This window comes from Rattus rattus, chromosome 7 (genome assembly GCF_011064425.1).
Source record: "Rattus rattus isolate New Zealand chromosome 7, Rrattus_CSIRO_v1, whole genome shotgun sequence".
NCBI classification, from domain to species: domain Eukaryota; kingdom Metazoa; phylum Chordata; class Mammalia; order Rodentia; family Muridae; genus Rattus; species Rattus rattus.
The window spans coordinates 75,500,677-75,644,855 of record NC_046160.1 but is presented as its reverse complement, the minus strand read 5'-3'; the positions used below and the strand labels follow the sequence as shown (position 1 = coordinate 75,644,855).

The 144,179-nt window shown below is 35.7% G+C and overlaps 1 non-coding gene and 1 pseudogene across 1 annotated transcript; one reads left to right on the top strand and one right to left on the bottom strand.

Moving 5' to 3' along the window:
- Positions 1 to 44,919: 44,919 nt before the first annotated feature.
- LOC116906103 lies at positions 44,920 to 100,749 on the top strand (annotated as a pseudogene).
- LOC116906339 lies at positions 63,971 to 64,074 on the bottom strand. The gene has a single exon (XR_004388620.1). It is a non-coding gene; the product is annotated as a U6 spliceosomal RNA (small nuclear RNA).
- Positions 100,750 to 144,179: the final 43,430 nt, after the last annotated feature.

Below are 144,179 nucleotides of genomic sequence, written 5' to 3'. Positions count from 1 at the left end.
ATCAGTGGGGAGCAAACGGGTGGGACTGGATTGATGAAAGAAAATGAGGAGATACTGTGATTATATTTTAACTAAAATTTTAATTATTAAAAACTGAGCAAAATATATCACAATTATAAGTCATTGTATCATCATATATAGTTATTCAACCTAAGATTGCTATATCATAAAGATAAAGAGCTCTTTATTCCCAATATGGTCACAACAAGTTTTCTTACTATACATATCCAAGAGGACAAAAGGAAGTCATTGAGGTTTTGCTACTTTAGGATGTATCTAACATAGGTGCTTCTATATAAAGAATATACTCAATTTGCAGATGAAGTACTAATATAGCAAAAACCATTAAAACAACTAAATTTCTATCATTAAATTAAAGAGAAAAGATACTCATTTATTTATCCCTTTGGTTTATTTAAACCAAAACACATGTATGTGTGCGGTATATATATGAAAAATGGCAAAGGGTCCTGCTAAGACAGAACCCCCAGTGGACTAGATTGTTGGGGGGGAGGGCAGCAAGGGGAGGATGGGGACGGAACACCCATAAAGGGAGGGGGGGATGTTTGAAACCGGGAAAGGAATAACACTCTGTATATAAGAAATACTCAAGTAATAATAAAAAAAAAAGACAACATATAAGAGCTTACACAAAGCAAAGCCATCCCATATAAGTGTCACAGCATTTTTCTTTTTTAGGTGGTTGGCTTTTTTAAGATACAATGTCTCTGAAAGCATGCGTGCATGCACGCACACACACACACACACACACACACACACACACACACACACACATTTGCAAACACATTTTTCATTATTTTAGATTTTTATAATATTTTCTTCTACTTACTACAAAAACTGTTTTTATCAAGTATTTATGTAAATTTAAAGGCAGTAATAATATATCATAGTTTTTAAAAATTGGAATGAATGTAATTTACATTTTATTATTAAATAAATGACCATAGCTCATTGATATTGAACTTAAGAACAAAAGGCAAAAAAAAAAAAGTTCAGTACTCATATATAGCGAATTTTAATAAATAGGTAGATATTGTTCTAAAATAAAATCCTTGGAAGGTCTGAGCTAAGGTGTACCACTGAAAAATTATGCCATGAAACAGAGCAGGTGTAAAAGGAGCTTATTTGGGGAGAGGAGAGGAGTGGGGACTAAGGAAGGGAGAGAGGCAAAGGTATAGACATGTAGACAGGCAAACAGATGGGAGAATAATCATCAGGGCAGGCAAAAGCTAGGCAGGGAGTGGCAGAGGCAGAATCATACTGAGAGTAAAGAGAAAGAAAGAAAAGACCAGGAAAACACACACACACACACACACACACACACACACACACACACACACACAGGGGAGAGAGAGAGAAGAGAGAGAGAGAGAGACAGAGAGAGAGAGAGAGAGAGAGAGAGAGATGAGAGGTGGGTGGCTCTATTCTCTGTCCACTGTCCACACTCATGGGTCCATAGGCACATGGAGGCTAACCAAGAAAGTCATGATGTAAACAGGCCAGTGTAATCACCTGTACACTAACATTCCTTCCACTGGTTTAATTAAAACTGAGGAACGAGGAAGGTGTAATGATGAGGCAGGAGTGAGGACATTGTGTCATTGTGTTCTTAGACTGCTTCCTGGTGGCTGAGGAGGTCAACATCTTTGGGAAACCTTAAGGAAATTGGGATACTGACCAACTCCTGGAAGAGCTGGTTATTTCACTTACTGTCCACACCCCTGTGAGACCATATGGGGCTGTGAAGGTACAGACCCACTAAGCTAGACTGTGAGGATAGACCACTTGGGGTTAGCCATTTTGGAGGTGATTTTAGATGCAGATTTTGAGGGAAATCTGGACTTTGTAGAATGCTGAATAGATGTTAGGAGCAGAAGATTAAGTTAAAGAATTTAGGGAAAAAAACAAATGTTCTAGTAAGAAAGGTTTCCATTTGAAACTTTTAGACCCATGGTCTTAGTAATTAAGGGAGGATGCTTCTAAACGTAGCAAAGGGAGAATAGATCCTGCTCTCTAGAATAGGTAATAGTTGGGGAAACAGGCTGTTGAAAGGAGTCCATTTGGCCCTGGAGAGGTGGATTCAAGTTGGTCCACTGAATCTTAGAAGAATCTTTTTAAGTCTATAAAAAGAGATGTTTCATAAATTATTTTAATTAGCTTCACCATTATTTGCAATCTATATTGAAACCAGCATTTTAGAGAAGGCAATTGATTAAAACCTTTGTTCATACTAGAAGCTTGAGAAACAGTTTGAGGTTAAACCTGAAGACTCTTCAAGGAGAGCTCAGGGAAGACAGAAATCTTCTGGGGAGCAGAAGAGGCAAAAGCTCACTTGATCTTTATTTCCAGTATGATTATTGACCATGAAAAAGGGGCTTTCCACCTATATTTCAATGGTAATAATAATAATAATAATAATAATAATAATAAATATATGTAACATGTATATTATATATACATATATATCATAATATGCAGTCCCTTTAAATCTATACTTAGAAGACAACCAAAGACGCTTTAAAATGTTGAGTTTGTGACTATGCTCTTAATGGATAATATGATGGAAGACTTTACCTGAGTTATAAAAATAATTGATCAGAACTCTATTGATCAATGTTAAAATTCTGAATATTTGAAGGCTTAGTCCAATTGCACAACAGCAAGTTGAAGAAATCTTAAGCATTTTTTATTCCTTTTATATACCTTAAATCACTTCTTACTACCATTTAGCGCTCACATCCTCGACCATTTACAACTTGCATTTACCAATCTTAAAATACCTTATGTCCTAAAACAGTTTTTTAGAACCTCACAACTTAAGCTTCTGTATCCACAGAACTTATATAAACTGTACACCTATTCTCTATCCAATTATTTCCATAAGACACAAGTGGTTGATTACAGTCATTTTAAAAAAGAACAGGAAAAAGTTACACTGAGATCTACCTTTTGAGTCTGGTAAGAAGATAGACTGTGTCTACACCTAGTGGTGGCAGCTTTTGGAGACTGAGGCCTGTCACAGTCATGAATATGACTGTGGCGGCATGTGAAACTTTGGTTTCTAGTAGTTAAACTGATAAATTTGGTATTCGTATAGTCTTCAAACCTATCAGAGACCTGAGGAGGATACATTTCACCTGAGTAAACAAGAAGTACAGCCAAAACACCTTCTGAGTCCACTAAGAAATAGAGAGCAGGAATAAGCTTAGCTTAGTGCAGGTTAGAGGAAGAAGGGCCTGTGATCCATGTGGGCAGGCTGAGAGCCACAGCCTTGTGGAGGACACAACAATTTAATGAATCAGACCGTAGAATTTTGAATTAAACTCACAGACAAATGATCTGAACATACTTCCAGCGTGGTTTCGGGAACAGGAGGTACAGCAGAAAAGGTGTTTTTAAGCACTGCAGTGCTGCCCCTAGCTACCTCAGACTTGCTGCAAACTTACAGGCAAAACATTCGTCCTGGAAGGGGAGGGATACTAGACAGGAACAAACAGGACTTGGAGCAGGAAAGGGAATAAATAAACGAGAAGTCTTTTCATCCTCCCCCAATTGCTTTGGGTGGTATACTAAGGCCAAGTTTGGTAAGTTTAGAAACTAGGTGTCAGGATGCAGTTCCCATGGATGAAGAGTCCTTATGCCTGCATCTAAGGTATCCCAAGGACTCAGGGGAGACCACGTTGATAATGTGCAAACTGTCTAGTAAACCATCATCCGAGTGGACAGAGGCCTGGGCTAAGCTCAATCAGACACTGTTCTCTTCGTTCCTGGAGTTTTGAGAGAAGCCAAGGAGCAGGAGTGAGGGAGTGGCAGAGTGGGAGATGGGAAACACTGTGTTGGGAGAACAAGGCCTCATCCAGGGACATGGTAAGACTCAAAGAAGCATTATACTGAGTTAGAGAACTCAACAATTGTTGGTGTTGGATTGGTGTGCATAGCAATTGGTGATCATAAAGAGGATCTGTTGCAGCTGTAGTGGGCAGGTGGGATGGCCATATGGTTGGACACCAGCAAAGTCCCTCCAAGGTCATGACATCCATGCTATGAAACATAATGCATCAATGGTGTATCTTTCATGGCCCAAGCCATGTTGTACCCTGAGAAATTATGCCATGCAGCAGATATGGATAAAAATTGTTTACTAGGGGGCAGAAGAGGGGTGAGATTCTGGGGAAGCGATAGAGGCAGACAACCTGGCCATGTAGTCAGGCAAACAAATGAGAGGAGAGCCATAAGGAAGGAGAGAAGGGGAGCAAAGAGGGAAACAGGGGGCTTGTGTTGAAAAGAGAAAGAGAGATAGAGAAAATGAGAGAAATGGGAGAGGGGAGGGAGAGGAAGAGAGGAGAAGGAGGCAGGCTGGCGGTTTTATTGCATTGCATGTGGTGACAGCTGTAGGTCCTGGTGGAAGCAGCTGCCAGGTCCCTGGGGCAGGCCAGTGGAATTGCTTGTGTCCAAATAGATATGCACAGATTATAGCTTTCCAAACTATCGAGCAAGTTATTTTAAAAAAAATAATTAATTTATTTTCATTTTATGCCTTTGAGTGCTTTCCTGTATGTGTTTAAGTACATAGTGTTCAAGCTTGGTATATACACAAGCCAGAAGAGGGCACCAGGTCTTTTGGAATGGGAGTTACAGGTGCTTATGAGCTACTCTCTGGATGCTGCAAACCAATCCTGAGCCTTCTGCAAGAGCAAACAGCCTACGGCCAAAATTGCTGAGCCATATCTACAGACTCATTTTTCAAGACATGTTGAGTAACTTTATTTAGCAATTTACAAGCTCTAAACAGAATTCTGGAAAAATATTGCATGGTGCCTTTTATAATACCATATTGGGCAAAATTAAAAAAGATTGACAAGTCATTTTTAATTTTTATACGTGTTGTGTATACACAACTATATCATAAATTACAAGAAATTCATATCTATTAGTTCAACCTTCTTTGTTATATTTATTCTACCAAATTCATACAATTTACTCAGAGAACTTACCAGTTTCCTAGATAACTTTTTCCCTGTACTTAAAAGGACCCCCAAAAGGAATCAGAGAAAGAACTGAAGAGCTTGAAGGGGCTCGAGACCCCATATGTACAACAATGCTATAACCAGAGCTTCCAGGGACTAAGCCACTACCTAAAGACTATACATGGACTGACCCTGGACTCTGACCTCATAGGTAGCAATGAATATCCTAGTAAGAGCACCAGTGGAAGGGGCCCTGGGTCCTGCTAAGACTGAACCCCAGTGAACTAGACTGTTGGGGGAGGGGCGCAATGGGGGAGGGGTTGGGAGGGGAACACCCATAAGGAAGGGAGGGGGAGGGGGGATGTTTGCCCAGAAACCGGGAAAGGGAATAACACTCAAATGTATATAAGAAATACTCAAGTTAATAAAAAAAAAAAAAAAAGTGGTCTCACCAGTCACATAATCAGTCCACAGAAGTTCCATTATTAATGAGTCTGATACCTTATCTACATGCACTGGCTCAAGCTATATGCAGAGAATTCCTAAACCCTGGCACACACTTTGAATTACTTCATTTGTTTATTGGAAATTATTGATTAATGGATCTGAGGTAAGAATGTATGAAATGCAAGGCTTCATCTGAAAGAACAAAAGGCATAAACCATCATTTAGCTTCACATGCATGTGTGTAATCAGAAGGAAATGCTACTGCTAGTAATTATTTTATAATTATGTCTGAAGATTTTAATTACTCCTTCCATTATTTGAAGCTTGTACTGAAATGAGATTTCTTTTTATAAAAAGAAATCTAGTTTACTTTGTAATTTTTTACTTTGTAATTTTTTGTATTTATTTATTCTTAATGTTTGAAAGGTCTAGGGGTTTGTCATGAATATGACTGTATACCATGTTGCTGTAGTGGGAAGGGAGGCTAGAATAGGACATATATCCTTTTGAAACTACAGTTCCGGAACATGTGCTTTTATGACATGGCAGGGAATTTTCTGGGTGTATGCCCAAAAATGGTGCAGTTGGATCCTCAGGAGAACTATTTCCAATTTTTTGAGGAATTGCCAGTTTGATTTCCAGAGTGGTTTTACCAGTTTGCAATCCTACCACCAATGGAGGAGTGCTCCTCTTTCTCCACATCCTCACCAACATGTGCTGTCACCAGAGTTTTTGGTCTTAGCCGTTCTAATTGTTATATGGTGAAAACTCAGGGTTGCTTTGATTTGCATTTTCCTGGTGACTGAAGATTTCGAATTTTTCTTTAAGTGCTTCTCAGGCAGCCATTCAAAATTCAACTCTTGTGAATTCTATTTAGTTCTCTACCCCATTTTTTGATTGGGTGTTTGGTTCCTTCGTGGTTAGCTTCTTGAGTTCTTTTTTATATTTTGTATATTAGCTCTCTATCCAATGTCAGCTTAGAGAAGATTTTTTCCTAAACTGTAGTTTGCCGACTTATCCTATGTCCTTTGCCTTACAGAATCTTTCCAGTTTCATAATGTTCCCTGTATCTATTCTTGAACCTAGAATCTGAGTCATTGGAGTTCTGTTTAGAAAAATTTCTCCTGTGTCAATGTGTTCAAGGGTCCTTCCTACTTTCTCTTCTGTTAGATTCAGTGTATCTGTTTTTTTCAAAGTATGTCTGTTTTTAAATTATTGGATATTTTTTATTTACATTTCAAATGTTATTTCCTTTCCCATTTTCCCTGGCCATAAGCCCCCTCTCCCATCCCTCTCTCCATCTTCATAAGGGTGTTGCCCCACCCCAACAACCTTCCTTCCTTTCTGCCCTCCAACATTCCCCTACAGTGGGGGGGGTACAGTCTTGGAATTACCAAGGGCTTCTCCTCTCAAGGTGCCTCAAAAGGCCATCCTCTGCTACATATGCAGGTGGAGTCATTGGTTTGTCCATGTGTAGTGTTTGGGTAGTAGTTTAGTCCCTGGGAGTTCTGATTGGTTGGCATTGTTGTTCTTTTGGGGTTATAAACCCCTTCCGCTCCTTCAATCCTTTCTTTAATTCCTCCAATGGGGACCCTGTTCTCAGTTCAATAGTTTGCTGCTAGCATTCGCCTCTGTATTTGTCATGCTCTGGCTGAGCCTCTTAAGATACTCCTATTTCAGGCTCCTATTAGCATGCGCTTCTTGGCTTCATCAACATTGTCTAGTTTTGGTGGCTGTAAATATGGGCGTATCCCCATGTGGGACAGACTCTGAATGGCCATTCCTTCAGTCTCTGCTCCAACTTTGTCATCATATCCCTTCCTATGAATATAATTGTTCCCCCTTTTAAGAAGGACTGAAGCATCCACACTTTGTACTTCTTGAGCTTCATTTGGTCTTTGATTGTATTTTGCATAATTCTGGCTTTTGAACTAATATCCACTTCTCAGTGAGTGCATACCATGTTTTTTGTTTTTGTTTTTGATTTTATGTGATTGAGTGACCTCACTCAGGATGATATTTTCTAGTTCCATACACTGGTCCATGAAGTAATGAGGTCATTACTTTTTGATAGCTGAGTAGTACTCCATTGTGTAGATGTACCACATTTTCTGTATCCATTCCTCTGTTAAAGGGCATCTGGATTATTTCCAGTTTCTGGCTATTATAAATAAGGCTGCTATGAACATGGTGGAGCATGTGCCTTTGTTGTATGTTGGAACATCATTTGGGTATGTGCCCAAAAGAGGTATAGCTGGGTTCTCAGGTAGTTTTATGTCCAATTTTCTTAGGAACCTTCATACTGATTCCAGAGTAGTTATACCAGCTTGCAGTCTCACCATCAATGGAGGAATGTTCCTCTTTTTCCACATTCTTGGCAGCATCTGTTATCACCTGAGTTTTTGATCTTAGCAATTCTGACTGGCATTGGGTGGAATCTCAGGGTTATTTTGATTTGCATTTCCCTGATATCTAATGATGTTGAAAATTTCTTTAGGTTCTTCTCAGCCATTCCATACTCCTCAGCTGATAATTCTTTATTACCTCTGTACCCCATTTTTAATAAGGTTATTTGGCTCTCTGGACTCTAACTTCTTCAATTCTTTGTATAGTTTGGATATTAGTCCTCTATTGGAAGAAGGATTTGTAAAGATTTTTTTCTCAATCTGCTGGTTGCCATTTTGTCCTAATGACAGTGTCCTTTGCCTTACAGAAGTTTTGAAGTTTTATGAGGTCCCATTTGCTGATTCTTGATCTTAGAGCATAAGCCATTGGTGTTTCTTTCAGGAAAGTTTATCCAGTGCCCATGCATCTGAAACACTTCCCTATTTTTTCTTCTATTAGTTTGAGTGTACCTGGATTTATGTGGAGGTCCTTGATCCACTTGGACTTCAGCTTTTACATGGTGATAAGAACGGATCGATTTGCATTCTTCTACATACTGACTGCCAATTGAACCATCACCATTTGTTGAAAATGCTATCTTTTTTTCCATTGAAAGGTTTTTTTTCCTTTGTCATAGATCAGTCCTTGATATACTTGGACTTAAGCTTTGTGCAAAGTGACAAATATGTATCTAATTTCACTTGTTCACTATGTTCACAAAAGCCTTATTTGTGATAGTCAGAAGCTAGAAACAACCCATAAGACCCACAACAGAAGAATGGTTACAGAATATGTGGTTCACTTACACAATGCCATACTACTCAGGTATTAAGAAGAAGAAAATCGGGGTTGGGGATTTAGCTCAGCGGTAGAGCGCTTGCCTAGGAGCGCAAGGCCCTGGGTTCGGTCTCCAGCTCTGAAAAAAAAAGAAAAAAAAAAGAAGAAGAAAATTGTGAGTTTTGCAGGTGAGCATATGGAACTAGAAAATATCATCCAGTGAGATAACTCAGACCTAAAAGTATGTGCATGGTATACACTCGCTAATAAGTGGGATATTAACCAAATAAGTACAGAATTCCAAGGATACAATCACAGAACTCAAGAAGGCTAAGAAGCCAAAGGGCCAAAGTGAAGATGCTTCAATCCCACTTGGGAGGGAGAAAAAGGCAATCACAAGATGAGGGGGGGGGGCAGAGGGAGAGACCTGGGTACAAAAGACAACAGGATGGAGAAGAGGGAAATCTGATAAAGTATTGGGGGAGAAAAGGACTGAAACCCTGAGGGCCAGAAGAAAGAATGATAATAGGAAACCTGGGGAGGTAGTAGTATGGAGGAGGGGAGCCTCTAGAATGTACCAGAGACCATGGACATGAGAGACTTTCAGGACTTAAAGGGAGGAACCCTAGATGAAATACCCTATAGGGGGTAGAGGAAACTCGTACAATCCACCTCCAGTAGAAAACAGGGCATCAAGTGGAGGGATGGGGTGGCATCGCACAGACAAAAACTCTGCCCCAAAATTGTTCCTGTCTGAATGAACTGCAGGGACAAAAGTGGAGAAGAGCCTGAGGAAAAGTAGGTCCTGTAACAGGTCAAAATGGGATCCAGTTCAAGGGTAAGTCCCAAGGCCTGACCCTATTACTGGGGCTATGGCATGTTCATAAAAAGGGACCTATCATGCCTGCCTCTGGAAAGACCCAACAAGCAGCTGAAAGAGTCAGATGCAGATATTTACACCCAACCAATGGACAGAAGCTGCAGACCCCAGTGGTTGAATTAGGAAAAAGAAACTGGAAGGAGCTGAGAAAGAAGGCAACCCTACAGGAAGACCAGCACTCTCAAATAACCTGGACCACCCAGAATCTTTCAGACACTGGATCACTAACCATGCAGCAAACACCAGCTGATATGAAGACTGCTGGGTCTGGACTTAATCAGAGAATATGCACCTAACCCTCAAGAGACTTGTGTGGTTCTGGGGAGTAGGGAATTCTGGTATTACTGGGGGAGGTTGGGGTTGGGACACTCTCTTGAAGACAGGGTTTGTGGAGAGGAGGTATGGCATGTGGAACAGGTGGAGGATGTACCGGTAGTGGGATAAAGTATGGACTGCAAAACATAGATTTAAAAAAAGAAGAAGAAGAAAGAAACTACAGTTCCAGGCTATTGGTAGCTGCCATGTGAGGACCGTCAAACCAATCGAGGTTCCCCTTTAGGACAGTAAAAGCTTGTAACTATTTCTCCATACCCTAGATGTGATTTATTAATTTTCTGTAATATATACCCATAGGTATATACACATATATGCAGATGTACAACATGTATCAGAAAGATTATTATAAGAGTATAAGAACAACATTGAGTAAGAGTATAAGGCCTTTGATCATTCCATGTCTCTTCGAAGCATAGACTTAGAAATATGAAACGGTGAGAGTGTTAGAGAAAATAGTGATAGATAATAAAGGTTTTTCAAAAATAAAGATTTGTAGTGTTCTTTTTAAATTTTTTCAGTTTTAGGTTTGGTTTGGTTTGACAATACCGCCCTTTAGCAGTTGTGTTTCAGTACTTGGTGCAACTTTACCAGGTGAAATTCAAAGCAGTGGTTCAAGGCCTTCAAAAGAGGAAAATAGTTTTATGTAGTTTTGATTTGTTTTCTCAAGAGAAGAGTATGTAACAAGCAATCCAGGCAAACACCAGCTTCCTTACTTTATATTTAATCTTTTCTGTCTTGTATGTGGTCAGCATAATATAATTCTTTGATAAGCAAATTATAGGTCAGAAAGAGTCTCGAAACAGCCTATGCTTTGTTCTTGAGCAGTTACAAACAAACAAATTTCCTTTAAAACTGCTCACCCTGCCACAACTCCCCAATCCCAAACCCTGTGGGAGAGAAAGCTCATCGCCCAGAGAGGTGGGCACTCCTGATACTGGAGGGCAGGAGGACCGCCAGTACTGCCCACCCTTGCCCACATACCTGGCCCAAGAGAAAACTGTATAGGGCCTCTGGGAACAGGAAGTTGGGGCACTCAAGCTGGAGGTCCCCTGCAGTCCAGACCTCGCCCGGATCTGAAGGGACCCTCTCAAACATCACCCTGCACCCAAATCCCGTGGGAGGGAGAACTAGACCTTCAGAGGGGCAGACATGTCTGGGAAGCCAGAGGAGACTACTCTCTGCCTACGTTTCTGACTCTAGAGGAAATCGCCTAGGGCCATCTGGGCCCCCTGTGCACAGGGTCCTGAGAAAAGGCAGGGCAGGCCCTTCTGGTTGCTGCCCTCACAGAGAGCTGAAATACAGCTCCTGAGGAGCGACTTCAGGTGAGAGACCAGAGGTAAGACCAATTTTTCTGCTACAAGTAACTGACCTGGTGGACTCAGGACACAGGCCCACAGGAACAGCTGAAGACCAGTACACAGGAAAGACTACACACGCAATGAGAACCCAGCTTTTGCTGCATACAGGAAACTCACCTCGGAGACAAAAACAGACACTACCTCAGAGTAAAAGACTGGAAAAGAACTTTCCAAGAAAATGGTCTGAAGAAGAAAGCTGAAGTAGCCATTCCAATATAGAATAAAACTGAATTTCAACCAAAAGACATCAAAAAAATTATAATGAATATGACATTTCATATTCATAAAAGGAAAATCAACAAAAATGAACTCTCAATCCTAAATATTTATGCTCCAAACACAAGGGCACCTACATACATAAAAGAAACCTTACTAAAGCTCAAAGCACACATTGCACCTCACACAATAATAGTAGGAGATTTCTACACCCCACTCTCATCAATGGACAGATCATGGAAACAGAAATTAAACAGAGACATAGACAGACTAAGAGAAGGCATGAACCAAATGGATTTAACATATATTTATAGAACATTCTATCCTAAAAACAAAAGGATATACCTTCTTTTCACTACCTCATGGTACTTTCTCCAAAATTAATTGGTTATAAAACAGACCTCAACAGATAAAGAAAGATAGAAATAATCCCAAGCGTCCTATCAGAACACCATGGACTAAAGCTGGTCTTCAATAACAATAAGGAAAGAACGCCCACATATACATTGAAGTTGAACAATGCTCTAATCAATGAATACCTTGTCAAGGAAGAAATAAAGAAAGAAATTAAAGACTTCATAGAATTTAATGAAAAAGAAGGTACAACATACCCAAACTTATGGGACACAATGAAACCTGTGCAGGAGAGAGCATACATCAGCAACTTGACAGCACGCATAAAAGCTCTAGAACAAAAAGAAGCAAATAAACCCAGGAGGAGTAGAAGGCAGGAAATAATCAAACTCAGAGCTGAAATCAACCAAGTAGAAACAAAAAGGTCTTTACAAAGAATCAACATAACCAAAAGCTGGTTCTTTGTGAAAATCAACAAGATAGATAAACCCTTAGCCAGACAAACCAGAGGACACAGAAAGTGTGTCCAAATTAACAAAATCAGAAATGAAAAGGGAGACATAACAACAGAATCAGAGGAAATTAAAAAAATCATCAGATCCTACTACAAAAGCCTATATTCAACAAAACTTGAAAATCTGGAGGAAATGGACAATTTCTTAGACAGATACAAGGTACCGAAGTTAAATCAGGAACAGATAAACCATTTAAACAACCCCATAAATCCTAAAGAAATAGAAGCAGCCAAAAAGTCTCCCAACCAAAAAGAGCCCAGGTCCACATGGATTCAGTGCAGAATTCTATCAGACCTTCATAGAAGACCTCATACCAATACTATCCAAACTATTCCACAAAATTGAAACAGATGGAGGACTAATGAATTCCTTCTATGAAGCCACAATTACACTTACACCTAAACCAAATAAAAAAGACCCAGCAAAGAAAGAGAATTTCAGACCAATTTCCCTTATGAATATCAATGCAAAAATACTCAATAAAATTCTTGCAAACTGAATCCAAGAGCACATCAAAATAATCATCCATCATGATTGCAGGTATGCAGGGATGGTTTAATATAAGGAAAAACAGCAACATAATCCACTAAACAAACTGAAAGATATAAGCCACATGATCATTTCATTAGATGCTGAGAAAGCTTTTGACAAAATTCAACACCCCTTCATTATAAAAGTCCTGGAATGAATAGGAATTAGAGGCCCATTCCTAAACATAGTAAAAGCCATATACAGCAAACTAGTAGCTAACATTAAACTAAATGGAGAGAAACTTGAAGCAATCCCACTAAAATCAGGGACTAGACAAGGATGCCCACTCTCTCCCTACTTATTCAATATAGTTCTTGAAGTTCTAGCCAGAGCAATCAGAAAACAAAAGGAAATCAAAGGGATAGAGTTTGGAAAGGAAGAAGTCAAAATATCACTATTTGCAGATGATATGATAGTATATTTAAGTGATCCCAAAGGTTCCACCAGAGAACTACTAAAGCTGATAAACAACTTCAGCAAAGTGGCTGGGTATAAAATTTAACTCAAATAAATCAGTAGCCTTCCTCTACACAAAAGAGAAACAAGCCGAGAAAGAAATTAGAGAAACAATACACTTCGTAATAGCCCCAAATAATATAAAATACCTTGATATGTCTTTATCCAAGCAAGTGAAAGATCTATATGATAAGAACTTCAAGCCTCTGAAGAAAGAAATTGAAGAAGATCTGAGAAGATGGAAAGTCCTCCCATGCTCATGGATTTGTAGGATTAATATAGTAAAAATGGCCATTTTACTAAAAGAAATCTACAGATTCAATGCAAATCCCCATCAAAATACCAACACAATTCTTCAGAGAGTTAGACAGAAAAATTTGGAAATTCATCTGGAATAACAAAAAACCCAGGATAGCTAAAACTATCCTCAACAATAAAAGGACTTCAGGGGGAATCACTATCCCTGAACTCAAGCAGTATTACAGAGCAATAGAGATAAAAACTGCATGGTATTGCTACAGAGACAGATATACCAGTGGAATAGAATTGAAGACCCAGAAATGAACCCACACACTTATGGCCACTTGATTTTTGATAAAGGAGCCAAAACCATCCAATGGAAAAAAGATAGCATTTTCAGCAAATGGTGCTGGTTCAACTGGAGGTCAACATGTAGAAGAATGCATACCGATCCATGCTTATCACCCTGTACAAAGCTTAAATCCAAGTGGATCAAGGACCTCTACATCAAACCAGATACACTCAAAGTAATAGAAGAAAAAGTTTGGAAGCATCTTGAACACATGGGCACTGGAGAAAATTTCTTGAACAAAACACCGATGGCTCTAAGAAAAAGAATCGACAAATGGGATCTCATAAAACTGCAAAGCTTCTGTAAGGCAAAGGACACTGTGGTTAGGCAAAATGCCAACTAACAGATTGGGAAAAGATCTTTACCAAGCCTACAACTGACAGAGGGCTTATACCCAAAATATACAAAGAACTCAAGTAGTTAGACCGCAGGGAGACAAATAACCCTATTAAAAATGGGGTTCAGAGCTAAATAAAGAATTCACAGCTGAGGAATGCCGAATGGCCGAGAAACACCTAAAGAAATGTTCAACATCTTTAGTCATAAGGGAAATGCAAATCAAAACAACCCTGAGATTTCACCTCACACCAGTGAGAATGGCTAAAATCAAAAACTCAGGTGACAGCAAATGCTGGCGAGGATGTGGAGAAAGGGGAACACTCCTCCATTGTTGGTGGGATTGCAGACTGGTACAACCATTCTGGAAATCAGTCTGGAGGTTCCTCAGAAAATTAGACATTGAACTACCTGAAGACCCAGCTATATATCTCCTGGGCATATACCCAAAAGATGCCCCAACAAATAACAAAGACACGTGCTCCACTATGTTCATAGCAGCCTTATTTATAATAGCCAGACGCTGGAAAGAACCCAGATGCCCTTCAATAAAGGAATGGATACAGAAAATGGTACATATACACAATGGAATATTACTCAGCTATCAAAGACAATGACTTTATGAAATTCGTAGGCAAATGGTTGGAACTGGAAAATATCATCCTGAGTGAGCTAACACAATCACAGAAAGACATACATGGTATGCACTCATTGATAATTGGCTATTAGCCCAAATGATTGAATTACCCTAGATGCCTAGAACAAATGAAACTCAAAACGGATGATCAAAATGTGAATGCTTCACTCCTTCTTTAAAAGGGGAACAAGAATACCCTTGGCAGGGAATAGAGAGGCAAAGATTAAAACAGACACAGAAGGAACACCCATTCAGAGCCTGCCCCACATGTAGCCCATACATATACAGCCATCCGATTCGACAAGATGAAGCAAAGAAGTGCAGGCAGACAGGAGCCGGATGTAGATCTCTCCTGAGAGACACAGCCAGAATACAGCAAATACAGAGGCGAATGCCAGCAGCAAACCACTGAACTGAGAACAGGACCCCGTGGAAGGAATCAGAGAAAGAACTGGAAGAGCTTGAAGGAGCTCGTGACCCCTTATCAACAACAACGCCAAGCAACCAGAGCTTCCAGGGACTAAGCCACTACCTAAAGACTATACATGGACTGACCCTGGACTCTGATCTCATAGGTAGCAATGAATATTCTAGTAAGATCACCAGTGGAAGGGGAAGCCCTGGGTCCTGCTAATACTGAACCCCCAGTGAACTAGATTGTTGGGGGGGGCGGCAATGGGGGAGGATGGGGAGGGGAACACCCATAAAGAAGGGGAGGGGGAGGGGTTAGGGGGATGTTGGCCTGGAAACCGGGAAAGGGAATAACACTCAAAATGTAAATAAGAAATAATAAAAAAAAAAGAAATGTAAATAAAATACCCAATTTAATAAAGATGAAGAAAAAAAATTTAAAAAAAGCTGCTCACCCTCAGACCTTTTGTCACAGCAGTGGGAAAGATAAATGTATACATTCTACCCTGTATTAGATGATAAAGTAGGACACAGCAAGTAAGCAAAAGGGTAATCAGAGCACATTTCTAACTAACACTTCCATTACAATGCAAGTGGACTGAGTTTGAAAACCACCTCTAATTATATCAGACAGTTTTGAAAAGAATTGTTCCCTAGGTCTTTTCTCTTGTTTTGAGATCTGTGTTTTTAAGTATGATTCAACATTTGTCTTTTCCTCTGATAAATAATAACAAAAATGAACAAATTTAAATGGACATATAAACAAAGCTTTAAAACTGACTAAAATATTTCAATTGCAAGTTTCTTATTTAATATTTGCTTTCAGCAAATGATTTTTAGACAAATCCTCGATTAAATTTAATCATGTCCCCACGTAGAGTACTGATGGAAATTTTAATCATTTGTTTATTTTAATGGGGAAGAGAACTTTTTTATTCTTTTGACAAATAATTACTGTATGACTTAATAGAATATCGGTGAATGCATAATCGTCATACCACCTCCTCTCACACGTGTCAGTTGTGCTAAGGAGCAATTTGACTTTGTGTGTTGATAGCAACTGGTAATTGAGTATTACTGAGAAACTTAAGATGGTTTCACTAACATTCTAAAGATAATAATTTTGATTAATGGTTTGGGATACATACAAGGAAAGCAATGTACATTTTTATATTTTAACACATATCCTAAATATTTAATGTTAATTAGATGTACAATATTGGATTGGGGCAACACTGGTTTATTACCTTTGCCGAACGGTTGTAATCATAGAGAACAGCAGCAGCAACATTTAAATAGCTGAGTGTGAACATAGCTGGGGATGTTCTGTAATGTCATTAATTAATGAATCTCAAAATTTTAAAGTACTAATTCTGACCTTTGTCATAGGGAAAGGCTCACTGAAAAGCAGACATGACTAACGTTAGTATCCCGTCAAGTTTGACAACACCAGAAATTATACTTCTTTGAGCTCTCTCTCTCTCTCTCTCTCTCTCTCTCTCTCTCTCTCTCTCTCTCTCTCTCTCTCTCTCTTCATCCACTGATCAAAGAACATGTTTCCACATAAGACATTGGAGAAATCCTATTCTCCACAAGGATACATCTTTTCAAAATAGCAGCAGTATAAAAGCACAACAATCAAAGTGGCTGAAATGGAGATAAATATATAGAAGAGGGGATATAGTCAGAAAAGATTCATCCTAACATTGTGATTCTGTGGACTGTAGGTTCACATCCAAGCTGACTATCACTATCATAATTCTAGATTATTATCCGTGCTTACAGAGAACCAGTTTAGATAAGGAAAGGTTGCTTATGATGGCTCTGAGCACTCAAGAGATATGGTTTTTCAAAGGCTTAGATTAGGTCTTTCATGTCAGAAGCATTATAATTCTATAAACACTCAACTGGCAGATACATATATAGAAGTTCTGTTCATATTTGTTTCTTTCCTTTGACTATAAAAAGAATAGTTGATGTACTAGGACTTGGATTCATTTTAAAATAGATGTACTGGAGAATAAATGACCTACACAAGTTGCATGCATTTAATACATATAACTTGGTAAGCTTTGTGACTTTATTTACAGAATAAGCTTAAGATTCACTGTAATAAGCTCTTCTCCCAAATGTTCCTCTGTTGCATTCTATCATACAGCAGAACTCTAGACCTAACATATAACATACAAGTCTCCAAAGCTTCCACACAGTGGGAGAAGCAGTGGGTAAGAAGTAGGCTAATATGATTTGCATGGCTTTTAGTAGTTGGTGTTTTCGTTTTATGGCTCCAAGCAATAAGAGAAATCGGAAGAGCAAAAAAATTAGAATCTTATCCCCTGTTGTTGTTGTTTTTGTTGTTGTTATTATTATTATGAAGCTTCACATAGCATATTTAATTATTGCAAGAAAATGTCCTTTAAAACATTCATAAACTGAGATAGATGAAACATGAAGACTAAACAGAAGAAAAAAAAACTCATATTAACAAAGAAAGTCAAGTGATTTTATCGTGGTATAAGACCCTGTTATATATAGCCTTAAGAAATGGAAAAGAGGGGTTGGGGATTTAGCACAGTGGTAGAGCGCTTGCCTAGGAAGCGCAAGGCCCTGGGTTGGGTCCCCAGCTCCGAAAAAAAAAAAAAAAGAAATGGAAAAGAACCTATCTGAATTAGAGACATTCAAGAGTTAAAGCCATAATGATTACCTCAGAGACAAGAGAATGGGAGCAATCAACATAGATGATTTTTGAAAAAGTAATATACATAACTACTATTGCTATATGAACATGAGTCTATTTAGACAGAACCATACCTCAGTTTGTTGAGCAATGAACACATGAGTATGATTTGGCAGGTTTACAACAGATATTATTTTGGGGGAGCTATTCATTACCAGGGGGAGCTATTTATTACCAGGGGGAAGCAATTTATTAACAGTAACACTATAGCATAGGATTTCTGTGAGTTCTTTGAGAACAAGAGCAAATCATACCACATTAAGTTTAGAAAATTGTGAAATGACTTATAAATTAATAACCTCAAACATTTTATTAATATATATATATATTATTTTCCACCTACATGCATAAATAGTGTGTATGCTTATGCATTTTATATATAATTTCCATATTTAGGATAGTGCATATTTGTTGAAAATTATATAGCTTCATGATATTTAGTATATAGGTATCACATTATTAAAATTTTTTAACCTTTTGTCAATATGCTCTTTAGGAAGAGTTTGTCCTTGAACTGCCAAAGAGATGATTTACTGATAAAACAATTGGGAAAGATAAAAATAGAAACACACATGTATGCTGCACAATTTGTCTTATAATCTTATGTGAATGTAGTTTATATACTTAAGGAGAATTATGGAAAGGGAAATGGCTTCCAAATAAAAGAGAAAATATAAGATTATAACTAAAAGAATTGCAGTATACTCTGAAAATTCACTTTGCTACATAGGGTCTTGTATTATTCCATTGCACACACTGATCTCTAAGTTTCTCTGTCTGGGTGACCTTGTTCTGTCATACTTCTACAAATCCTGTGTACAGCATCATGACACAACACAGCACTTGAGTGTTTCATCTTATCAAAGGTTTTTAATAAAGGAGATATGAGTCAATAAATGAATCACAGAGATGATAAACCAAAAAGAAAAAATATTAAAGATTTTGTAGAGTGATAATAAAAATACCAAAATGTCACACCAGTGTTCCAGTATGATGTGGAAAAGTACATATATATCACCATTTTATATCCTCAAATGTTTCACTGTCTGTGGAGAATTTTATTACATATAAATTATTTTTATGTACATTTATATCATATGTGAATTTCATTTAATATGTATTAATTATCAACAAGATTGGATTGGCTATTATAATTTGAACTTCTGTCCTAAAAATAAAACTTACATTTTAAAATGATTAAGAATATTACTGTACTGTCTGTATCCATTAAATCCTTCAACAATTTCTAGCTTTTCATGCTTATGTTGATCTTTAAAACTATATGCCTAAATCTTCACAAATTCCAAAATATGCCTCACAATTAAAATATATAACCTGTGTCCCATTCATAGAGAAGTTTCTAAAACAAGCTGGACAATATTGATATTAATAACATTATTTTGAATACTTGTATTAATGCATATCAATTCACAGACTGCCCACATGTCACCAAATGACAGTCTCATTATTTTTAAAAATCAAGAAAACACAAGATAAATGTGGTTTGGAGACATCATGTCAACATTCTATTTTGTAATGAACCTGATTCTCAAATAATTAGACTGATGCAGCATTTGATCATTAAAACACAGTGTTATAAGCCTGGTTTAGGTAGTTGACTAGTTTGAAAACAAATACATTAAAACGGAAAGGCTCATATGGAACGAAAAGTTTCTGTGATAGTTCTGAGAGCAAGGAGCTGCCCATCTTGACCAGTTGAACTGAGAATTAATTAGCTTAAACAATATTCAGTACTACATTCATTCAAAATATATTTTTTCATACAGTATATTTGGATCATGAGTTTTCCTCCCAACTCTTCCCAGATTCTCCTCACTTCCTCATTTACCTAAACCCATGATCTATCTTTCTCTCATTAAAAAGCAAGCAGGCAACTAAAATAAGTAATAATAAAAATACCAACCAAGTATATAAGAGTATCATGTAAATTGACACAATCAAGCAATATAAAGGAGAAGGGAATAGTTTGTTTATCACATAAATAACAAGATATGAGTGTGAGAATTTGTTGGCATTGAAAACTAATACTCTGCTGATAAAAAAATATCAGACAGTTAAGGTTTATTTTTTTTTAATGAATGTCACAACCAAACTTTCACTTTCATGGGCTGCTCTGACCTGCTTTTGTAATCACATTGATAGTATTTAATTTCATGTACTTAAAATGTATAGAATACATCTTATTTCTTTCAAATTTTTAATCTTTGGACTTAAAATTATTAAGAAGTTATATTATTTTATATATCTTACTTTAACTATTCTTTTTTGTTTTGTTTTGTTTTAATTTAATCTGTTTTTTTTTTCACTCCAAATTTTATGCTGGTCTTATTAAGGGTTTTCCTCTTTCTTAGCTTCATCCAGCTTTTCCCTAATTCAACTACAGAGGTCAGCAGCTTCTGTTTATTGGTTGGGTATAAATATCTGCATCTGACTCTTTCAGCTGCTTGATGGGTCTTTCAGACGGCAGTCATGGTAGAGCCATTTTGGTGAATGCTCCATAGCCTCAGTAATGGTGTCAGGCCCTGTGGCCTCCCACTGAGCTGAATCCCACTTTGGCTCATTCACTGGATCTCCTTTTCTTCAGGCTCCTCTCCATTTTCGTCCTTGCAGTTCTTTCAGACAGGAACAATTATGGGTCAGAACTTTTGACTGTGGGTTGGCAACTCCATCCCTCACTTGATGCCCTGTCTTTCTGCTGGAGGTGGGCTCCACTAGTTCTCACTTGCCACTGTAGATCACTTCTTCCAAGGTCTCTGGTGCATTCTAGATGGTCCTCCAACCATTTAGTGGGATTGCTTCAAGTATCTCTTTTATTATATTTAGGTATAGGACTTAAATTCCTGATTGCTCCAATACTTTTAACATGAAAGGGTATTTTGTCAAATTCTTTTTCTGCATGTAAGGAGATGATCATGTGAATTTTTTCTTTAAGTTTGTTTATATGGTGGATTACAGTAATGGATTTTTATATATTGAATCAACCTTGCATCCCTGGGATGAAGCCTACTTGATCATGGCGAATGGTGGTTTAAATGTGGTCTTGAATTTGATTTCCAAAAAATTTTTGAGTATTTTTGCATCGATATTCATAACTGAGATTGGTCTGAAGCTCTCCTTTTTGGTTGGGTCCTTGTGTGGGCCTTCATAGAATGAATTAGGTATTGTTCCTTTTGTTTCTACTTTATGGAATATTTTGAGGAATATTGTTATTATGTCCTCTTTGAAGGTCTAGTAGAATTCTGAAGTAAAGCCGTCTGGCCCTAGGATTTTTTTGGTTTTCAGTTTTTTAATGACTTCTATTTCCTTCAGGGATAGGACATGCTCTTGATTTAATTTTGGTACATGATATCTTTCTAGAAATTCATCCATTTCATTTAGATTTTCCAGTTGTGTTGAGTATAAGCTTTTGTAGTTGGATCTGATTTTTTTTTTTAAATTTCCTCAGTTTCTGTTGCTATGTCTCCTTTTTCATTTCTGATTTTGTTAATTTAGATACTGTCTTTGTGCCATATGGTTAGTATGGCTAAGGATTTCTTTATCTTGTTGGTTCTCTCAAAGAACCAGCTTTTGGTTTTGTTGATTTTTTTTGTATTGTTTTCTTTGTTTTTATTTGGTTGATTTAGGCCCTGAGTTTGACTATTTCCTGTCTTCTACTTCTCTTGGGTGTGTTTACTTCTTTTTGTTCTAGAGCTCTCAGGTGTGTTGTGAAGTTGCTGTTGTAGGATTTCTCCAATTTCTTTACCAAGGCACTTAGTGCTATGAATTTTCCTCTTAGCACTGATTTCATTGTGTCCTATAAGTTTTGGTATGTTGGGTCATCATTTTTACTGAATTCCATTAATTCTTCATTTCTTTGTTTCCATGTGTGGATGCGAGATTTCTGTTCTTTTTGCTGTTATTTAAGACCAGCATCAGACCATGGTGATCTGATAGGATGCATGGGGTATTTCAATCTTTTATCAGGTGAGTGTTGTTGTACAATTATAAAATAAAATGGTTTTTTTTTTTTTTACCCAGCTAGGTCCATCACCAAAGTGCTCCAAGATAGCTGCTAGATATTTTGCCAGAAGAACGCATCCCAACTCCATGGTGGCCCAGACTAGCTGCCGTACACTCTCTTACACTTAAATCTGCACATGAAAGAACACAACAACACAATAACCTCTGATCTAATAGATAAGATATAATTGCCCACCTAAACATACAAAGCTCTATGTATTTCCATCCCTTAAGAACATTCATAACAACTTGTAAATACACAGAGTGGAATCTTAATGTCAGCCTCCTTATTCTCTCCACCTCTACTCTTGCCATCTCCCCCTGTCTCACCCTCCTTTCCTTTCCAGTCTCTTCCCTTCCCTTCTCCCACTCATCTTTCCTTCTCGTCCAATGACAGGCCTCATTCTATTTTGTACCTACCTCACCTGTGACATCATTCCACAGGTGAGTCTTGTTTTGTAATTGAATATATGATTGATTTTTGGAGAAGGTACCATAAGGTGCTCAGAAGAAGGTGTATTCTTTTGTTTTAGGGTGAAATGTTCTGTAAATATCTGTTAGATCCATTTGGTTCATAACCTCTATTAGTTTCACTGTCTCTGTTTAGTTTTTGTTTCAATGACTTGTCTGTTAGTGAGAGTATGGTATTGAAGTCTCCCAATATTATAGTGTGGTGTTGAATGTGTGTTTTGAGCTTTAATAAAGTTTCTTTTATGAATATATGTGCCTATGCATTTCGGGCATATATGTTCAGAATTGACACTTTCTCTTGGTGGATTTTCCCTTTGATGAATATGAAGTGCATTCTCATCTCGCTTGATAACTTTTGATTGAGAAATCTATTTCATTGGTTATTACGATGGCATCTCCAGCTTGTTTCTTAGCACCATTTGCTTGGAAGACATTTTTCCAGTCTTTTACTCTGAAATAATGTCTGTCTTTTTTATGGGGATGTGTTTCTTCTATGCAGTAAAATGCTGGATCTTATTTGTATACTGTCAGACTGTCAGCTTGTGTAGTTTTATAGGTGAGTTGAGTCCATTAATATTGAGATATATTAAAGACAGGTGATTTTTAGTTCCTGTTATGTTTGTTTTTGTAGGTGGCATTATGTTATGTCCATGTGGTTCTCTCCTTTTGAGTTTGTTGTGAAGTGATTAATATTTTGTTTTTTCTTTGGTGTAGCTACCCTCCATATGTTGGGTTTTCTTTCTAAAATCCTTTGTAGGGCTAGAATGGTGGATAGACACATTTTGAATCTGATTTTGGCCTGGAATATTTTGTTTTCCCCATCTATGTTGTTTGAGTGGTTTGCTGGTATAGTAGCCCGGGATGGCATTTGTGTTCTCTTAGGGTCTGTATGACATCTGACCAGCTTTTCTGGCTTTTAGTTTCTCTGTTGAGAAATCTGATATAATTCTAATAGATTTGCCTCATTTTCCCTTGCAGCTTTTAATATTCTTTCTTTGTTCTGTGTGTTTAATGTTTTAATTATTATGTGGTGAGAGGATTTTTTCCTCTGGTTCCATTTATTTGTTTTTCTCTATAGGCTTCTTGTACATTTATGGCCATCTCTTAGGTTGGGGAAGTTTTCTATGATTTTGCTAAAGACATTTATGGGTTCTTTGAGCTGGAAATCTTTGCTCTACTTGATTCTTATTATTCTTACATTTTGTCTTTTTATTGTCTTGTGGCTTTCCTGGATGTTTTGGGTTAAGAATTATTTGTTTCTTTGCTTTGTTTTGAATTTTCTTTGAAAGTTGTATCAATCACTTCTATGGTATCTTCTACACCTGAGGTTCTCTGTTCTATTTCTTGTATTCTGTTGGTGAATGCCTACATCTGTAATTCCTGACTTCTTTGCTAAGTTTCCATTTCCAATGTTGCCTCCATTTGTGTTTTCTTTATTGTTTCTACTTCCTCTTTTAGGTCTTAGATCACTTTATTCAATTCCCTCACCTGTTTGATTATGTTTTCCTGTATTTCTTTAGGGATTTATTTGTTTACTCTTTAAGGGCTTCTACCTGTTTACCTATGCTTTTCTGAATTCTTTCAGTGAGTTAATTAAATCCTCCTTAAAGGACTCTATTATCTTCATGTGATAGGATTTTAGGTCAGCTTCCTTATTTTTAGGTGTGTTGGTGTGTTCAGGGTTTGCTGTGGTGGGAGAAGTTGGTTAATGATGCCAATATATTTTGGCTTCTGCTGCTTATGATCTTGCACTTACCTCTTGCCATCTTGTTATTCCTGGTATTTGCTGGTCTGGGTGTATCTCTCTGGAGTCTGCCTCTTTTTTCCCTAGGTTGCTTCAGGTCTCCTGGTAGACCTATGCCTGGCTGTTGCAGACCACCTGTGGGGCCTTTTGACTGTGGGTTCTTCAGAGGGGCAGAGGAGCTGCTGATCTGTAGCCCAGGTGGCAGCAGATCTTCTGGGAGGTCTTCAGACTTTTCCTTCTTCAGAGAAGCTGTCAAGCTGTTGCCATGTGTGTAGATGTTCTCTAAGGGGAGTGAGCTACAGTCTGTGGTTTCTGTTTCCCAGAAGACTTTCATACTGTGGTGTCAGTTGTCCAGTTGCCTTGTGTTCAGTGGACCTCCTGGAATGCCTTCAGACTGTGCTATTCAGAGGAGCAGACTACCTGCCAATCTGCCTAGGCAGAAGATGCTGGGCCCAAGCAGAGTGGAATTCTGCAGTAGGGTATGGGTATTGGGGGTGATGAGTCCCAAGTTCACTGGGCTCCCAGGGGCAGATGTAGGTCTTACAAGTTGCCCTCTGTGGAGTAGACCTCCTGGCATGCCTTCAGGCTGTGCTGTCTTCAGAGGAGCAAACTATCTAATGATCTGCCCCAGCAGAGAGCACCAGCTGGGCAGGCAGTCACCTTAACTATTTTTGTGGCTGAATCTAAATTAGAAATTTTTCAATATTTCAGTTTTCTGAAATGCATAATATTCTTGAGTATTGGTAAGCCCTCCTTGTTTTCATAGCTGTATATTTGTCTTAAAGCTTTGTCCATATTCTGTTTCTAATTTCAGATATTAATGCAGTTGTTTGTGGTCTAAGATCACTATTACTCAACTCTAAGCTCTTCCTAAGATCTTCCTATTACACAGTTGACTATATTAAAAAGAAGGCATATTACACTTCTCTTTCTGTGCTCAATGGTCCAGTAACAGACTAAAGGAAGTTTGTATTCTAGAGATTTTACCAATACATGGATCACTGGATAAGAGTTTTGAATATTTTAGTGTAAAAAATGCATTATTAAATAACATTTTTCTCTCATTAAAATGCAAAATATGGAATTATATTTTGGATAAAATATTTTGACATCTATAAATTTGTACATAGTATAATACATATCTAGTTGGTTTAGGTTAAAAATAATTACTTCATGAATAATTTCTGTGAATTTGTTTCAACCAATCCAACCAAAGTTAAAACTGTTTTCTTTTAATCAAAAATATTTTGAAAGACAATAAGGGTAAGCCAGATGAACCATTTGTTCTTAAATTACTTGAGTAATAGTCACAGATAATGTCATTGTATTTTAAAACAATAACTATGATTGCTTGATGGGGAAACACTTGCTGCACAAAAAGAAAGACCAGAATTTAGATCACTATCACCCAAATAAATTCCTGGCAAATATGCTAGTCTGCCTGTACCTACAACCTGCCAGAGGTGGAGACAAAGGATCCCTCAAGCAGACAGACCAGCTAGACTGATTAAATCAATGAATTCTCTGTTTACTGAAAGACCATGTCACAATGAACAAGATGCAGGGCGATTCAGAAGTTTACCAAATGCTAGTCTGCTAGTCTCTGAACACCACATTCACATGCACCCACAGAGACATGCATATGCAAGCACATACCTATGTGCACACACACATGTACACATACTTGTAGACACACTATAGCCTTAGGCTTTCTTTTTATATATTTTCCTTTTGTTACTAGAAATCCCGAGGAAAATTCTTATGCCATAGTTAGGACGGATCCCAACTCAAAAAAAGAAATGTCAACCAGATATTTTGATTTTCATTCAGTTGAGGTAAAGGAGATTTCTGACAAGCTTGATGACCTGTGAACCACAAGGTGGAAAGAGAGAATGGACTCTATCAAACAGTTCTCTGACATCAATTTTCATGCACACACACACACACACACACACACACACACACACACACACACACACACACACACGGGATGGGGAGAAGTATATTATGTATTGAAAATAACTTGCCAAAATATTGGCATCAATTTTCCACACCCTAGCATATGAAAGACATTGTCACTGAGAATGGAGGAGACTACATGGACATTGTTGAAATCTGAATACTTAACAGAATAATATTGATCACATATCCAGGTCCAACAGAGATTTATGTGATATGTGCTACTTTCTCCTGAAGCTCAAGCTGCTCATTAAAATGAAATAAGTTAAAATTTCAAATTAATCAAGCAAGTCACCTATAGAACATAGAATTATCTGATCAGCTGCATCATTGAAAATGAACTGGAATGAAATTATTTGAAACTTTTAAGAAAAGTGAAGGGAATTGTTATCTGTCACACACAGAACCCCTGGGGTTTTCTGCTTCTACTACCTGATACCTTGCAAAAGACGCACTAACATGGAAATACTCAATAACACAAACTCGATACAAGGTACTATGTATAAATTCATGGTATATTTTAATAATAAAAGAATTAAGAAAAAAGAATCACTCTGCAAGTATTTGAATGTAATTTTGATTTCTCAAGAGCAATCAGGCATTGTATGTTGAAATGTAATGACTGACATTATAAAATATATTTTAAATGTCCACTTTTACAATGATGGGCACAAAACTGGAAAACAGCATTGCCTAATGAAAATGGGGCTTTTCTCCTGTGACAGCTTGATTAGGTACCAATACCCAGTTCTCAGGTTCTTGACTATGAAATTTAAAAGTTACCTGGATCTCGTGTAATTTTCTCTGAAATATAAAGGGAGAACATTGTAAGTACTAATCATCAAATTTTTCATATGGCTCTATTAAAGATCATAGAATAGTACTTGGCATAAAATAAACCAGAAGAAAAGCAGGTAATAATAGTAATGTTCATAATGGTTATTATTATCTTCATTTCTATAATTACTGCTAGACTGAAAATTTGAAACTCAACTAGCAAGAATGTAATTTAACCAGAAGAAATCCTATAATGTATCATATCAAGTAAATCATAGTCATTCTGTTGATCTCCTAAATGCATACAAATGGCATAGTGGGAGTCTACTGATCACAAAGGATGATGTGACTTCTTCCGTAGTTCAATGTTATTAGAGGAGATAAATGTGGCCTTTTAATTTTTTAATCTATGTATCTTCCTACCTAAATATCCATTTATTAAATTTGAAGACATGATTTCATTATATAGCCCTAGTTGGCCTGTTTGTCTCCCTAATGATGCAATTTCACACACACACACACACACACACACACACATATTTAAAACAGTGTATATGTACACCAACATATCATATTATATAAATTAATTATTTCAATTTTAATTCCAATGATACAATTTCAAATTTTCAATTATGACAGAAAAATGCGGGAAAATTAAAAAACTTCTTATATCAAAGCAGAAGATGAAAACAATATGACTATTTCATTGCAATTAGTTCAAATGATATAAATTTCTAAATTCTTAATTCTGGTTTATAAATTATTCTCAGCCCTACACAGAAAGCCTATCTACTTAAATATTAATGACAATATCAAATGATTAGATGTAAAATAATACTTTTAAAGGTATACTTTAATAATTTAGTAATTGGTATTAATTTAATAAATGTTATAACACTTTTTCATAAAAGCAAAGTAAAATTTATGCTATGATCTGTAAAATATATTTATTTTTCTGAGACGAAAACTCAATAACTAATTGAAGTGAAAATATGAGAGAAATATTTCTATTATTAGTATATATTAAAATAAAATTCTTAATTTAATCATTAACTTGTTTATTGGGTTATTTCATAGAGCGTTCTGTGTGAAAATTCACAATAAGTATCACAGGAAATAATCTATTCTTAATATTATTCTATCAAAAACATAATTCTACAAGTGAAATATGCTTTATACAAAAATTTGTGTATAGCAAAATATTTCAGTCCTATGTAGAATATGCTAAGTAAAGCCTGTCAATTCTGATTTAATAAAAAAAACACTTTATAATAGTACCAACATTATTAAAGTGAGAGTGAATGAACCAAAAAAAAAATATCCTCATAAAAGTAAAGTTTAGTCTGTCTAGTTTGGTTTTCAGCAAAGAGTTGAAGTAAAAATACAGCAAACTTTTACCCATCTCAAAGGAAGTTAACTTTCTCTTATCCAGTAATATTAAAACCTATTATAAAAAATTGTTGGCTCATTATTGGTATAATAATGTAAATGCTGATGGAGCACATGTGTGTTAGCATTTTTGCTTTTAAGTATGTAAAAAAGTGAGCAGAAAAATCAAAAACCACTTGGACAAGACACAGAGCAGTTTCTTAATTTCACACTAAAGGGTTTGAAAACCCTGACTGCAGCATGGTGAAGTGGAAACCGAAGGATCGCTGAGGCTCCCTAGCTAGACAGTCAAGCCGTCAAGTCCAAGATCAGTGGGAGATACAGTACCAAAAATAAGAAGAAAGGTAATTAAAGGAGACACCCAGTGTCAACCTTTGTCTTACATATACAAGTGAGCACACACTTTACAAGTACGCACATATATGCATGTTCAGGCACACAGACACACACTCCAAATTACTAACACATTTATAGTTATCAGAGACCAAATGAGGAATCATGGTTTACAGCTGTCAAGAGAAGAGATGCCCATTTATGACTTGCCATCCTAGACAAGAGCAAATGCTGACCCCCAACCCCTTAGAGGAACCTCTTTCAGTTTTTATGAAAATGCTGTCGAACTGGCCTGTTCTCTAAGAAAGTCTACATATGGATTTGGGGTTTTGGCTTTGGCTCTCTGATTGGTAATCAGATGCCTGCTCACCTAGTCCCTGCTCAGAAGCCCTGACTATTTTAATATCTATGGATACAATTCAGTAGCTAATGTTGGTGAAGCTTTAGGGCAGATATACCTGGTTTTCTTTCTGTCATCCATGACCAGTCTTATATTTTACTTGGTGATGTTTATGAATGTGACTTTTTACTATGAGTAATGCAGTGTCATTTGTAATTGGGAAAGTATAATAAATATTTTGTGCTTCTCTAACCTATTTTAGTTCCACTTAGCTATAATTGTTCTCTTTCTTCCTGAGCCTTCAACAACGTAAAAATAATATGATGAAATGGCATTAGTTTGGTTATGGTTTTACATTATGACTTGTCCAACTGGACAGCTGTAGTATTTCAAAAATAAAAATTAGAAAACATCAAACTAAGAAGGAAAAAAAAAAAACCAGTAACCAGTAAAAAAAGCATTCTGTAGGGCTCTCCTATTTTCGTGGTCTGTAAGACTATGGAATAACTGCAAATTATTGGATTTTTATATAAATGATAATAAAATAATTAAAGTAAGAATATTTGAGACATTTAGTAGAAAACAGTGGCAATTTAGTAAATATTTGGTGAAATCAATAAATATCTGTCGAATCAATAAGTGTCTGCTGCTTTTTTAAACTCCATTGAACTGATGTTTGGCCTTATTAGTAAGTCCAGACATCCCTTTTCCCTTCCACTAACCATTTTTCTCTGAGGGACAACCCTATCCTCAGTGTTGGGAGGGAATACACAGTGATCTGATGAGTTCCATTAATGTACCATTCTGGGAGGATGAAAACAGGGATTGCAGGATCAGATATTTAGTTCTTGTAGTTTTTATACTTGGTCTTGTACATTTATTCTTTCAGCCATCAGAGAAAAAAATGTCAAGACTTATTTTAATTTAACTCTCTCAACAAACATCAATAGTCTAACTTTAAAATTGCTACTATATTTTAGGACTGAAATAGAATGTTCAAGTTGTTTGGAACACCTGACGTTTAGGAACATTCAATATATCAAAATATGAGTGAACTCCCACTAAATCAAGGTCACTGCTGGATGCATAGCATTGTGTAAAATTGTGCCTTTATATCCCTTAAAGAATACACACACACACACACACACACACACACACACACACACACACACACACACACGTATAAGAAACAGAGTTGTAATTTAGGAGTAACTTTGGTTGTATGATCTTGTACCTTAATGTGATCACGATTTTGTGGGGTGTTTAAGACAAACTCTCTCCCTCCTATATCTAAAAGTAGCACTCATAATCCATGAACTTTATCTCAAAATTAGCTTTTTTTGTCTATTGTGAAAATTCACCTCACCCTAATCAGAATGGCTACCATCATGAAAAACAGAACAACAAAATAAGAAAGAAAGAAAAAAGAAAAGTAATCAAATCAGATGCCATTTAAATGTGAAGAAAGGCAGAGCCATAATTACTCTTGGGATGAATGTAAACTAGTAAGTGTCATCTCAAAAAACTGAAATGGATATTGCCATGACAGAACTTACTACTGGATGGGAAAATGTACAACAACAAAAATAGAACATATATGAAGACCCCATGTGGAAAATGTTACTTTTAAAGCTAATTAAAAAGGAAAATAGCAAATTGAAAGAATTAATTTCTGAAAATATCTAACTTGTCGGCTTTTGCAATCAGGTCCCTTCCTGGACGTTGATCTGGAATCTCGAATGATAAAGAGCAAAGGAGTGGGCAAGATGCATGGAGTCAATTAAATCAAGAAGCAGCGCATTTATGAGTTGTATGCTTTGATTTAGAGAACAGGATAATTGCAACTTCCCACTTTGTATCCCTTACTGGCTAGCAGACAAGAATGAAACATCTGAAGAAGCAGGAGTGGAATTGATTCCTGGGCCTGGGAACATAAACTCACTTTTGACCCTGCTATCAACTTGAAACCTGTTCCTGAGATGGCCAAACTCAGGAAATTATGGTCAGTAGTACTTCTATGTGTGTGCATGATGTGTATGATGTGTACTTAATGTGTGGTATATGAATGGTACATATGTATATAATAAACTATGTATGTGATATGTGGTACATGTGTGTGGAGCATGTGTATTTTGTATGTTATTTATCTGTTCTATGTGGTACATAAATAATATGTGAGGGCTAAATGTGTGTATATCCATGTTTTTGTTCACATGTGCATGAGTGTGAGTATACATGTAACCAGCAGTAAATGTTCTCAAACCCTTTCCTCCTTATTATTACAGTAATTCTAAAAAATTCAGCTGTACCTTCTAGCCAGCAAAACATTGGAATTATAGGCTTGTACTGGTGTTGTTTTCCTGATTTGCTTCTGCGAATTAATACTCAGATCTCCATGACTGAGTAGGAATTGAAGCATCTCACTACTCCACATAATTCTTGTTACTTTTTATTATCTACCACCACATTATGTATTTATTTATTTGTAATTGCTAACCATCTGGCAATGCTGGATGGAACAGTATTGTCCTGATTTTTGAGTAGTGACCTCATCTCTTTTCATTACAACTTGGGTAATCTCTCCTCAAACTTTCAAACTTTACTCACTCTAACACGATATTTTGAGTCATTAACTAGAGCACACATGCTCATTGGGTTTATAATAGTATTGCTAATAGTTTTATTTATCTACATGTTTATCTTCTTGTATTTCCCATATCACTCCTCATTTTTGTCTTTCTCATTACTGAATTCTCAACTCATATGAGAAGCTATGATGTGTCTCTGCTGCTCAACAAATATAAAACAATGCTGAGGGTCTAGAGGAAATACAAAGGATTGATACCATAATTACTATAAATGTAAAAGTCCTATGGAATAGAACATATACTCGTGGTAATGTGATGGAATGCTGAAACTCCAGCTGTGGTGTTATTGTTACTCAGGGCACTGAACATGAGTGATATGCTCCTCTGTGACAGCAGCAGTAATAGCTATTTCTGAATTTTGTTTATTAAATTGAGTTTGACATGTAGGGCATCTTTTTGCATTTTACATTCCATGTATTTTTTTGAATTATAGTCATGAAATTAACATACCGCATAATTATTGTTATTAAATCATGGAGAGTTTACTTTAAAACTGAGAAAGTTGACATTTCACAAAGTTTGTGACATGCTTTTAAGACCCTTTATACAGGGTTGCACTGTCCAGCCCTGATGAGGGGGTCTTTTCCTAGTCCTACTGACACTTGTTATACCTACAGTGTTTGATTGAGATCCCTGGGAGGGCTGTTCTTTTCTGAAGGGAAATGGAAGAAAAGTGGGTCTGGAGAATAGGAATATAGAGGGAAGAAACTTGGAAAAGAGAGGTGAGGGGAAACTGAGGCGAGAATGTAATATGTGAGAATCAATTAATTAATTTCTTAAAAAATAAAAATAAGAAAATCATCTTTTCTCTCTCTCTCCCCTTATTGCCGTGTGCAAACTTTATACATATTTGTGTGTGTGTTTGTGTTTGTGTGTGTGTGTGTGTTTTTGTGTGTGTGTAAAAATACAGATTTTCTTTAAAATTAGTAACTATTTTCTGGAAAGTCTCTGTCAGAGCTTTACTGATGTAGATGTGGATGCTTGCACCCAAACAGCAGACTGAGCATGGGAACCCCAATGGAGGAGTTGGGGAAAAGACTGAAAGAGCTGAAGAGGTTTGCAGCCATGGGAGGAACAACAATATCAATCAACCAGATACCCCAGAGCTCCCAGGGATTAAGCCACCAACCAAAGAATACACATGGAGGGCTTCATGGCTCCAGCTGTATGTGTAGAAAGAATGGCCTTGTCTGGCGTCAGTGGGAGGGGAAGCCCTGTGTCCTGTGAAGGCTTGATACTCCAGGATGACAAAATGATAGGGTTCTGGGGCAGAGTGGGAAAGTGAATGCTTGGGGGAGCAACCTTGTGAGGGCAGGGGGAAGGGGAGTGGAGTAGGGGGGATTCTAGGGGAACTGGGAGGGAGGATAGCATTTGAAATGTAAATAAAATAACCAATAAAAACAAAATATCATGATTATTGTATTATGATTTACCGGTTTTTCTTAACCTTATTTGAGTCTGTTTCTAGTTACTATGTATACTGTCACGAGCTACCAATGGTAGCTAAATGCAGTTATAACAAAGATAATAAGGAAATCTAGGTACTGAGAGCTTAGTAACTAAGGCTTTCCCTCAATCTTTCTATGCCCATTTCTCCATTTTCTCCTGTCACCCTGTCCTTCTCCTGCTGGTTCCATTCCTTCACTACCGAATGCTCACCTGTACCACCATATACTTAATATCCCATTACTATCTTCTTCCTCTGTACCTCTCTTAAAGTGTTTTCTTCTCTTTTCATAGTTTCCACTTGTTTCATATTACATAACACACAAACACGCACACACACACACACACACACACACACACACACACACACACACACATATATATATATATATATATATATATATATATATATATATATATATAGAGAGAGAGAGAGAGAGAGAGAGAGGCAGGCTCAGGAGGTCAGGAGGCCTGGCTTATTTTGTTTATGCAATGATTTCTGAGTTCATCCATTTCACTCAAATATTATGATTTCTATTTCTCATATGGCTGAATAAACTTCATTGTGTAATTGCATTAGGTTTCTTTATCCATCATCAGTTGATGGACATTTAGGCTGATTCTATATCTTGGTTATTATAAATAGAGCCACAGTCAATATATATGGGTGCATTTCTGTGATGTGTTTATTTAGATTCCTTTGGTAGAAAGGAGTATAATAATCATATAATATTCTAGTGTGCTTATAATTTCTCAAGGGACAACCACACTGATAATCATGCAGGGTACATGACTTTAAGCTTCCAATAACAATGTAAAAGTTTTCCACTGTGCCAATGTTCTCATCGATATTTATTGTTATTTACTCTCTTTGTGATAGTTATTCAAACTTATTTAAGTGAAATCTAAAAGTAATTTTATTTTGTACCTTTTATGATATTTAAGAATTCTGAACACTTTTTGAAATATTTATTTATTTATAATTCATTTAAAAAAAACTTTTATTCAGTACATTAGCTTTTTGTTGATTGGTAGACTCGATGTTCTAAGTATTCACTTACTTCACTACCCTAAATTTTGTAAAACTAACATTGATGTATTTAGAATAGGCTTTCTACAACCATTATTTTTGATGACTTTCTGTTTCTAACACAATTTAGTGCATGTGCCCATTTCAGTTGGTATTTTCTTGTATTTGCATGATATCATTATTTGGTGCTGTAGCAGCCGGTCTGACTGTGCTCACCTGTGCTCAAATGCTGAACATATGGACATCTGAACTGCCAAGATTTCTTTTTTGTGCTGGAGCACAAAGCACATAAATGGACCTTTTGGAGAAAAATGCAGCATAACCCTCTCACATCATTAGCTCACTACAAATACAACATGATTTTTCAAATAGACAGGAATTAAAGCCATATCTACACATGTAAGCTAAAATGAAAGCATTGTCAAAACATTTGAAAAATTCAGTCAAAAAATGGAAGTTTGCCTTAAGTAAATGAATGAGGATTCTTGGCAAAACAAAAATTAGAAGCAACAGCTTAATATTTATTCAATTTATCACTTGAAAGTATGAACTAGTAGAATATGTTAATGCCTACAAAATCTTTGTATTAATACAATTTTTATTTTAGTACTGTTTTATTGTATACATTTTACTTAATTTTATTATTGAATTGATTTTGGGTATTATATTAAATTAAATTGGTTTTTATTAAAATCACTCAAATTCAGGATATATTAACAGTAATTTATATTTATAAAATACAATATTACTAAATTTGAACTATTATGTTTTTCTATGTTTGCTTTTAGTTCAGACAGACATTATGTGACTTTTCCTGGGGCGATGTTAACATGTGGCTATTCACCCTAGATAAGGTACCAGTGATAGACAAAAGAAATGACTTCACCCAAGACTAACTCTGTTAACTATGAGATAATTTGAGATACTTGTGAGGATAAACTTGCATGATTTGAAGACCAATGCATTCTTAAAAATCATCCCTGTAGGAGTGATGCCATAAGAAAGCTACAATACTGGAGCTTCACGCGAAGGAACTTTGCAGAGCTTTCTCTCGCTAGCAAGTACTTGATGCTTTTATAAATTTGGAGGAGACCTTATGAATCTTTCAACTTCTTGAGTAATGTAAGTTTCTCTGTTGTTCATAAAAGATATGAAATAGTACTATTTTTATCAGTCTTAATTAAAAATAGATGAGTATCTACCAAATACTTAATACATCTCCTATAACATTAAATTGTGAAATAATAAAATAAAATCAATTATAATATTCCTTCTTCAATAAACCACAGGATAATAAGTCTATTTATTATAACAATATATATGAGTATAGACAAAATAATTGTGTCCATTAAATGTAGCACATTATCATTATATTATGCTTGACTACAATTTTATGAAGACAAATTCTTTGTGATTTAACACTCTATTGCCAGTAATACCTACATTACTCTCAGAGTAAAACTTTATTTAGTTATATTATTAAAGCATTTGAACAAATCTTATGAGCCCGAATATATTAATGTGAATGTTAATTAGGTACAATGTATTGACACAAACTTGTTTACATACCTACACATGTAGTATAAAATATTCCCCACTGAAACAATTTCCAAATCTTGCTTTATTTTTTTTATCAATGTAATTTTTTCTGTTTAGCTTGGTTTAGACTGCATCTAAGATGAAGACCGTGGTAGATTAGGGTCTTTGTAATATTAAACACTCTTTTCATCAATGTCTGAAAGGTTCTGACAGATCTATTAGTGTGCCCTTTTGCATTCCCAGGAGACCTCTTTTCTTCCTTAGGGTAATCGTTCCTCTTTAGATTGCCCGTGCTCCATTTCTTTAGCTTTCTCGTTAGAGAAGAGAAAAACACTGTCACTTCATCTGTCATGTTTATTTATTAATTGACGGATTTCCCTTTGATATAAAACAGCACCTGCCAATGTATTACCTAAACTAGAAAGTATACTTCAAAGGTTTCAACTGTGAACGTTAGTCTAATAAAATCCTTTTAAACCTTTTGACAGCTATGGGAAAGTATTGGATAGAGGTTATTCTAGGATACTTTCAAGTTGAAAAGGTGGTAAAAAGCAGGAAATGGCTAAGATTGGGCTTTCAAAGACCATTCTGGTGGGCAGCTAAATGACCTGAGTTTGAGACTCTTAAATAGTGCGTCCTTGATCCTTTAGACATCCCAAAGTACCTGCTGTGGAGATGCTCAGGGGAATTTGCATGCTCTTTTTTTTTTAACTTGTCCAAGTGGCTATCTGCTATCTTCTCTTTAAAAATATAATGGAAATTAACATTCTTTTAATTTTTCGATGGTTATCCTGATGGGCTAACACATTTTCTTCTGTTCTTTATTGCTTCCAGTTGTAGGGGTGATGTATCTTTAATATATGATATACTTCCTTTGTTAAAAGATGAAATAGTACAAGGAAACACATAAGATATAGTAAATATAGAATCTATTATGACTACTTAGAAATCATTTATCATACAAAGAACATAACACAAAACATACTTAATATGATAAAATACTTTAGCCAAGCTTAAAAATTATCTGGTTGAAAAACAATGCTCAGAAAGCATGTTACTTGGCCAAAGGTTCATCATAGTTCAATGTTTTTTAGGACTGGATTCAAGAATGACAAATTACTATTAACCCAATGTGTAGAAGTGTGCAATTTGGAAAGGATGACCAAGAGACCCAGGAAAGGCTATTGGACTCAGAAAGAAGAGACCAGGAAGAAAACCAAAAGACAAAAACACCAGTTCTGACCCTAAGTGATGCTGAGGTTAAGATGCATAAAGGAATTCAATAAAGCAAAAAAGTGAAATATACAGCTTTAAACTCAGAGCTGCAGTTATGCTTTTTAGTATGTGGTCCAATAAAGATAAAGAACACTCAGGAATGACATAAGTAATGCTGCCTTAAATTCAATCATCATTGCATAAATACAGTGATAAGGAAGTAAAAGAAACAAAACTCAATATAGTAATTATTTTAAAAGCTCCTCACAAGAGAAATAACTGATTTTCATACAAACTAAATGTAAAGACCCCAATGCACCTACCTGTAGAAAGGAGGAAATTGTCAAGTATTATATATTAAAATGATCCATCATGACTTTAGCTCTACTGAATCCAATATCCTGTCTGTTTTTCTTTCAATATAGGGAGGAGATCAATATGTTTATAAATTATTCTTATATATTGCAACATATAAGTTTGTAAAACATTTTCTGTAGAACTAGTAAGGAACCTAACTCATTTGACTATCATTAAATGAGGGTGTCTTTTAATTAGACCAGCATATGGTGAGTTGCCAACATTTTGTAGCTAAGCACCGTCTTGAGTTTCTTTCTTTTTTTCTTTTCTTTTTCTTCTCTCCATCCTTCCTTCTTTCTTTTCTTTTTCTTTTACTTGCTTGCTTGCTTGTTTCATATCTTCCTACTTCCATTCCTTTCTTCTCCCTTCCTCTCTTCTAGTTTTTTTCACAGTTCCAATCTGTGATGTGCTATGATTACTCACCCTTCTCACACCCACTCGTTTTTCATCCCACCAGTATCAACTTTGCCTGCCACCCTACATAATTCTTTCTTAGATTCATGAATCTAAGAAAGAATTTTTATTGTGTGACCTATCTTGTTTACACAGAGCCATCTTCTTGACCATTAGGCTTAGATATCCATCCCCTGGAACCTAATGAGTTTCAATGAATAAACAATGAAGTGTTTCTAGAGATGTAATTTTGCCAGTGATAGTAGCTTTGTCAGAATAAGTGCTGCATGCCCTAGTTTGTAGAAGCTAATGCTTGACAACCTCCAAGGTAGGTACACAAAGATTCCATATCTGTCTGCCTGTTTAGTTTCTCATCAGAATTTTATAGAAAAATCACCATATATCACATTACATGGGTATATTATAACTAAATATTATGCTATCATTTGTGGAGTTAGGGGATTATGCTTTATTCACAACACTCAGGAAGCAGAGAGAGGTGGTTCTTTGAGTTTGAGGATAACTTGGTCTACAAAGAAGGTTCCAGTATAGCTGAGGATACACAGAGAAATCCTGTCTCAAAAAATTTAATAGGAAAAAATCTAAGCAACAAAAATATGAGAGTAAGAAAAATTATGAATGTGATTAGTGAAATAAGTTCAACCCAGAGACTAGGAGCACACCAGATGTACACCTGATGTCATATTTCATGGTTCCATGATCTTCTTTTTTCTAGCTCTCAGCATGTAAAACTGAGAAATAGAGACATGATTTTTAGTTGTTTATAAGCGAACCAGTCTATGGTATTCAGTTGTAGTTGATGAATAAATTATGAAAATAAGCAAATGTTATACTTCCTCTCAGGAAGCACAAAGGAAGAGGAAGAAAGCCAAGAAAATATTAGAAATAAAATTAAATAATATTAGAAATAAAGCTCGACATTCACATGCTTGGTTTTATTGTTTTCATTTCTTCTGATCTATGACTGATCTTTCCCTTACAAAGGTACAGGTATAGGCTTGGATATAAGACATGGCCAAGGAAGCAAGGATTATCTGGCTTCTACATTGTGTCTGAGCATTTTGTGTCCACATTGTAGAAGCCTGAGGCGGAAACAGGAAAGATGTGTGTCAGGCTCTCTGATACAGGATCCAGAATAGTCTAAGAATTCAAACAGTTTCCAGTTAAGGAATTTTATATGTCAGAATGAGCAACAAGCCCGAATCGATGTATAGATTATTTTCTTAATATGCTTGCTTAATTTTCAGCATTCAATATCAAAACAGTTTACATTTAAATTGTTGTGTCTGTTCTTGTTCTGAACAAGCACCAAAAATATTATGAGGATCTACTTGGGTCTCATATTTCTTTTATAGAAGGCATTCTGAATCTATCATTTACTATGGTTCATATGTAGTCATCAAACGGAACCATCCCTCTGAATAATTTGAGATAAAATGAATCTATATCCATGTTTCTATAATTTAGCAAATAATATCTATTGAGGTCAATTCAGTAAGGAGGGAACAAGGTGTGTCTCACTAGGACCCCAGCTACTATGGAAAAATAAATGTTGACAGGACTCTACATTAATCTATTTAGAAAGTTTTCACAGGCATTTTAATAAAAATCATTCTGTACTAAATGGGAAATGCACAGACAGTATATGAATTCTCATCTCAACCAACAGATACTTCAGTCTTAGAACTGTCATTTGACATCTTGGTGTGAAAAGACTTCCTTTGTATGGCACAATTACACAAAAAGATATACAAAATGCATATCACTTGGTAACACTAGAAATATTTGAGAACTACTTGTTTTGCTCCCTGGTAGGTAATTAAATAAGGACAGAGAAGTTGTTTATTTTCAATTGGAAAATGAATACCTTTTGTTTGTTTTCTTTAATTTATTTTTAAATTGGATATTTTATGTATTTACATTTCTAATGTTATCCCCTTCCCCCTCCGATCTCCCTCCCCCCCCCGCTGCTATGAAATGCTCCCACCCCTCCACTCATACCTCAACACCCTGGCATCCCCTACACTGGGGAAATGAGACTTCACAATTCCAAGGGCTTCTCTTCCTACTGATGCCAGACAATGTCGTCCTTTGCTACATAAGAGGCTGGAGCCATGGGTCCCTCCATATGTGCTCGTTGGTTGGTTTAGTCCCCAGGAACTCCAGGAGGTCTGGTGTGTTCATATTGTTTTTCTTCCTATGGGGTTTCAAGTTGACATAAATATGTTTCTCACTCCTGTTTCTTTTTATGTTTTCTCAAAGTACTCTGCTCCTTGTAAACAGCATGACAGTGTTTAAATATACTACCACTTTCAAAAATGACACAGTTCATATATATCCCTCTCAATTAATTTCCATGCATTCAATATTTTTGAATGACTTCTATAAGCATTATGGTAATGGGGATAATGAGTGAGCTCTTCTTTCGTAAGATTTTTTTAAATTTTATTTTATATGTATGCGTTGTCTATCACCATACACCTCTATATACATACATATAAATATGACATACATACATAATGTATATTTATCGTGTGTGTGTGTGTGTGTGTGTGTGTCTTTGTGTCTGTGTGTGTGTACTTTGTAATCCACAAAGTACAAAGAGGGCATTGGATTCTGTAGAGCTGTAGACCTGTGGTGTGGTTGGAAACTGAACTCAAGCATTCTGGAATAGCAATGTAGCATTGTAGCAGAACCATTTCTCTAGACTCAAAGTGAAGTTATTTTAATCATGGATCTTAGTTTCTGGTGTACTACGAGAATATAAGAAGATGAAATCAAACAATATTAAATCAATCCATGTATAGTAAGCCCAGTAGGTAGTAAAAATAATGAAGGAAAAAAACAAATTAATTATGGATACGAGAAGGACAGAAATTACTGTCATTTTATAAGACTGCTCAGGGATATCTGATAAAACAGGATGGAGATAAAACATGAGGAAATCTTGCTATTAAAGTGGCAGTTTCCATTTGAGTTCCTCTGAGAATGGCACAGAATGGAGGATACTTTTTCAGCAGGGATTCCTCATCATGACCAGAGCTTATCTGGGGAGCCCACTCTTCACATCCTCTATCTCTGGAAGGTCACGTAGTCATAGGCAAACCTACACTTCAATTCCTAGAATTCCTCTCCATGCAATTGAAACATTTGTACTGTGTTAAATTCCAGCCAATGATTTACATTCACACTGAAAAGTGTTTTCCACTCTCTAAGGTTCATGTATATCCCTTATCTACCCTGAATAATAAAGTGTAAGCACATAAGATCATCTGAGATCATCTAAGAAAGCTATTTCACTGAATACTGTCTATGAGCTGTAACAGTAAAATCCTTGGAGAAGCACTGCCCCCACCAACACATACCCCCAACCAGACCAGGATCCCACAGATACATCTATTACTAGCTCTGGTTCATTCTTCCACCCTTGTATGCAGCAGTGGTTGGACAATCTGAGGGAGAAAATGCACACACACGATCACAGTAAGAGCAAAGTCTTTGTTCCTAATCAGACTGTTCTCTATGCAGAAGACACATGAAGGGGAAAATAACAATACACACATTATGTTACAAATATCTTGCTGTGAGAGAAAGAAATGAAAAATCAAGTTAGAAATTAAATCAGAATATGTCAGGAAGAAAGTTTTTATGTAGATATTGCCACTGGGCTGAATTATAAAGAAGAGTAGAAAATAGGTTATATTTTAAAATGGAAATTCTTTATCCTAGCTTGGATGTGTAGAATTTGGGTGCATTAGCAATTGGATAGCTTACATTGTTCTTCAGTAGTTAACAAACCTCGAATGTTTGGTGGATTACAAACATAACTTCTCATTTGTTTTTCAGGTCCATTACTAGCCAATAGAAAAAACCTTGTTATTACCTTGATAGGCAAAGATGGAAATAAAAAAAAGACAGCATACAGGAAAATACAAGCATAAATCAAATATGAGATAGTTGTAACAAGGAGCAAGACCATTTCAAGAGTTCAAATTGAATTAGTCTGGGCAGATTTTGAAAAAAACTCACATACACAATTAATTTTTTGAAGGAAAGGCCAGAAAGTTCTGTCGAAGAATATTTTTCAAAATAATGCAATATTATAAATTTTAAATATTATAAATACTTAATATTGATTAATCAATGTTCCTAAGACAACGAAAAACAATCTACATTATACTTTTCCTCCTTCTATATTTCTGTGTCATTGTACTCAAAAAGAGATAGTAGGACTGAAATAAACAATCCTATTTAAGAAAAGAAAAAGTTGAAGAAAGCATCAAAGTCACTGGACCACACACTGTGTATCTCCACTGAGCACTGAGGGACACGTTTCAAGAATTCTTGGCACAGACATCTATTTTTGATATTCTTCACTGGGTATTTCAGAAAAGGACATAAGAAAGGAGAGTTTCCTTCTACGCCATGTCCTCCAGAAATTTTAGAACCTAAGAAATATTTTAAATCTCTAACAGTCACAGATACTAAAGTTAATGGTCTTTACACAGTGCAATTCTCCTACCATTGTATCCATGTACTCTCTAATAAATTTCTAATAGTAAAGAAACATGTTGTGACATTTCTATCAGACTTGTTTATTCTTAATCTGCTCTCCAAAGGTAATTAGCTCAACTTTTGTATATTCCAATGTCCAAGTATGTCACGTGATAGCACTTTTGTTTAAGAAAGTTGAGAAAGAGATTCTTATTACACAGAGATTAGGGGAGAAGTGATATCTGCAAATGTTCCACAAATAAAATGAGAGTCAAAAGTGGAAAGAAAAATGACACTATTCCAGAACTTACAGACAAAAGGAAAATTTGAGATGATAGTGGAAGTGGAAGGTCAAGAGGTGACATCAAGGAAGTTCAGTTACATTTTGAAGTGCAAGCTAGTATAATTTTCAAAATGAATATGAGATAGAATACTAGAGCCAAGAATCAATCTACAGTATTTTTTTCCTGAAAAGTAACCTAAGGTAACCACTCAGAGACACAAAGAAGATACAGAACAGCTAATTTTTAAGGTAATGACACATATTCAGTTTTGCATATGTTAATATTGAGGTATAATACTGCAGTATATTTTACATGTTTATCTAGGTTTATGATGAGGAGCGACCTCTACCTGTTTTGCTGTCTCATTACACTTATTCCTCAAATCTGAAAATGAAACCATTTATTCTACACAAAATAAAATATTCATTTTAGACTTGTGAGGATATGGTGTTCACTACAGTCTCTGTCTCTCTGTCTTTCTGTCTCCGTCTCTCTCTGTCTCTACGTATATTTTGAAAAGCAAAATGTGTTATGTATTTATATTCAGTATCTCCTAATATGAAATAAAGACAATGGCATTATTTTTTTATTATCCTCTCTTTGAAAACATCAGTTAGAGCACTCATTCTGCAGTTCTCATAAAGTGTTCTGAGGCATTCTTATTCTACTGATTAGTATTAACTTATTAAAGTAGAACATATCAACATGGATACAAAATACTTCTGTTTCCAAAACTATAATTTTATATACAAGATTTAAAAGCAGACTTAAGAAAAGTTCAAAAATATAAAAGCCACAAGTGTCTCAGAACAGTGAGACTGTGTAGTTTTCCTTTTTTCATAGAGTTTTGTATATTTGGCAAGACATTATTTCTCTCCCAAAGCAAAAATTCCAGGGGGCATGAAAAATAAATTTTATACTACCCCAAATAGAATATGTATCCATTCTCACTATTTTGAAGTGCCACTAATAAGTGGCCTTCTAGCTCCTCTGGAAAATTGGGAGTCTGACCTTAGTATAAGTTTGTGTCGCTTCTTTTCACTGTAGCCCCAATATTCCAAAATAAATTTTAATATCGTAAAGCAGAGAGTTCTTTTATCCTGTCTGTGTTGAGTGTGAAAATCTAGTGCTTACAGAGGAATTCTGCCCTGCAGAAAATGTGTTCTAAATTCAGCAGCCAGCCAAGTACAGGTGCAAAAGCTTCCCCAGATCTCACCCCATGTTCTGACTTAAAATGATCTCTCTCTACATTATCCAGCTGCGCATCAATCTCGAAGGCATTTTATTCTTTCATCTTTCCCTGAGGATGTTCACTGTGGAGCCAAATCTTTTCCTTCCTGAGACTGAATCTCAATACTTGAAAAATGTCTGACTTTTTGCAATGCCAGAATCATATCAGTCATGGACCTTTTGTTTTATTGAGAAATGATTGATAACGTTCATTAAATATTTCACTTTTACATGAACAATGTTCCTTCAATGTATCTGCTTGAAATTATTTTTAAAGTTGAGTCTAAGTTCTGCATTGTGCTTTTTGTTTTTATTATGTTTGTTACTGATAGCTTTTGAAGACATAGTCTCAACTAACTGTCCAGTGACCTTCAGTGTGTCAGCCACCTGCCGTTAATTTCAGAGTGTTAGAATTACGGTGTGTGTGTTACCACAATTATGCATCTTTGACATTATTTTCCCCACATGTACCTGATGAAGATGGCAGTTCCTTTTTTCATAGGCAGGAGAGATCTACCATAGTAACCACTTATTCTGATGCTTTCACTTGACCACCTTTTAGACTCATTGGTGGGCTAAAAGCAAATGTATAATATGAATTTGGAAATATAGAACTTACTTATAATTTGAGCGTGCACACAGCAAGTGTTTCCATGACATTAAAGCTTGAAGATCTTAAGATTAAGATTGTACAACCATATACTCACACACCAATAAATACAGAATTCTAAAAATTGCATTTACCATCTTCAGGTGTTCACACTACCTCAAGATACCCTGCACGCTACCATAGAAAAAAGCTAAACACCAGCACAACTCCAAACACTTTGATCTACAATGGCGGTGTGTCTGCAAGATACTCTGATGAAATAGCGACACAACATTTGTGGGAGTAACCAACCAATATCTGATTTGAAGTCCCACTCCATAAGCTAGAACAATGTTTGGCTAGCTAAGAATCTGAGACAAGAAAGACCAGGGACATAAGGGAAAACCAAATATTGCTGTTTGGTTAAAGAAATAAATTAATAAAATGACTTCTAGTGAAATTCTAATATACTCAAATATTCGGGTCATGCTCAGCCATCATCAGAGAAGCTTTGTCCTGCAGGGTATGGGAACAGGTACAGAGATCCAAACCTGGTCAATATGCACTGAATGAGAGACCTCAGAACACTTAATCATAAATTGGATATCTCCATCAAATCTTTCTCCTCAGAAATCAGCTAACCCCGAGAAAGAGGCATTGGAAAGGCTATAAGAATGAGCAGGGATGCAGGACTGCATGAACCAACCTTGTAAACACAGTAGGGATGACACATTTAGGAACCTTACAGAGACTATGGTAGCATGCACGGTGCCTGCAAAGTTCTTGGTAAGGTCCAGCACCAAAACAGGAATTAGACACAAACCATGTGCAAGCCAAACGTGATCTCCAATTGAAAACTTCTCTCAAAGAAATATATATATATATATATATATATATACACATACATATATATATACATACATATATATGTATATATATACATATATGTATATATGTATATATATTTCCAACAGAGTCTCACTGGGTATACAAAACCTCTCAAAGGCAGACTCCAGGCCCAGCAGTAAGTAGATGGTCAACACAAATAACTTCAAGGCTAATTTTGGAGATTGGAGATTTTTTTTTTGTCTCATGGTGCTTTGTTGGGACATTTTAATTTTCTCCATTCAAGTTTTTGCTTGTATTTTAAAGATTCTGTGTTTGTTTGTTTTTCTCCTCCTTCTCTTCCTCATCTTCCTCTTCTTCTTTCTTTCGATGGGATTTCTGGGTTTGCAAAAGTGTGGCTCTGCATCTACATGTCATGTTTATGTTGCTTATTTGGCTATTTTTCTGCTTGTTTATTTTGTCCGATTTTAGTTTATTTTTATTATTACTTTTTTTTCTAGATGCCTGTTTCCTTTCTAATGAGAATTAGCAAAAAAGGTGTGGATTTGGGTGAGTGGAGAAGTGAGGGGAACAGATTTTTATATTCTATGAGGCCAACTATATGTTTATCTATTTTGATACACATGAATAATCCAGAACATATTCATTGAAGGAAGACATAAAACTATTGGGCTAAAATGTTAAAATGGACTCTGCAAGGAAACAATGTCAATATTGGATTGACCGACTATACTTTTTTTGGTATCTCAAAACATGCATTGTCAAGACATGCAACATACAAGAAAGAAGTGTGCTGCTTCATAATACAGATAGTAATGCTGCTCTACTCCATGGTGTAGACAATATAGAGCATTATGAAGCAAATTTAAGACAACTGCAGTTTTTACTATAAAAGTATATCCACTAAGTGATAAAGGTAGCAACTAAAAGATGGAGAAATGAGCAGGAAGATGGAAAAAGGACAGAAGAAGGAGAAAAGGATTAAAAAGTAGAAAATAGGAGAGGGAAAAAGAACAAGAAAAGAAAGACAGGAACAGGAGACTAGGTGACAGTGGGGAAAAGTGGTGTCTAGTGGTCCGGTGGATAGTATTTTAAAGAATGCAAGAATGAGGCATTGTGTCAGCTGAAGGGGAAAAATAATCATTTATACAAAGTGTATCTTGTCAATACCTTTTTAATAAGGAGTTTTGTAATTGAACTAATTTTAACACTACCATATTTTAATCTCTAAATGACAGTGCAGGTGATACATAGAACCAAAAAAAAAAAAAAAAAACTTTTAAGTACCATCTCTGTGCCCTACAGGAAACAGTAAAAGGGATATAATGTTCCCCTTAATTGTATTTATAGTGCAGTCAGAGAATGAGAGATATGAATTATTTATAACAGTCCAGGCATCGTGTTATGTTTTTGACATTCATTTACTTTTGATTCTTAAAATAGTCCTGCAGTGATGGTCTTAGTAGTTAGAGCCAATACCATTTTAAAGATGAAAACTAAGGCTTTAAGCAGTAATTCTCAGCCTAGGCTGCAGTTTAAAGTCACCAAGGGAGTCTTGTTATGTCAGAGCCCCAAATATAGAGGTTCATATTTATTTGATAATGGGAGACAGCTGGGTGTACATATATTTTGAAATTTATAGGAAACTCTGATGTTCAGATATTTGTTAAAAACATTTAAATAGACTGAGTTTATAATTTACCCAGTTTCTTTGCTAATGAAAAAGCACTCAAATAATTCAGTAAAAAGGACAGTAGGTCCTTGTACTAATAACAAGACATTAAGAATAGACAGACCCCTGTGCACTGTAGAATGTTCATTCGGTATATACTAATTGTTAACTCATCTTTTCATGATTGTATGCTATCTTTGCTTTGAAAAATTAATTCAGTGACTAGTACTCAAAAGGGGACAAGCTAACTACAAATGATGATGCATTTCATTTTTATTTTATCTATTTACATTTTTATTTTATCTATTTACATTTCCCTTCCACAACCCTCCCATCTTCCCCACCCCCTATCTGCTTCTATGAGGGTACATCCCCACCCACCTACTCACTCCAGCCTCACTTCCCTATCATTCCCCTACTCTGGGTCATCGAACCTCCACAGGACCAAGCAGCTCCCCTGTCATTGATGCTAGATAAGGCAACCCTCTCTTACATATCCAGCTGGAGCCATGGTGCCTCCATGTGTATTTTTTGGTTGATGGTTTAGTTCCTGGGAGCTCTGGGGGGTCTGGTTGGTTGATATTGTTGTCTTTGCTATGGGGCTGCAAAATCTTTAGCTCCTGCAGTCCTTGCCCTAACTTCTCCATTAGGGTCTCCATGCTTGGTCTGATGTTTGGCTAAATGCATCTGCATCTCTATTTGTCAGGTTCTGGCAGAGACTCTCTGGAGACAGCTAGGATGACGTATTTCTCACAGAGTCTGATAGAAGTCTGAAAGAAGTCAAGACTTGTATTGCTACTAAGAACTTAAGAACTTCCCTGCTACTTGCCAAAGAGACTGATGACACAAAGTACAGACATATGACATTGAAGCTTCCTTTAAGCTTCCTTTCCTCCTCTTAAGTTTCCTTTCCTCCTCTTAAGCTTCCTTTCCTCCTCTTCCAACCAGATAATATAGCTACCTGTATTTCAGTCTCTGTTTCATACCTAAAGTTAGGATTATGTTTTAAGGGAATTTTTAACCAAACATTTCTCAATACATTTTTTGATTAGTGCAAACTAAGAAGGACATAGTAATGTTTGAGATATAATTATTTTTATTTTATATACATTGGTGTTTGACCTGCATGTATGTTTGAATACCATGTGCAGGCATTATGCTCACAGAAGTCACAATAAGGCATGAGTTCCTTTATACTGCACTTACATATTAGCTACTACATGGGTGCTAAAATAGAAGAGCAGTACTATGTGAGTCAGTGCTCTTAAACTGACTGAGAAATCTCTCCAGCCTACAGAATAACGTTTCTGCTGTTGTTTGTTTTTTTTAAGTATGCTTTATCACAGAAATTTATTTTAAAACATCAGGATATAGTTTTCTTTTACATAAAATAAGTGTAAAAAAGACCTCATGAGATTTTAATAATGCAAATCATCAAAGCAGCAACAGTGTCCCACTTAGAGAAGGAGCTCTTTGTTGTTCTTCTATCCTAGGTTGAATTTGGGGTAAGTTTAGGTAGCACTTCATCTTCTCACTATCCAACATTGATACACACGTGGTGACGAACAGAAAATAGAGAATCACAACCAGACTCTTAAATGGAGGAATTAAAAATATAAATGTCAAGACTATAGTGAACTTAAAAGATAAAAGGCTCACTTGGATATGGTGTTTGATAAATCTACATTAAGAGAACAAAGTTTATGTTGCTCATTTCTTATTAATCTGCTAGATGTCATCAGCCTCTACTCTGCAGATGTATAAGTGTCACAAAAGAGAAAGATATGATTGTGAATGAGACAGGACTGGAAAACTGAGAATCAGTTCATATCCTTTGAAAGGCGTTATCTATTGATGACAGAAGATGGCAGTTCACCCATATGTTATAAATCACATAAGCATCTGTAGAGGCAGGTCTACTTCCGGAACAAGCATTCCTGAAACTGTGTATTTTATTTGATAGTCTGTATTGCCTAGTAAAGGCATTGTTTAAAAAGTTTCAAAGCTATTTTGAAGCTTCATTAAATGTAGAATACAATTATATATAGATAGATAGATAGATAGATAGATAGATAGATAGATAGATAGATAGATATCAAGGCTCATTTTAACCAACAATATGTAGAAATCAGCTGTCATTTAAGAAAGCTTATGATAGCAGAAAGCAATAAATGCAGATGCAAACAATATAATTAATAAATCAAAACCTTGGTATAGTAAACTAAGATTATGACTAAGTAGTTTTAGTCTGTGAAATAACATATTCAAAGAGAATTTCTAACAGTGAATCACATGTAACTGTTGTAATTTACGTCAAGAAACTGCTTTTTTCTGTCACTGACAAACCATAAAATGGTTAGAATTTACCTGAACTTCTCAGTTCTGATCCCTCCTGTCAGTGCAGAGGGAAAGCTAGAACCACAAAGAGCAGCTTGCTTGCTTGTTTGCTTTCTTCCTTTCCTCCTTTCTTTCTTTCTCTCTTTCTTTCTTTCTTTCTTTCTTTCTTTCTTTCTTTCTTTCTTTCTTTCTTTCTTTCTTTCTTTCCTTCCTTCCTTCCTTCCTTCCTTCCTTCTTCCTTCCTTCCTTCCTTCCTTTCTTTCTTTCTTTTTTATTGGATATATTTTTATTTACATTTCAAATAATATCCCCTTTCCCAGTTTCCTCTTCTTAAACACCCTATCCCATCTCCCTTCCCTCTTCTTCTTTGAGGGTGTTCCGCCACTCATCCACCCACATCTTCCAGCCTCCCCACCCTGATATTCCCCTACATTGGGGAGGGGACCAGCCTTGGTAGAACCAAGGGCTTCTTCTTTCATTGGTGTTCAACAAGGCTATCCTATACTACATATGCAGCTGGAGTCATGGATCTATCCATGTATACTCTTTGGATGGTGCTTTAGTCCCTGAGAGCTCTGGTTGGTTGGTATTGTTGTTCTTATGGGGTTGCAAGCCCCATCAGCTCTTTCAATCCTTTCTCTAACTCCTCCAATGGGGATTCTGTTCTCAGTTCAATGGTTGGCTATGAGCAGTCATCTCTTTATTTGTCAGGCTCTGGCAGAGCTTCTCATGAAACAGTTATTTCAGGCTCCTGTCAACACGCACTTCTTGGTATCAGCACTATTATCTGGGTTTGGTGGTTCTATGTATATGGGCTGGATCCCAAATGGGGCAGGCTCTGAATGACCATTCCTTCAGTCTCTACTCCAAACTTTGTCTCCATATCCCATCCTATGCATATTTTTGTTTCACCTTCTAAGCAGGACTGAAACATCCACACTTTGGTAATCTTTCTTCTTGAGCTTCATGTGGTCTGTGGATTGTATCTTGGGTAATCTGAGCTTTTGGGCTAATATCCACTTATCAGTGATTGCATAGCATGCATTTGTTTTTGTGTGTGATTGGGTTGCCTCATTCAAGGTGATATTTTCTAGTTCCATCCATTTGCCTATGAATGTCATAAAGTCATTGTTTTTAATAGCTGAGTAGTGATTGCTTACTTTCCAAACCAGCAAGAATCCAAACTTAGTATAGGTTAAGCAAAATGAAGAACTTTCAAAAATTAAAATACCTAACAGTTTTAAAAAGAAAGCAAACTTATATAAGTAGGCAGGCAATTAAAATACAATAAAAACAAGAAATATTAAAAATGGATTACAACTGGAACAGATTTGATAGGGAAAACAGGATTATTATAAAAATTGCAATGGTACCATACAGGAAAATATCCTCACACTACAATTTAAATATTTTTAAGCAAAAAGTATGCTGATTCCAGAATATAAACAGAAGAAATACAGTATCATTTATGTTGTCGTAAATAATAAAATCGTCAACCCATGCTATTACAGGCACTGTTGGGCCACGTGGCATCTGCAGGGTATTTTCATCTCAGTCAGTCAGATTCGGCAGACTCTCTAGCCCTGAGCTCTCAAAACTTCTCCACCCGACTCTCTTAAATTCCCAATTTCCATCTCAGGCTCCTACCAGCTACTCTCTGGGCCCTGTGGAGATCTTGCTGCCATGACTAGCCTCATCAGAGGCCAGCTATCTAGGTTCCAAGGCAGGATGCTGCCACACCAGTCACATGCAGCCATTCACCTCTTGTGGTTATTGTCATAATTCCCAACCACCTGGTAAAATCAAAACTCTAGAGGCTTGTAATTTATCAATTCAGATTTATATCAGTAAATTTTCATTCCACAAATGTCCACACAATAAAATCAGAGCCAATGGATGTTGATTTGAACTACTCACCTAGGTAAGATAAATTGTCTCGTAATAATCCATCCCTTATAAGACATTCATATCTATCTATGGCTATTTAAAGCCACCCGGGGTTGGGTCATCCTTTTCCTCACCCATCTTCTATTGTAACTCTCCTGTCTTTCAAAAACGCCGTCCCCACTTTTCTTTTTCCCTGCCCAATTACAGGCCTTCCCTTATATTGTCCCTGTCCTCACCTGCATATAGACATCAATCCACATTTTGGCCTTTTAGTTTGAAAATTTCTCTAAGAATAAAAGTTTATAAAAGTTAAGTGAGTGATAAACATGTATTTATCCATAACAGCTATAAAACCTGGAAGGTGCTGAGAGGGTGCCACAATAATATAACAAAAAGAAATCTTTCAAACTAAAATTTTATAAACAAAGTAGAAAAAAAGTAAAGACGATTTTAGGGAAGTTACTGGGTCTGGATCTTGTATTTACTCCTTAAGGGAAAGCATTGGGAGAATGAGCTACCAAAATTATTTTTGAAGCATAAAGTTCTAAGATCCTCACAAAGTTGACATGCTTTGTCTGCTTTTCGATTTGTATTTAAGTCCTAATACTTGCAGTATTTTTTTTGAATGTCACTGAGAAAACAGCAGAATGATTACAAAGCTGTGCATGAGGAGACTACTGTTTATAACCATAACAGAAAGACATACTATAGTCAGAATTCTCTATTTCAATTATTTTTCATCATCTAGACTTCTAGTTTGATGGCATGGAACATCTAATGAATAAAAATATTTTAATTAACTTAAAATATATGAACTATTTTTAAAGTTAAATGCATTGTCTTCTTAAAAGCCAATGTCTGCCAAATCCTATCTTGATGTATTTACATCTTTACTTTAAAGTCTAAAGCCTACAGAATCTCCATCACAGAATGAATTAAGCTGCTGATGTAATTCAGTTGGTAGAATGTTTGCAGACACTGCACAAAGGCCTGTGTTTCACATCCAGCAGTATATAACCCGAGTGCAGCAGTGTTCTCCTATAATGCTAGCACTAAGAATGTTATGGTACAATCATAAATTTTAGGTTATCTCAGCAGAATCATAACATGTAACCAGAGAAAGGTCCCGCTTGGACTTCTCTGTCTTGTTAAAAAACAATTTACAAGAAAACTGAAAGGAAAGGTGGAAAGCACACACACACACACACACACACACACACACACACACACACACACACACACACACACACACACCACAGAGTACTAAATTATAAACTGGGAGTAGAGGAAAAAGAGAAAAATCTTTCCTATTTGAGTTAAGCTGACATGACGGTGATCCCATGATGGATAAGCAGAAAAGAGTGTCTTAAGTTTCTTTTGGAAACTGGGAAGGAAAGGGTATATTCAGCTTACACTTCCACCTAAGGAAGTCAGGACTGGAACCTGGACAGAGGTGCTTATGAAGAAGAGGTCACTGAGGAGAGGAGTGCTGCTTACTGACTTATTTCACATGGCTTACTCAGCCTGCTTTCGTATAAAATCTAGGACCACCAGCCACTAGTTAATAATTAAGGAAGTCCCTCAGAGCTGGATTATATAGAGGCGTTTTTTCAATTGTATATCCTTCCTCTCTGATGGCTCTAGCTTGAGTCAAAAAATATAAAAACCAGTCAGTCCACCTGACCTCTTGTCAACTTGACACACAAACACACCATTAAGCCAAAACTCTTCACTTTTATTCATCCCCATGATCTCACATCTAAAATATAATAACTTTAAAAGTCCCACAGTCTTTACAAATTGAAACACATTAAATTAAAACAGCCAATCTCTTTTAAAACCCAAACTCTTTTAAATTTCAAAGTCTCTCAACTGTGGGCTCCAGTAAAATAAAAAATAAATCAAATACTTTCTTGCTTCAAAAGAAAAAAATTCAGGACACAGTCACAATCAAATCAAAGCAAATCCAAACTCCAACTGTCCAGTGTCTGGGATCCACTCATGATTGTCTGAACTGTTCCAAAAGACTTAAGTCAGTCCTCCAGCCCTGCTATTTGTATCACATGCAGTTTGTCTACTAGGCTACATCTGGTTCTACCCCATTGCTGCTGCTCTTTTTGGTCTCATCCCATGGTACTGACATCTCTAAAATGAGGGTACCCCTTATAGAAAATGGGTTGCACTTTTACCAATAGCCTCTCATGAACCTTCTTCATGGTGCCAAACCTCAACTTCTCTACATGACCCCTTCAGTCCTGTGTTTGCAACTGCCATTGAAGCCATGCCTTCATCGATGACCTCTTCTGGAACTTCCCTGTGCCAAGGCTCAGCTGCTTTGCATGACCCTCTCATGCCTTCAAAACTATTGCCACCTGGATAACTCGCTTTACCAAGTCTGACTGCCAACACAAGATACAGCCTTGGCCAACTTTGTAACATAGCTTCTCTGTGCTTTTGGGAAACACAGTCCAGAATATTTCACCTAAGTGGTGCTGTTCTCTTTTAAATCATTGCTAATTTTTAGCTTCACCTAACCACATCAATTATCTAAGTAATAGAATGCTTTCACTTCAGTGGTCTTGGTCTCTTCTTAATCTTTTTATCCTGGCTGATTCTTCAGGCCAGCTGACCAAAATGACAGATTCTTAATTAAAAATAGAAATTGCCTTTATAGAACCTTGAAATTTCCATTTGAATCTTCATAAGCCATGACTTTCTATACTGATCTCAATATTCTTATCTTCAAATCCAAAGAACATTTCCCTGCACTTTTGATATTCAATGGTTTTTCTAGCTCAATGATCCAAAGTCCTTCCACAACCTTTCCCCTAAACATGCTCATTTCTATAACAGCAATATTCCACAATCCTGGTACTGTATTCTCTTAATTAAGGTTTCTTTTGTTGCATGAGACAACATAACCAAAAAGTTAAGGAGAAAGGGGCATATTCAGCTTATTATTCTACGTGACTTACAGTTGTATCATATCTTGTATCATGGTGACATAAAAATGGCTAGTCAAATAAAAAAAAAAACAAAAAAACAAAGTACCAGACAAAAGCAAACTTGGCCTCTAGCCAGCATCCAAAGAAGGAGTAAGAGAAATAAAGGAGGAACGTTATGGCTTTCTAAATTATAAGACAGAAATCCGGGCATATCAGGCAAAGCTTCCAGGAGGATAAGGAGAAAGTGCATTAGGGGCCAGGAGTTCTGGGAAGAAAAAGTATCCTATGTAATTAAAGAGAGAGTTATTCCTCCTTTCTCTTCCACATGATTAAGATAGAGCTGTCTTTCATGGAGGGGTGGGGTTTCTTGTCCAGGTAATTGATATATATTCAACTGGATTAAATCAGACTCATTCTCAGCTCTTAAGAATGAGCTTGAGATCAACATGGTCAACACAAAACCTCTGAAAAAAAAGGAAAAAGAGAAAGAAGAAAGGAAAGTAAGAGATGAAGCAAGAAACAAATATATACAACTTAATAAAAAGTTTAAAGGATCATTAGAAGGTGAAATATATAAATATGTAATACATGTGTTGTTCTTATAAGGGCATAATAGCAATTCAAATGTATACATTTTAGTTTTCAAACCTTATTTATTATTTTACCACTTAAAATTCAATAAAAATATAAACAGAAAATTTACTGGATAAAATGGCAATAATTCAGACAAAATGTTACTCTTTGTTTAAATGAGGGTATAGTGAAACTGCCTAAGTAGAACATTTTGTGAGTAGAAGAAAGGATTATTCTGGATTAAACTGCCAATACTATCTTTTTTAGAGTAAAGACAAGAAAAATTGTAGAAATGCTAGTGGATTTTATATGTTAGCTAGCAGGCTAGAGTCTTTGAGCTGATACAGGCTGTTAAAAGTAACTTGGAAGTAGATGCCCTTGCTCAAAATAGTTGACATCAGGGTGTAAATTAAAGCAAGTAGTCAACATAAACCTGCCTTACATGATTTCAAAAAATGCTGAATTTATGTTTCTGCTTGTCCAATAACATTCCTCTATTTACTCAGTCTCTGTCATTGTCACCAGCACTGCTATTTTTCACCTAATATTTCAGTCTTCTGTTGATGACAGAGGATAACACAATTCCTATGCACATTTCCTGCTGATCAGGGGCTTAAAAAGAGTGGAATCTGTAATGCTGGTCCAAAGCACAGGCTCAAGCTAACAGCCAATGGTAGAAGACCTGAGAACATTTCAGAAGACACATCCCATTACTGACCATTTGTTATTTCTGCAATTCTCTCTTGAAGGAACATGGATAGACAACAATCATTCTTATAAGCATAGAGAAAACTGGCTCAAGGAATATACACCAGAGCCCAGAGAGGAGCAGACTGAGGATTTCACATTGTAGTCAGCCAATGGAGGCTTCAGTTTCTAAAACAATTTGTATATGATATTAACCTTTCCTTTGCTGGCCAGTCTGGTTCATATACTAGGATCAGTTTTTATTGAGGAAGAAAGAGATGCCACCCCCACCCTTTAAAGTAGTTAGAAAGTCTAGGACCAAGGTTAGGTAGGTGAATTAGTTTTGGAGTAGTTATAGGGCCTAGATAGATTTCTGGATGCTATCTGGCCAGACAGGTGAAAATCTACTGATATTGGTACAAATTATAATCCAATTTGTCCATAGTCAAACTTATGGCAGCCATGAAGGCTCCTCCTAATCATGACTAGGAGTGTTGCACCTCTCTACTTAAGGTAGATGTCTGCTATGTCTAGATAGTTTCTCTGAGCTCAGTGAAAATGCAGCACTCCAATTTCTTAGAGGGGCTTTGTCTTAGTTAGGATTTTACTGCTGTGAACAGACACCATGACCAAGGCAACTCTTATAATGACGTTTAATTGGGGCTGGCTTACAGGTTCAGTCCATTATCATCAAGGCAGGGCCATGGAAGCATCCAGGCAGGCATGGTGCAGGAGTTGCTGAGAGTTCTATGTCTTCATCTGAAGGCTGCTAGTAGAAGACTCACTTCCAGGCAGCTAAAAGTAGAGTTTTAAAGACCACACTCAGGCTTCCTCTTCTCTACCTGGTCTGGGGAGCCTCAATCTTTTACCAGAGGAATGTCGCATAGTCTTTGCAAACCTCCAAGTTCAATTTCCTCTTCAGGACAGTCAAGAGATGAGTATTTAAAGTCTTGTTTATGTTTTAAAGATACATGGCATTGGTAGTAATGGACTTAGATCCTGGAATAGGATTTTAATGAGGCAATGATGGAAAGCCAACAGAATAGAGAGGGTGCCCTGTACCTTTAGGTCAATGACGTGGTGTAGAAGAGGATAGAATGAAGTATTTGTGTCTCCCAGTGGACAAGGAGGCACTTCAGAAACTAAAATAAGAACAATTCTACAAGGAGTTATATAAAGAGAAAAGGAAAATAATTTAGCTGTACTATCCATGCCTGACAATGTGGTTGGGAAACTAGGCATAATGTTGAAGGAGTGAGAGGTGACCCAAAATGGAACAGAGGAGAAGATCTGTAGCTCTAGGCTGGAGGCAACTTCCATACCCATCACATAAATCTGAAAAGGATAAATTTTACTAGAATGAGCAGGAAATTTTGACCAAGTAGCTCCCAAATCCATTAAAAATGACAAGAATTTACCCACTGCCTGGATAATCCAGATGTTTTATTGAAGGCAGACACAACTTTTGCCTTCAGCTGCCCAGCACAAATCTGTGGGATATTCCTGTAGAGAAGGAAATTGGGTGACTGATTTTCCTTGGTGAGATGAAGAAGGACAGACAGGCTTCAAATATTCTCCGTCTACAGATTGGCAGAGTCTTGGAAGCAAGTGAAGTGAGATGCAGGTCTTTACCCAGTAGCCAGTATTGCCTCACTTAAAGCAAGCTCCAAGAGAAGTGCATTGGTACTGAATCTTTTTTCTTTTTTTTATTGGATATTTTTTAATTTATATTTCAAATGTTATTCTCTTTCCCAATTTCCCGAACATAAATCTCCCTATCCTATCTCCCTCCTCTTCTTCTATTTGGGTATCCCCCTTCCCATCTACCCACTCCAATCCCCTGACATTTCCCTACACTGGGGGTCTAACATGGCAGGACCAAGGGCTTCTCCTTCCATTGGTGCCCAACAAGGCCATCCTCTGCTACATATGCATTATTTGGTCGTACCCTAAGGATGCTTCCCTAGGATGGTAATTTGTCTCTCAATGGAAGCTTCTTTTCTTTTAGATATTTTCTTGTTCCTCCTTTCTATTAAGTACCTTAAATATAAAATCCAAAAGCTCTCTCTGAGAGTCATGAAGGCCATCATCTAGTATCTTAAGCTTTTTCTACTCTCAGGTGCTGACTGGGAGAGAACTTGAAGACAAGCATTCCTTCTTCAGAATTAGGATCTAGTTTTTTGGTTTTTGTTTTTTGAAAACAGGACACAAAAGCATCTGTGATTCTGGAAGGAATGCTACAGAATTTCAGCTGGCCTCTGGGTGACCTCCCTCAGTTTATTAAAATAATTCTCAACATAAAAGGCCTTTTGGAGGCCTGTCAGCAGGCAAGTAAGACTTTTAATTTTGGGCTGCCCTGTCATGGAAGTGATTCTCACTATCAATGTATAATTATAGCAGGTATCCACCCAGAAAAGTTCCACAGCTACCACAGCATAGGAAGTTTCTTTTTATTTGACATCATCTGTTTGGGCTAGAGTGGCTTTACAAATGATTTATTTTTCCTCGGACAGGAAGGTCATGTCAATTGAGGCTGTAACTTTACGTGGGACGCCTGAGTTGTTTGCTGAAGCTAGAAGTGCATGGAGAGAAAGAACTAAGACTCTTTACTACTTGGAAAATATCAGGTATTAAATGTATATGTGTAGCATGTTATCAGGACTGGCAACATTTTTGAGGGCATGAAACCCATCTATATGGGAGCAAATTTGAACTGCCAGACATAATGAGGACATGGAGGTAGAGTCAAGATAAGGAAGAGGGGTGGGCTGGAGGAGGCAAGACTGAGGTGGCCACAGAGGGTCAGCCAGTGAGTTGAGATGAAGAGGTCCAGAGGAAGGGCCATGTATTCTAAATCAAAATCAAAAGGAGAAGTAGTCAAGGGCTCTGAGTCCTTATCAGTTTGGAAGGTTTGTTTTTTTCCAGGAAAACCTTGTGCATATTACATGAATAGAGTAAGAATAGAGAACAGAAGAAAAACAAAGGGCCTGAATATAAGAGGGGTGCTCAGAGTACTAGCCTATGACTTGGCCGAATATTTCAAGATCAATGGGAATTTGGAAATCCATTGTGAGATTTTTCTGGGCATGGAGATTGGTGTTAAGTTTGTATTTATACCATGTTATTGTGCCAGGAACCATTTGTGAACCCCAAAAGATCACCAAGGAGCTGTTTCTGATGCAATCTCATTAGGGTCTCTTTATTACAAACTGAAGTTTTATCTCACTCACTGCCGACCCACAGCACAGTTTGACAAAGCAGCCCTGAACTCTCTTCAGGAAGGGGTTTTATAGAAAATGGAAGTAAGTGAGAAATCAGGGGAGTGGTCCAGCCTGGCAAGCATCTAACTGAATGTCTATTATAAGCAGACAGGTGGGTCTCTGAAGCAAGATTATACACAAACACAAACAGTCTCCAAGTACATCTGAAACTATAGGACTATCTTTGATTGACTGTTGCTAGGAAGTAACAAAGGAGTAACTCGGGCAAAGGACAAGCCATGGAATCCTTCCTGGTATGTAGGTACAGTTTGGGATCTGCTGTAGGTCTCATTCCTAGGCTTTTTTTTCTTTAAAATGGAAGCTGATCCTAAGGTGGAGTAGGTTGTGTGAGGTATACCAACTCTCAAAGTCACAGTGTTGTATAAAAGAAAGGTGGGAAGGCTTAACATTGTTCAAGGAGGAAAAGACCCATAAGGATATAGGCAAGAGAAGTTAAGGAGTACAGTTTTCAGTGGGAAGAGAACATGGTTAGTTTAAAGGAGGGAGGGAGATGCCTTTAAAAGGGTGATAGTGGAGAATTAGCATAGAAACAGAGACACAGAGAGGGTGTGGGTGAGTACTGTGGGTTAGTTCTATGGGAGAGAGTCTCAATTCAAGAGTATCCCTGAAGGGATTATCACTTGTCAGAGAGATGTTTTGTATCACAATGGAGAGACTCTCATCCATTTCTACAAGTTGAGGCGATTTATAGGGTGTAAGGAATCTCCCTGAGTACCAGTGTGACTTGTTGAGAAAAATTCAGTGAGCAAGAAACAAAAAGAGCAGGCTTCAATGAGCAACCAAGAGAGACAGGGCAGGCAACTCCTAGAGGATATTTAAGAGAATGGGCATGGAGAGATAATTAGATTAGAACAGGCAGAAGAGGAAAGTGGCTGAAGTGAGGAGTTGTAGATTTGGAGTCAAATACAGTTGGTGTTAGAAGTCCACATAAGCAAATAATCTTTACCCTGGCAAAGGATCTGCTCCCAGGGAGCCAGGAGCATCAAACTATCAGTTTAGCTCAGTTAGGAAGGACAGTGCTTTGTGAGGGCCCAGTGTCAGTCACAGGTTCCAGTCTAATTATAAGGGAGCAGTGAAACCATTGAATTAGACCACTTATTGGGCAGAAAAAAAGATTTATTGAGGATCAAAGCACCAAAGACTGTATCTTGGGGTAGTGGAAGAGATGGAAAATAGTGGAAAATGAATATATGACAGAAAGCAGGATGAGTGAGGGTCTTTGAGCTACTTAAAGCTTTTCAGATTGAGTGCAAACTAGAAGTCCTTGCCAGAAGTACTTGACCTTTGGGAGCTGATTGACAATCAAGATACTGGTTTTCTCTGTAAACAGAGACCCTCTTTAAAAAAATCTTCTTTCCTGACAAACAAAACTACCATAAGGAGATAGATTCCTAAGGGATGCTAAATTTGGGTTTCTGCTTTCCCAATAGCAATCCTTCTGTTTGTCTGGTCAGGGTTCTACATGCAACATCACCTGAGGATCTCCCTGCTAAGAAAATACAACTATGGCTGTATCTTTCTGTTTCTTTGTTTGTTTGGGGTATTTTTATTTTTTCTTTTTTTGTCTTGTTTTTAACTTGAAACGAAATGAAAAATATTGTAGAAGAAAGAAATATTCTCTAGTACTTACTTAAATTCTTTGATTTTTTTTCCCCTGAATTTCAATCCCAAATTATTAAGCTCCTCTACATCCCTCAGTCTTTGACATAGTCTTCTTTGATTTCTTCAGCAATGTTTTATAGATTCATACCAAACTGTTTGAGTCTCACAGGCAGAGTTTGAGGAGGCCTTTGCTTCTGATTTTCATCATCTTCTATGGGCTTCATTTGCATATATTAAACTGAATGAGGCATCTTCTATTTCTCCAAGTGAACTTTAACCAAATAACTGGAGTGGAATAAGCCTCTTCCTTCTTTTGAACTTCACATTTCTGATTCTGCCAGGAAATATCAGGTGGCCTGTTGTGCACTTGACTGTGTTCATTTGAGGACATCAAGCTGTGAGTGAAATTCCCCTCAGGACTGAGTGCTGCTGCTCTCCATTCAAGCAATATGACTGACTCTGAGATTTAATGTAAACCCTTGTTAGTGCAATGTTAGGGAAATTTAGATTTTTTTCCCTGGGAGATTCTGCATGTGTTCTGCACCTAGAATATGTTTCATTAATGAAAAAATATTTAAAATTCCATGTACAATATAGATGGTGATTTTAAACCCCAAATAAGTCCAAAATACGTTCTGTTCTTTGCTCTAAAATGAACCTAAATGTCTTTATTCTGAGTGTTTATATTAAACACCCTCTTTAGTATTTCTGCCACAGGAATAGACAAAAATAGTTATATGAGAGTTCAAAAGCTCAACTTAGAACTCACTTTCAATTTTCAAGGGACCTCCAGCCATTTTGCATTTGTTTTTATTTGAAAGTGTTTTCAGAAGAGTAAGACAAAAAATTAATTTAGAGGGCAGATTCATGCCAAAGGACTCTGGAGTTGCACATAAGTCATGACATGAGAGGGTCAGAAAATTGGTGAGTGTCAGCATGTGTGTGTATGTTTGTGTGCCTGTGTGTGTGTGTGTGTGTGTGTGTGTGTGTGTGTGTGTGTGTAATGTCAGAGTGCAAAAAAGAATGTCAAAACAGAAAAGCAGAAGAAAACAATGGCATCAGTAATGCAGTGTGTAAAAGTGAGTTGTTCTATATTATCAGCCTCTAGGAGCAGTAATTAATGTTAGCACCAATTGGAATGATATGCCAGCATGCATGCAATCACACATAAGCATTATGTATACAGAAAGTTATATATATATATATATATATATATATATATATATATTCATTATTGTCTTCCTTGAGAGTACATAACTTACAGAATACATACTTATACATACTTATCAAGGATTCAGAGAGGTTGGAGCCCCCATGGTCAATATAGTAGAATTAATTCCCTTTTTTGTGGAAGAGATATACTAAAATTAAGATCATTTTATGAAATTATGATAGAGAAAATATAACAAATATGAATCCAGGTCAGTGAGATAGCTCACCCGGTCAAGGAACTTGCTCTCAAATCCAACAACCTGAACTGAATCCCAGGTTCACCCTGGAACTCACACGGTTGAAGAAAGGACTAACTAGAAGTGGTTAAATTCTTTGGAATAAAGACTAGCATCAAAAATAGTAAAAAAAAAAAACCAAGTCACTAAGCTTAAACTTTTATTTTATTGCGTTGTTCAGATAGAAAACAAGAAGGAAACATGAACTGCTATAACAATGAATCAATGAAGAATTTGATTTTGATCAACACATAGAAATCCTTGATAAAATGCTTGCTGAATTTCTTAAAAGTGTGTTCGCTCTTCTTAATAACTGAAAATAAGAAATAATTATGTATGAAAATTCGTAGTCAGAGGATAATACAGAAATAAAATAGATACAACATGTCCTGAGAACAGGTCGTGGAGATGGCTTAAAGGGTAGGAACCTTTGCTGTTGTGTATGGGAACTCGAGCCCAGACTGTCAGCATTCATATAAAAAGGCAGGTTCTATCACACAGTGTTCATGGAAACTTAGCATTGTGTAGGGTGGAGATGTTTTGTTTCCTGAAAACGAGCCCTAACTAAATTGAGTTTCTAACTAAATTATTCGTGAACAGAAGAGATATAATACCCATTAAACTATGAGCTTTCCATTCTCTACAGATGACTTTTATCACTGAGATGGTGGAAAAGTCAAACTCCACAAAGATGCCTGCTTGCCTTTGTGTCCTTTAGCATCCTCTAACTGGAAAAGAAGCTTGTTCTGGAGCGTGTACCAGAGTGGGGAAAGGTGGCCTATCCACTCCATTAAACTACAAAGTCACATGGTATAGCCATATCCCAGGAAAGCGGTTCTTAATCACTGTTGGAGAACTGTCAGACATAATGGTATAAGATTTCAGTCCCAGCAGGGGGATGGCAACAAGGCTAATAAATCTAACAGCCCCCAACTGTTCTCTTCTGAAAAGCAGGAGATGTGTGAAAACTACCTCTCATGCTATCTAGTGTGGATGAAAGAATGACACTTCCAAGGCTTCCCTGGTTATTCCATTTATTATAAAAAATGTAAAATGAAAGGGCACACCATTCATCACACCTGTAAGAAGAGCTATTATTAAACAGTAACAAACATTGGCATGGATGTGTTCTGAGATGGAAAGAATATGAAAAGATATAACCGTGGCTGAAGAGTACAGGCTATTCTTTAAAACTCTGAAATTAGAGCCGGCATACAATTATAAACCGAAAACTGGGTATAAATGCAAAGGAAATGGAAAGGAAATATATGAAACTGATTTTTATTGCACCACTGTCAATGGTGACCAAAATAGAATCAATCTTGGTGAAAATAGATGTGTGTGCATGCGTGTGTGCATTGTGTGTATGTGTGTGTGCACACGTGTGTGCGTGTGTGCGGGCACACATGTATGTGTGTATGTGTGTATGCGTACATGTATGTGTGAACACTTCAATAATACACAGCACAAAATAGTGCCTCTACACTTTGCTTTCCATTTGTAGAAAACTGTATATGTTAGAATTACCATTTGCTTTTCATTGATGGGTTGTATAGTTATTTATTGGCTTTATCATAGTGTTTACTTAGAACACTCAACTGTCAAAATATCATTCATGGAATTATCAGGAACAGGTAGAGAGTGCATTCACAAAATATGGAGTAGAAAAAGAATGTCAAGGCACCAATATTGATTCTAACTACTTATAGATTTTTTTAATTTGATCTTATTCTGCATAGTTGATTAATTTTTAATTGAATTTTAAGAGTATAGGTAGGACAAAATGGGATTTTACATTCTAAAGACTCATATATAATATTTTTCTAAGATTTTTGCTGTGTTGTTCATGCTTCTGGACTTTAACTGGACTCAAATCTTTTCCTTTATCTGACCCTTAAGAAAAAAATTATGTGACTTTGTATTCTTCCTCTATGTATGTATATGTGAGGCTGTCATATCATCTGTAACTGGAGTTTCAGGGGAGTTGTAACTTACTACATTGGTGCTAGGAATTTAAACCCGGTTCTTTAGAACAGCAGACAATGCTCTTACACTCTGAGCCATCTCTCCAACCCCAAATACTTTTAATCAAGTTTGGGGTGGTGGTGGTAATATTTGTGGTGGTGGTGGTGGCGGCACATGCCTTTAATTCCAGTACTAGGAGGCAAAGAAAGGCATATGGTCTATTGAACTAGGTCCTGGATAACTGAGACTACACAAAAGATGTTCTGTCTCTAAAAAAATCAAACTAAACCAAACCCTACCAACCCCCCCCCAAAAAAAAAGTAAAAAAAAAATTAAAGGGAAGTTTTAATCAAATATGAATCTACATTTTAAAACTAAGCAAATATCCTCAGTTACTACAACAGTATTACAAAGAATATTAATTAAATCTGAGTGTTTATAAGACAAGAATAATGAATATCAGTTAATGGTTATGTATTTTCGAAGTTTCTAAAATATAAGAATTGTTTCATGAATTTGCCTGTTTTTCTTGACCAGGTATCCTACTAATCTCTGTATTGTTCCAATTTTAGTATGTGTACTTTCAAAACAAGCATTATAAATTCCATTATCTTTTGTATTAATGAAACTACTCTTAACTACGTTAATAAGAAGGAGATGGTCAAATATCCATGAAAGGGCATCTTCTTTTACTCTAAAGGTAATCATAGAATATTTGACTTGAAAAGAAGTGAATTCCATTTGATTATTCTTCTTGAAACAAAAAGAAATCGTTAAGAATATGTCTGTGCTACAATATGTGCAACACTGAGGCATTGATGATAAAGAGGCAAAAAAGGGGAGAGAAATAAGAAGGAAGAAGGAAGAAAAGAAGAAAGAATGAGAGAAAGAATGGATGGAAAAAGAAGGAAAGAAAAGTATCAGAACCATAGAATGACAATTATACACACTGCTCCAAGTACATAGATATTTGCATGTTTGTGATGAACCCCATTCCATGTACTCAAATGCTGATGTTACTTCTGAACAAAAGTTTCTGGGAAAGCTTTGAAGAGAAATAGGTCAGGACTGATTTTTTTTTTTTTTTTTTGAAGGATGTTACTTGGATGATTGACAGGCTAAGGTCGAATCAAACAAGCAATCCAAAGTAAAAAAGAGATTTATTTACAAAATGAGGAATCAATAATTTTAATAAAAAAGGAAGAGTAAGATTATTATGCATTTCATGTCTCTCTTAAAATGCTACCTTATTTTGTGCATTTGGGAATTTGTTATCACTATAACTGGTAACCTAAAGTTGTTTGCTTCCATATGAATTTTCTCCATTCCAACTGTAAAGACTTGGGCTACATTCTGAATAGTGCTTAAGATTCAGTTTGTCATTGCCTTACCTAAAATCCATTTATCAGTACATGAATGATATTTTGAATTAATAATAGGAATAGAAAATATGTAAAGATAAAATTTACCACGCAAAAATATTTCATATTTACAGTTTGAATTAACATTGAACAATATATTACACTTTATCAATACTTACTTTTATGGATTTCATAATTTATGTGCCATTTATGTTCATCCTACAATATTTATATATCAAGTACACATTTAACCATATATACTAGCTATTCATGTCTTAGTTAGGGTAAAGTTATAAAACTGGAACAATACAGAGATTAGTAGGATACCTGGTCAAGAATCTAGTATCATTTAGAAGACGAGCCTCTAATGACTCACATAGGGAATAGTATTGATTTTAACAATTGATATCAGAAGAGCTACTCACTGTAGGTGACATCATGATATGACTAAAATCATGAACTATATAGATGGAGAGAGTGAACTGAACAGTGTGGTGATTTGAATGAAAATGGCTTAAATTATATATTGTTCAATTTTATAGGGAGTGGAACTATTAGGAGGCTTGGCCCTTCTGGAGCAAGTGTGCCTCTGGGGATGAGCTTTGAGATTTCAGTTGTTTGAGCCAGTCACTGTTTCTCTATGCCTGCTTCTTTGAATCCAGATGTAGAACTCTGGCTCCTTGTCCAGCACCAAGTCTGCCTGTGTGAGGCCATGCTTCCTGATGTAACAATAATGGACTAAACCTCTGAACTGTAAGTCAGCCACAGCTAAATATTTTCCATCATTACAGTTGCTGTGGTTATAGTGTCTCCTCACAGCAACAGAAATCATCAGTAAGACAAACAATATGGTGCATTTATTCATTGAACTCTGTTTAAAATTGTGGATGTGATGTGTGCTATTTAAAGCCCCTGGTATATATTTTTCTTTTTAAATTATTTATTTATTTACATTCTACTTGCTGCCCCTCTCTGAATCCTTTTGCCCAGAGTTCTTCATCCTATTCCCTCTTGTCCTTGCCTTTGAGAGGGTATTCTCCACCACAGGATCTTCCCCCTTCCTTGAGACATGACGTCTCTACAGGATTAGACATATCTTCTCTCACTGAGGTCAGACAAGGAAGTCTTCTCCTACGTAGGGCTCAGTGCCTAGGATCAGTCCATGCATGACCTTTGCTTGATGTCTTAATCTCACAGAGCTCACAGGGTTCTAAATTAGTTGACATTGTTGGTCTTCCTCTGGGATTGCCATATCATTCACCCTCTTCAATCTTTCCCCTAACTCTTCCATAGGAGTTCTCAATCTCATTCCCATTTGTGGCTGTAAGTATCTGCATCTGTCTCAGTCAGCTGCTGGTAGAGCCTCTCAGAGGACAGCCACATTAGGTTCCTATCTGCAAGCACAAAATAGCAACATTAATAGTGTCAGGGTTTGGTGACTGCCCATGGGATGGATCCCAAGTTGGGACAGTCACTGAATGGCCACTCTTTTCATCTCTGCTCCATTCTGTCCCTGCATTTCTTTAGCCATCAACAGTTTTGGATTAAAATGCTGAAGGAGGGTTGGTGTGCTGGGAGTCCTGTCTATCATAAGAGGTGGACTCGTAAGGTTCTATCTCCACACTATTGGGCATTTTGGCAAAAGTCACCCACATGGAGTCCTGGGATTCTCTCCAATCTTAGGTCTCCGGGACTTTCTAGAGATTTCCCCCCACCCCAAACACCAGAAGCTACAAATATCCATTCATTCTCCTGGCCCTCTGGGCTTCTCTCCTGTCTACCACCATACCTGATCCAGCCTCCTTCTCCTCTCTTCCTTCCCTCCCCAACCCAGGTCTCTCCCTTTAGCTGCCTCCTGGAATTACTTTGTTCTCCTTTCTAACTGGGATTGATTCATCTTCACTTGGGCCTTTTTTCTTGTTAAACTTCCTTTGTCTTTGGGTTGTATCATGGGCATTCTGTACATTTTGGCTAAAATCCACTTATCAGTGAGTATATACCATGCATTTCCTTTCAGGTGTGTGTTACCTCAGGATAATGTTTTCTAGTTCTATTCCTTTGCCTGCAAAATGCAATCTACAGATTCAATGTAGATCCCCACCCGAAATTCCAACATAATTCTTCGCAGTGCAAGTGTTCATTGCAATGAGTCATTAGTCTGGTTCAAAGCCCCTGTCTTCTGCTGCATTCTCAATACTGGATTTTTACCAGAATTTTGTAGGGTTCTGGTGCCTGGGGCTTTCCAATGAGAACTCTTGCTAGGTGCTACATGCCTGAGTTCAGGCCAGGGGAGGAGAACTCAGACAAGGAAGGGGGACTGCTTCCGCTGCCTCCCCTGGTGGTCCTGCTCTTTCTGCCACAGCTGCTTTGGTTGCTCTGGCCAGCTGAGCCAGCAGGAGACTGACTATCCAGTGAGGGGTGCAAGGGAGTTTCTGGAGGTGATTTCTGGAGAGCAGATCTCTTCTCCAGGTAGTGGTGTTGCAGCTCTTATGACAGAATCTCTCAGATGATGGAATAATTCCTGCATATTTTTTATCCTGAACATGATTCTTAAATACAGGTTTAAAGTTGGTTAGTGTCTGACAACAGTTACTTCCTATTGGTTTGGCCTGGGAGCTTGAAAAGACCTTATCTACATATTCAGGGGCGTGGTCCTGTGTCTATGACTGATCTGTCTTGAGCCTATGTAACCCGTGTTTATGATTTCATCTGTGGAGGAGGGGCTTAGGGCATTGTCCTACATGACTGGCATGGCTCAAACCTCTCTAGAGGAGTCTGGGGGATGGGGGGTGTGCAGCTAGTGAAGCCTTGATCTCCTGGGAGACTGGGAATGTGCCTGCCATCCTTTTTAGGGTCTCCAGGGATTCGATCTATCTAGACCAGGAATCAGGGTAACTTTCACAGCCCACCGCCCACAGGACTCGACTTAGCTATTTTATTGTTACTCTGTCATGGACAACTTTTAGTTTTAGATCTTCAGGACTCAGCCCTTCACGCTTTCTAGCAGTTCATAAGTAGGGGTTGATGTTGGGGTGGGCCAACTCAAAGCTTTGGATCAGGGCCTGAATGGTAGCTGACTTGGTCACCCCTCTAGCTCTCCTATACCCAGACCACCAGGTGAGCTTTCTGGAACTTCCCTAGCAGTCTCACTCAACGCTACATTTGGCAAAGGGCAAGGAAAGCTCTTTTGCCCTCATGCCCTTGCCCTTACAACACTCACCAGTGTCTAGCATAAATAAAGAAGAACTTCATTGGCCATTTGGTATTCAGAAGACAGTAGCACTGAGGCAAATATAGAAAGCCCAGGTCACAAAGTGTCAAATTAGACTAAGGAATCTCCCCAAAACCTGTGGAGATGAGCCATTTCATCCTAACAACCAGATAAGAAACATGATGTGACAGTTTTTGGAGTCTCTGCTGATTTTTGGGTTTGTGTGGGTATAATTGTCTATTGCTTTTCTCCGGTTCTTCAATTTTAAATTAAGAGTGCATGCTCTGTGCATTATATGTTTTAATCATGCAACTTTATTTTTTATTTTATACTAGTCCACAATTAAAGTTCTTCAAGATTTTAAAGTGTTGCAAATGATAAAGACTATGGGGATAACAATTATAGGCAATGAATTTTATAATAGCACATTTTACTGAGCCAACAAGACAAAACATAATTTCATTTCATTTGGGGTACAAATATAATTTTATAATGAATAGCATTAATTTATGCCAGATTTCATATTTACTTTTAAAAATAACAAGTAATTTTATTTTATTGTGGCATAATATCAAATGAAATATCTGCTTTATACACAATCATTTAATATTTTAATATTAATAAATAAACCTATATTTTATGTTGCAAAATTGATAAGAATATATTGATAGGTAATATATAGAGAAAATTTGAACAAAGCCATTTGTGTATAATTAGTAACATCATGTCTATTTATTTTTACTTATTAGTATTATGCTAAACACACATTTCAGTTAAGCCTTTCTTTTGATCTTTCTTCATATGAATAAAAGAAGTTTATCCAACTTCAAAAAATTTAATGAGGCATATTATACCAATAAGAATTTATTGGTGAAATGATCTATTATTAATATTCAGGTGATTAAAGGATTTTCATCCTGATATTTATAAAGAAGTAAATATCACTTTTCATTTTAACTAAGAACCCTGAAAATAATTGTATTAATATTAACAATATCAATTAATATATTTTGAAAATTCAAGGAATGGGTTAATGGAATTCATTAATTATCTCCTGTATCTTAGTCTTGTTTGTGGATACTGTTCATTCATTTGATTGGCTCATTTTATCTATACATTCATATTGGATTCATATGTGAGTTCAGTGTTCTTATTTATTTTTCTCTGTTTACTGTTGCATAGACATTTTGATTATTCAGACACTGTTTTCCAAAGAAAAAATGTTTTTAAACATATTAAAAGTCACAACTTTTAGCAAAATTGGGTCTTATTCATGCAGCATGCAAACAGGAAATGGAAAACTGATAATGTATTGGATTTGTAGAGTTTTGATGCTAAGTGGTATGAGCTAAGTTACAAAGTTCATCCTTAACAACTTCATTCCTTCTTAGAAGGGAGAATAAAATACTTACGGGAGGAAATACAGGGACAAAGGTTGGAGCAGGGACTGAAGAAGAAAAGGTCATCCAGAGACTTACCCTACCTGATCCATCCCATATGCAGCCACAAAACCCAGTAACTATTGATGATGCCAAGAAGGGTTTACTGACAGGAGCCAGATATGGGTGTCTCCTGAGAGGCTCTGCCAGAGCTCTACTAATACAGATGAGGATGGTTGCAGCTAATCACTGGACTGAACAAGGGGACTCCAACAGGAGGAGTTAGAGAAATGACTGAAGGAACTGAAGGGGTTTGCAACACCACAAGAAGAACAATAATATCAAACAATCAGACCACACCAGAACTCCTAGACTAAACCACTAACCAATGAGTGAGTACACATGGAGGAACCCATGACTCCAGACACATATGTAGCAGGAGATTGCATTGTCCATCATCACTAGGAGGAAAGCCCTTAGTCCTGTGAAGGCTAGTTTCCCCAAAGTAGGGTAATGCCAGAGTGTTGAGGTTGGAGTGGGTGGGTAGGAGTGGGAGCATCCTTATAGAAGCAGGGGCAGAAGGGGAGAAGGGGGGAGGGGATAACATTTGAAATGTAAGTACATAAAATATCCAAGAAATATAAAATTTAAAATTAAAAAATGTTTTAAAATTGAGATGTATACTGCTAGTATCATAATCTGGAAAGAGTAACATTATATTATCTTTATTCCCATAGACTTATTAAGAAAACTACTAGGGTATGGGCTATTTACCATTGCTAAAATTTGTTTTAAAAATAATTGTCTTAGTATTAAATATAATGAAACAACAAGCATATAAAAAAAGAGGCATGAGTTGTTGTGCTAAGATTATTTTCTTCGAAATAAAATTATCTCCAAATCAGGTTTTCTTATTATTAGTTAGTACTGAAAATCCATGAACACTTGTTCCTCACTTAGCCTATTGATTACATAATTATTTATTGAATAGTGACTACCTCCTCGACGTATTATGAGAGCTGCACATGCTTTTGTGCAGAAAGATTTTTTTCCCCTCATCAAGAGCTAACTGTGAAAAATGGCATATATTGTCTACTCTGTGTATAGCTAGATACACATGTAAACAAGGCAATAAATTAATACATACTTAAATGAGTGGTATCTCATCCATTTTGAGTTAGATATAATGCACAGAACATTCTAATTTCATTCTTCTACGTGTAGGCATTAAATATCCCAACCACAGTTTAAAGTTTTGAAATCTTTGCTGAATATCAGTTGCCTTTAAATTGCCTTTGATTAAGTTTGGATCTCATATGTTGTTTTATTGGTCTACATGTCACCACATAAGCTTCATTTATTGAGCTGATGGAGATGTCTATAGAGTTTCACAAGTGGTGAAAATGTAGAGAAGAAATGACAATGGTGACCACAGTTCCAATTTGTACATCTACAATGCTACCACTACACCTAAGTCTCAGATAATGTAAGGGGACATGGTACACAGATATTTTAAGAGACAGAGTACCAACATACTTGCTGCAAGACAGTATTTTCTAGGCATGACAGAAATGCCACACCCATATAATTTCAACAATGAGGTTAGCTAAACAAAATATCTTTAAAATAAGAACAACATACAATATGTCAACAGGGATGGGAATTTTAAGTTTCTATCCTTGAATGAATTAATACTGTCAGGGAGAGAGTCAGTTTTCTTCAGGGACAAGATTCAACTGTACTGATGGCCATATAATCTCAAATTGACATCCCTAAACATGCACATATATATGACCATGTTAAATGCATGCAGTGGAACATTATAAATAAATTAACAAACATATGTATGTATAATTATATTCCTATGAGTGCTATGTGTACATGTTTATTTTTAATAATAATCATAGGAGAAATTATGAAATTTGAAAACAAGTTGGGAAACATGAGCAGAGATGTAAGGAGAAAAGGGCATAGAAATGATGAAACTGCAATACTTACATAGGAAATATTCATAAATTTTAAAATTGCACATTGAATAATACAAAATTTATATAAGATGTATTTTTGACTAGTTATAAAAATTATTCTCTAAGTAACTGCTTTTGCATTGAAGCCCAATATCATACTATCTAAGACAAAAAATCTTAATTTTTAATCTAAAAAATAGATAATATAGTACATGAAAAACTTTTTAGAAGGAAAATAGAAAGAGTACACCAAGACATAAAATCAGAAGTGCCTAGATGAGTGAGAAGACATGAAAAAACCTGCAATGAGGACAATGAATTTTAGATTATATTATATTTTACATATGTATGTATAAATATATATAACATTAATTTAATGGTATGTAATATCTATTTTTCTAACAATAGTGATACAACTCTATTCGTATAGTACTTAATGCAATAAATGTAAAGTAATAATGTTGAATGTGTCTCTGTGTATCTAAGTCTGTCTGTGTGTGCATGCATGTTCACAGAGATATAGATGGGCAGGATGCTTGCTTGTGGTATAGAAGTGTCTTGGGAGACAATAGCTTTTCTTAGTTTAAGTCTTTCTACATACAAGGTAACAAGATAGAACCATCAATATAGAATAATACAATCTTCTTTTTTGTGAAAATATAAAGTTGTTTGGTGCTTTTAAAAATACTTTTCATTGTTATTGTGAATGCAGTGGAGGGAAATTTTACTCACAGCACACGCACACGTGGAGACTTTAGCAGATAACTCTCAGGAGTAATTTTTCTCTTGCCTCCACATGGAATCCAGTGGTCAAATTCAAGTTTTCATGATTGTACACATCGAGCAATTTCAATGGCTTTTATGAACCAGACCATCATAAAATATCAATGTGCTAAATCCACTAAATACTATTAAAAAGATCATTATTTTTTATTTTATTTGTTTATTTTTAGAGGCTAATAAAATATTTACTGCAAGTATTCCACAATATCCCAAGTCCAAATATTCAATAATCATAATAAAAATTTACCATGTCTTAACATTTCTAAATCTTACAAATATTTGTGCACTTTGATAGATGATTGCTAAAGCTATCATAAAATGTTTGTATGGAAGCTTTGCTTTTTCTGATGCTGGTAAAAAAGTATATACTTTCATGGAGTTCTTTCAATGGCTGCACTAGAATATTCAAGACAAGTCCAGAAATATGTACTATATGTATTTGGAAGGAATTATGACAGAACAATGTTCCAAGATCTTGACAGGATCAAATGATGGGCCAAATTTAACAAGACAGATTTAATCAAAAATAATTATAGGGTTACACAAGGGATAGCTTCTGTCCAAAAATATAATTGGGCAAAAAAGATTAAATAGAAGAACAGCTTTACAGAAAGAAACTATGGTAAGAAAATTAGAAATTAATTTGAGAACTTCAATTAATTTTCACTAAATATTAATTTCAATTTCCTATAGTATACAAAAATAAATATCATAATTTATAAGTTCTTTAATTAGTAAAATTAAATAACAAGTAAAATTAATACATGTAATGTTTTCATATCTGTAGGTTTGATAAGGTATCCTGATCAAATGCAATTCAGGGAAGAAAAGGCTTAAGTGTGTTGCAGTCCCAAGTAATGAACCATTATTGTGTGGTAAATGCAAGCATGGACCTCAAAGCATCACATCCACAGGAAAGAGCAGAGACAGGATAAATACTTGAATTCTTGCTTGCTTGTGCTTTTTGCTTGACTAGCTTTCTGCATTCCTATAAAATTGAAGGCCCACCTCAGAAAATGATGCTGGATACATTCATGGTGGTTCTTATCACCTCAATTAGCAGTCCATATAATCCCCCACAAATATCCCTACAGACAAATGAGATGTAGTGAGGACAAATAATTCTTCATTATGAATTCCTTCTGAATTGATTCCAGGTTATGTCAAGTACAGAGTTAATAGTAACCGATTGGCTTTCTCCTGTATCTTCTCCTTTTCAACCACCCCATAGAAAGGGTCTCACTCTGTAGGCCAGACTGATCTTGGATTTCTTAGTTTTGTGTCTCTTTATGGCTACTGGTAGAAAAGCAGGTGTATTCACTATGTCCAGCTTTTGATAATCTTTTTACTTTCTGTTATGAAACAATCATACCAAAATTATTGTCCTCATTTTTGCAATTCTCCCTTTGAAAAATAGTTTAAACAGAAGATAACACACCAAATTAATTCATACAAATGTAATAAATTAATAAAATCTATAAGGTTTAAAATTTTACATTATAAAAGGAGCTAAGAAATACTAGGTCTTTAAATGTGAAAATGGATGCAGTAATATAATAATAGTAAGTAATCTTAAAAGGGACTATTAGATAAAATTTGAAAAGTTTTAGATAATGTTTACAATTCCTGATATCATATAACTGAATGTCCAAATAGTCAATATTAATTTGTTCATGAGACACGGAGTGAATGCTTTATTTACATTTCTCATCAGAATTAACCATAGCTAAAGTCTTGGGGAATTTTAATTAATTTTTTCTTATTATAGAAATTTTTACATTGGGTTGCTGCACAGGGGAAATGAGCTGGCTCAAAAGGCAGACATTTCAAAACACAGGGAACATTCCTTCATGAGAGGAACATTGATCACTTAATGAATGTTACTAAAGATGTGTTTTTGCTAATTTATCATCTTTACAAATGCAATAGCTTCTTTAGCAAATATTCTCTAAGCACTTCTATGAAGCCATGGTTCTTTGAGGACTTCCTGAATCAGAAACATCTACTACATCCCTCTCCATTCAAGCAAACTCTGTCTTGAGTGAATTCCTACATCAACATTCAGGAGTAACTGAGAATGGAGGTGTAGAAAACAAATATTAAACCCATATGTTTTTCAATCCTAACCAAAACAATGTAATTTTTGTAAAATATTCAACATACTACTCACTCCTATAAGAATATTTATTCTTTCTAGTTCCCTGTTTCAAAATCACATGATAACACACAAAACCTTTTCCAAGATATAGGATGACTAAGGCAGGACATTTGAGAATTTGAAGCAAGTCTGAGATGCACAGTGAGAGGGTCTCAATTACAGTAATGATTATAGGTAGCTTCATGTTTACTGGGGTACAATTCCATTAACAAAGAAATTCCCTGAAATGACATACAAATACAAAGGTTACAAATTGATCTTGAATAAAGAAGTCAAACTCATTTTAATTTTTTTAAATTAATTTTTACACTCCAGATTTTATTCCCCCTCCTGGTCCACCCCACTGACACTTCCACATCCCATACCTCCACACCCCATCCCCCGGTCTTCATAAGGATGCTCCCACTACACCAGACCTCTAAACTTCCTGGGGCCTCCAGTCTCTTGAACATTAGGTGCATCTTCTCTGACTGAATCCAGACGCAGGAGTGCTCTGCTGTACATGTGTTTGAGGCCTCATCTCAGCTGCTGTATGCTACCTGGTTGGTGGCTCAGTGTCTCAGAGATCTTGCGGGCCCAGGTTAAGATTGCTGGTCCTCAGACAGGGTTGCCCTCCTCCTCAGCTTCCTCCAGATTTTCCCTAATTTAACCAGAGGGCTCAGTAGCTTCTGTCCATTGGTTGAGTGCACATATATGCACCTAATTATTTCTGTTGCTTAGTGGATCTTCTGGAGGATAGTCATGATAGATTCCCTTTTTGTGAACCCACCATTGCCTCAGTAATGGTGTCAGATCTTGAGGCCTTCCTTTGAGCTGGATTCCACTTTGGGCCTGTCCGTAGACCTTCTATTCCTCAGCCTCTTCTCCATTTCTATCCCTGCATTTCTTTTAGACAGGAAGAAATATTGGTCAGAGCTTTGACTGTGGGAGATCCATCTCACTTGATACCATGTGTTTCTGCTGGAGGTGGGCTCAATAAGTTCCCTCTCTGGATTGTAGAGCATTTCATCTACCTCACCTCTTCCTTTGAGTCCTGAGAGTCTTTCAATTCCCAGGTCTCTGGTATATTATAGAAGGTCCTCCCAACCTCCTTCCTTTCTGAGGTCGCCTGTTTCCATTCTTTCTGCTGACCCTCAGAGCTTCAGTCCTTTTTCCCCACCCAATACCAAATCATGTTCCCCTCGCTCCACAACCCCATCCCCTTTCCCTCCTCTATCCTTCCATCATTCCCTGCTTGTTGCTTTCTTCTCACTCCAACATGGGACTGAGGTGACTTGGTCCTTCAGCTTGTTGACCTTTTTGAGTTCTGTCGAATGCATTTTGGGTATTCTGTATTTTCTTTTCTTTTTTCTTTTCTTTTCTTTTCTTTTATTTTCTCTTTCTTTCTTTCTTTCTTTCTTTCGGCTAATATCCACTTATTAGTGAGAACATACCTCACATGTACTTTTTGGTCTGAGTTACCTATGCAGGATGATATTTTCCAGTTCCATTCATTTGTCTACAAAACTCAGGATCTCCTTATTCTTAAGAGCTGAGTAGTATTCTATTGTGTAAATGAACTACATTTTCTGTATCCATTCTTCTGTTGTGGGAGACCTAGGTTGTTTCCCGTTTCTGGCTATCACAAGTAAGGCTATAACCATAGCAGAACATGTGCCCCTGTAGCATGTTGAGGCAACTTTTGGGTATATTACCAAGAGTGGTATTGCTGGATCTTAGGTAGATCTATTTCCAATTTTCTGAGAAAGCTCCAAATTGATCTCAATAGTGGTTGTACCAGTTTGCAATCCTACCAACAATGGAGGAGTGTTCCTCTTTTCGCACATCCTCGCCAACATGTGCTGTCACCTGAGGTTTTGATCTTAGCTATTCTGACTGGTGTAGGGTAGAATCTCAGGGTCATTTGAATTTACATTTCTGTAATCAGTAAGAACTTTGAACATTTATTTAGGTGCTTCTTAGCCATTTGAGATTCCACTGATGTGAATTCTTGATTTAGTTCTATACCCCATATTTTGATTGGGTTGTTTGGTTTGTTTGGTGGTAAGCTTCTTGTGTTCTTTATATATTTTGGATATTAGTCCTCTATTGGATGTGGAATTTGTGAAGTTTTTTCCCAATCTGTAGGATGCCTTTTTGCCTTATTGACTATGTCCTTTGCCTTACAAAAGCTTTCCAATTTCATGAGGTTCCACTTATCAATTCTTGATCTTAGAGCATGAGCCATTGGAGTTCTGTTTAGGAAATTTCCCCCTGTGCCAATGAGTTCAAGGCTTTTTCCCACATTCTCTTCTGTTAGATTCAGTGTATCTGGTTTTATGTTGAGGTCCTTTGATCCACTTGTACTTGAGTTTTGTGCATGGTGACAAATATAGGTCTATTTTTATTTTTCTACATACAGTCAGTTAAATACTCTTGAGTCCATGTTTTTTTGATTCTAAGTATACTGCTTCTTAGTTTTCTTTTATAGAATTTAAAATAATAAAAATTTAAAGAAGAATGTCAATGTTGAAATGTTAGCTTTTCATTAGACAGTATATAAAAGAATATGTTTTCATATATATATATATATACATATATACATAGAGAAAATTTCTTTAGAACAATTGTATTTTGTTAGATTCTCATTATTTATTTCATAGTCTAATGTATTCAGTTACTTTTTCATGTGATATGAAATAAACAGAGCTCATGCCTCTTCTGTAAAATTCATATAATTTCTATAAAGTAACTTAATAATCAAATGGAAATAGCTAGATTTAAGAAGAGCACAGAAGACACTACAACATTGTATGAACCACAATACTTCTAAAGAATTTTAAACTATAAGAACATAAATTTCTGTAAAAAACAGTCTATGACTATTAAATATAAATAGTAAACTTATTATAAATAAATATTTTATATAAAATAAATATATGGAAGGCAAGAAGTTAAATTTAGAAAGAAAATGTTGGAAATTGCCCTTGGAAATAATGCAGAGAAAGTTTTCAACCATGTCAGTTGAGTAAGATTATGAAAAAGTTGATAGGAATTCAGTTGCCAGCAGGCAGTTTAGAAACAATAGGAAGAAAGCCATGTAGGAAAAGAATTAGAAAAGATAAAAGAGCTGATTGATCAATGAGAATTCTATACAGTAGAGTTTTTAAATGGAGAAAGAGAGAGAGAGTGGTGTGGGCCACATGTCAGCAGAGGCTTGAAGAGTCTTGGCAGAACTCCAAGAGTTATTTGAAATCTGTTTGATATCCAGTGACTTTTGAACAGCCTCCAGCAGGAAATGATTTGTGAATCACTCCAGCGGTAAAGAGGGGTTAGAGCTGGAGACTGGTAGCATAAGAAATTATGATAGTATTACAAACTCACAGAAGGTTTTACTATTCTGCTTTATGGAAGAGATACTGAAGGCTGAAGCCTAAATTTGTCTAAAAAGATGAAAGGAATTGACATTGAGATCTACGTGGTCTTATATATATGAATGAAGTTATTGAGGTTAGGGACATAATCATTAATAGTGTCTTATTTACTAAACAACATTTGTACAAATTAACAGAATCCTAACAAGCAGAACAACTAATATTTTTCATATAGGAAGAATACGAATTGTAGCATATGAATTTGAAGATTCTTAGAAATCTGAATAAGCCATGAGTTGTATTTTAGATTCAAATATTTATATAGGAAGTATTTCTTAATTTTTGTTTTTGAATATAAAAAGAGATATAGAAGAGATTAATGAAATTAAAGGTCTCCAAATAATGAAAACCTTTACAATACTGCAAAGTTGATAGTGTGATTCAGTAATAACTTAAGGAACAAGACAGGTACCAGGAGGAATTTTGAAACCTCCCCTGGAGACCATGCCAATTTAATGAAATGTAATCTTTAAATAAAATCCAGAACTGAAACACTATGGCAAGATGAGCAAATTGTTGCTTTTGTACAGATTCAGTTTACCTAGACTTCACATGGAGAAATTACTGTAGGATTTAGTCATATGGTTTCCATGTTTAACTTTAAGGTTGTTATTTGCTGGAATTTTCTAGAATTCATTCTAGACCTTTTTAAAATTCATTTTAGAAATTAAAAATAAGAAAAACAGATAGCTTTGTTTTTATTAAAAGATTTATGGAGCAAAGGTGAGTTGCTCAGTGTCTCCTGGTCCTCATTCTCATTTTCTGAGTTTCAATCCCAAATTATTAAGCTCCTCCACATTTCCCAGTCTCTGACATATTTTTCTTTAATATAGTACTTGAAGTTCAAGCTAAATCAATAAGACAACAACAACAAAGATCAAGGGGATACAAATTGGAAAGGAAAGAAAGTATCAGTATTTACAGATGAAATGATAGTCTATATAAGTTACCCCAAAACTTCTACCAGAGAACTCTTATGGATAATAAAGATATTCAGTAAATTGACTTAATATGAAATTAACTAAAATAAAAATCAGTAAACCTCCTCGATACAAATGAAAATGAGCTAAGAAAGAAGTTAGGGAGATGATATGCTTCACAATAGCCACAAATAACATGAAACACCTTGGATTAACTCTAAACAAGAACTCCAACTCTCTGCAGAAACAAATTAAGGAAGATAACATTGGATGGAAAGATTTCCAATGCTCATGTATCAGTGAGATTAACATAGTAAAAATGGCCATTTTGCCAAAAGCAATCTACAGATTTGATGCAATTTCCAAAACAAACAAACAAAAAAACACAAAACAAACAAACAAAAAAAACCCAAAAAACAAAAAAACAAAAAACCCACAATCCTTTACAAACCTTGAGAAAACAATTTTCGACCTCATATGGAGAAGCCCAAACTCAGTATAGCTAAAACAATCCTGAACAATAAACGAACTTCTGCTAGCATTCACCTCTGTATTTGACATGCTCTGGCTGTAAACCATTGAACTGAGAACGGGATCCCCATTGGAGGAATTAGAGAAAGAATTGAAAGAGATGAAGGGGCTTGCAACACCATAAGAACAACAATGTCAACCAATCAGAGCTCCCAGGGGCTAAACCACTATCCAAAGAATACAGATGGACTGATCCATGGCTCCAGCTGCATATGTAGCTCAGGTTGGCCTTGTTGGGCATCAATGGGAGGAGAGGCCCTTGGTCATGTGAAGGCACGATATACCAGTGTAGGGGAATGCCAGGGAGGGGAGGCAGGAGGGTGTGGGTTGGTGGGGGAGCACATTCCTAGAGGTAGGGGGTTGGAGGATGGGGGCATGGGATAGGAGGTTTCTGAAGAGGAAACTGCGAAAGGGTATAACATTTGAAATGTGAATATATAATATCCAATAAAAATGAAAAAAGGGTAAAATCTGATTACTATTAAAATAGAAACAGACAGGTTGTTCAATGGAATTGAAGATCCAGAAATATACCTACACACCTATAGACATTTGATTTTTGAAAAAGAAGCCAAAATCATACAAAGGAAAAGGGAGAGCATCTTCAACAATTGGTACTGCTCTAACTGGATGCCTGTATGTAGATGCATGTTAATAGATACCTGTTTATCTCCCTGTACAAAACTCAAGTTCAAGTGGATCAAAGATCTTAATGTAATACCAGATATACTAAACCTCATATAACAGAAAGTGAGGAATAGCCTTGACCTCACCATTATAGAAGACAATTTTCTGAATAGAATACCAGTGACTCATGTGGTAAGGTCAACAATTGATAAAAGGTACCTAATAAAACTGGAAAGTCAAAGGTCACTGTCAGTAGGACAAAATGACAGCCTACCTATTTGGAAAAGATCTTTAACCCCTGCTACTTCTGACAGAGGGTTAATAACCAAAATATATAAAGAACTCAAGAAGTTAGACACAAATAACTCAAAAACCATAATTCATTAATGGAGTAGAGAGCTAAAGAACTGGCTGGGAGAGGGGATGTGGAAGGAAGAGGAGAAATCAGCCACAGGGGTCAATCTCTAGGAAGTACCAGAGACTTGGGATGGGAGGTGGCCCAGGGTGTCTATTGGTACAAATCTAGCTGAGAATCTAGCAGTGGGGGATATCAATCCTTAAATAGCTTGTAGCCAAGTAGGACTCCAAGTGGAGGGATAAGGTCAGCAACCCACCCATAAAACCTTTGATCTAAAATGATTTCCTGCCTACAAGATGTGCAGGGACAAAGAGAGAGAAGGGCCTGGGGGAAATGAACAACCAACCAATGAGTGACTGTAGGGTGGACTTTGGTCCCCTGCATATGTATAGCAGGTGAGCAGTTTTGTCTTCATGCAGGTCCATCAGCAACAGGAGCAGGAGCTGTCCTTGAATCTGATGCCTGCCGGCCTCTGAATAATGTTCCCCTAAATGGGCCACCATGTCTGGCCTTAGTTGGAGGGGATTTGCATACTCCTGCAGGGAGTAGGGAGGTAGTTGGATGTGATAACCAGAGGGTCTCCCCATTCTCAAAGAAGATGAGGGAGTAATGAGGGGATCTCTGTGAAAGGGTACTTGGAGGAGAACAGGCTAGATATTGAGATATAATGTGAATAAATTTTAAAACTATCTGTATTATTTTATTTGTCTAAGTATTTAACTACATATATCTATATACATCACCTGCAGGCATGTTTGGTGGTCATGGAGGACAGAAGGGAAGAACAGATCACCCAGAACTTGAATAACATATTTTTGTGCAACCTGATGTGTTCTGGGAACCAAACCCATCTAAGATCAGTCAGTGCTCTTAGCCACTGAACCACCTACTCAAACCCAACTAGAAATAATAACCAAGGCATTTCCCATAATTTAATCTTCCACAGATCAGTCTGTTTTGATGTATACAATTTAATCCAACAATGTATAGCTTGAGAAAATGAGTCTGAGACTACATAAGGAGAAAACACAGGAGGAACTTAGCAATTGGTATATCATAAAGGTACTCATTATTTACTAAAACATAACAATTCTGCAGTGCTTAGAAAGTGCTTTGTTAACTTCCAAGATTAATTTTCCATCAAAAATAGTTACTTACCCCGATTTTACTTATTTAATGCATTTCCCATGGAAAGTCTGTAAGTATACATATTCGTTGCCAAATGATTGTGAATATATGTACAGGATGTGTAGATTCTATTGTTGATTTGCTCAGTGGAGCTTATAAGAATGATAATAATCTTAGAGAAATCTATATTATTTCTTTGTCCAAACTGGGAACAAGGGTTATGGTATGATGTAAATTTTCATATTTTACATGAATTTATCTGGCTTCTTTGATTGGTTGCAGAATTGGATACTTCTTCTCTTTTATATTTCCTTTTAACTTTCCTACTTGAGCTCTAAGGCTAACAAAATCTGGGGAATCTGAAGTTGAATCTGAAGGAACTTTATGTGAAGAATGAGCTGCTATGGAATTAGTGAGATCGCGTTAAAGTTTGTTTTTGTAATAAATAAGCATCTATTGTGTTATGCATTGAAATTCTGGGATTCATTAGTTAAAGCAACTAGAATTTTTTCTAGTTTTTTTGAATAGCATATAATTAAATGCAGACTAGCCACTAGAATTTTTCTATTGCTCTTCAATAGCATACAACTACTAATAATTGTTTGGTTTCCTTGTATTAAAAGTATCATTTACAAATCTTTAGTGCAATATGGTATAATATATTTATGTAAAGAAATAAATTGGAAAAGTAATCTATGTAAATGTATACCAATCAACAATTTAGAGTGATTCACAAGTGTCTAAAATATGAAATAGACTTAACAAAAAGTGTAAATGTTAATAGAAATTTTAATATATTCATTTTATAAGTGAGGGAAAATAAACCCAGTGGGATAAATTGCTTTGAATCACATACACTTCATCAATACATATCACCTCACACAGTTCTTATAATGTTGTATTTAAATGAGAGAGCTGGGAGATATTTTGAATGACTTTAAATTCTGTCTTTGTTCCTTTTGCATTTCTGAACATACTGCACAAGTAAAGTGAAAATGAATTACTGTATTTACTGGAAAATATAGTAAATGATACTCTGCATTGAAAAAAACTATTATATAAATTAGAAATTCCTTAATCTACTTTCTTAGAAAAAAATCACTTTAAGGAATTAGCCATAAAATTTCTAGATTTTTTTTAGTTATTTAGTAGCAAAAGGAAAACTGAATTTCTTTAAAATTAGTAATCATGACTATGTTAGATAGCATTCTAAAAACTAACAAGAATATTTTAAAGGTAGACACTGTAGGAAATAACATTAGACTATGTGTAAAATTATTGATATAATATAAGAAGTAGAAAAATAGTAGCATAAGTGGTACTAATAAATTATCTCAACTGGAAACCCAGTGGCATCATTGATATATACATTCTTGATAATAACTTTCTTATAAAAGCTCCTAATGTGTCAATTTTATCCAGAAAATTAATCCTCAAAGCATTATGTCTAATAACTTTATCTTAAAAGTCCAGAAGCTTGTTTGGGGTGTTTTATATTCTTGTCAATCATGTTATAGTTTGCTCAAATGTTCTAGGTTTGACAATTTAGTTAAATTTTTATATGATTGTTGGACACCAGAATAACCTTTACTGTCTCACTTAATCTTGGACATCTGTAGAATCTGTGCAAAGACTCTCAAATGTCTTAACTTAAAAAACCAACTCTCGGAGGTATAATGGACACTGCTATAATAACTTGGTGAGACCATATTTCCAGCAATTTAGTGAAACAGGGCTCTGTGTTGGTTTAAATGTTTCAGCTAAAAAGAATTACTGCATGTAGTTAACCTTTGCAAATAGTTCATTCTGAATACATAAATTCTCAATAGATTTCTATAATGCATATGAACTACAATTAAGCAATTTAAACTCTGTGTGTTTTTCTGCCTATATTTGCACTTCTATCTATGTATCTATGTATCTATCTATCCATGTATCTATCTATCTATCTATCTATCTATCTATCTATCTATCTATCTATCTATCTATCATTTATCGACCTACCAATGTATCTCTTTCTATCTACCTTTCTATCATCTATTGATTATATATTTATCGCTCTCATCTATATCATCTATTTAGCTGAATATACATCATCTGTCATCTATCATTTTTCTGCCATCTATAATATATATATAATGCTTTTTATGTAAATAAATGTAATATATTCAGGTGCCTATATAAAATTTTATTACATAAATGTATTTGATTATGTTTATTCTCTTAAGAGCCATGCTAATCCAAAAGGGTTAAAATTATATATAACTATATATTTATATAGACATATATGTGTATAAATATGTACCTGTACATATAATTTTTAAGTAATTTTACACATATACCCACACTCACACACACACACACACACACACACGCACGCACGCACGCACACACAAACACACACATATATATGTTTAATTTTAAGGCTTGTGTATTAACAAAGGTCTTCAGAGAAATAAATGAAATAAAGTATATTTATATATACTCTTAAAGGCATATAAACATTAAATCTTCAATTGGTTCAAGTTAGTCTAGAGCAGCTTTTCTCAATCTCTATGTTATGACAGTCAGAAGACACATATTTCTGGTGGTCTTAGAAACTGTGACAATCCTCTGTAGCAAAAATACCATTTTGAAGTGCCAACAAATGAAATTTTAGGACTGTGAGTTACCACAATGTGAGGAACCATACTCAAATGCCACAGCATTAAGAAGATTGAGAATAACTGGTGTGTAGAGTATAATACAATCACAAAAAAATCCTCTATTCGCTAATGGGTAGACAAAGAACTGACATTCAATGGCAATGTATTAAAGAATGACTGGAAAATCTGATAATGAGATGGTCTAAAACATGGGTAAGTCAGGGAATATACAGCATCAACCAAAATGGCAATCTGAAGAATTAACTACAAATGACTCTCTCTCAGAACCATATATATATCTGACTCAGTAAAGCCTCAGGAGGACATGAGATCTAGTGAGAAAATTTCCAGTTAAGCAAGGAATCCCATATCAAGATCCACTTAGAATTGTATGTGCATACACATGGGCATTCGGGAACCTCTGAACTGGTTGTAAGGTAAACACTATGAACATTATTGACAAGGGGTTTGGTTTATCTTAAAGATCCATGAAGATAGAAACAGCAAAGTGGTCACTTACTAGCTTTGAAAATGAGGAAGGAACAATGGAATGAGGAAGACTGAAGAAAGGTAAGAATCCGGATCACATGCTGGCAAAAACTATGCATCAAAAAGGTTCTGTTTCATGACTATGAACAAATAAAGCACTGTGTAGGAAGATTTTGGTTTAGTGGGATAAAGTGCTTTATGTGCTTTGATAAGGTCGGTAAGATCTATAGTACTTAGCCACATCATTTTTCGAATTCAAAGATATACATAGGTTATTGCAGTGTGTCATCTTACCAATGACAGGTTAAGCCACAGTTTTATTAAACTGCATTTCTCAGCTTGCAGTATATTAATGAAAGTTGTATTTTAATTTTCCTATTAAGCTATATCTAGATGTGAGTGACATATTAAACTACACAATGTATATATGTATTTAAATATAGCTTTATTCAAAATGATATTTAATGAGATAATAGTTGTCTATGAAAAAAATAAGAGGCTAAACATATCAAAGTCGGGGCAGTCACCAAAACCCTTTAATGCAGTGACTAAACAAATCCTTAATTCACAATGAAGTTCAGCATCATTGTTTTGCTAAAATTACATATTTGAATGCTACACACAGTAAAAGATATAAAACAATATTTGTTGTGGGTTTGATCTGAGTTCCAAAAATTAAAGGGAATCTGCACATCAACATGTAAGACCCGAACACACAGAGGGTACTCTGTCCCCGTTTGGTTTTGACTGGGGAATAAAATTGCTGGAGGGCAATGGCTGAGCAGAAGGACAAAGTAAGGACTTTTAGGATTATCAGGCAAGGAACCAAGGACAGAGTGCAAAGACAGACCCACCATAGAGGATAAGGAGAGGAGAGACACCACTCCTAAGAGGTGTAGGATAGAAAGCATCACTGCCATTTAGGTGCGGCGGATCATATCCAAAGACGGCCTCCAATTGGGTTTAGGGCAGCAAAGATGGAGTATAGATTTCAGTGAGGGATAACTCGGGATATAGGAGGGGAGTGGATTAGCCACGTGGAGGTTTTGAAGGGGCCAGTCATTGAGCTGTTTAAGGCATATAAAATATAAAGGCTGTGCTATGTGTCTTTCATTCTGGAACCCAGAACATTGGGGCAGGTAGGGAGAGCGCCGCCTCTGTAAAGATCAATTGACTAATTTAATCCGGTACTGCTACACAGAGTAATATTTTGTCATAGGTCATCTACAACCAACACTTATAGAAAAAGCAATTTGAAATAAGACAAGTTTTGTAAGTCTTTTTTGCTGTTCCGTTTGTTTTTTCATTTTTATACAAAATACGGCCAAGGTCCAAACTCCTCGTGACCTTTCTGTGTCTTGCCCTTAAGGACAGGGTTATGAGTGTTGACCTCAACGACCAGCTTGTAATATTGTAAATCTCAGTAGAAATATTCATAAATCTCTAATCATATGGCAGATATAGTGTTCAGCTTTAACTATGAAATATCCACCTATGCCAATTTAGACTAACAATACTATTTTTTGTAATTTTTTTGTAATATTAGAAATAAAACATAAACTGTTGTGGTCACAATCAATATTTTAGTTATCATATTACAGCTGATCATTTTTTGTCGATATTTCTACCTACTTATACTTATCCTTAAATAAGGGCAGTTGCTCCAGAGACTGTAAAATTAGGTAATGAACAGTCAATCCAAACCACTTGCAACTAACTATCAAAGTTCTAGTTTAAATAAGCTCAGAAGAAAGTGAAATAAATGAATTAAAGATCAAAAGAAAATGCTATTACACATCAGTGAGTTTGCTAGAGAAGCTTATTTTATGAAAATTTTTTCAAAAGATATGAGTCTTGAATGTTTGGCAGACAGTGAGTCTGTTAGCAGGCCACCCATGGTATGATGAATTTAACCACGCGTGTCATTGGTAATATAATGATTAATTCTTAGAAGTCTAAGCTAATATTGGTAAATCATTTTACCGTTTATTATATGATATTTTCTCTACTTTTTAATATATATATATAAATATATGTCATGTACATTACATATTGTATATGTAATATCTAAAAATCTTTTAAATTCTGAAAGTCTGTGAACTGCCTGCTTTTATTTTTTATTTTTTTTTGAGGCCCATAATGTTGTCTTCTGTTTGGTTATCTCCTATTAACTTTTTCTTTCGTCACTTGTATTGATGATTTGTTCAGAAATCACAAACTTTGCATTATTAGAGAAGTATTATATCTTCTAATAAGGCATAGAAAACCTTATGATAGCTCACAGGAAAGTACTTTCTTTAACAGTACCGTCAGATCTACAAGTGCTGTGCACTCTAAAACTGATTCTGAAGTTGGACTGAAGCATGTTACTTTAATGAAGAACTGTAACTAATGTGGTTAAAAAGAATGAAAAAAATGTCATCCCTGTTTGGTTCTTGGAGCTTTTTGGGTCCCTGTTATCTGGGAGAAGCATCAATGCAAAAATTTATCAGTGTTTGCTTTTTCTTTTCATGAAGATGTACTGTTTTGAACATGTTTTTAATTTCCTGGAAATTATATTTCCTGCATATTTTAATGTATACCTAAAATAAAAATGATGAAATGGGAGTAGTTTTAGTAAAGTGTATATAATAGAAGAATTGATAAATAATCTGTTAACTTTTCTCTGATAGAAGTTAGAATCATAAGACATAACTGAGCTCATATGATATAAGTAGTGTGGACAATTTAATCTATTAAACATGTGTCATTCACATATTCTTTGCCAAAACACATATTAATGCAGAGTGTGGAGCACTATTCACGAAATAAATAAAAAAGCCATTTTGTGTGAAAATAAAAGTTTTTAGTAAATTATTATGAAGTTAAAAAAAGTACCTTCATTTCTTCAATTTTCATGATCTTGTGTTCTACATTGCTATTGATTTATGCTCTGTAATACAGACCTAGATATGTTACATGAAGATCTATGAAAAGGATTGGATTGCAGATAGATGTAATTGCATAGTCTCCTTTGAATCAAAAATTAAATGTAAAATCTATCCTTGATAAAAGGGTTATATTGTGAGTATAATAGAAAAATTCTCTGAAATACAGCACACGCATAAAGCATTTACAAAGAAATAGGTGTCTCCTTTCTAATAATTTTTGTTGTTGTTTATTTATCTTGTTTTGTTTAAGTGAATTGTGTGTGTGTGTGTGTGTGTGTGCGTGTGTGTGTGTGCGTGTGTGTGTGTGTGTGTGTGTGTGTGTGTGTGTTTGGGTGCACAAATTGGGAAAACACACCCCCACATACACATGCATAAGAATAAGGAGTAAGGGAGAGAGTAATAGAAAGAGAAAGATATAGGTGTTATTTTTCAGTTGTTTGCCCATGAGTAGTTTCAATGATCAACAGAATGCAATAAAGCTCACTCAAGGTTTATAAGGGTAGGAAGCCCTTAAACTGGAGTTTGTTAGCTTGAATCAGAAAGAAAATTTAAAGTAAACCACCTGTCTATTTGACTTCCTTTTAAACTCTATTTTATAAGCACCTCAAGGAAAATATATCCATGCAAGCTTCTCTCTCTCTCTCTCTCTCTCTCTCTCTCTCTAAAAGTTCTCTCTCTCTCTCTCTCTTCTCTTGAATTCTCTAAAAACTTTTTTTCAGCCACCATAAACTAACTTTAACAATTTTTAGTGCAATCCTTTAAAGTATCATTACGTAATGTTAGAGAACTGGATGTGAAAACACAATATGAAGTTTCAGTGCAATAAAAATGATGCATTGAGGAAGGCCAAGGAGGCTTTCTTCTCTTGCAACTACTAATTTGGAGAGAAATTTTTAAAAAATGGCAGACTTAAGACATTAAAATCAAATGAGGTGTACCATGGAGAAACCTATTGCCAGTCAAATTTTCATAACCTTTCCACCATGCTAGTGGTCCCTAGACTGTGATCCAGGAAGTACATCAACTAGGCAGCTTTGGAAATAACTATACCACCCTTCCCACGAGCCTATCAGCTGTGGAGCAGGGCATGTTAGCAGACGCCATTTCTGTGGCAGTCAATGTGAAGACTTCAGCTTCAAACAGAATCTAAAGTACCTTCACACTGGTGAAAGCTTGCATAGGTAATCTCTTACCAGTCCTGGTACAAGACTTGTCCTCTTCTGTGACTGCGTCAGATCTTAGCCAGTAGCATTAATAAATTCAGAATGGACCTGTGATGAATCCCTCACTTCAAACTGCTGACGTCCCTGTAGACGCTGTACACGTACAGTCTAGCTTGCCAGACAAGGCACTGCTCTTTCTAAATAGTGCAAGTTTTAATATTTGGAGATAATTAATTCAGAGAATTTTAAGACTAATGAATGACTTTAACACATGCTTCCACTTTAGGAGCCATTTTGCTATAATATAGACATTTTAGATCAGAAACCACAAAACTTCTTATTCTATACATTTTGATTTTATTTTCCTGAAATAATCTAATTAAAAAAAAACAGTATTATTGAGATTGGGTGACAACTACAAATATCTAATATAATTATATACAAATATCTGGGTATAATTATACATATTTAGAATTTAATTAGAGATTATGCCGGTTAATAAATGAGATTGCAAGTTTTCCTGATCAATGCCTTTACTCACCCTAGGGAGGTAGCTAGGTTTCTAGAACCACAGATGGTTTTACTCTTGTTACTTCTTAGTCCAATGAGAGTGCTATGGATTATGGTCACAGTATTTGTGCCACTACTGTACTTGTAGGTTTATGTGCCATGCTCTTTTTCATTCATATGTGCCATAAATGGACAGGACTATTAATTTTTTCTATCTTTGGAAACTTCCATGGCAAAACTTGATACCATGAAAGCTAGTATTCAGGAGGAAGGCTTTTGGGTTTTATAAATAGTTCTGGTTCTTCTGGTCATATATCTGAAATGCTTCGTGTCTTCAGCGATGGGGATTACTTTTCACCTCTGAAAGCAAGAGCCGACAGTAATAGCGTATAATGATTTGGAAATCTCTGAACCACCCTGACCAACAACAGAAAAGGTAGGATTCATGTGTGCTGTTGGGGTTTTGTTAGATAATCTATACCTCTTGCAGAGGGTAGAGTCAGTTCTGATTGAAAATTTTATTTAAACTATATGTGAAAGTGCATAAGAAGAACTGGAAAGAGGAAACAAAATATTAAAAAATATTAAAAGTGACCTGAGGAAGCTCTGTGGTTGAATGTTTTTAATTTTAGATGTATGATGAATCTTTCAAAAGTGTAGAATCTAATTATTCTTGTTATTTTCCCCTTAATATTTTATGTTTTCCCTTCATTCAAAATTTTATTGTTATATTTTTTATATTTTAAACGTCTTTTAAATTCAAATATATTGGATCGTATTCTTCCCTTCCCCAAAGTTTCTCCAAATCTACTACCAACTCACTCTGTCGTAATGTATTATAATGCCAATCTTTCTGAGAAATATAAACAAAATAAATACATACCAATCTATCAAAAATTGTCAAGAGGGTTCTCAAACATTTTGACAGCTCTCCAAAAACACATATAAATGATACAACATAATGTTCAACTGTCCTGATATCTTTGAACATTAAACCTATGAAACCCCCATTATAAGGACTTTGTTATTTAATATGCAAACAGTAGAGAAAGAATATTAGATATTTCCTACTTTTAAGAAAGTATGATTATATTAGGTTAAGGTAACCTTTTGTAGGTGTTTAATGAGCACTAGACAGAGAATTTGTGCATGTCTTATATCAACCAACAACTGAGTGAAGCGTAAATTTCGTTTTACAGCATAATAAAGTGATAGACAAATTTTACATATTTACTTGTTTTTATAGAATTATAATAAGATTGATTAAATAGAAGAAATCTATAAATTTAGAAGCTGGGAGGCAGACAGAAAAGGTAGAAGGATGGTACACTGACATAAGTACGTTTTAATTAAATAAGCAGAAAAAAGAAATTAATCACACAGTTTATAAATGGAATAATCGTGGTTCAAATCCAGCTAAAAGTGTTAGGGTCCACAATTTACCAACATGCACATTGTCACTTCTATGTCTTTGACTTAGTCAATGTAAACCAATGCTTTGTTTGCTGTTGAGGAGTTAGCCATTAGTAATATACTGTGAAAACTGCAAGCATGAATAACACATGCTTACAACCTTGATAGAGTTCTCAGTCTCACTTTCATTTATAAAACATTCAGCATTTAAAATGCATTGCAATTTTTTATATGCTAGTTTGTTTATGCGAGACTCCACTTTATCTGTGCCTGTTTCATTTCTTTTCCAGGTACCTTAGTATTGATTTTGCTGAGTTGCTCATTTTAGTAGCTAATACTCCAGTTCCTTGTTTCTTTTCTTTTTCTTTCTTTTATTTTTTTAAATACCAGGTAGATTCAATCATGCAACTGTGTTGAAAACCATTACTGTTAAAACTTTGTTGTCAATATTTGCATCCTATAGTATATAAAACTTTCTAACATACTAACATGTAAAATTGATTTATTGCAACTTCTCTTCATGTAAATATGAGCCAATACATATGTTCATATATGCACACATATAATATATGTAAGTATAATATGCAGATGAACACGTACATGCATGAACTCTCTACAGTAGACACACCATAAATAAATACACACAGTGATACAAATACAGATACGCAATGATACAAAACTACCTGCGTGGTTCTAGTTTATCAATTACTATTTTGAATAAAATAGGAATCACCAAACTATTAATTGCTATGGTTATTTAAAATATTAATATTTTATGTATTTTGCAGAAGTGATAAATTCTAAAAATTTTATTGCAGAATGCGCACTTAGTTTTATTCAATTCTTTGATACGGTTATGTTTTCATGTTCACTGAGATTAAAATGCATTATTTAAATATGTCCTATAGGGATGGCAATGAATAATCTAATTTTTCTTCTAACATTAAGGAATTTTTATTATAACAACAGCATTGCACATCATTCACAAATTACATTCATATACATGTAAGGTAGTATTTCTGTTATAGTTTATGGACAATTTACTAAATGAAGCTGTTATTGGAAGAGATTTTGACCCTTGAGAGAGAAGACTTATGAAGGTAAGTCTCTCCTCTGGAGATACTGGAGCACTCAGACCACATTTCATATCTCATCTTCCAGTGGAACTTGAGGAGCTCAGCAGGGAATACAGGAACAACTGAGGTGTCCAGATGTCCTGGCTTGTAGCCAGAGCCATGTCATATCTATCTTATTTCATTGGCCAGAATCAGTTAAATCAGGATGTCCATTCAAAAAGAGCATGAATAAAAAAATACTGGCAAAGTGTGGTTACAAATAAGACTGAAAACCTGAGAGCAGGCCAAATTTGCCATGTCTTACATTTATACAGCCTCATCTTGTTTTCTCTTTGAAGTCAGGGAAAGGGAAAAGAAATCTCAAGTAGTTTCCCATATTTTAGCATAGGACATGCTTCTTACAATTGTAAATTAGGTTCCGTGAACATTATGAATGGAGAAAATATTGCATATGAGATGAAAATTTTCAGGCTGTACATCCGATATTCAGGACTATTGCAACACACATGCCATGTTCAGACACTGAAATGTAAATGGCTTAAAGTGACAGAGGCTAGGAAAATTTTGACTATATTTTAAACTGTGAATTTTGTTGTATTTTCTCTATTCCTGTTATAGATTATATTTATTTCTCGCTTTTGTATTAATAAATGAGTATCCATTACAAATAAAAAATTAATATGAAAAATAAACTAGAGGTAAAATGACATAATTATAATATTAAGTACATGCACGAGCATTGAGTGAATGATATTTGAGTTTACCAGTCCTAAGGTGTATTTACTTGTCCATTATGCTACTGTACAGAAATGAAAGATATACACAACATAGTAAATTTAACAGATTATTCAAAGGCTTGTGGAAGTGAAAAGTCTGGCATGGATTTGTGGGCATTACCATAATTTCACTATGTAGAAAATGTAAAATAAATAAATTATGTATTATTAATATGTGAACATGATTAACTTGTACAATATAACTTTACTTAAGAAATGGGGGGCCTGGAGAGATGGCTCCGTGGTTAAGAGCACTGGCTGTTCTTCCTGAAGATGCATGTTACATTCCCATCCATAGGACACAATGTCATATCTGTAACTCCAGTTCCACGTATCTGATGTTTTCTTCTGGTCTTTAACACATGGCTTACAGACAAATATATAGACAAAACACTCATACAAACAGAATTTTGAAAAATAAACATCTATAGAAAGAACATTTTCTGTATTTTCTCATGAGACTTTAACTATGAAATATGCAAAGTTAGGCTATTGCAGAATCTTTGTGCTTATAAACGTTAAGGTTTTCATTGTTAGTGTTTCCAATGTGATGACAAAAACAATAAAGCCAAAACGTTTCAGTCGAATTCGAAGCAGGAACTGTGGAGTTTTGATCCTCATTATTTACTCAGCTTATATTTTCATCCAATACTGGACTCTCTGCTCAAGGTTGGTACCAACCATGGTGGGCTGGGCTTCCATATCAAGCATTAATCAAAAGAGTGCATTACAAATTTAACTGTAGGCTGAGCTTAAAAAGGCGTATTCTCAAATGAGAGTCCATTTTTCCACATTACTGCAGCTTGTGTTATAAACCATAAAATTATTGACATAAAACTACCAACACAATGGCTGTTTTCAAAAAATCATTGACACATTTTTAGTCTATACTTCACATAACATGTTACTGAAATACAATGAAACATTGGATATAATACTGAGAATTCTCTATTGTCATCTATAAAACAATTAACAAATTTTAATTTTAACAACTTTATGATGAATCTTCTATTTACTATAAAAGGCCCCCTTTTCTCATCCTCCTGTCAACTTTTAAATCCCATTAACATTATAATATTCTCTGAGTGTATATTTAGGGCTTCTATATAAAAAAATCCATGTCTAACATATTAAATATTTTAAAAGAATAGAACAAAATGATGTTTCACCATTAAATGTGCTTTCAAATAGTAGTAGTAATATGGAAGCAAAGTTTATAGCAGTGACTCAAGGAATGTCCATTCAGAGCCTGACCCATATGTGGCATATATATATATATATATATATGCAGCTACCAACACTAGATAAGACTGATCAAGCTAAAAAATGCATGTGGAAAGGGACTGGATATAGATCTCTTCTGAGAGTCACATCCAGAGCACGTCCAATACAGAGGTCAATGCTAGCAGCAAATCACCGAACTGAGAATAGGACCCCTGTAGGGGGAATTAGAGGAAGTATTGAAAGAGCTGAAGGGTTGCAACCCGATAAAAACAACAATGACAACTAACCAGAGCTTCCAGGGACTAAACCACTATCGAAAGACTATACATGGACTGATCCATGTATAGAGAATAGCCTTGTTGGGGCACCAGTGGAAGGGAAAGCCCTTGGTCCTGCCAAGGTTAGACCCCCAGTGCAGGGTAATATGAGGGATGGCAATAAGGGGGATGTATAGGGGGAATACCCGTATGGGGGAGGGAGAGAGGAGGGAATGGGGTCTTCTGGGCAGGAAACCAGGAAGGGGAATAACCTTGGAAATGTAAGTAAAGACATATATAATAAAAAATTAAAAAAATTACTTGCCTCAGTCTCCTCAGTCCTGGGATTACAGGCAGTACCATAATTACTGGAGCAAATAAAGATTTCCTTTTCTTAAAAAAACATTTCTCCCTGTTTTGAATGAATGTATACTATCATTTAGGGTTTTAGAAGAGGAATGTGGCAATAAAATCTCCACCAAAACTAGATAAGATGGATGAAGCTAAGGCTGACAGGAACCAAATATAGATGTCTCTGGAGTGACACAGACAGAGCATGTCAAATACTGAGGTGAGTGCTACCAGCAAACTACTCAATTGAGAACATAACCCTTGTTAGAGAAAGGACTGAAAGAGTTGAAGGGGCTTGCAACCCCATATGAACAACAATGCCAACAACCAGAACTCCCAGGGACTAAACCACTACCCAAAGACTATACATGGACTGACCCATGCCTTCAATTGCACAGGTAGCTAAGGATGGCCTTGATGGGTATTAATGGAAGGAGAAACCCTTGGTCCTGCCAAGGTTAGAACCCCCAGTGTAGGGGAACGTGTGGGGGCAGAGGAGGGTGGGCCATGAGGGGAACATCCTTGCAGAAGAAGGGGAGGGGGAGGTGACAGGGGACTTATGTCCAGGGAACCAGTAAATGGAATGACATTTGAAATATAAATTTAAAAATATCCAATAAAAAAAGAACAACAACAACAACATACAATGTTTACACCTCTGTTTCCAATGCTCTTCCTCTCAATGGTCAAAGTCCCACCATTCTCTAAATAAAAATATATACCTTTAAAATTTACTATGTAAATAGTTTCCAGATATGTATTTGGTATTTTCTCTCCAAGTTCATGTGGTTCTTAAAAGTCACTTAATACTATTTATATGGGTATCATTGTACGAGTACCTTTTGCTTCTCAGGAGCCAATCTCTAAAGGGAACTGATTTTCTTTTCTTTGGCACTCAGAAACTGCCATTAGCCCTTCAGCTAGAAGTGGAATTTCATAAGCTTCTTTTGCCTTACTGGTGGTACCATTTTGGTTAGACTGATCTTATGCAAGTCTTCAACATGCAGTCACAGCAACTGTGTTACATACCACATTCTGCACTCTCTGTCAAACTGCTTCACTTTCTGTGATGGTGACACAGGTCTGTAAAATATGCTGGAAGAAAAGAAAGACATCTTGTTGTATTAATTTCTTTTCTGTTGCTGTGATAAGCCTGATGACTAAGGTAGGATAACACAAATAAGACCAAGGCAACATATAAATAAAATATATACTTAAATTCCATATAGTGGAGTCCACAATGGCAAACAGCAGGCATGACTACAGAAATAACTCAGAACTCACATCTTAAAACTGGTATTACAAGGTAGAGAACATGGGGGAAATGGCAAAAATCTTTTAAAACATCTGAGTGACACCTCCTCCAGCAATCTTTTAGTTCTTAAACATTCCTAAACAGTCCTATGTACTGGGAATCAAGCATTTAAACAGAGGATCTTAAGGAGGTCATATCTAACTTTCAACACTTTAGTTTGATGGTCCATTAATTTTCTTGGTTGACTGTGTGATTTGGCACATACCATTTTTATTTAACAACTCAATGGGAACATGTTATGACATGTAGAACTATATTATTGATGCAACAGATGAAATCTCATTATAAAATATAATAGAAGATTTGGTCACTAATATGCACTGAGAATTATAATTATGATGCTGGGGAAACAAAGGTCATTTTCAAAGGGAAAAAAAGTAGTAAACCAACACATCTTGTTCTACATACAGCAAGATGTAGAGCTTTTAACAAGCTAAAAATTCACTGTTATTTGTTTCAAATTGTTTCTACTCATTGGCTCTTTACAGAATATAAGGTTTCATTTTTTAGATAAGAATCGATTTTAAAGTGAAGCTAAAAGGTCACAATTTCTATCACTTAGGTTTTTTGAAGAGGAATGTGGCAATTAAAATAAGATGGCTCTTCAGCTCCATCAGTCTTTTACTCCTCCATTGTGGTAACATTGTTCAGTCCAACGGTTAGCTATAACCATCCTCATCTATATCAGTAAGGCTCTGGCAGGGGTTTGTAATCCCATAGGAAGAACAACAATATCAACCCACCAGACCCAACCAGAGATCCCAGGGACTAAACTACCAACCAATGAGTACAGATAGAGGGACCCATGACTCCAGCCATATGCATAGCAGAAGATGACATTGTCTAGCATCAATAGGAGGAAAACCCCTCAGTCTTGTGAAGGCTCGGATTCTCGATGTAGGGTAATGCAAGGGAGTTGAGGTTGGGTGGGTGGGAATGGAATCGTCCTTATAGAAGCAGGGGGAAGTGGAGGAGGTATGTGAGTGGAGGGAAAGTGGACAACATTTGAAATGTAAATACATAAAATATCCAAGAAAAATACATTTAAAAAAAGAATAATAGTGATATAAAAATAACTACAAAAATGTTTATAAAATGTAAGCAAATAGGTATTTAATAAATATCTATGGGATGAATATATGTGTACATAATTATAAATCATAATTCATCAAACTTTATTTTTATTACACTGATTATGATACTGTTAAAATTTTTGCACATTAAAAATTTAAAAAAAAAAAGAAAAAATGAAGATGGATCTGACTTTTAGTCAGAAGCAGTCTATGACCGCCCAGAAGACTGCAGGAAACATAAGGGACCTATGAAGGGCCTATTTTCAATTAAGCATCCAAATGAAGTCTAAAAGCAAGTGATAGCTGCAAGTGAATTCCCTTCATTGTTAGTCATTATGAAACAGACACATTAGTTCTGAGTTTATGAAAAGCCATACTGAAAACCTTCTTTTGATATAATTATTAATCTCTTTCATGACACAATAGATAGGTTTTAATGTGATTCTTTTATGCCACCTCCAAAGTGTTACCACTTTTTCCTGTTTGTCTTGGTTTCATATATGAAAAACAAACAATGCTAATTTATCTTTGCCTTAAACTGCCTAACTTCAACCTGCTCAATATATACTATCAATATACTGTATGATATATATATAGAAATAAAAATCATTCTTATTACAAAAGAATATTTTTCATTAACTGGGTTATTTAACAAGAAAGAACACCTCAATTTATTATTAACTGTAATTATGTTTGTTTATTAAATCCCAAAAATATAGCAGAAGTGTCAGAAATTATTATAGAATTAAAAACAAATAGGGGACCCAATTTAAAATACACTAAATCATATTGTTCAAAAGCTTATATACATACTTGTTTATTCTTCATCTCACAATGTTTATGAGCTGAAAATAGACTTTCTTGTTAAAAGTCTTTTGTATAAATGTTGGCTAATTTTTATTAGGTGTTCAGCACACATTATTAATTAGCAATTATATGATCTTATTATTTTTTGATGCAATAGCAGGGGCATTGGAAAACCATTTCTCTAGATATAATTAAAATTAGCCTTTCAAAGACCAGATGACTCTGTAGAGGTTCTCATATCCCTGGAGCAGGGAAAGCCGAATAGTAGAAAGAGGGAGGCGAAAACAAGCCAGCTGGGGAGCAATGCAGTTTGTTGGTCCTATGTAGTAGTTACAGCCTGAGTAATTGCTGGGTGCTTGCTATGGGAGCAATTCAATTTTCTGTCTCTAGAGCCCTGCAACGAGCAATAGATCAGACTAGCCACCAATGAAAAACTTGTGTTCCACAGTCCTACATATGGCAAGGGAAGCAAAAATGACCAAAATAGGGAATCAATCTCTTTTATGGGCTCCATTGGAAAACCAAAGTAACATCAAACAGTATAAGACTAAGTGACCTACCTTGGGGAATGCAACTGTATCAATTCTCTGAAGCATGAAAACAGTTCAATGGCTCCTTAGTTGAATGATACATGACTTCTAAGGAGACTACTGGGAACAAGGTGTCTTTTCCAAAAGTGTGCTGTTTTATGTCATTACAATCTAGACTGGGGTGTTTAAACAAGGCTGTTGTGCTCTATTCTCTCTGATACATTTCTAAAGAATGGATACTAGATTACCAATGCTTCAATTTTTTGGTTCTAATGTGCCAGCATTTTCTTCATAAGAGAAATTCTCTTCTTTTAAGAAATTCCATTTTAGCAAAGAAATTGAGTGTGTCCAGTAATAATCTTTTAGTGAAGCTTAACAAAGTTGCACATCCAAAATTGTTCTTCCTTTAGAGAATTCCTGGGAGGTAGGTGTTTGGGTATTAAGCAATAAGATACTCATTCAAAAAAAAATCAAAAGGTCTAAAATACAGAAAAGATAGAAAATGATTTTTATCTTAAATTGGTCTCAATGTTTTCATCAGGATATTTTATAAAAGATTCAGCTCCCTGAATATAATTGCATTATGGTGATTACAAAATGAAAATATGGCAGGGTAATGGAGAGACCTAGAAAATCACGGAGAAATGACTTTGTAGCTCTCTTCTACTCAAAGCCATGATTGAGGGCAAGTGAAAGGTCAAATGACTGCTCTATTGAGACGATTAGCAAGCATTAGGCAGAATTTGATGGGACAAAGGGCAGCATCTTCTGAATAAGGGAAGAGATCTAAGGAACCCCAAAAGCAAGTACAGTGCATACACACACACACACACACACACACACACACACACACACACACACACACCCCACACACATATTTCTGACAGCATATAGCATCCATAAATGTTCTTATTTTTGTGTATGTATGCATAAGTTAAATTTTTACATTGAATAATCTACACAAAGAAAACTAGGCTTGGGAATGGAAAGTATGCACAGTACAAATAATAGTGAAAGCAACAGAAGTTTTCTGTACAAATATCTCTGATGCTCGGGGATAGCAAGCACTGGTATTACTATTGTCCAGCTAATAACACATAGAGTCTCCAACACATAAGAAAATGTACAAATTTCAAGTGCAGATGAATCATGAAAGTAAAAATAGCTTCAGTCTATGCACATGACATTTCTAGAGTCTTATTAAAAAATAAAAGAAGTCCACTGAGCAATTTTTAGTCTGTATGCTCTTCTGTAACTTTACAAGAGTTTAGAACAGCCTACCTTTTAAGAATTCATCATTATCTGAACCTTGTGCATTATTGAATATTCAGTGGAAAAAAGCTGACCCAGTAAACTGCTTCCTCATTTCCTTTGTTATGAAATTTCAGAAAAGAACAAAAGCCCAGTAATCTCTTGAGGCTTCACAGTGAGACCTTCACATTATACCAGTTTGCTGTCTGTAAAAACCAGACTTAATCTCTCTGAAGTGCCTAGTAGGTGCTATGTATGTCTGTTACACAGTATAATAGTGGATATGATGTCAACACAGTAAATGAAAGAAGTCATATTCGTGCCTCCCAAAATTTCAAGAAGATATCATTTATTGTGAACAGAACTAAGGCATCTTTAATGTTTTTAGTCATAACAGTAGCATATGCACACGTATCTAATTATTGTCACATACAATACAAACACACACATTAGAGAATAAATGAGAGATACTTCTAAAGGCTTGAGACTGCTTTTGCTAACAATTCCTCACTAGAATTTAACTAGAGTTAAACGATATAGTATTAATATTGTACCTATCAGTAAGAGTAGACAAAACTGATTATTTTAGAGATTATTCTCGAGTCTTAGAAAAATTCAAACATATTAATAATTATTATGTAGCTATAAGGTAGGAAGTAGAACAATGTCATGTCCCTGTACCACATGGAGGAGCACAGGCATGCCCACTCACAGTACAACCAACCACCTGTTCTTCATGAATGTCACTCATCAGTACATGTTCCCCTTCCATGAGGGTTTTTCTGAAGATGGACTCTAAAAATTAAAGTAGCATTCCAAGATAAAAGGCATGAAATGTGACTTAGAATTTGTTTAATATGGCTGTGGAAATATCTCAGTACTCAATTTCCAGAATTGGAGGTTGCCACTGAGAAGCCACTGAATTCCATTAAGCAATTTGTAAAGAATGGAAAATTCCCGCACAAGAGATATATATTGAATTATGGGCCCCTCCTTCAGACATAGGAAGATCTGCATCAAAAAGATAAGAACAAAAACTACTGTGGAGATAATGATCCCATTCATGTTTTTAAAATAGGCTCTGAGGTTCCGCCCTGTAGAGATGTGTTCCGTGAGAAGATTCGTGGGCTTTTCTCACTTATTACAAAGGATGAAACAATCGGGAAGTAGTTCCTTTCAATGTGAATGATCCTGAGGCTGAAATTTTCGTGATATCAACAATGTTAAGAAATTCAAACCAGCTTATCTGGAAACCACTCTCAACTGGTTGAGACTTTATAAGGTATTAATGGAAAACCAGAAAAGAAGTTTGTTTACAATGGAGAATCCAGAACAAGGCTTTTGCTCATGGAGATACCAACTGTACACATAAATGTTGGAAAGCAGTGCACAGGAGAAATGAGAACAGGAAGCTCTCAGTTGTATAAATGTGCATGTGTGATAGTCCAGAGGTTGCAAGATCATTAGTTGAATCAGCCCCAACACCTTCAATGAATAAAGAAAGCAATGTGGAATGTGAGACTTCCTCAGCAACTGCCAGAGACACAGGAGAGCCTGCATCAAGACTTCACCCTCTCAGGACCCCTGCGATATTTTTCTCTCTGTCCTCTTGCAAAGTAAGCTGATGACAATTTGGTATCTCCCTGTCAAAACAATCGAATCTTCTTGGGGCTACAGTTAGTCAGTGCTGAGACAAGAACAAAAGTCCTCTCAAAGAGCAGTTAGTTGCTCTTAAATTCTAAACAGTCTCTCTAGCTCCTCAAAAAACTATTTTTGCTTTGCCAAGTGGATTGTTTCAATGGACTCAGTAATTACTCAAGAGCTTTTGCTATGTGAGCGGACATTTTGCTAAGATAAACACAATTCGTTTGTTTGCTTGTTTGTGTATTTATTTATTTTCTTGCTTAAGTCCTTAGCATAGCCAGAAGAGAGACAGAGTGGGCTTCAGGGAAGGATAATATGTTTAAAAATAATTACTTGTATTAGGTTTATTATTTTTATATTGCACGCAATAGTTTTCCTGTTTTATGAAAATACTGTCTTCCTTATAATAATTTATGTAAGTATTTGGCTTGATGTACTGACATGAGAGATAAGAGAAATCAGAAGAAAACAAATAATACTAAATAGCTGTGGGTCAAGTTGCTAAGTGGGTTAGCTTCTTTTCCTGAAGTTCCCACACTGTGGAAAGAGCAGGAAGAGGAATCCTTTTTCTGCTGGTGGTCCACTGTTTCCTTAAGGTATTGCCTTCCTTTCTAGCTTGCTCCAGTGAAACCCTTGTTTGTTTGATCTATTATGATGTCCTCTCTGATTCATTTTAAGGGACTCTATGAATGAAAACTGCTGCTGGAGACTTCCTGGGAGTAATGCTATGAATTGTGCTCTCATATTTATTGCGTCATTCATAAAGGCAAACTAAAATTCATAACTGGAGAGCTAGTTTTTATAGATTTAGTTTTCCACAAACTCATAACATTTTCTCACCCTCACTCACCCAGTACTCAAGTCTGAAATTCTACCCTTATATCATCAAAGTGATAGCAGTTCTGAAATTTCTTGAATCTCTTTAGAACATACAAACTTCCTTTTAATGTCTGAGTTATAAGGAAGGAATAATGCTCTCATGCTGGCCTGAAACTGAAAGCTTTGAGGTTTTCAAGGAAGGTGTCATTTTTCTCTTTCATGTTTTGTTGTTGATGTTGTTAAAATTCAAGCCCACAACAGGGGTTACTGCCACCCAGTTTGAACATGAGGGTTAATTTCTCAGTGCACTAATACACATTCCCATGTTTTTCCCAGCATCCCAAAGCAAATGTCCCCGTGAGAGTACAGGGTACGGAATCAGAAGCTTATAGTAGATACAATACTGAGAAGACATAGTGTCCCGTGCTGATATGATATGCTTCATGATAGACATCTGGTGGCAACACAAAGTTTTCTTGCAAAAAAAAAACTTAAATGGTAGGAAATGCAGAATAAGTAATAAATAGAATGCATGGTAAGTGAAAACTATATGCATACATTTTATAATTACCTCTCAGCAGGGCACTCATGGCAGCCAATAACATGCTATGCAACCCCCTCCACCCTGATTATACTAGCACATGGAGTCCTGTGAAAAGGGGCGAAAAGAAAAGGTAAGATGGATTGAAAGGCAAGGAATGGAGTAGGTTTGCTTAAATTAAATTGTATGACTATATAAAATTATCAGAAAATAAGAGTATTTTAAAAAGCTATATGAAAATAATAAAGGACTAATTAAATAGTAGGACAGCTACAGTACAATAAAAAGCAGGCTCTCCTTGAAGTACATTCTTGGGATTATTATGCTAGATTTATATATAAATTTGATGGGAAAGTGTCAGGCTCCAGCAGATATCCAAATCCCCATCCCCTTCAATGATGAATTATTTTCCTGATTGTCACACCCATTTATTTAGATGTGCACAAAATCTCTGTAAATATGAGAATTCATAGAAAAGGTACAGATGTAATTTAAATATATTCAATATTATTTAGATCCCTTAAAATACTGTTATTTTGAGCAGTCTCAATTCTCACCCCAGGGATTAGATTTTGTTTAAATTAGGGGTTTCCCATCTTTGATTTACCCCAGTTTAATTACAACAATGCCTACATATTATTCACCCTAATTTTAAAGAAAATACTATACATTTAGTAAACTGAAAGTTTGTTTGACAATAATCGAGTTTCACTCGGTTTGTGACACATTTGTTTATGATGACCATGAAAGCACCAAGAACCAAATGATAAGGTTGGTGCATTCAGATTCAGAGAAGCAAGTAGCTTATGTGATTGTCAGAGAAAAGAAAAGTCAAATGTAACTTCTTCACCATTATCACTTTCTGTCTTTATAAATCAAAAAAGAAAAAAAGAATTGTTTTATGAGAAAATTTTAAACCATCAAATAAATGCAAAAATATATGTACAGCTGTTTCTCAGAACTACTTCAGGGACTTCTATTCACCTCCTTATAGTTATCAAGCCCTAGAAATAAATCCTGTCAATGGCTGAGTGGTGTGAATAGACACCCAGGCAAGAAGAGTATTCCGTTAAGTGAAATACGATAAATGCAGGAGAAAACTTGTTTTCAGATTCTCACATCAGTGTGGATTAAGACAAAAGACTTCACACATGAAAACGAGTTAAAGAATAGGTACTGTGGGCAGGGGGAGGAGCAACAAAGACTACAGATCAGACTGCAAAACAGTGAACACAAAGAGGAGTTAGTCCTTGAAGGAAAAAGGAAGAAAAATATTTTAAATTTCTGAACCACTCATTCTTGTGTATTAGTGGATATAATTGCTCACATGATGGAAGACATTATGAAGCTATAGATGCTTTAATCTACATTTCAATAATTTTATTTGTTCTATTTTTAACTCTTACTTTTAAATTATGCGTATGGCTGCTTTTCTGTGAGCTTATGCATGTGAGTTCAGGTGACTAGAGTTGGAGTTAGATGAAGTTATGAGCTTCCTGTTCTGGATGCTGGGCAGGCTCAGGTCCTCCAGAAGAGCAGCTAGTATTAAGTACTGATCCATCTCTCCAGCCCCTATTTTAATGCCATAGACAGTTCAGTTCATATTAAAAGCATCAAATATACATTATAGAATTTATATTTAGATGTAAAATAATAGATATCGATAGTCAGTTTTCTAACAACATTTACAAACCAAAATATTTAAGAAAATTTAGAAATTGGTTACTGAAGGAACTGTGATTATTTCTCAAGTTTCCTTTTCTTTAAGTGACATCTTAAGTTAAAAACAAAAATATAAACCAGTGGGAAAAATCTCAAAGTAAAAATATGTTCAAATTTCTACTCAAGATGTCAAAAATTTTTAATCATCGTATTTTAATCATCTAATGTAAAACTTTATAATTTATTCATACCATTATCTTAAGCTGAATTACTCTATCTGTCATCCTTTTTTATTATCTATGTATTGCATAGCTTATTTTACAATTGGTTTATAATATTATCTCATTATCATTCCACATCTCCAACAGTCAAAACAGTTAATCACAAAAGCACATTAGCAGCTATAAATGATCTTACTAAATTTACGTATGTAATCAGGTTTTACAGTCTCTTTAAATTTTATTTTCATGCTTAGTGAGGTAAACAGTGTAATAATATGGCTTTTTATATGATCAATATATATTTTGTGCTTTTCTTTATTGTTTTGATTTTATGAGGATTAATAACAGTCTAGAGTTTTCATTTTCCAGTTTTAAAACAATATTAAGAAAAATGTATATGTACTCTTTCTAGCTTCTAATTTGAACTGATTGAATACTTCTGTTTTTTAGTCATGAAATACTCAGAAAATAAAAAACATCTTAACTTTTCTATATTACATACATAGATTTTATAAATAGAGGAGTATGTAGGAAAGCTGTGTATATTCATGGTACTAGACTTGGAAAAATGGGTTCACAGAAAAAAAAAACTGGAATAACCATCATGATTGCCAGTCGCAGCTCTCAGCATACTTGTGAAGGTATCCATGCATGTCTGCCACACAGTGGGAGAGCCCCTCTCTTCCGCTTTCACCATCATAAAAATATCTTTATATTTGAAGAGACTGGAACTTTTGCTGGCCCTCACAGCAGGCGAAGATAATAATACAACTTTAGATAATTTAAGATATAACCCTGCTTTTCTACCATGTACTCACCTCTTTGTTTAACATGCTTTTATGAGAATATAGTATCAAAACTAACTTTATTTGCCTTGAGTTTCTACCTAAGGTAATACACAGATTTAGTCTTAAGCTATTCTCTTGACCCAGTAGAAATGCATGTGTGTATATATGCTGTGTCAATAAATTTTAGAAACAGTAAGTAGGTTGAAAGAAACCTGATAAAATTAATATCTACTTAAGATTCTAGAAACACATTCAGCTATTGTTTGATATCTTTTGTTTGTCTGGGTCAGTTGGGATCAGTTGAGGTTAGGTGATTCAGTCCCTTGTAAAAGTCTGTCAATTTTTTCTGTAAAATATCCTTAAACCCTTTGGCATGCAGTGCTCTCTCTGCTGTCAATAAAAACAAAGCAAATTCTTAGTTAGGATCACACAAACACACACACACACACACACACACAAACAAACACACAGAGAGAGAGAGAGAGAGAGAGAGACAGACAGAGAGAGAGAGAGACAGAGAGAGAGAGAGAGAGAGAGAGAGAGAGAAAACAGAGAGAGAGAGGGAGGGAGAAGGAGAGAGAGAGAGAAGGAGAGAGAGAGAGAGAGAGAGAGAGAGAGAGAGAGAGAGAGAGAGAGAGAGAGAGAGAGAGAGAGAAATGAAAAGGGATCACAAGGCATCATTCAAACAGGCACAGATTCTGACTCATACAACAGAAAGACCAGGAACAACAAAAGACACAGGAAGACAGAGGTAGGTAATTCAAATCTGGGATCATTTTTAGCTAAATTACTCTTAGGAGAAGAGCTTCTAATTGATTTTCCTTAATGCTACGTTGACATATTAATAGATACCCAGAGTTTATCATTAATGTAATAGAACACAAATCATGCTTGATCATTTTCCACCAATCTTTGTCCTCCCAATCTCCACCTGAAACCTTTACTCCTGATCACTGTTACAAAAAGAAAACATCAAAATAAGTTCTTATTGCACTACCATTTTTACCTTAACTAGTTATAAAACATTGTTACTAGGTATTATCTTTCCTTTGGCCTTTTATTGTAAGCACTGGTTAAGGTGTAGAGGATATGGGTAGAGCTTATTTAAACAAACATGAAAATGAATAAAAATCTCAGAGAAAAGATAGTAATGATGAACACAAAAATCAAAGTTAAAACGATAGACATCACAAAAAGAGAATGTCTTCTGTCTACCCTTTTTAATCAACCCATCAAATATTTTTTTATTGGCCTTAAATTTTCACAAGCTGTTTCTTATTTTCAGGTAAAACTTATTATTTAATAGAATATGAGATTTCTTTTCGTGCATAGCATGTAATGAAAGATCAATTTGAAAGAGTCCAAATTGAAAATATCATTGTAATAATCTATATAATCGATAAATGACATGATTCAAAAGTAGACATGTTTGTTTATCCTAAAAAGACCATAGTCGTGAAGTGATCTTTCCTTTATCTGCAACTTGACTGAAGTTGACTGAAGCTAATATTGAGTGTACAGTTGATACTATAGTAGTTGTTAACCTATTCATTGATTTTTTTTAATGGTCACAGAAGGTAATACTTTAACATATTTAATAAGAACAATGTATATTCTAATAGTATCTTTTACAAGTCTTTTATTAGTCTCTACTTTTATAATATTATATATTAAAATATCCCTTCACATAATGATTTCCTTACTACACAAGTTAATATCAATGATAAGATTAAAAAACAGGATGTGACAAGAGCTTAATGCTAGGAGTACAATTTCTAAGAAGTATGTTATCACTTAAGGGTATGTGTATTCTCATACTATGAAGGATAAATCAAACTATATTTTATTTTCAAAGGTGAAATGGTCCAGTGAAGCCAATGAAACTGACATCTTTCACACGTTTTGGAGAGCTTTTATAAAGTCTTAAAAATTCTTCTCCTTGTTAATTTGGATACTGTTTCTGTGCCATTTAGATAGTTTGTCTAAGGGTTTGTCAATCTTGTTCAGTTTTACAAATATGCAGCTCTTAGTTTTCTTGATTCTTTGTATTATTCTTTTTGTCTATAATTGGTTGGTTTCATCCCTGAGTTTGATTATTTCCTGCTGTCTTCTCCTGTTGGGTGTGTTTCCTTCATTTTGTTCTAGAGCTTTCAGGTGTGCTATTAAGTTGCTCGTATAGGACCTCTGCAATTTCTTTAATAAAGAAATGCCATAAACTAAATGCCATAAACTTTGCTCTTAACACTGCTTTCATTGTGTCCCATAAGTTTGAGTATGTTGTACCTTCATTTTCATTGAATCATAGAAAGCCTTTACTTTTTCTCTATTTCTTCTCTGAACAAGTTATATATTGATCACAAATTTGTTCAGTTTCCTTGAATATGTAGGCTTTCTATTGTTTTTGTTTTATGAAGTCCAGCCTCAGTCCCTAATGATCTGATAGATGCAAGGAATTATTTCAATCTTCTTGTATCTGTTGAAGCTTATTTTATGTCCCCTTATATGGTTAAATTTAGAGAAGGTTCTATAAGGATCTGAGAACAAAGTATATTATGATCTTTAGGGGTAAATCTAAAAGAGGGCCAATACCCAATGTATATGATAAACTCAGGAAGTTAGACTCTAATAAACCAAAGAAGTTAAGGAGCAGGGAGACCCCATAGAAAGACCAGCATTCTCAACAAACCTGAACCCTCATGATCTCTCAGACAGTGAGCCACCAACCAGGCAGTATACACTAGCTGTTCCAAGGCTACTGACACATATCCAACAAAGGACTGCCTAATCTTGCCTTAATGAGAGAATACTCACCTAACCCTTGTGAGACTTGAGGTCCTAGGGAATGGGAGGCCTGACAGGGTTGAGGGGATGTAGAGGAATGAAAACATCCTCTTGGAGATGGAGGAGGAGGAGTGGGATGGGGAAATGTTGGAGGTCAGAACAGGAAGGGGATAACTACTGAGCGGTAAAAATAAAAAAGATTAAAGATAATTAATTAATTTAAAAAATTGAGTAAAAAAATAAACATAATTCTCAATAGAGGAATCTTGAATGGCTGAAAAGCACCTAAAGAAATGTTCTACCATCCTTAGTTATCAGGTAAATACGAATTAGAATGACCCTGAGACTCCACCTTTTTCCAGTCAGAATGATTAAGATCAAAAACTCAAACAACAGCACATACTGGCAAGGATGTGAAAAAAGGGAACACTCTACTCCCCATAGCTGATAGGGTTATAAATTAGTACAACCACTCTGAAAAACAGTCTGGCCATTCCTCAGAAAATTGGAAATAGTTTAAGCTGAAGACTAAGCTATACAGTCCTAGGGCATAGAACCAAAAGATGCTCCATAACTTCACAAGGACACATGCTGCACTATGTTCATAGCAGTTTTATTCATAGTTGTCAGAAGCTGGAAACAACCCGGATGTCCCTAAACTGAAGAATGGATGAAGAAAATGTGGTTCTGTATTTACACAATGGAATACTATTCAGCTACTAAAAACAAGGACATCATGAAAATGTCAGGCAAATGGATAGAACTAGAAAATAACATCCTGAGTGAGATACCCCAGACACAAAAGGACATGAATGTTATGTACTCAGTGATAAATGTATATTAGCCATAAAGTACAGAATACATATGAATTACCTCACAGACTTTAAGAAGGAAGGCCCAAGTGAGGATGCTTCAATGCCATTTAGAAGGGGGAAAGAAAAAATCATGGGAGTTATAGAGAGAGGGGAAGAGGTAACAGAGGGGAGAGGGAGGGAAAAGGCTGTTAGGAACAGGCATGCATATAGTGGTGGTGGTCGATAGGAGACAAGCCAAGAGGGCCAAGATGAATGGAAATATGCAGATGCTGCTGCCTATGGTGGAAAGAACATCTAGAAAGTCGTAGAGACCTGGGATAGATGATCTAGACACTATTGCAGATACCAAAAAGTACATACTGACAGGAGCCTGATATAACTGTCTACTGAGAGACTAGGCCAGATTCTGACAAATACAGAGGTGAATGCTCACAGGTAAGCATTGGACTCACAGTGGGGTCCCTAATGGAGGAGTTAGAGAAAGGATTGAAGGAGCTAAAAGTGTTTTCAACCCCATAGGAAGAGCAAGAATATCAACTAAACAGAACCCCCAGACTCCCAGGTACTAAAACACCAACCAAAGAGTACACATGAAATAGCCCATGACTCTAACTGCACATGTAGCAGAGGATAGCCCTGTAGGTCATCAGTGGGAGCAGAGGCCCTTGGTCCTATGAATGCTCAACACCCCAGTATAGGGGAATGCAAAGGCAGGAAGTCAGGAGCGAGTGGGTGGGTAGGTAGGAGAGCACCCTTCTGAAAAAGGGATAACATTTGAAATTTAAATAAAGAAAAAATGGAGCAGACTCAATGAATGGCTCACAATTTAGGATCCATCCCATGAGAGGACACCAAACCCTGATTCTATTATTAATGCTATGTTGCGCTTATAGACAATATCCTAGCTTGGATGTCCTTAAGAGGCTCCACCAGCAGCTTACTGAAACAGATGCAGATACACAGCCAACCATTGAACTGAGATTGTGGACCCCTATAGATGAGTTAGAAAGATTGAAGGAACTGAATAGGATTGCAACCTCATAGGGAGGACAGCACTGTCAAATAATCTGGACCTCTGAGAGCCCAAGCTGCAAACCAAAGGGCATATATGGGCTGTGCTGAGGTCCCTGGCTTATATGTAGCAGAGGACTGCCTTGTCTGGCCTCAGTAGGAGAGAATGTGCCTAATCCTGTACAGTCTTAATACCACTGGAAACAGACTCAAAAAGGAGGAAGGATGGAAGAAGAATTCTGCAAGAGGGGACCTGCAGGGCAAGGCAACACTTGGCATGTAAATAAAATAAAACAATAAAATTCAAATGATTAAATAAATAAATAAATAAATAAATAAATAAATGGGTGGTAAAGTTTTATACCTTAAAGTATCTCTTTATAAAAGTGGTACCATTAAATTCTAAATTATAATTTTTTGTTTAGCCAATGAGTATAACTATAGTGTACGAATGCAGTGGACGTTCACATCATCAGACTTTGCTATGCATTCCTATTTCCATTGTCTAGTTTATAGAGGAATTTTAATCTAGCAACATGGCAGGTCTGGCTGTAGATCACAATGAAATTCCTTCTAGGAATGTTTGATTCATCTCGAAGACAGACATTCCTTTAATCCCAGAAGACAGAGGCAAGCAGAGAGAAGACTAGCCTGATAAAGAGAAAGTTTCAGGAAAAGAAATGCTTTGGTCCAGGAGTGGTTCAGGCCTTTAATCACAGCAATTGGGAGAAAGAGACATGCAGATCTCTGAGTTCTTGTCAGTCAGTTGGGTTGTTAGCGAGTGGCAAGTGCAGGGGAGTTGATGCCATGGCAATTCAGTTCCTAGAGTTCAGAGGCAGGCTAGAAACCACTTTTATGTCGCTGCTCCATTGAGCCCTATCCACCATGATAAGTTATCTCAAGTTCCAGGACAGCATGGAGTTACCAGACTTGTAGTTTCTTAACCGATGAGCCAAAATAAATTCTTTCTCTCTTAAGCTGTGTTCTCAGGCATTTGGACACAGCAATAGAAAATCTGACAAATATTCACCTAAAACACACCCATAAGCAAAACCAAAACAAAATATAATCTAGATATTCCTATTTGTAGGTAACAATGCCCTGCTGTATTAGTCATGAATCTCAACTACAATTGTACTTACTAGATAACCAGTATTATCATATCGTATCACAAACCAAGCTATCACAGTAGGTTTGTTTTTTCAATCTTTTTGTTATGTATATGTTTGGAGATAGCATGGCTTTCATTAGATAGTACATTTCCAAATATTAGTATGCTAGTTCAGAACTCCTGCATAAGTTAAAAAATAAGAAACAAGGCCTTCTTTCTAAATTTTTAGGGTTAAAATATTTATGCATATCAGATGAATAAAGTTTGCCGTGTTCAAATGATATGGTTATTTTTATTACTTTTAATTGTTTTTAAAATTCAGTCATTGCCCCCTCCCAGTCATCCTTCCCACAGTTCCCCATCCCATTCCTCCTGCCTCCTGTCTTGAAGAGGATGGCCAACCACCTTCCTGGACTCCCCACACCCTGGGAGCTAAAGATTTAGGCACATGTTCTCCCACAGAGGCCAGGCCAGACAGTCCTCTGCTGTATATGTGTTCAGGGACTTGGACCAGCTCATGGCATTGTCTGGCATCGAACTGGGGAGAAGGCCTTGGTCCTATGAAGGCTGGATACCCCAGTGTAGAGGAATTCCAGGGTGGGGAGGGAGAAGGGAGTGGGTAGGTGAAGAAGTTATCATTCTCATAGAAGCACGGGGACGGGGATAAAAGAAGGGAGAACTGGGAAAATGGATAATATTTGAAAGGTAAATAATTAAAATATTCAATATAAATAAATAAATAAATAAATAAATAAATAAATAAATAACTATCTTGTTTATTGTTGGTAAAATCGAGACAACGCAATGGTAACTACCATTATAAACATCATGTATCTATGGAATGGTCAATTGAAGTGTTCCTCTCAGCTCTGACTTTAGAACATGGACTATTATTAATACATTAAAATAAACTACAATAGCATTTATGATGACCCACCCAAAAGAATTTCTATACTTGCCAATAGATCATGTTTCAATAATTCTTTATACATTTAAGTTTTTGGAAGTCAAAGCTCTTTGTGTTTTTTTTCATAGTTTACTTGCTATCATTGAGATATTCACTTGTTTTAATATTTTTAGATAAAGCAAAAACAGTATTATATAAATTTTATATTTTATAATATTAGATTTAGTGGTTTCTCATATTATTATATTGTCTAACTCAATTCTGTCTATTTTATCTTAAAATAATTCACTTCAAAATATTTAGTTGCTAATATTCAAAACATAATTTCAAAAATCAATAGTTCTTAAGCTGTTTCACTTAATTTTTAGTTGGTTTTCCTTCTGTAAAATCCCAATGATATTCATTTATAGGTTTTTTTTTTTTTTTTTTTTTTACAGAGCTGGGGACCCGAACCCAGGGCCTTTGTTTACTAGGCAAGCGCCTACCACTGAGCTAAATCCCCAACCCCATGATATTCATTTATGAAGTTAACTAAAAAAATTAAAGTACTAAATCATATAGCAGGAAAGATGATTGAAATCTTTATTCTTAACTGTCAAAAATAGGCATGTTTAAGTCAAGAATAATAGTTCTAATTCTCTTCAAGGTTCACTTTAAGACAGTGCAATGACTCAGTTTTTATCACAGTGATTTTCACAAATATCAAATGCACAAAGCCCTTAAGACTGTAAAAATGAAGTGTGGAACAAAACACTATGCAAAATAATTAAAAAATACTATCGTTTAAAAACACAGTTTTACAGCGACAAGTTATAGAGAAAACAAGATACACAGGTGAAGACAGAACTCATGGAGGGATGAGTCGGAGCCAGAATATTAAAACAGATTGCTAGCGTTATTATGACGTCAAGCAGAGACTTTGGTCAGGAGCTAAGATAAGTCAGATTGAATCAATCACCTTGGAGAATTTTTACAAGAACAGCTGAGTTGAACTAGCCAAAAAGAATTTGGAAATAACTAGAAAGGGTGAGCATATTCAGCCCTAAGCCTCCATTATGAAAATTACAACAGGCAAATAAAGGTTACTTTTATACTAGATACTAATTTTAAGCAAATTTATGTTAATTAAAATAACATTTATTAATTTCCCCTTTTTTTCATCCTCCTTTTACACCTCTCACGTAACTTACTTCTAAACTTCTGTGGGCTGCTTCTTCCAATGTTCCTGTCTCCTTCCCATTCCCTCTCACATTGATGGCCCCTTTTGGATTATTATTGTTATATCTGCATAAATATAAAAATTCAATCTGCCAAATTTGTGCGGCTTATGTTTATCTGATTCCAGGAATAAATTTTTGTATTTGAAAGCAATTAAGAAGCTCCTCCTTGGGAAACATCTCTCAGCAATAATTACTTGCCTGTAATTCTCTTACTAGGGGATCCTGTGTAAGTTTTCCTCCTTCCACCTTAGCATGTTTATTGATACCATGGTTTGTCAGGGCTACTTAAGGTAGCCAAGTTGTCAAGAAATTAAGGACTTATATAATTTTCCTCCCATCTCTTGGAGAAACAATCTCATAACAGATTCATTGGTCTGTTTCTTATCCCCCCGCCCCACATTGGTTTAGTTTCATCTTTCTTTTTTTTTATTTTTTATTTTTATTTTTTCCATTCCCCCCATCTTTATTAAATTGGGTATTTCTTATTTACATTTCAATTGTTATTACCTTTTCCAGTTTCCAGACAAACATCCCCCTAATCCTTCCCTCTCCCCATCCTCCTCCCATTACCACCCTTCCCCCAACAATCCAGTTCACTGGGGGTTCAGTCTTGGCAGGACCAAGGGCTTCCCCTTCCACTGGTGCTCTTACTAGGATATTCATTGCTACCTATGAGGTCAGAGTCCAGGGTCAGTCCATGTATAGTCTTTGGGTATTGGCTTAGTCCCTGGGAGCTCTTGTTGGTTGGCATTGTTGTTCATATAGTGTTCAAGCCCCTTCAAGCTCTTTCAGTCCTTTCTAAGATTCCTTCAACGGGGGTCCCGTTCTCAGTTTAGTTGTTTAATGATGGCATTCGCCTATGTATTTGCTGTATTCTGGCTGTGTCTCTCAGGAGAGATCTACATCCGGTTCCTGTCAGCCTGCACTTCTTTGCTTCATCCATCTTACCTAGTTTGGTGGCTGTATATGTAAGGGTCACATGTGGGGCAGGCTCTGTGTTGGTCTGTTTCTTAAAGTCCTTCTGTCCCCTTTTCTGGGATGTTCTTTGAGTCTTGGATAGAGGGGCAGCATTGTAGATACATCCATTTAAGTTGAACTCAGTAAGATCTATTGATCTCTGCACATAATATGCTGTGGTTTCCTTAATGGTCTCCACTGGCAAAAAGAAGTAACTTCTTTGATGAAGCATGAGAGCTACACTTCATGTAACTATAAGGATAAGTATTATAATACAGTTAGGAATTTTGATAGTCTAATAAAATGACCACTGTAGATTTTCTACTAAATTTTCTGACCTCCTTACTCCCTGGTAATTGGCCAGGTTAAAATCCAGGATGTTTGATACAGTGTCAAAAGTGATGATACTTTAGTTTATGTTTACCTAAAATTATACAAAAATACATACACCTCCATCTACACACACACATACACACACACACACACACACACACACACACACACACACACGGATCCATGCACGCACACACACTCACATATATACTCAAGAGAGATGAAAGAAAATCCTATGTTCAAGCTCCTCGTTCCGAGAGCCCATGAGACTATTAAAACTCTGTAGAGTATTGTTGTCATCCTTCTCTTTCAGAGGGTTATAATGAGTTCTTAATAAAGAACACACTGCATACTTCTGACACAGAACTTGAAAGAGTCAAGTTCGATGTAACCTGAAAGCTTCCTTCATGTGGTCTAGCTTTCATTGTTCCATAAAATACTACATGAACTGACAAGAAAGGAAAATAATCAAGAGTCCTCTGCAGTGGTGATATTAATAAACTAGAGCAATGGAAAGCAGGGAAAATATCATTAATGGTACAATAGTGGCACTTATATCATGGCAGTAACCAGCATCCTATTTATAGCTCAGTCATTAGATCTCACCTCTCTTCAATTATATTGATATCATAGATGTATCTATGGCTAAAGAACTTTGCAACATTATCTAGAACAGAGAGATTTGGAAAGGAATCTAAAATCTATTTTACTGAACAAAAACTATTAGTGTAAACAATGTACATCTAAGTGCTCTGGGAACAAAAATAGAAATTTAACATTGATAATTCAGGAGAGTAAATCTGATAAGTATCAAAATTTTATATAAATTTATATGGAGAAAACATTCTCCATAACATGAACATATTTAAATTATGTTTTTTATGAAGATAGACCAGTTTTCATTTTCAATTTCATTTCATTGGTCAGTTTATTACATAACTGATTTCTTTTTATGAAGTTGTTGGGTCAGTAGATATATTTAGATGAAATATTTTACATCATTCACAGTCTATACATATTATTTCAGTTTTTAAGTTAAACTGAAAAAAACATAAATCAATGGTGTTCTTAAATAAAATAGAAAATAACAGTAAGTTTAAAAATAATGGTGGCAAAGAAATATAAGAAATTTTCAAAATAGTTTTTCTACCTACATATTTATAACTTTTGAGATAGGAAGATGTTTTAAAAGAACATCTACAAAAGTATTAGAAATCTAGTAGCTGTCATTGAAAATCCCCACGGTACAGATTAATTATTATAGATGCTTCAAAAACAATGATGTTTGCCAAAAACTTCCACATAAAACCAGATACATTGAATCTAATAGAATAGAAAGTGGGAAAGAGCCTAGAACACATTGGCACAGGGGAAATTTTCCAAAACAGAACACTAGTGGCCCAGGATCTAAGATCAACTGTAGAAAAATTCGATCTCATAAAATTGAAAAGCTTCTGTAAGACAAAGGACACTGTCAACAGAAAAAGAAAAAAACAAAACAAAACAACAACAACAACAACAAACCAAACAAACAGGCAACCTACAGATTGGGAAAAGATCTTTACCAACCGTACATCCAATAGATATAAATATCCAATATATACAAAGAAATTAAGAAAGATGAAAGAAAATCTTATGTTCAAGCTCCTCGTCAGGAGAGCCCAGGAGACTCCAGAGGAAAAAAAAATAACCGTCTTAAAAAATGGGTTCACAGAGTTAAATAAAGAATTCTCAACTTAGAAATCTTGAATGGCTGAGAAGCAACTAAAGAAATGTACAACATCCTTAGAATCAGAGAAATGCATATCAAGACAAATCTGAGATTCCACCTGACACCAGTCAGAATGGCTAAGATCAAAAGCTCAGGTAACAGTAGATGCTGTCAAGAGGATCTCTCCTCCATTGCTTGTGCCATTGCAAGCTGGTACAACCACTCTAGAAATCAGTCTGGTGGTTTCTCAGAAAATTAAACATATTACCTGAGGACGCAACCATACCACTCCTGGGCATAGACCTAAAATATGCTCCAACATATATCAAGGACACATACTCCACTATGCTCATAGTAGCCTTAATTTAATAGCTAGAGGCTAGAAACAACCCTGGTGTTCCTCAACAGAGGAATGTATACAATGTGGTTCATTTATACAATGGAATGCTATTCACCTAGTAAGAATGAGGACCTCATGAGTTTTGCATCCAAATGGATGGAACTAGAAAATATCATCCTGAGTGACTGAAACCAGTCACAAAAGAACACACGTGGTATGTATTCACTGATAAATGGACATAAAAAAAAAACAAAAAAAAAAACAAAAAAACAAACCTCAGAAAATCTGAGGTACAATCGCAGACCACTTGAAGCTCAAGAAAAAGGAAGACCAAAATGTGGATACTTCAGTCATACTTAGAAAGGAAAACAAAATAATCCCATGAGGTATAGCGGCAGGGGGTAGGAAAGGAGGGGCAGGTCATGTTTTGGAGGAGAGGCAGGCCATGTACAGAAGATAAGGTAATTGAATGAATATTTTTATCAGTGTGGGATGAGAAAGTCCCAGATGCTCAGAGAGCAAGAAGCTGACAGGACCTACCAGGGATGACGTTAGCTGAAATACCTAGCAAACGGGAGAGAGAACCTGTAGAGATCAAATCCAGAGGTTAGGCATGTCTCCCTATAGAGAGATTGGGCCACACATCCATCTGAAAAATATTAACCCAGAATTGCTCCTGTTTAAAGGAAGCGCAGGGAGAAAGAGTGGAGCTTGTGAAGCAGTCAGGGACCAGACTAGAGGTGCTGTATAATTGTTCTTGTCTGAAAGAACTGCAGGGACAAAAATGAGAAAAGTTTGAGGAAAAGGAGGTCCAGAGACAGGCCCAAGGTAGGATACAGGTCAAGGACGGACGCAAGCCCTGACACCGTTAATGAGGCTATGGAGCGTTCACAAAAAGGGACCTATCATGACTGTCGTCCAAAAGAACCACAAGCAGCTAAGAGTCAGATGCAGATATTTACAACCAACCAATGGTAAGAAGCTGCTGACCACTGTGGCGGAATTTGGAAAAAGCTAGAAGAAGCTGAGGAGGAGGGTGATTCTGTAGGAAGGCCAGCAGTCTCAATTAACCTGGACTCCTGAGATCTCTTAGACATTGGATCACCAATGTGGTAACATACACTAGCTAATATGAGGCCACCTACACATATACAGCAGAGAATTGACGAGTTCAGTCAGCAAAAATGCACCTAACCCTCAAGAGATTGGAGGTCCCAGGGAGTGGAGAGGTTTGGTGGGGTGGGGTATGGGGTTGGGTTCATCCTAATGGAGACAAGGGGTGGAGGAGCTATGGGATGTAAAATAGTCAGAAAGTAGACCAGGAGGGGATAAAATCTATAGTGTAAAACAAATGATAACTAAATAATTCAAAAATAAATTGGAGTGAAAGCAGGGTCTCATCTGTGGGCTTAGGAGTGAAAGCACTCATGGGAGACCAGCTCTCTCTAGGCAGGATTTGTATATGGAGGGCAGTGGGATAGTCTTATCTCTGGGAGCAACATCCTCATCTGGATTGGTCAGGATCTGGCAGAGACTCTCAAGAAACAGGTGTATCAGGCTCCTGCCAGCATGCACTTCTTGGAATCTGCAGTATTGTCTGGGTTTGGTGTTTGTATATGGGATAGATCCCCAGGTGGGGCAGTCTCTGAATGGCCTTTCCTTCAGTCTCTGCTCCACATTTTGTCTCCATATTTCCTGCCTTGAGTATTTTGTTCCCCCTTCTAAGAAGGACTGACGCATCCACACTTTGGTTTTCCTTTTTGAGCTTCCTGTGGTCTGTGAATGGTATTTTGAGTGATCTGAGCTTTTGGGTTAATAACCACTTATCAGTGAGTGCATACCATGTGTGTTCTTTTGTGACTGGATTACCTCAAGTCAGGATATTTTCTAATTCCATCCATTTTCCTAAGAATTTCATGAAGCTTTTAATAGTTGTGTAATACTCTATTGTGTAAATGTACTACCTCTCAAAACAATGAACATTCATTGTAATGGTTTAGGGTAAAGAAAGATATTTTCTTGGTGCTCATTTTCCTACTGTTCATGGACATGTGTTCCTGTAAACACATTCATTCTCATGCCAGTTCCTTAAACAACTCTAATGAAACCCATACCTTCACTAAAAGGAAAGGTCATAAAAGTAGAAGATGGACTAGTTGGGAAAAAGAAATAATGGGATTGGGAGAGCACAGCAGGAGTTAGATGTGTATGGCCTAAGGAGCTGCTTATTATAGATAATTTATGTATTTTAACAAATATTTAAAAAATCAGTCTGGCCAGTTCTAACAGATTTCATTTTCAGTAAAAATAGGAATGAATTTTTAAAAAAAGAATTAAAATAAAATAATGGAGCAGAGACTGAAGGAAAGGCCAACCAGAGACTGCCCCACCTAGGGATTCATCCCATCTGCATTCACCAAACCCAGACATTATTACTGATGCCAAGATGTGCTGTCCCCTGTGAGGCTCTGCCAGAACCTGACCAATACAGATGCAGATGCTTATAGCCAACCATCTAACTAATCATGGGGACTCCAATGGCAGAGTTAGGGGAAGGACGGATGGATCAGAAGTTGTTGGCAACCCCATAAAATAAGCAACAATATCAACCAAACAGAACCCTCAGAGCACCCAGTAACTAAATCGCCAAACAAAGAGTCCACATGGAGAGACCCAGGGCTACAGCTGCATTTATGTAGCAGATTACTTTACCTGGCATCAATGGGAGGGAGGCCCTTGGTCCTGTGGAGGCTCAATGCCCCAGTGTAGGGGAATGCTAGGGCCATGGTGAGGCAGGAGGAGTGGGGGGAGGTGGGGAAGCCCCTTTATAGAAGCAGGGAGGGGATGGGATAGCAGGTATACAGAAGGGAAACTAGGAAGGGGAATAACATTTGAAATGTAATCAAATAAAAGAAACAATAAAAAATATTTGAAATATGTCAAAAACTAATGAAAATGTGGTACATATGCTATAAATCATGGTGATATGTTTGCCTTAAAATGATTATAATTCCTAAATATAAAGTAAAATAATAAATAATTTTTATTTATATGTTCATTATAATTCAAAACCACAAGTTTCAAATGTCTTTACATTAACTTTTAGTTTTTTTGAGAAATGGTATTACTTTGTAGTTATAGCATGACACATATGTAATTTACAATGACCCCAACCTGATAAAAATTCTCCCAGCTTACTCTCTTTAGTACAGAGATATTAGCTCGGACAATCACACTAGGCTTTCAAAATTATTACTAAATAAAAAAGAATAATATCCAATTAAAAAGATAAATAATATACTAGTGTTATTAGTTTAACTAATGAAAATATTATGTAACTACCTCAAGAATAGTTGACAATTGTTATTTTTAACTCCATGCATTTCTAACATATCTTGACTTAACTGTAATGCTATTTTTATTACATGAAATGTGAATTTCTTAAAAAAAAACAAATATATATGCCTATGTTTCTAGTATGTGGAATGCCTAGGCAGGTGATTCTTTGGGAAACTGAAGATACTCTGATCTGGAGAATGTTTTCCAGAGCATTCAGTATGATGTAGTAAGAGCCTGTCTCCTAATAATACACACACACACACACACACACACACAGAGAGACAGACAGACAGACAGATAAACAGAGAATATGGCACATCAGAAGATCACTTTGTAAATAAGGCTAACACTATCTTAAATAATTAGATCAGATATATTTAAATATATTAACATTTACTTAGATATAATAATATGATTATTTATTGTTTATTGTCAACTACAAAAGTACAGGCAATAGCAGTTTGATTCTCATTTCATAGATGCACTTGCTTACTTTTGCTTTCTTATTATTTTTCTGTAAACAGAATGCTTTCTAAGCATAATTGTCAACTGAAATTTTGTGTATATAGCAAGAATATATAAAGATTTCTTTATGTAAAATATTTCTCTAAGTATAGATTTTGTCCATTTTTTGTGAATATATACTCAAACACAATATATGCATATATACATATGTGTACATAAATAATTATATTTATGTACTTATATGTGCAAGCATGTGCTTATGTGTCTATGCTAAAGCTCTGACAGAAATGTATGTTTCATACACATAATCTTAAATACTTGATGTTAATTCTGTTCCATATTTTTTATCAATAGTATATAGCAATTTAGATGAATATTTTTTTCAGTTTCACAGTATGAATCCTCAGATTTACTTATATACTTGCCACTGAAATTGTGTAATGCAACTTCTAGCTTCCAAGTTTTCTATAAGTTTCATTTTCATTCTTCAATATATATATATATATACATATATATCTGTATATATGTATATATATATATATATGCTTGACAAAAATACTTTTATCTAAAACATTTTCCTTTATTCTTATGTGTTGAATCAGATACAAAAGTAGACTGACATTTTCCCAAGTACTCAAAACTTTTCTACTTCTTCTTCAAGACCTAAGATACTTAAAACTAGCCATTAATTTTATTTTGCTGCCAATATGCTACATACTTTTTATTTACTCTCATTTTCATTAGTAATATTTAGAAATTTTCCAAATGTAGAAAGACTTTACTCAGGTTTTTGAGCTGTTCTTTATTAATGTCATTCTTCACTTCAAAGGTTTTGCACTTGGCTTTAGGAAGTAGTTGCCCTGATAAGACCTCCCTTGGTGAATTTCTATGTTATTTTCTTAGCTTAGTGATTCTTTAAACGAGATGTTTGAAATTCCTATTTTCTTTCTCTGGAAACTCCAGAGAAATTCCACAAACTCCTTGTCCCACAATAATATCGCAAATAATTATCCCAAATATTTTCCCAAATAATAAGGATATAATTTTGTTATTGTTATTGACATATTTTGCTTTTCATAATGGAAAAATATTTTTGAACTTTCATGGAGGTTTAGACTTTTTATGGAATACAGCCTTTGGAGTTTGCCTTTTGTTTTCAAGATTGAATTGGACTCAGTCTTTCAGTACATGTCCATGTGAATCAGCCCTCAGGCTTTTACTTGATATAGTCCAATCAGTTTCCCATATCTCTGCAAGAAATTTAAGGCCATAGTTTCAAACAATTTATCCTTAAATCTTGATATATTTTTCTCATTTCTGTAATATTGAAATTTTCCACCATTTGAATTTTCATTTTAACATTTACATTGAATTTGGTATGTGTATGCCAGATATCTGAAGGATATTAGATTACCTTAATTTATCGTTTTAGCATCAGTCTCTACTACTTTACAGATGAAAATATTTTATAACTAGTCACACGAAACACGGGTAATTTTATCCTATACTTTACAATTTGCAACATTACTCAAAATATTATTTTTTCAAAGAAATAAATTCTGTGATACTATATTGGTTTTAACCTAATTGTCATCAGAGAGGCTTCATCCAGCAAATGATGAAAATGCATGCAAAAGGCTCACAACCAAACATTACATACAGATCAGAGACTCCTGTGGAAGAGGGGAAGGAAGGAAGGGAGGAAACACCGTGGTCAAAGATGCCATAAGAAAACCCACAGTATCAACAAACCTGGTCCTATAGGGACAAACAGAGACCAAACAAACAACCAGAGAGCTTGAGTTGGTCTGACCTAGGCTCCCCGCACATTTGTTACAGTGTACTTTGCTCTTCTTCAGTAGGAACAGAAGCTGTCTCTGACTTTTTTCCTTTTGGGACATATTTCCTTCTTCTGGGTTGCATCATTCAGCGTTAATACTAGGGGAGGTACCTAGTCTTACAGCTACTTGACATGCTCTCTTCAGTTGATATCCACGGGAGTCCTACCCTTTTCTGAAAAAAAGCAAAGGGGAAGTAGATAAGGGGGAAGATAGGGAAGATGGATTGTTAGGGGGAGAAGGTAGGGAAAACTTAAGTTTAAAATGTTAAAAATCTATGACTATATGATTTTATACTGTTTTCATTGAAAGAATGGATATCGTTCAAATGATATAGTACAAGCTCATAGGTAAATTATATAAATTTAACTATATTTTCATTGAACAAACTATCCCACATAAATAAAATGATTTATTTTTACAATGAAATTATTTTGGGTTGTGAGCCTAGATTTAAATGGCCGAAGCATATCTTTAGCTCTTTAGAGACAAAAAAAATAAATAAATAAACAACAACAACAACAACAACAAAAACCCACCCACAAAGAATAAACAAAACCAAGAGCTGGTTCTTTGACAAGACAGATAAAACCTTAGCCAAACTAACTAAAATGCACAGAATATATCCAAGTTAACAAAATCAGAAATAAGAAGGGATACATACAACAAAAATGAAACAATTTCAAAAATAAGTAGACCTTCCTTCAAAAGACTGTACTCTAAGAAACTAGAAAATCTAAAAGAAAGTGATGGTTTTCAAGGCAGATACCACTTGACAAAGTTAAATAAAGATCACACTAATTATCTATACAGTCCTATAACCACTAAGGAAATAGTAGCAGTCATTAAAAACCTCCCAACTGGGCTGGGTCAGTAGTTAAGAGCATTGATTGTTCTTCCAGAGGTCCTGAGTCCAAATCCCAGCAACTGCATGGTGGCTCACAACCATCTGTAATGAAGACAGCTATAGTATATTTACACATAATAAATAAATATATCCTTTAGAAAAAAAGAATCCTCCCAACAATAAAAGCCCAGGTTCAGATGGTTTTAGTTCAGAATACTGCCAGTCTTTCAAAAAGTAGCTAATACCTCTCAAATTATTCAACAAAATAGAAACAGAGGGAACACTACCTAATTCAGATTTTGTGGCCACAGTCACCCTGAAACATGAACCACACAGAGACTCAACAAGGAAAGAAAATTCCATACCAATTTAGCTCATGAGCATCAACAGAAACATAACAAAATTCTTACAAACCCAATAAAAGAAAACAACAAAAAGATTACTCAACGTGATCAAGTAATCTTCATCCCATGGATGCGGGGATAGTTCAACGTATGAATATTAGTCATTGTAGTCCACAATATAAACAAACTACAAAAACTCCATAATATTCTCTCACAAGATGCTGAAAAAGCCTATGAAAAATTCAATACCCTTTATGTTTAAAGTCATGGAGGGAGCAGGCATACAAAGCACATACATAAAACATATTAAAAGCAGTATATGGCAAACCAATAGCCAACATGAATTTAAATGGAGAGAAACTTAAAAACAAAGTTTCCCTCAAAGTCAGGAGCAAGATGAGGCAGCCAACTCTCTATCTATTCAACATCATACTTGAAATTGTAGATAGAGCAATAAGAAAACAAAAGGATATCAAGGGGAAACAAATTGAACAGGAAAAAGTCAAACTATCACTATCAGCAGATGGTAAGCTAGTATACCTAAGCAGCTCCCAAAATTCTATGAGAGCCCATGAAGCTCATTAAACCCCTTCAGAAAAGTGGCTGTATTTTATATTAGCTCAAAGAAATCAGTAACCCACCTTTATATAAAAAGATTTAATCCTATCAATGCTGGACCCCCAGTGTAAGGGAATGTCATGGCAGGGAGGCAGAAAGAGGTGGGTGGTTGGGTATGAGAACACCCCCATAGAAGAAGAGGGAGAAGGGATGGGATAGGGGGGTTATGGATGGGAAACCGGGAAAGGGGATAACATTTGAAATGTAAATAAAAATATCCAATAAAAGTGATAAATGGGTTGATAAAGAAATTAGAAAAACAACACCCTTCATGATAACCACAAATAATATAAAATATCTTGATGTAACTCTAATTTAAAAGCAAGTGAAATATCTGTATGACATGAAGTTCAAGTCCCCGAAGAAAGAAATTGAACAAGATATAAGAAGGTGGAAAGATATCCCGTGTTCATGGATCAGTTAGATTCAAATAGTGAAAATGGCCAACTTACAAAATCTAATCTGTATATTCAGTGAAATTCCCATGAAATTCTAACACAATTTTTACAGATCTTGAGCTTCATATGGATAAACAAAAAACAAAGTATAGGTAAAACAATCCTGAGCAATAAAAGAATTTTTGGATTTATCACCATCCCTGATCTTCAGTTGTACTACAGAACAATAGTGATAAAACTTCATGGGATTGGTACAGAAACAGACTTATATTGATCAATGAAATCAAATCAAAGCCTCTGAATTAACCCACAAACCTAAAGAGGAGCCAAAACCATACAGTAAGAAAAAAAAGCATCTTCTACAACTGGTTCTTTTCTAACTGATTTTCTACCCATAGAAGAATACAGATAGATCCATATTTATCACCTGAACAAATCTCAAATACAAGTGGATTAAGGACCTCAACACAAGAGCAGATACACTAAATTTAATTAAAGGGAAAGTAGGACATAGCCAGGAATGTATTGGTACAGGAGCCGATGTCCTGAACAGAACATCAATGGCTTAAGCTCTAAGACAAACACTTGGTAAATGGAACTTTATGAAACTGAAAAGTTCCTGTAGAGCAAAGGACACTGGCTACTTGACAAATTGCAATCTACAGATTGGGAAAAGATCTTCAATAACTCTACATCCAATACAGGGCTAATATCCAATGTTGACAACTCAAGAAGTGGGACTCTAACAAACAAAATGACCAAGTTAAAAAATGGGGTACAAAGCTCAACAGAGAATTATGAACAAAAGAGTCTTGAATGGCCAAGAAGCACTGAAAGAAATATTCAAACTCCTCAGTCATCAGGAAAATGCAAATCAAAATGACCCTGAGATTCCATCTAACACTAATCAGAATGACTAACATCAAACTCTCAAGCAACTGCACATGCTGGCGAGAATGTGGAGAAAGGGGAACACTCCTCCATTGCTGATGAGATGGAAAGCCTATACGAGCATCCTGGAAATCCATCTGCTATTTTCTTTAAAAAAATTGAAATAGTTCTTCCTGAATACCCAGCTATACTGCTCCTTTTTATATAACCAAATGATGCTCCACCATACCACAAGGGCATGTACTCTACTATGTTCATAGCACTTTTATTCATAACAGCCAGAATCTTAGAACAGCCCTCAGCAGAAGAATGGATAAAGAAAATGGGGTTCATTTCCAGAATAGAATACTACTCAGCTTTAAAAATCAAGGACATCATGAATTTTTCAGGCAAATGAATAGAACCAGAAAATATCATCCTGAATGATGTAACCCAGACCCAAAAGGACATGTGTGATATATACTGACTAATAATTGGATAGCAGCCATAAATTACTAAATACTTATATCTACAGACCCAAACCCTAAAGCTGTTGCCTGTTTCTGGACTCTGGACACCAAAAGGGTTGCATTGTCTGGTGTCACTGGAAGAGGATGGACCTAACTGTGCAGAAACTTGACGCATCATGGTGGAGGGATAACCAATGGAGTTCTACCCTCTCAGAGGAGAAGGTGGGAGGAAGGGGAAGGGACTGTGTTCAGGATCACCAGGATATGGGGGCTGTGATTGGCATGTAAATAAATAGATAGATAATAGATTATTGATAGATAGATAGATAGATATGTAAATAGATAATTGTCTTGGTAAAACATTAAAATTGAAAACAACTATAAATAATTTTGAGTCGGAATGATTTAATGGTTATTTGTGAAAGCTTGAAAGGTACAAGCCTTCATTATCAATTTAATCTCATTATTCAGCACACATTAATTACCAACTCCATAGCCATACACACATTTACATGGGTTTTAAATTACTGTGTTTAATAATTAATCTAACTTTTGAAAATGAAACAAGCCCAAAATAGGGGATATATTAAGGCTTCTCTTTTAAACATGGTATTAATTCTGTTGATCTTCTTCTTTACTTTTTTATTGGATTTTTTATTTACATTTCAAACATTATCCCCTTTCACCCACCCCATCTCCCGTTTTCCCTCCTCCCCATCCTAATATTCCCCTACACGGTTGCAAGAGGTGGGGTACAGACTTTGCAGGACCAAGGGCTTCTCCTCCCTTTGGTGCCCAACAAGGCCATCCTCTGCTACATAAGCTGCTGGAGCATGGGTCTGTCATTGTGAACTCTTTGGATGGTGGTTTAGTCCCTGGAAGCTCTGGATGGTTGATATTGTTCTTATGGGGTTGCAAACTCCTTCAGCTTCTTCAATCCTTTCTCTAACTCCTCCACTGAGAACCCTATTCTCAGTTCAATGGTTGGCACTAAACAGCTTTGTACTCTTAAAGTTAACTTACAGGTCCTTTATGTTGGTAAGAATTTGGGGTTTGATTTGAAGTAAAATATATTTAATGTAGAAAACCTTTTCTAAGATTGTCTTTGAAGCATTCTCTATGTGGATGTTTCCTTCCCATCCGTCCAGACTGTAGCTGATTTTGAACAGTTTAATACTTCTAAATTAACATAGAATCTGTTTACCTGCATGGCTAGCTTAATATTTGATGGCTAATGTGTGGGTTAAGTTTGTATCAGTCTATCACTGGGATCTAATCAATATATAAATGGTGTTTGATCTAATTAACATTAGGCATTTTAATTCTATGGAAATTGATTAGGCTTTTACTGAATTTGCCAAAGACAAATTTTTTTCTTCTCATGCTGGAAAAAGTTGCAGTTTTCACTATTCATCTATGCAGTAGGGTTAACTGCTTGATGAGCTAGCATTAGGAACAGAAGATGTTTGATAATCATCAATTGGAACTGCGCTACCACAATATACTCTGAGGCAGGGGTGCGAGGGGCAGGAACCACATTCTGCAGTTCATTTGACAGACTTATCTATCTGTGCCTTTCTTTGGATGAATTTGTTGAATTGTCAAGAAACAGTTATCTAATTGTAATTATCTCTCAAGAGGAGGGAAATCATGCCTGTTCCACAAATCTAGCTATTTTTCTCAGATTGGTGAGGTCATAGGCCTCAAGAATATACTACCACCACATTGCTAGACCAGCATAATTCCTTACTACATTCTAATATTATCTGTACACTACAGATGTGAGCATTTGCCACCTGTCATCAAATGAGCCTCTATTGATAGAAGACAAAGACCACTATGAAAAAGCAAAACTGGTTAGAATGCAGAGATGAAAAGATAATGGGAATCCCTGTTCTACTGTATATATTTACATCACAGCTCCTGCTGCCTTTATGACTTACGGTTGAAGGGCAAAAAAAAAAAATAGCAAGTCTGCAGTCAAACAACCTCTCCTACAAACCGCTGTACAAAGTAGGAGGGAAAATAAATGACAATGGTATTGAACTTTGTAAGACAGAAAAGGAAAATTTCAAGGGGTCCCACTCCTATACAAATTACTATAGGAAACTAATGACTGCTGCAATGGCAAAAATTAACTTTGGTCAGTAATGGCCCTGTGTTGGTTATTCAATACAAAATGGTCATACCTAAAATCATACATACACAAACAATAAATATAGACTCAGATTTTATTTATATATTTGTGTGCCCTTGCCTTGTGTGTGTGTGTCTGTGTGACAATCAAGAAAGAACAAGAAGATTACAACGTAACAGTTAAGAGTGAATTAAGGGAGCTGGAACAAGCATAAATTAAATTAAAGAGGCTGAAAAGAGAAAAGGGGTATGGGAAAGTGACATCATTCTATTCTAATTAATATGTGTTAATAGTGACAAAAGGTGGGAGGAAGAATTGCAGGAGCCACTGGGGTAGAGGACTCCACAGAAACATGGTCTGCAGAATCGACTAAGCAAGGCTCATCTGGACTCACAGAGACTGAAGCCACAATTACAGAACCTGTATGGATCTGAAAAACAAATTTGAGAGATAGAGATATTGATTGATTCAGTCATGGAGTTTCTCCCTTTTTATTTCTACACAGGGTTATCTTTGAGTACCAGAGAAAATAAAGCTCAGCTTATCGTATTAAAGACTATAGAAATGCATTGTATGCTTATACTTCAAATATGTGTGGCATTAAAATGTTAAAGTTTCCAGAAATTTAGAAATTGGAGAGAAAAAATTTGGTAGCGCATATTGCATAGACTTTCCATCCACATGCTTTCTCACCACACTTGGTAGTGAAGCTAAGATTTCTACCTCTTATGACATGATTCTATCTATTTCTGAAGACAGAGATACCAGATATAATTTAGTACTGAATGTTATCATAAGGGATAGATGCTTAATAACTCAGGCCAAGTGAATTAGCCAAACTTAGCAGCAGAAGCAGTTCATATTTGTCTGATGAATTGGCTGTTGTTTTAATATACCTAAGTCCTGGCTTGAAAATCCAAACTCTAGAACATAATATTTCAAGCTTTATAAATTATTTCTGAGGTATCATAAAAATGTCATCAGAATATGGCTTGATGGTAACATTCTGAGTCATAAGTCTTCAACTGTGCTCTTTCTTATGTAAATGGTTTTGTTTTTAACCTTGAGAAAATCCATCAAATAAGTAATAGCCAAATGGAACTAGATTTGAATAGCGTTTGAGGATTCTCTGCTGAATCTTTTAAGTTTGAGCACCTGCTTGGGACTAACTTTAATCTTTATTCTATGTCAACATATATTCTGGCAAGTTCAAGAATAGAAATATGTCCAAGAGTAAACAAAATTTTCAAACAGAAAACATCTGTGGCTTTCTAACTGAGTAACCAGACTAGATTTATGCAACTCAGTGGTACATGTATAATCAGCCAGTAGGATGATCCAGCTTCCAAAGGTGTGTAGTTCCACTATGCTTTTATCTTGCTAACGGCCCTCTACATTTGCTTTAGATTTTTAACTATTAAATATGGCTATCTCTTTATCATAACATTAGTGTCTACTGTCCTTTTTTAATTCTAAATTATCCTGAGCATAACAGTAGAACTCTCAATTTCTTTCATGTTATCTTTCTTTATTTAGCTACTAAAGAATTTAATCAGATTTCTATGTCACACTTGCTTGCATTAAATAAGAATGTTCTATACAGAGAACCCTCTATTTTCTTACTACAGGGCTTCTTCTCATGCATTGCTGCTGCTCTGTCTTCTCTATTGCACAAATAGCTCTAGAGTCAACTTCTCATTGGAGTTTTCTGCCAGCAGCAATTCCTCATATCAAACTTTTTTTAGGTCAAATTTTACTTCCATTTATTATTTCCAGGGTACTTTTCGGAATCTTTAAATTAGTTGTTAAAGTCACTATATTTGGTACACATATTTTCCTTTCCTGCTTATAGTCTTGGCAACTAAGTCAGAAAAAATGGAAATCAGTTAATTATAAGAAACATAATACAAGAAGTGTTGTAAGGTATTCACAACAAAGATAGATATGACGCGAAACAGCTGGATTGGGTGTCTTTCATCAATTTCAATATCTTAAGTAGAGGTTTAAAATCTACTTGAATTTAATCAGATAGTCAGAGTAGTCTTAAATAATGCATTTAAAATATTTCACAGAATAACAAAAATGCCAAGGTTGAAAATAGGAAAAAAACATAATTAGTAATGCCAAAACTTTATATTTCAATCTTAAAATAATTTACAGTTGCTTATGTATTTTATGGGTTTCAGGAAGGAAGCACATGTGCCCTGGCCTGCTTGTAAAGATCAAAATACAACTTTCTGGAGTCCTCTCAGTCCTTACTAGGGTCTAGGAATCAAAGTTTGGTTGTGAGGCTTGATAGCAATCACATTTACCAGTTGAGCCACATTGCTGACCAAAATTGATATTTCTGAGAATTCAGGAAATGAGCATGTTATTTACTTACAAGTGATGACCAATACTTTATATATTACCTATAATATTTTTATCTCAGTCTTTGGAAAAGCACTACTATTAGTGTTAATTAATCATAAATCTTGTACAGTTGATATATGAAAGGATTGATAAACTATATGATATTGTTGCCTTTTAATAGCAATGTTTGGAGGGTAATTGATGAGATTGTAAGGGATTCAAATGTTACATATTAGAAATAATTATTGTTATTTAAAGAAATTTATCTGTATTGACAAAAATGTTACACTTTTTGATTTTAGTTTTTTTTTTACTTTGATAGACTCGTTTCCCCGTTAATTATGTTTGTGTGTGTGTGTGTGTGTGTGTGTGTGTGTGCTGTGTGTGTGTTTGTGATTGAACAAACAGAAAGTGTGATTTCTGCAAACTTCTTTGGAAATAATGAATTTTTACTTGTTAACTTCTTTTGTACTAAAGTCTTATAATGGTCAGTTTTATCTATCATTATAGAGTGTATAAAAATTGAAACTGTAAGGAAGACAATAAATAATGACTAAGTGATATTTTCCCTAGATGATTTTAATAAATTAATCATGTGATGTTCCAATTAGGGTTGGGGTTGCTATAAATAGTGTATCTATACAGAATAACTTGATAGTATATTAGGAGATTGTTTAACTTACTATATTGAAATTATAAAAGTTAGGAAACAAAAATAAGAAATTATATTATTAAACAGAAGGGATTCTTAAATAATATTTGCAGATTCTAAGGGTGTTTTTGGTAGCCTTTAATGCAAAGACTGACAACCCAAATTTGACTCCTAGCTGGGAAAGTTAAATGAGACAACAGATTCTTAAATGTTGTCCTCTAAACCCCAAAACATGCTGTAGCATGTTCCTATCCCCATTCATACACACACACATGCACACACACACCCACTCATGCATGCACACAGAGACACATATGCACATACACCCACACACACACACAAGCGCACACACACCATATACATGTACAAACATAATAATAAAATTAAATAGGGAAAATGAAAATTTTATTTTCACAAGTAGTCAACACTTCACGTCAAAAAAATTGGCCATTATGTGGAAAAAATATTTGTAGCTTAGCAATTTTTTTTCAAAATTGTGAGTTAATTAACAGGATCAAAGAGGGTACCTAGATTTAATAGAAATCATTTTCAAAACATGTATTTCATTCCAAAGCAGTAGGAAACATTTGAAGTGAACTTTTTTAACTTTAGGAAATATTTATTTTTCTGGTAGCAAATTGAAGAACTTATTATCTAACTTTGTTAGAGGCAAATCATTATCGTGACATTTACATCCCATTCTCCTATCCACAGAGCAAGAGAAAATTAAAACCTTTAAAGAGTCCATTAGACTATGTAGCTGACCTGAGGTTATGAGATGTACTGTGCTTGAACAGCAGACAAGATTTACTGAAAGAGAAAAAAAAACCTAAAACCTAAAAGTGTAACATTTTCTGAAATCTCAGAAACTCTGTAAACTATTGTAGAGAATGTTTATCGTCCCTAAAAATTGTGAGGAAATTTTCCATAAACCAAGGGATTTGCTGTCATGCCCCATGCACTGAATGATGAGAGTAGAGAGACTGGATAGACAGTTCAGGGGCAAAAAGAGGGTTCTCATGCTTTGTCTGGAATTGTATTATGGGAAAACAGCTACTGGTAAACCCTTGACCAAAGTCAGACCCTTCTCTATATGAGAAGGCCTCTTTTACCTGAGGCACAGCTTCTGGAGAGACTCACATGGAACATTGAAGGAAAAACGGGACACTTGCCCAACTAGCCATATCATCCAAATCAAACAGGTGGTCAACGGGGTGACAGTCGTCTCATCCAGGTTACTCTCACATCCTAGCACTGCTCCTAAAGAAAAACTAATTTCATATACCAGCACCCATAATGGATGTGAAACTCAAGCTTCAAAGAATCTTACATCATTTTCTGGATTCATCTGACACCCATAACACATGTAGGTACCTCGATACACATGCTCACGCACACACACAAACACACACACACACACACACACACACACACACACACACGCACACACACATGCACACGTATAAAGGGGAAATGAATCTATCAAAGTAAAAACAAAAAGAAACAAGAAAGTAAGATATTTACTAAAAACAGAAGAACACATAGAGATCAAATTATATTATTTCAACAAATATACAAAACAGATTATTAGAATGTTGACTATTTGAATGTTTCACATTAAAAAAAATAAGTATGTTGTTTAACCTTCAAAATCAAAGATAGAAATTAACAACACATTTAATCTTATACATATAGTACATGTAATAAAAATCACTAATTATCGTACAAATTTTTTAATACCAGATACTTGTCAGTGAGTAAAAAGAAGCAACAGCAGAAAAATAGATATTGGCAATAGAAAATTATTTGGGAACATTCCTGTCACCATTTTTTTAATTATATTTATTTATATGTTACAGTGACAATTTATTACATTTTACAACAGTTTATTACTTTCAGTTCAGTTTTTACCCCTTCATCTTCTCCATCTTCTCCTTCCATTCTCACACATACAAATTTCTACCGCCCCCTCCCCCCTCCCGTGCTTCTCAAAGGAATGGAGCCCCACCCTGGAGCATCTAGTCTGTTCCCTGCCACTGGATTCTTTTCACACCACCTAGACTGCCTGGTTGGGCCTCAGTGGGAAAGACAATTTATCACGTTTTATATTTTATGTATGTACATTTCAAATGTTATCTGCTTTCCTGCTTTCCGGTCCAGAAGCCTCCCCACCCTAGCCCCCGTACCCTGCTTCTGTGAGGGTGCTTCCCCACCCACTCCCATCACACCGTCCTGGCATCTCCAACACTGGGGAACTGATTCTTCACAGGACCAAGGGTTTTTCCTCCCATTGGTGCCCAACAAGGCCATCCTCTGCTACACATGCGGCTGGAGCCATGGGTCCCTCCATCTGCAATCTTTGGTTGGTAGTTTAGTCCCTCGGAGTTCTGGGGGTGGGTCTGGTTGATTGATGTTTTTGATCTTCCTATGAGGTTGGCAACGCCTTCAACACCTTCAATCCTTTTTTAACTCCTCCTTTGGGATCCCCATGTTCAGTCCAATGGTTGGCTATGAGCATCTGCCTCTGAATTTGTCAGACTCTGGCAGAGCCTCTCAGGAGACAGCTTTATCAGGCTTCTGTCAGTATGCATTTCTTGGCATCTCTGATAGTGTCTGGGTTTAGTTTCCTTATGTAGGACAGATCCCCAGGATTGGCAGTCTCTCTGGTGGCCTTTCCTTCAATATCTGCTCCATATTTTGTCCCTGTATTTCCTTTGTGCAGGAACTCTTCTGGGTTGAAAATTTGCAGATGGTAGTCCTATCCACTAACCTGTGGCCTTGCATAACTTCTGAATATGGTCTCTATATGTTCTCCAATTTTAAGAGAATATAACTACTAAATAAATAAATCCATGTAACATAAAGGCATACATGTACAAGAAATAGAATGTAAAATTACAATTTTATCTTTACACAAGGGCTAAGCCTATATCAAATAATTCAACTGAATTCAATTTTCAGTCAGGGTGTCCACCAAACATGGTAGAGGTAAGCAAACCTTGAATGCAGAACTTATGAAGTAATTTGAGTAAATTAAAGCAATCCTTGAGAGGATAGTGAAAATGAATTGTGTGTGACTAATTTTGACTGAGTTCAGGGTAGAAAACGTGCTTCTGTTCCTAAAGAGGTGCAAGAGGATGACTATTACACACCTAGGAAGTTAAACTATCCCTTGCTATATGCAAAACTGTAGATAATTTTACATCAAATCTATGATTATTTTTCCTTCCTTCCTTCCTTCCTTCCTTCCTTCCTTCCTTCTTTCCTTCCTCGCTTTCTCCCTTCCTTCCTTGCATCCTTTCTCTTATACTTTCTGGTTGTTCTCATTCTTCCAGCTAGACTTTCATATATCTCATGCCCTACACATGCTATTTTGGAAAGACTAGAGTGAACTTTTGATATTGGGACTTCGATAAGGTCAATTGCAATAACCAGAGGGATGTACAATCATGCCTCACTCTCAAGCTCCATGCACTTACTGTCATCAATATTAGAATTCAAATAACACCAAAAAGTAGGAACGTTCTTGTACCAGACATTCATTTGCAGTCTCAGTCTTATTCCCACATTCTTTGGTGCTAAATTCAGATTTGTGTAGTCCCATGTAATCAGTTTTCATTGGTTTCTCACACATTAATTACTATCATATTATAGGTTAGTGTATATGAGAATTTTGTATTTCTAAATTGTTCTTATTCTTATGCCTTTATGCCTGGATCCATCATCCAATAATATTCAATTCACCGGTTTGGTGTAACCATGTCTTAGATATGTGCCATTTATTTATGACCCATTTTATCTAGATAAATAGAAAAATTGAGAAACAAATTCTTTTAACAAGCATGTATTACTGTTCATATGTATTGGATAAATACAAGCTTATAAGATAAGGAAATACAGTTCTATTGATACATTTTACATCTTCTCACATCTTTTTGTTTAGTAGCTGATATCCTAATTAAATTATGTCTTTAGCTGATTCACAGACATCATCTTTCATTCTTTCTGTATACAGCTATTATTGCAATGTATGTATGTAGCACATATATTTTACTTGTCCTACATAACCAATGTTCCACTAAACATTAAAGAGGTTCCAGAGTTTAGTAGCATTTGATTGCTCTTTAGGAAAATGAATTCCAAGTGCATGGTTCTGTAAATAATATCAACAGCTATGAGTGCTTGGTAATACAGCTTTGAATTGATGAAGAACAGAAATACTACATTAGCTCAAACTTGGATCATGTCACTGTGTGGTTCTCTTGATGTAGTCATTGGGTGGGTATTTTATTACATTTTACTTATTATGAGAAGCACCACTCTGTGAACTCTTTTTATCTGTCTTGTTTAGGGATCCCTTATACTCCATTGCCTGATTCAGTCTCTTGAATTTCTACTAATATCTATGCTTGGGCAAAGATGGCTCCATATTTCATCAATACTTATCACTATTGGGATTGTCATTGAGTAAATTGTTTCTATGTCTCTAGTTATGGGATATCATCAACCCAGTACATTAAATGATAAATGAATAAATGGGAAAGTAGGAAGTCTTTAGGCAGCATTTTACTTGTTGACATGTTACCTTAGTAATACTAGAGAGATTTCTTGGTGGGTGAGAGTTTACATTAATACTTCTCCAAGTCCCTTTCTTTGGAAATTCATTCAAATAAAACTATTAACAAACATATCCAATTAAACATGTTTAAACCTAAGCTGTTATGAAAAGTAACATGATTTGTTATCATATTTGTTTCATATGTGTTATGAAAAGTGTATTAGCATTATTTTCTCAGCTGGTATGGGAAAAATTGAATCCATTAATTTTTAAAATTTTCCCTAACAATAATATATATTAAATCATTGGAGTCATAAAATGGAGTCAGGCATGCTGTTTGTCATTGTCTCTGATGTTTTTTCTTTCCTTAATTTTAAATTACTATAGCAATAAATCTGAAAACATCTTAAATAAAGCATTATGAATATATTTGCTACAATAATATACAGAAATTAGTACTGGCTTTCAAATACATTTACATATGAATTTTCTTATTAAAGATTATTCATGAATTACCAATGCAGATATATTTGCATTTTCATGCTTTTGAAGACATCGTATTTTAATATTTTTAGCGTTAGTCATGATGCATAGCTTTATATAGCAGTCTACTACCTGTGTTAGCAACATAAGAAATATACTTGGACTCTTATTACATGAATATTCGTTTGCAATTGTTGGTTTAAACATTTGTAATAGGTTAATTTTTATAATGACTACCATCCAAGTTAATTAATAAGATTCAGAAGAATATTTAGCATTAGGCCTTGGAAGCAAATTTCTTTTTCTAACATTTTTAATTGCTTGTTAATTTAAATTTCTAATGTTATCCCCTTCCTGGTTTCCCGTCCACAAACCTCCTATCCCTCCCTATTTTCTATAAGGGTGTGGTCCCACCCATCAACTCACCTCCTCCCACCTCCCTGCCTTAAAATTCTCCTATACTGGGGGTCCAGCCTTGGCAGGATCAAGGGATTCTCCTCTCATTGGTGCCCAACAAGGCCATCTTCTGCTACATATGCAGCTGAAGTAAATTTCAAATAGGATGGAATTGAAGTAATAAAACCTGGAAATAAAGCATGAAGACAAGCTAATTATGGGTGCTGATTTTGACAAAAGTAAAATCATTTGGAAATTTTGCACATAGAAAACACAAATCCTGAGCTCTATTTTTTTTTACCTAGTCACATATTATAACTCTACAAATGTCTAACATTGTGTGTCACCTTGTGGCTTTCAGGTCTTATTTTTCCATTTGCACTATACTTATAAAATGCTATTGAATCTAACATGAAACTGTATTAGCCTAATGTGGAGGTGAGCAGGTCAGTTTAAGTTCTTTCAGATATATTAACAAAAACTAAAACAGTCATACTGAATGTGCACAGATCTCTTGAGAAAGGTCACAAGTTACAGGAACTAAATAAATGCTGTGATGGCAGATCACTAGAGATGACACGATGTCAGCTTGGCATTTTCAGTTGTCTTTTTTTTTTTCATCTCCTACTTTTACAGCAGAACTATGACATAGATTCCACCTCTGCACGCATTCACACTCTGTTACCCATTCTGAGCAAGATCACTACACCTCACGCAGGCCTTATGCTTTCTTTCTTTCCAAACTATTTGAAAGTACCTGTAGAAATGTCATTAAATAATCACCTGTGTTTTGTCTAAATCAGTTCTCTGATCAGAGATGTGGCAGACTGCTTATTCTAAAGTACAGCAGGATTAACTAATAAGCTTACAATGTTTGGAGGGAGATTTTGATGAAAATGGCTAAAACCATGGAAGAAATATATTACAGTTTGCAAAATTCATAGTCGTTTATATTTCCAATGAAATTCACAGTTGTGTTTGCAAGATATAAAATATATAAAATCAAATGAGAATAGTGCTTTATATATGTTTGGTGGCCAACATCAAACTAAATGGAGAAAAATCTGAAGCAATCCCACTAAAATCAGTGACTAGACAAGGCCGTCCAATGTCTACTTACTATTTACCTAGGCAATATAGTACTGGAAGTCATAGCAATTAGACAAAATAATAATAATAATAATAATAATAATAATAATAATAATAATAAAGAAATACGATAGAAATTGGAAAAGAAAACCTAAATATCACCATTTGCAGATGGTATATTTGTATATTTAAGTGACCTCCAAAATTCCACCAGAGAACTACTACAGCTGAAAAACTACTTCAAAAAGTGGCTGGATATAAAATTAACTCATTGTAAGCTTCTTCTACTTAAAGGATAAGCAGGCTGAGAAAGAAATTAGGGAAGCAACCCCTTCACAATAGTCAAAAATAATGTAAAATACCTTGGTGTGACTCTAACCAAGCAAGTGAAAGGTCTGTATGACAAGAACTTCAAGTCTGTGAAGAAAGAAATTGAAAAAGTTCTCAGAAGATGGAAAGACCTCCCATTCTCATGGATTGGAAGGATTAATATAGGAAAAATGGCCATCTTGCTGAAACTAATTTACAGAATCAATGCAATCTCCATCAAAAATTCCAACTCAATTCTTCATAGAGTTAGAAAGAAATCCATTTGTAATAACAAAAAGATAAAGAAAAAACCAGGATAACAAAACTATTCTTAACAATAAAAGAACTTCTGGACAAATCACCATCCCTGACCTCACGCTGTATTACTGAGCAATCGTGATAACAAATGCATGGTATTGGTACAGAGACAGTCAGGAAGTTCAATAGAATAGAATTAAAGACCCATAAATGAACCCACAGAACAACAGTCCCTTGATTTAGACAAAGGAGCTAACACCTTCCAGTGAGAGGGGGAAAACAGAATTGTCAACAAATGGTGTTAATTCAACTGGATGTCAGCATGTAGAAGAATGCAAATCGAACCATTATAATCTCCTTTAAAAAGCTCTAGGCCAAGTGGATCAAGAGAGAATCAAATAACCCTAAAAAAAATGGGAAACATAGCTAAATAAAGAATTCTCAACTGAGGAATATCGAATGGCTGAGAAGCACATAAAGAAATGTTCAGGAGTTGGGGATTTAGCTCAGTGGTAGAGCGCTTGCCTAGAAAGCGCAAGGCCCTGGGTTCGATCCTCAGCTCCAAAAAAAAAAAAAAAAGTTCAACATTCTTAGTCATCAGGGACATGGAAATCAAAGCAACCCTGAAATTCAACCTCAAACCAGTAAGAATGGCTAAGATTAAATACCCAGGTGACAGTCGTGTTGGCAAGAATGTGGAGAAAGAGGAACACTCCTCCATTGTTGGTGAGATTGGAATCTGGTACAACCACTATAGAAAAATATTCTCGTGGTTCCTAAGAAAACTGGACATAGTTTTACCTGAGGACCCAGCTATTCAACTCCTGGGCATATACCCCAAAGATGCTCTAATACATAACAAGAACAGATGCTCTACTAGGTTCATAGCAGTCATATTTATAATAACCAGAAGCTGGAAAGGACCCAGATGTCCCTCAACCAAGGAATGTATACCGAAAAAGTGGTATGTTTACACAATGTAGTACTACTCAGCTATTAACATCAATAACTTCATGAAATTCATAGGCAAAGGATGGAACTAGAAAATATCCCGAGTGAGGTAACACAATCACAAAAGAACACATATGGTATGCAGTCGCTGGTGAGTGGATAGTAGCCGAAAAGCTCAGATTACCCAAGATGCAATCCATAGACCACATAAAGCTCATAAAGAAGGATGCTTCAGTTCTTCTAGACATGGGGACAAAAATATTCATAGGAGGAAATATAGAGACAAAGTTTAGAGCAGAGAAGGAAGGAATAGCCATTCAGAGCCTGCTTCACCTGGGGATCCAGCTCGTATACATATAGCCACTCAACCCAGAAAATATTGCTGATGCGAAGAAATGCATGCTCACTGGAGCCTGATATAGCTGTCTCCTGAAATCCTCTGCCAGAGCATGACAAATACAGAGGTAGATGCTTGCAGCCAACCATTCAGTTAAGAACAGGGTCCCACTGGAAGAGTTAGAGAAAGTATTGAAGGAACTGAAGGGGTTTGCAACCCCATAAGATCAACAGTATCAACAAATCAGCATTCCCCGGGACTAAACCATCATTCAAACAGTACACATGTATAGACCCATGGCTCCAGCTGCATATGTAGAAAAGGATGGCCTTGTTGGACATCAATGGGAGGAGCAACCCTTATAACTGGGAAATTTTGATATTCCAATGTATGGGAAAGACATGGTTGGGAGGCCAAAGTGGCTAAGTTGGAAGGGCAACACTCCCATAGAAGCAGGGGAAGAAAGGATGGAATAGGGCATTTCTGGAGCAGAAACCATGAAAGGGGATAATACTTGAAATACAAATAAATAAAATGTCCAATAAAAAAAATTATCACAGTTGATTTAGATGATTACCTTATGTCTATCATTATGAAATATTCATTGCATGACCAAATAGAAAAGTAATCTTTTGGAGTTTTTTTCCGTATGTTAATCATTATTGCAAAAATGAGTAAAATTGGATAGAAGGAAAGACAGTGACTTGCCCTACTAAATGAGTCTCCCAAAGTCTAGATGCATTTTCTGGTTCAACATAACTAATAGTAAGAATATGACAACCACTTCTGTTTCCGCTTTTATTTTTAAAAGTACCCCAGTTCTCCATTTCATTTCAGAGATGTGAGTTTATTGCATAAATTCAAACGTTTAAAAAGTAAACTACTGGAGTGAATAAGTATGGAGGTGTGGTGCGGTTAAGGTGGAGGGGTGTGGACAACCTCTTGGAGATAGGGGAAGGAGGAATGGGATGTGGAGGGCTTGGGGGGCCGACCAGCATGGTGATGAAAACTGGACTTAAAAAAGATTAAAGAATAAAAAATATTAAATGGGAATTTTTATTCTTTCCAATGAAAAAGCTGAGAAGGCGTGAAGAAAACAAGAAACAAACAAAGTTTGCATGCTTTGTCTAGTGTTAAACAAACAAATATACGGTTCCTGAGATTATTTCATTGCAAACAAAGAACAGATAGTTAGAGCACTGTGCTACCGTTAGAGGACCTGGTCATTAGGTGAAGAAAGATACAGGAGAAAAGATATACACTGTTCTAGATAGAAACAAGACTTTGTTAAGAAAGTATAGTGGTGGTAAACTTACCTGTACAAAATCCAGTCCAAAACCACCTAAAACAAAGTTAGTCAGATTGCAAAGACTGATAAACTGGCCTCCAATAAGAGTTTAAGGTTTTTTTAATATGACAAAATAAATCATTCAAAATAATAACTCTGATGAAACAGTAATAATTTGAATATCATAAATAAATATATACTAGCATGTTCACTAGCCTAGGAAGAATTGAGAAATATCTGATAACAAATAAAATTCTTGGAAAGGAGAAACAAAAATTTCAATACCCTTACAAGAAACACTTAACCAATAATCTAAAATTCCTAAACAACAAAACCAAAAACCTGAGTGGATTCATTGGTAAATTCTAACAAACCAAAACTGAAAAATTAATATTTGCTCATTCTATTGCCCCACATCATCCTGAGAACAATAATAGATGGAGATATTAGAGAGACATAGAATTATAAAAAATATATTTTTACATCTAAGCCAAAAATCTCAAAATACTAGCAAGTCAGAAGCAGCTGAATTTTAAAAGTATAACACACAATGGGTGTGGAAATTTTATCCTACAACTTTTATAGTAATTAAAAAGGAAAAAAATATTAATTTGAAATGCTAAGTTAATACATATGTAAAACTATAAGAATAAGCACAATTTTCTTATTTGATTAAAAAGTGGAATTTAAAAATCTAACACATTTTAAGTTAACAAGACATAGTAGCAGACTTTCCTTAACATAAGGTCAATTTATGAAAACTATATTAAAAATAATATTACATCATGCTCATTATGAGAGGCTGAAAGCTTCTGACTAGTAGCATAGATGGAAGCACAAAGATATCCATTTTTATTTGCTACATTTTTAAGCCAGTGAAATCAGATAGAAAATGGAATCAAATGCACTCATTATGGGAAATGAGAAAAAATAACACTCCACTTATTGATGACAAGTCTTTATATACAGAACCTAGCAGCATATAGGAAAAACAAAAGAAAAAAAAACCTACCAGAATTAATGAAAGAAATTAGATCAGCTCGAGAAATATACAATCAATATTTAGAATAACAATAAAACATGACTAAAAGAAATTAAGGAAGATAAGGCAACTTGGAAAAAGTTCCATGAATGGTGAGCTCTAGTGTTGTTGATTTCTTGATATTATACATCATCATAATCTTCAGTTTCTTAGACTTACTTAAAAATTTCAACAGAAGTACTTTGTTGACAGGAGTGAAAAGTGAAACATCACATGTGTCTTGAATTTCAAGGTGTTCTAAATACTGATTATGAAAGAGAAGGAAGAGAAAATGTTGCACTTTCACTTTCTCTTTACAAGCTAATTATGCACTATTAATTGTAGTTTACCGGAGAAGATATTAAGGGTTTAATAAATACACTGAATAGCAATGACGCCATGAGACATCTAGGAAATGCAAGTCAAGTGCTATGAAAATATCCAATTCATACAAGCCTTTCAAATGCTATGGTAGCGTGTATGCTACTGAACCACTAAGATTACATTGTGTAGTGACATTGTACCTATCTTATTTTTGTAAGTACACATTTTGACCTGATTACCAAGAAACGTTATCTAATGGAATGTGACTCCAAATATACCCTCACGGTTAATCAACTTGCTATTGTGACTTAGACTTATTTGAAAATTACAAATATGGTCGAATAAGTACCATATATTGTTTCATGAAAAGTAAACCAATGTAGGTGTAGTGGACATCAATGCAGCAATTTATTTAAAAATTATATTAAAAAAGGAAGGAAAAATCAAAAATTGTCACATAACTTGGTGGCTCAATATTGAAATACAAATGCAAAGAATTGAAAACTGAGAATCAAGTCATACTTAGACAATAGTATAAATTCTGACATGATTAACAATAGCCAAAGAGTGAAAAATGTGTCTATAAAATGAATGATTAAAACAAATAATTAATAATACTGTTATTTATGCTTCAATGTGAAGTAACTTCTATTTTATAATTGGAATATACTAGATACAAAAGACAAATATGACATTATCTTGCTTACATGAAATATCTACATTTAAAAAATTCAGTGAGTAAAGTTTGAGCAGAAACTAGGTAAGGAAGGAGAAAGTAACATTATTGCTATAAGAATAGAATGAGCACAAAATTGTGAGTGCAGTTAACACTCCTGACATATATTGAATTAGTCAAACATGTTATGTATTATGCTAAATGTTTTCCACAGTAAAAACTTTCATGAAAAGCAGTGTAGAGCACATCCTGACCATCACACTTGCATGTACAATAGAACTTTACTTTGTTGGAGACCCTTGACTCTAACTGAATTTAAAGACTTTATATCACTAATATAGTTAATGTTTCCATATGTTTTGAATATGATATTTCACGAGAATACCTAAAAATGCTAATACATACTTCCTTTAAATAAAAATAAAAAAATATTTTTGAATGAACAAAAAAGTACATAAGATACAAAGTAAAATCATCCGAGAGTTCAAGTATATTTGAAAAACAAACTAGCTTCCATAGCATTAAATATAAGTTGTGACTATTTTATATTAAATTGAAAATTCAAAATTACTGTACAATATTGTCTATCATTTGTAAAACTAACAGTTATAATTAAAATAACTTAAATTTATTTATTTTATTATTTTAACCAAGTTACACCTTATTAGACTTTCTCAGTTCAGATTTTAATTACAAAAAATGTTAAATTTGAAGTTTGAAAAGTAGTTTTTCATTTGACCAATAGTCCATAAGCTATTGCATAGAGAGCAATCATAACACTCTAAATTCCTACTCATGTTCTTGCTTTGTTTTATATAATGCTGTGTCTAAGATGATGCCTCACAGCTTCTGTGACCATCCCCATGTGTAACACAATTGAAAAATAACCTAGAAATGAAAACATCGAAAAGACTTCTGTGTTTGCTCACTAAATCCATGGTTAACATTTGCTGCCACTTATTAGATTATGCCCTTGACTCATAACATAATGAATTAAATGTATTATTCCCATTTATCTTGCAATTATTTTGTTACATTTCTTTAAAACTTTGTACATAATCATTAATCTTACTCGGTTATTTGTGTTCTCTTTCATATTCTTAATATTAGGGACTTTGGATCCAGTGAGATAACTAACAGTGTGAAGGTGCCTGCTGAGTTCAATCCTCAATACACACATGACAGAAGGAGAAAATGTGTTCATAGGAGTTTCTTCAAGTCCACTTGCATGCCATGGTATATGCATATCCATACATCATGCACACATACATATGTAGAAAATAAATACATAAAATATTAAAATTTTAAAAACACATCCATGTGTGTCATTGCACAAAATGATTCTTTGTTGCATATCTGGAGAACATATATGGAGACTCCATAATAATAATTATTTTTATGTAAACATTCTTACATAAAGTTTACTTAATGCATGGCTGAATATACTGTAAATGCAAGACTTTTGTTTATTATTGGAGATTTAAGAAATTAAATACTTTTCATTTTAATGCATTAAAAGTATACTCTATAGAAAAAAATTATGGTGGTTTTCTAAAGAAACAAATACAAGTAGATGACAGACCAGGCTGAAAACACTAGTTAAGTGTCATCAACAAGAAAATCATTAAGAATTGAGTAAGAGCAAGTAGGACCATCTCCAAAACGAGCCTTGAAATTCTGTTCTGGACTGTGATATATAAACCTCATTTTCTCTGGCATTTGCACATTGGAAGAGAAAAGAAATATGATAGAAGAAATCTTCTATGCCAGCATTCATTGTTTAGTGTATATCCATTTCTTCAACATAAACATTTGTATATACACACACACACACACATGCACACACAAACACACACGCACGCACGCGCGCACACACACACACACACACACACACACACACACGCCACATTTTCCAAATGTTTCAAATTTGTCAACTAACAGAGAATGAACCAAATTCCCACATCTGAAATTATCACCAATAGTTCAACTCAAGCAAATGACTCCGATTTCAAGCACACATTGATCATGTCTGGGGAGTGTATGCAAGTGTTTTTGTTTAGTATAGTATGTCGATGCTTTCAATGTACAGGAAAACAATTATGATCTTCTACCTTTGGGGGGGAAAACCTAGGTTTAAAAGTAAAAAGAAATACTACTTACAGTTCATTAAACTT